This window comes from Leptodactylus fuscus, chromosome 10, assembly GCF_031893055.1.
Source record: "Leptodactylus fuscus isolate aLepFus1 chromosome 10, aLepFus1.hap2, whole genome shotgun sequence".
Lineage (NCBI taxonomy): Eukaryota > Metazoa > Chordata > Amphibia > Anura > Leptodactylidae > Leptodactylus > Leptodactylus fuscus.
This window is the reverse complement of record NC_134274.1, coordinates 69,587,931-69,722,382: the sequence shown is the minus strand read 5'-3', so window position 1 is coordinate 69,722,382 and position 134,452 is coordinate 69,587,931. Positions and strand designations below refer to the sequence as shown.

The following is a 134,452-nucleotide window of genomic DNA, read 5'->3' as shown; positions in this document are numbered from 1 at the left end:
TGATTCATGTCCCCTCATCTCTGCCCCAGATTCATGTACCCCCCAAGATTCATGTCCTTCCCATCTCGTCCCCCAGATTCATGTCCACCCCCAGATTCATGTCCCCAATTTCTTCCACCAGATGCAAGTCCCCCCATCTCTGCCCCCAGATTAATGACCCGCCATTACTGCCCCCAGATTCATGTCCCCCCCAGTTCTGCCCCCAGATATATGTCCCCTACATCCATGCCCCCAGATTCATGTCCCCCCTCAGATTTCTGTCCCCCATCTCTGCCCCCAGATTCATGTCCCCCGATCTCTGCCCTCAGATTCATGTCTCCCCCAGATTCATGTCCCCCATCTCTGTCCTCAGATTCTTGTCCCCCCCCAGATTCATGTCCACATCTCTGCCCCCAGATTCATGTCCCCCATCTCTGCCCCCCAGATTCATGTCCCCCCAGTTTCTTGTCCATCCCTCTTTACCCCAGATTCATGTCCCCTCCCAGATTCATGTCCCCCCCCATTTCTGCCCCCAGATTCATGTCCCCCACAGATTTATGTCCCCCATCTCTGCCCCAAGACTCATATACCTCCATCTCAGTCCCCAGATTCATGTCCCTCCCCCCAGATTCATGTCCCCCCCATTTCTGCCCCCAGGTTCATGTCCCCCCAGCTCTGCCCCAGATTCATTTCCCCCCCCATCTCTGCCCCAGATTCATGTCCCCCATCTCTGCACCCAGATGCATGTCCCCCAGATTCATGTCCCCCCATCTCTGCCTCTAAATTCATGTCCCCCCAGATTCATGACCCCCCATCACTGCTCCCAGATTCATGTCCCCCATCTCTGCCCCCAGATTCATGTCCCCCCAGATTCATGTCCCCATCTCTTCCCCCATATTCATGTCCCAGCCATCTCTGCCCCCAGATTCATGTCCCCCCTCAAATTCATGTCCCCCATCTCTGCCCCCAGATTCATGTCCCCCCATCCTCTGCCCCAGATTCATGTCCCCCATCTCTGCCCCTGAATTCATGTCCCCCCCAGATTCATGACCCCCCCATCACTGCTCCCAGATTCATGTCCCCCATCTCTGCCCCTAAATACATGTCCCCCCCAGATTCATGCCCCCCCCAGACTCATGTCCCCCCATCTCTGCCCCCAGATTCATGTCCCCAATCTCTGCCCCCAGATTCATGTCCCCCCATCTCTGCCCCCAGATTCATGTCCCCCTATCTCTTACCCCAGATTCATGTCCCCCCCAGACTCATGTCCTCCCATCTCTGCACCCAGATTCATGTCCTCCATCTCTACTGCCAGATTCATGCTCCCCCCGAATCATGCCCCCCCCGAATCATGTTCCCCCCCACCGAATCACGTCCCCCCCAATCTCTGTTCCCAGATTCATGTCCCTCCCAGACTCATGTCCCCCATCTCTGCCCCAGGTTCATTTCCCCCCCTACTCTTCCCCCCAGATTCATGTCCCCCCATTTCTGCCTCCAGGTTCATGTCCCTCCCATCTCTGCCCCCAGATTCATGTCCCCCATCTCTTCCCCCAGATTCATGTCCCCCATCTCTGCCCCCAGATTCATGTCCCCCACCGATATATGTCACCACATCTCTGCCCCAGATTCATGTCCCCAAGATTTATGTCACCCCATCTCTTCCCCCAGATTCATGTCCCCCCATCTCTGCTCCCAGATTCATGTACCCCCCAAGATTCATGTCCTTCCTATCTCGTCCCTTAGATTCATGTCCACCCCCAGATTCATGTCTCCAATTTCTTCCACCAGATTCAAGTCCCCCCATCTCTGCCCCCAGATTAATGACCCCCCCATTACTGCCCCCAGATTCATGTCCCCCACAGTTCTGTCCCCAGATTCATGTCCCCTACATCCCTGCCCCCAGATTCATGTCCCCCCTCAGATTTATGTCCCCCATCTCTGCCCCCAGATTCATGACCCCCCCATCTCTGTCCTCAGATTCATGTTCCCCCATCTCTTCCCCCAGATTCATGCCCCCCCATTTCTGCCTCCAGGTTCATGTCCCCCCATCTCTGCCCCCAGATTCATGTCCCCCATCTCTGTCCTTAGATTCATGCCCCCCCAGATTCATGTCTCCCATCTATTCCCCCAAATTCGTGTCCCCCCCATCTCTGCCCCAGATTCATGTCCCCCCAGTTTCTTGCCACCCTTCTTTACCCCCAGATTCATGTCCCCTCCCAGATTAATGTCCCCCCCCATTTCTGCCCCCAGATTCTTGTTTCCCCCAGATTTATGTCCCCCCATCTCTGTCCCCAGATTCATGTCCCCCCCAGATTCATGTCCCCCCATTTTTGCCCCCAGGTTCATTTCCCCCCAACTCTGCCCCAGATTCATTTCCCCCATCACTGCCCCCAGATTCATGTCCCCCCATCTCTGCACCCAGATTCATGTCCCCCCCCAGATTTATGTCCCCCCCATCTCTGCCCCCAAATTCATGTCCCCTCATCTCTGCCCCCAGGTTCATGTTCCCCCATCTCTACCCTAAGATTCATGTCCCCCCCCCAGATTCATGTCCCCCCTATCTATACCCCAGATTCATGTCCCCTCCAGATTCATGTCCCCCCATCTCGTCCCCCAGATTCATGTCCCGCCATCTCTGCCCCCAGATTCATGTCCCCCCATCTCTGCCTCCAGATTCATGTCCCCCATCTCTGCCCCTAAATTCATGTCCCCCCAGATTCATGACCCGCCATCACTGCTCCCAGATTCATGTCCCCCCATCTATGCCCTCAGATTCATGTCCCCCCCAGATTCATGACCCCCATCTCTTCACCCAGATTCATGTCCCAACCATCTCTGCGCCCAGATTCATGTCCCCCCTCAGATTCATGTCCCCCATCTCTGCCCCCAGATTCATGTCCCCCCATCTCTGCCCCCAGATTCATGTCCCCCACATCTCTGCCCCTAGATTCATGACCCCCATCACTGACCTCAGATTCATGTCCCCCCCATCTCTGCCCCCAGATTCATGTCCCCCCAGATTTATGTCACCCATCTCTCGTCCCAGATTCATGTCCCCCGCATCTCTGCTCCCAGATCCATTTCCCCCATCTCTTCCCCCAGATTCATGTTCCCCCATCTCTACCCCCAGATCCATGTCCCCCCATGCTCTGCCCCCAGATTCATGTTCCCCCATTTCTGCCCCCAGATTCATGTCCCCCCATTCTCTGCCCCCAGATTCATGTCCCCCCATCTCTGCCCCCAGATTCATGTCCCCCCATTCTTTGCCTCCAGATTCATGTCCCCCCATCTCTGCCCCAGATTGATATCCCCCCATCTCTGCCCCCAGATTCATGTCCATCGCCATCTCTGTTCCCAGATTCATGTCCCCCCCATCTCTTCCCCCAGATTCATGTCCCCCGTATCTCTGCCCCCAGATTTATGTCCCTGCAATCTCTGCCCCAAGATTCATGTCCCCACCATCACTGCCCTCTGATTTATATCCCCCCATCTCTGCCCCAGATTCATGTCCCCCCATCTCTGCCCCCCGATTAATGTCGTCCCCCCAGACTCATGTCCCCCCATCTCTCAGAGGATGGTGACAGATGAAGATCTGCTGAGGAGAGGACTGCCACACAAGTTTGTACAGTGACATATGCAAATGAGGTTGACCTTTTGCATTGGAATTCCAAGACCATTATGACATCACTAGAACATGATGACAGGATGCTGACAGACAAATATGTCCATGCTGAGGAGAGGACTACCACACAAGTTTGTACAGTGCGGAATATTGAGCTCAGTACTATAGAGGGGTCCATGCTGAGGAGAATTTTGGGATTCTCTCCCCCAGATCCATGTCCCCCCCATCTGTGCCCCCAGATTCAAATCCCAACCTTCTCCACCCCCAGATTCATGTCCCCCCAGATTAATGTCCCCCCATCTCTTCCCCCAGATTCATGTCCCCCATCTCTGCCCCCAGATTCATGTCCCCCCAACTCTGCTCCCAGATTCATGTCCCACATCTTTTCCCCCAGATTCATGTCCCAACCATCTCTGCCCCCGGATTAATGTCCCCCCCCCCCCCCCAGATTCTTTTCCCCTCCTTCTTTACCTCCAGATTCATGTCGCCCCATCTCTGCCCCCAGATTCACGTCCCCCCATCTCTGCCCCAGATTCATGTCCCCCCCATCTCTTCCCCCAGAGATATGTCCCCCCTATCTCTGCCCCCAGATTCATGTCCCCCATCTCTGCCCCCCCATTCATGTCCCCCCCCAGACTTATGTCCCCTTATCTCTCAGAGAATGGTGACACACAAAGATCTCCATGCTGAGGAGAGGACTACCACACAGGTTTGTACAGTGACATATGCAAATGAGGTTGACCTTTTGCATTGGAATTCCAAGACCATTATGACATCACTAGAACATGATGACAGGATGCTGACAGACGAAGATGACCATGCTGAGGAGAGGACTACCACAAAAGTTTGTACAGTATGGAATATTGAGCTCAGTACTATAGAGGCATCCATGCTGAAGAGAATTTTGGGATTCTCACCCCCCCCCCCTGGATCCATGTCCCCCCCCATCTCTGCCCCCAGATTCACGTCCCACCTTCTCCACCCCCAGATTCATGTCCCCCCCAGATTCATGTCCCCCCATCTCTGCCCCCAGATTCATGTCCCCCCCAGATTCATGTCCCCAATCTCTGCCCCCAGATTCATGTTCCCCCATCTCTTCCCCAGATTCATGTCCCCCCTATCTCTGCCCCCAGATTAATGTCCCCCCCAGACTCATGTCCCCCATCTCTGCCCCCAGATTCATGTCCCCCCCATCTCTGCCCCTAAATACATGCCCCCCAGATTCATGTCCTTCCCATCTCTGCCCCCAGATTCATGTCCCCCCCATCTCTACCGCCAGATTCATGTCCCCCCCCTCCAAATCATGTCCCCCCAATCTCTGTTCCAGATTCATGTCCCTCCAAGACTCATGTCCCCCCATCTCTGCCCCCAGGTTCATTTCAACCCCTACTCTGCCCCCAGATTCATGATCCCCCATCTCTTCTCCCAGATTCATGCCCCCCCCATTCATGTCCCCCCATTTCTGCCTCCAGGTTCATGTCCTTCCCATCTCTGCCCCCCAGATTCATGTCCCCCCCATCTCTTCCCCCAGATTCATGTCCCCCCATCTCTGCCCCCAGATTCATGTCCCCCCATCTCTTCCCCCAGATTCATGTCCCCCATCTCTGCCCCCAGATTCATGTCCCCCACCGATATATGTCACCACATCTCTGCCCCAGATTCATGTCCCCCAAGATTCATGTCACCCCATCTCTTCCCCCAGATTCATGTCCCCCATCTCATCTGCTCCCAGATTCATGTACCCCCCAAGATTCATGTCCTTCCTATCTCGTCCCTTAGATTCATGTCCACCCCCAGATTCATGTCTCCAATTTCTTCCACCAGATTCAAGTCCCCCCCATCTCTGCCCCCAGATTAATGACCCCCCATTACTGCCCCCAGATTCATGTCCCCCACAGTTCTGTCCCCAGATTCATGTCCCCTACATCCCTGCCCCCAGATTCATGTCCCCCCTCAGATTTATGTCCCCCATCTCTGCCCCCAGATTCATGACCCCCCATCTCTGTCCTCAGATTCATGTTCCCCCATCTCTTCCCCCAGATTCATGCCCCCCCATTTCTGCCTCCAGGTTCATGTCCCCCCATCTCTGCCCCCAGATTCATGTCCCCCATCTCTGTCCTTAGATTCATGCCCCCCCAGATTCATGTCTCCCATCTATTCCCCCAAATTCGTGTCCCCCCCATCTCTGCCCCCAGATTCATGTCCCCCCAGTTTCTTGCCACCCTTCTTTACCCCCAGATTCATGTCCCCTCCCAGATTAATGTCCCCCCCCATTTCTGCCCCCAGATTCTTGTTTCCCCCAGATTTATGTCCCCCCATCTCTGTCCCCAGATTCATGTCCCCCCCAGATTCATGTCCCCCCATTTTTGCCCCCAGGTTTATTTCCCCCCCCAACTCTGCCCCAGATTCATTTCCCCCATCACTGCCCCAGATTCATGTCCCCCCATCTCTGCACCCAGATTCATGTCCCCCCCAGATTTATGTCCCCCCCATCTCTGCCCCCAAATTCATGTCCCCTCATCTCTGCCCCCAGGTTCATGTTCCCCCATCTCTACCCTAAGATTCATGTCCCCCCCCAGATTCATGTCCCCCTATCTATACCCCAGATTCATGTCCCCTCCAGATTCATGTCCCCCCATCTCGTCCCCCAGATTCATGTCCCGCCATCTCTGCCCCCAGATTCATGTCCCCCCATCTCTGCCTCCAGATTCATGTCCCCCATCTCTGCCCCTAAATTCATGTCCCCCCAGATTCATGACCCGCCATCACTGCTCCCAGATTCATGTCCCCCCATCTATGCCCTCAGATTCATGTCCCCCCCAGATTCATGACCCCCATCTCTTCACCCAGATTCATGTCCCAACCATCTCTGCGCCCAGATTCATGTCCCCCCTCAGATTCATGTCCCCCATCTCTGCCCCCAGATTCATGTCCCCCCATCTCTGCCCCCAGATTCATGTCCCCCCATCTCTGCCCCTAGATTCATGACCCCCATCACTAACCTCAGATTCATGTCCCCCCATCTCTGCCCCCAGATTCATGTCCCCCCAGATTTATGTCACCCATCTCTCGTCCCAGATTCATGTCCCCCGCATCTCTGCTCCCAGATCCATTTCCCCCATCTCTTCCCCCAGATTCATGTTCCCCCATCTCTACCCCCAGATCCATGTCCCCCCATCTCTGCCCCCAGATTCATGTTCCCCCATCTCTGCCCCCAGATTCATGTCCCCCCATTCTCTGCCCCCAGATTCATGTCCCCCCATCTCTGCCCCCAGATTCATGTCCCCCCATTCTTTGCCTCCAGATTCATGTCCCCCCATCTCTGCCCCAGATTGATATCCCCCCATCTCTGCCCCCAGATTCATGTCCCCCCATCTCTTCCCCCAGATTCATGTCCCCCGTATCTCTGCCCCCAGATTTATGTCCCTGCAATCTCTGCCCCAAGATTCATGTCCCCACCATCACTGCCCTCTGATTTATATCCCCCCATCTCTGCCCCAGATTCATGTCCCCCCATCTCTGCCCCCCGATTAATGTCGTCCCCCCAGACTCATGTCCCCCCATCTCTCAGAGGATGGTGACAGATGAAGATCTGCTGAGGAGAGGACTGCCACACAATTCCCCACACAGATTCATGTCCCTCCAAGACTCATGTCCCCCCATCTCTGCCCCCAGGTTCATTTCAATCCCTACTCTGCCCCCAGATTCATGATCCCCCATCTCTTCTCCCAGATTCATGCCCCCCCCATTCATGTCCCCCCATTTCTGCCTCCAGGTTCATGTCCTTCCCATCTCTTCCCCCAGAATCATGTCCCCCCATTTCTGCCTTCAGGTTCATGTCCCTCCCATCTCTGCCCCCAGATTCATGTCCCCCCATCTCTTCCCCCAGATTCATGTCCCCCATCTCTGCCCCCAGATTCATGTCCCCCACCGATATATGTCACCACATCTCTGCCCCAGATTCATGTCCCCCAAGATTCATGTCACCCCATCTCTTCCCCCAGATTCAAGTCCCCCCATCTCTGCTCCCAGATTCATGTACCCCCCAAGATTCATGTCCTTCCTATCTCGTCCCTTAGATTCATGTCCACCCCCAGATTCATGTCTCCAATTTCTTCCACCAGATTCAAGTCCCCCCATCTCTGCCCCCAGATTAATGACCCCCCATTACTGCCCCCAGATTCATGTCCCCCACAGTTCTGTCCCCAGATTCATGTCCCCTACATCCCTGCCCCCAGATTCATGTCCCCCCTCAGATTTATGTCCCCCATCTCTGCCCCCAGATTCATGACCCCCCATCTCTGTCCTCAGATTCATGTTCCCCCATCTCTTCCCCCAGATTCATGCCCCCCCCATTTCTGCCTCCAGGTTCATGTCCCCCCATCTCTGCCCCCAGATTCATGTCCCCCCATCTCTTCCCCCAGATTCATGTCCCCCCATCTCTGCCCCCAGATTAATGTCCCCCCAGACTCATGTACCCCCATCTCTGCCCCCAGATTCATGTCCCCCATCTCCGCCCCTAAATACATGTCCCCCCAGATTCATGTCCTTTCCATCTCTGCCCCCAGATTCATGTCCCCCTATCTCTTCCACCAGATTCATGTGTGTCCCCCCCCCCCCCCCCGAATCTTGTCTCCCCAATCTCTGTTCCTAGATTCAGGTCCCCCCCAGATTCATGTCACCCCATCTCTGCCTCTAGATTCATGTCCCCCCATCTCTGCCCCCAGATTCATGTACCCCCCAAGATTCATGTCCTTCCCATCTCGTCCCCCAGATTCATGTCCACCCCCAGATTCATGTCCCCAATTTCTTCCACCAGATTCAAGTCCCCCCATATCTGCCCCCAGATTAATGACCCCCCATTACTGCCCCAGATTCATTTCCCCCCAGTTCTGCCCCCAGATATATGTCCCCTACATCCATGCCCCCAGATTCATGTCCCCCTTCAGATTTATGTCCCCCATCTCTGCCTCCAGATTCATGTCCCCCATTTCTGCACTCAGATTCATGTCCCCCCCAGATTCATGTCCCCCATCTCTGTCCTCAGATTCATGTCCCCCCCAGATTCATGTCCCCATCTCTGCCCCCAGGTTCATGTCCCCCCATCTCTGCCCCCCAGATTCATGTCCCCCCAGTTTCTTGCCCCCCCTTCTTTACGCCCAGATTCATGTCCCCTCCCAGATTCATGTCGCCCCCATTTCTGCCCCCAGATTCATGTCCCCCCCAGATTTATGTCCCCCATCTCTGCCCCAAGACTCATATCCCTCCATCTCAGTCCCCAGATTCATGTCCCTCCCCCAGATTCATGTCCCCCCATTTCTGCCCCCAGGTTCATGTCCCCCCAGCTCTGCCCCCAGATTCATTTCCCCCCATCTCTGCCCCCAGATTCATGTCCCCCCAGATTCATGTCCCCCCATCTCTGCCCCTAAATTCATGTCCCCCCAGATTCATGACCCCCATCACTGCTCCCAGATTCATGTCCCCCCAGATTCATGTCCCCATCTCTTCCCCCATATTCATGTCCCAACCATCTCTGCCCCCAGATTCATGTCCCCCCTCAGATTCATGTCCCCCATCTCTGCCCCCAGATTCATGTCCCCCCATCTCTGCCCCCAGATTCATGTCCCCCCCCATCTCTGCCCCCAGATTCATGTCCCCCCATCTCTGCCGCTAAATTCATGTCCCCCCAGATTCATGACCCCCCATCACTGCTCCCAGATTCATGTCCCCCCATCTCTGCCCCCAGATTCATGTCCCCCCAGATTCAAGTTCCCCCATCACTGCCCCTAAATTCATGTCCCCCCAGATTCATGTCCCCCCATCTCTGCCCCCAGATTCATGTCCCCCCAGATTCATGTCCCCATCTCTTCCCCCATATTCATGTCCCAACCATCTCTGCCCCCAGATTCATGTCCCCCCTCAGATTCATGTCCCCCATCTCTGCCCCAGATTCATGTCCCCCATCTCTGCCCCCAGATTCATGTCCCCCCGCCTCTGTCCCCAGATTCATGTCCCCCCATCTCTGCCCCTAAATTCATGTCCCGCCAGATTCATGACCCCCATCACTGCTCCCAGATTCATGTCCCCCCATCTCTGCCCCCAGATTCATGTCTCCCCAGATTCATGTCCCCCCATCTCTGCCCCTAAATTCATGTTCCCCCAGATTCATGTCCCCCCATCTCGGCCCCCAGATTTATGTCCCTTCGAGATTCATGTCCCCATCTCTTCCCCCATATTCATGTCCCAACCATCTCTGCCCCCAGATTCATGTCCCCCCTCAGATTCATGTCCCCCATCTCTGCCCCCAGATTCATGTCCCCCCATCTCTGCCCCCAGATTCATGTCCCCCCATCTCTGCCCCCAGATTCATGTTCCCCCATCTCTGCCCCTAAATTCATGTCCCCCCAGATTCATGACCCCCCATCACTGCTCCCAGATTAATGTCCCCCCATCTCTGCCCCCAGATTCATGTCCCCCCAGATTCATGTCCCCCATCTCTTCCCCCAGATTCATGTCCCAAACATCTCTGCCCCCAGATTCCTGTCCCCCCTCAGATTCATGTCCCCCACATCTCTGCCCCCCGATTCATGTCCCCCCCAGACTCATGTCCCCCCATCTCTCAGAGAATGGTGACAGAAGAAGATCTCCATGCTGAGGAGAGGACTACCACACAAGTTTATACAGTGACATATGCAAATGAGGTTGACCTTTTGCATTGGAATTCCAAGACCATTATGACATCACTAGAACCATGACAGGATGCTGACAGACAAAGATGTCCATGCTGAGGAGAGGACTACCACACAAGTTTGTACAGTGTGGAATATTGAGCTCAGTACTACAGAGGCGTCCATGCTGAGGAGAATTTTGGGATTCTCCCCCCCAGATCATTGTCCCCCCCATCTGTGCCCCCAGATTCAAGTCCCAACCTTCAACGCCCCCAGATAAATGTCCTCCCCAGATTCATGTCCCCCCATCTCTGCCCCAGATTCATGTCCCCCCAGATTCATGTCCCCCCTATCTCTTCCCCCATATTCATGTCCCAACCATCTCTGCCCCCAGATTCATGTCCCCCCTCAGATTGATGTCCCCCATCTCTGCCCCCAGATTCATGTCCCCCCATCTCTGCCCCCAGATTCATGTCCCCCCCATCTCTGCCCCCAGATCCATGTTCCCCCATCTCTGCCCCTAAATTCATGTCCCCCCAAATTCATGACCCCCATCTCTTCCCCCAGATTCATGTCCCAACCATCTCTGCCCCCAGATTCATGTCCCCCCTCAGATTCATGTCCCCCATCTCTGCCCCCAGATTCATGTCCCCCCATCTCTGCCCCCAGATTCATGTCCCCACCATCTCTGCCCCCAGATTCATGTCCCCCCAGATTCATGTCCCCCCACCTCTGCCCCTAAATTCATGTTCCCCCAGATTCATGCCCCCCCATCTCTGCCCCCAGATTCATGTCCCCCCAGATTCATGTCCCCATCTCTTCCCCCATATTCATGTCCCAACCATCTCTGCCCCCAGATTCATGTCCCCCCTCAGATTCATGTCCCCCATCTCTGTCCCCAGATTCATGTCCCCCCATCTCTGCCCCCAGATTCATGTCCCCCCCATCTCTGCCCCCAGATTCATGTTCCCCCATCTCTGCCCCTAAATTCATGTCCCCTCAGATTCATGACCCCCCATCACTGCTCCCAGATTCATGTCCCCCATCTCTGCCCCCAGATTCATGTCCCCCCAGATTCATGTCCCCCATCTCTTCCCCCAGATTCATGTCCCAACCATCTCTGCCCCCAGATTCATGTCCCCCCTCAGATTCATGTCCCCCCATCTCTGCCCCCAGATTCATGTCCCCCAGATTCATGCCCCCCCTATCTCTGCATCCAGATTCATATCCCCCATCTCTGCCCCCCGATTCATGTCCCCCCCAAACTCATGTGCCCCCATCTCTCAGAGAATGGTGACAGAAGAAGATCTCCATGCTGAGGAGAGGACTACCACACAAGTTTGTACAGTGACATATGCAAATGAGGTTGACCTTTTGCATTGGAATTCCAAGACCATTATGACATCACTAGAACCATGACAGGATGCTGACAGACAAAGATGTCCATGCTGAGGAGAGGACTACCACACAAGTTTGTACAGTGTGGAATATTGAGCTCAGTACTACAGAGGAGTCCATGCTGAGGAGAATATTGGGATTCTCCCCCCAGATCATTGTCCCCCCCATCTGTGCCCCCAGATTCAAGTCCCAACCTTCTCCGCCCCCAGATAAATGTCACCCCCAGATTCATGTCCCCCCATCTCTGCCCCCAGATTCATGTCCCCCCAGATTCATGTCCCCATCTCTTCCCCCATATTCATGTCCCAACCATCTCTGCCCCCAGATTCATGTCCCCCATCTCTGCCCCCAGATTCATGTCTCCCCCATCTCTGCCCCCAGATTCATGTTCCCCCATCTCTGCCCCTAAATTCATGTCCCCCCATATTCATGATCCCCCATCACTGCTCCCAGATTCATGTCCCCCCATCTCTGCCCCCAGATTCATGTCCCCCCAGATTCATGTCCCCCATCTCTTCCCCCAGATTCATGTCCCACCATCTCTGCCCCCAGATTCATGTCCCCCCTCAGATTCATGTCCCCCCCATCTCTGCCCCCAGATTCATGTCCCCCAGATTCATGCCCCCCTATCTCTGCATCCAGATTCATATCCCCCATCTCTGCCCCCCGATTCATGTCCCCCCCAGACTCATGTCCCCCCTCCAGACTCATGTCCCCCCATCTCTCAGAGAATGGTGAAAGAAGAAGATCTCCATGCTGAGGAGAGGACTACCACACAAGTTTGTACAGTGACATATGCAAATGAGGTTGACCTTTTGCATTGGAATTCCAAGACCATTATGACATCACTAGAACCATGACAGGATGCTGACAGACAAAGATGTCCATGCTGAGGAGAGGACTACCACACAAGTTTGTACAGTGTGGAATATTGAGCTCAGTACTACAGAAGCGTCCATGCTGAGGAGAATATTGGGATTCTCCCCCCCAGATCATTGTCCCCCCCATCTGTGCCCCCAGATTCAAGTCCCAACCTTCTCCGCCCCCAAATAAATGTCCACCCCAGATTCATGTCCCCCCATCTCTGCCCCCAGATTCATGTCCCCCCCAAGATTCATGTCCCCCATCTCTGCCCCCAGATTCATGTCCCCCCATCTCTGCCCCCAGATTCATGTCCCCCAGATTCATGCCCCCCTATCTCTGCATCCAGATTCATATCCCCCCTTCTCTGCCCCCCGATTCATGTCCCCCCCAGACTTATGTCCCCCCCCCCCGACTCATGTCCCCCCATCTCTCAGAGAATGGTGATAGACGAAGATCTCCATGCTGAGGATAGGACTACCACACAGGTTTGTACAGTGACATATGCAAATGAGGTTGACCTTTTGCATTGGAATTCCAAGACCATTATCACATCACTAGAACATGATGATAGGATGGTGACAGACAAAGATGACCATGCTGAGGAGAGGACTACCACACAAGTTTGTACAGGAATATGCGTATGGAATATTGAGCTCAGTACTATAGGGGCATCCATGCTGAAGAGAATTTTGGGATTCTCCCCCCCCCATATCCATGTCCCCCCCCCCATCTCTGCCCCCAGATTCACGTCCCAACCTTCTCCGCCCCCAGATTCTTGTCCCCCCAGATTCATGTCCCCCATCTCTTCCCCCAGATTCATGCCCCCCCCAGATTCATGTCCCCAATCTCTGCCCCCAGATTCATGTCCCCCCATCTCTGCCCCCAGATTCATGTCCCCCCTATCTCCTCCCCCAGATTCATGTCCCCCCATTTCTGCCTCCAGGTTCATGTCCCTCCCATCTCTTCCCCCAGATTCATGTCCCCCCATCTCTTCCTCCAGATTCATGTCCCCCATCTCTGCCCCCAGATTCATGTCCCCCCGATTTATGTCACCACATCTCTGCCCCAGATTCATGTCCCCCCAGATTCATGTCACCCCATCTCTTCCCCCAGATTCATGTCCCCCCATCTCTGCTCCCAGATTCATGTACCCCCCAAGATTCATGTCCTTCCTATCTCGTCCCTTAGATTCATGTCCACCCCCAGATTCATGTCTGCAATTTCTTCCACCAGATTCAAGTCCCCCCATCTCTGCCCCAGATTAATGACCCCCCATTACTGCCCCCAGATTCATGTCCCCCCCAGTTCTGCCCCCAGATTCATGTCCCCTACATCCCTGCCCCCAGATTCATGTCCCCCCTCAGATTTATGTCCCCCATCTCTGCCCCCAGATTCATGTCCCCCCTCAGATTTATGTCCCCATCTCTGCCCCCAAATTCATGTCCCCCCATCTCTGCCCCCAGATTCATGTCCCCCCAGTTTCTTGCCCCCCCCTTCTTTACCCCCAGATTCATGTCCCCTCTCAGATTCATGTCCCCCCCATTTCTGCCCCCAGATTCATGTTTCCCCCAGATTTATGTCCCCCCATCTCTGCCCCAAGATTCATGTCCCTCCATCTCTGTCCCCAGATTCATGTGTCCCCCCAGATTCATGTCCCCCCATTTTTGCCCCAGGTTCATTTCCCCCCCAACTCTGCCCCAGATTCATTTCCCCCATCACTGCCCCCAGATTCATGCCCCCCATCTCTGCTCCCAGATTCATGTCCCCCCCAGATTTATGTCCCCCCATCTCTGCCCCTAAATTCATGTCCCCTCATCTCTGCCCCCAGGTTCATGTTCCCTCATCTCTGCCTCCAGATTCATGTCCCCCATGTCTGCCTCTAAATTCATGTCCCCCCAGATTCATGACCCGCCATCACTGCTCCCAGATTCATGTCCCCCCATCTCTGCCCTCAGATTCATGTCCCCCCCAGATTCATGTCCCCCCATCTCGTCCCCCAGATTCATGTCCCCCCATCTCTGCCCCCAGATTCATGTCCCCCCATCTCTGCCTCCAGATTCATGTCCCCCATGTCTGCCCCTAAATTCATGTCCCCCCAGATTCATGACCCGCCATCACTGCTCCCAGATTCATGTCCCCCCATCTCTGCCCTCAGATTCATGTCCCCCCCAGATTCATGACCCCCATCTCTTCCCCCAGATTTATGTCCCAACCATCTCTGCGCCCAGATTCATGTCCCCCCTCAGATTCATGTCCCCCATCTCTGCCCCCAGATTCATGTCCCCCCATCTCTGCCCCCAGATTCATGTCCCCCCATCTCTGCCCCTAGATTCATGACCCCCATCACTGACCCCAGATTCATGTCCCCCCATCTCTGCCACCAGATTCATGACCCCCAGATTTATGTCCCCCCATCTCTCGTCCCAGATTCATGTCCCCCGTATCTCTGCTCCCAGATCCATTTCCCCATCTCTTCCCCCAGATTCATGTTCTCCCCATCTCTACCCCCAGATCCATGTCCCCCCATCTCTGCCCCCAGATTCATGTTCCCCCATCTCTGCCCCCCAGATTCATGTCCCCGCATTCTCTGCCCCCAGATTCATGTCCCCCCATCTCTGCCCCCAGATTCATGTCCCCCATCTCTTCCCCCAGATTCATGTCCCCCATCTCTGCCCCCAGATTCATGTCCCCCACCGATTTATGTCACCACATCTCTGCCCCAGATTCATGTCCCCCCAGATTCATGTCACCCCATCTCTTCCCCCAGATTCATGTCCCCCCATCTCTGCTCCCAGATTCATGTACCCCCCAAGATTCATGTCCTTCCTATCTCGTCCCTTAGATTCGTGTCCACCCCCAGATTCATGTCCCCAATTTCTTCCACCAGATTCAAGTCCCCCCATCTCTGCCCCCAGATTAATGACCCCCCATTACTGCCCCCAGATTAATGTCCCCCCCAGTTCTGCCCCCAGATTCATGTCCCCTACATCCCTGCCCCCAGATTCATGTCCCCCCTCAGATTTATGTCCCCCATCTCTGCCCCCAGTTTCATGTCCCCCCATCTCTGTCCTCAGATTCATGTTCCCCCATCTCTTCCCCCAGATTCATGCCCCCCCGATTCATGTCCCCCCATTTCTGCCTCCAGGTTCATGTCCCCCCCATCTCTGCCCCCAGATTCATGTCCCCCATCTCTTCCCCCAGATTCATGTCCCCCCATCTCTGCCCCCAGATTCATGTCCCCCCCATTTATGTCACCACATCTCTGCCCCAGATTCATGTCCCCCCCAGATTCATGTCACCCCATCTCTGCCTCTAGATTCATGTCCCCTCCATCTCTGCCCCCAGATTCATGTACCCCCCAAGATTCATGTCCTTTCCACCTCGTCCCCCAGATTCATGTCCACCCCCAGATTCATGTCCCCAATTTATTCCACCAGATTCAAGTCCCCCCATCTCTGCCCCCAGATTAATGACCCCCCATTACTGCCCCCAGATTCATTTCCCCCCCCAGTTCTGCCCCCAGATATATGTCCCCTACATCCATGCCCCCAGATTCATGTCCCCCTTCAGATTTATGTCCCCATCTCTGCCTCCAGATTCATTTCCCCCATTTCTGCCCTCAGATTTATGTCCCCCATCTCTGTCCTCAGATTCATGTCCCCCTCCAGATTGATGTCCCCATCTCTGCCCCCAGGTTCATGTCCCCCCCCCATCTCTGCCCCCCAGATTCATGTCCCCCCAGTTTCTTGCCCCCCCTTCTTTACGCCCAGATTCATGTCCCCTCCCAGATTCATGTCCCCCCCATTTCTGCCCCCAGATTCATGTCCCCCCCAGATTTATGTCCCCCATCTCTGCCCCAAGACTCATATCCCTCCATCTCAGTCCCCAGATTCATGTCCCTCCCCCCCAGATTCATGTCCCCCCATTTCTGCCCCCAGGTTCATGTCCCCCCAGCTCTGCCCCCAGATTCATTTCCCCCATCTCTGCCCCCAGATTCATGTCCCCCCATCTCTGCCCCTAAATTCATGTCCCCCCAGATTCATGACCCCCCATCACTGCTCCCAGATTCATGTCCCCCCATCTCTGCCCCCAGATTCATGTGCCCCAGATTCATGTCCCCATCTCTTCCCCCATATTCAAGTCCCAACCATCTCTGCCCCCAGATTCATGTCCCCCCTCAAATTCATGTCCCCCATCTCTGCCCCCAGATTCATGTCCCCCCATCTCTGCCCCCAGATTCATGTCCCCCCCATCTCTGCCCCCAGATTCATGTCCCCCCTTCTCTGCCCCTAAATTCATGTCCCCCCAGATTCATGACCCCCCATCACTGCTCCCAGATTCATGTCCCCCATCTCTGCCCCCAGATTCATGTCCCCCCAGATTCATGTCCCCCATCTCTTCCCCCAGATTCATGTCTCAACCATCTCTGCCCCCAGATTCATGTCCCCCCTCAGATTCATGTCCCCCCATCTCTGCCCCCAGACATATGTCCCCCCTATCTCTGCCCCCAGAGATATGTCCCCCCTATCTCTTCCCCAGATTCATGTCCCCCCATCTCTGCCCCCCTATTCATGCCCCCCCCACTCATGCACCCCCATCTCTCAGAGAATGGTGACAGACGAAGATCTCCATGCTGAGGAGAGGACTACCACACAAGTTTGTACAGTGACATATGCAAATGAGGTTGACCTTTTGCATTGGAATTCCAAGACCATTATGACATCACTAGAACCATGACAGGATGCTGACAAAGATGTCCATGCTGAGGAGAGGACTACCACACAAGTTTGTATAGTGTGGAATATTGAGGTCAGTACTACAGAGGCGTCCATGCTGAGGAGAATTTTGGGATTCTCCCCCCCAGATCAATGTCCCCCCCATCTGTGCCCCCAGATTCAAGTCCCAACCTTCTCCGCCCCCAGATTAATATCCCCCCCCAGATTCATGTCCCCCCATCTCTGCCCCCAGATTCATGTCCCCCCCAAGATTCATGTCCCCCATCTCTGCTCCCAGATTCATGTCCCCCCATCTCTGCCCCCAGATTCATGTCCCCCAGATTCATGCCCCCCTTATCTCTGCATCCAGATTCATATCCCCCATCTCTGCCCCCCGATTCATGTCCCCCCCAGACTCATGTGCCCCCCCCAGACTCATGTCCCCCCATCTCTCAGAGAATGGTGACAGAAGAAGATCTCCATGCTGAGGAGAGGACTATCACACAAGTTTGTACAGTGACATATGCAAATGAGGTTGACCTTTTGCATTGGAATTCCAAGACCATTATGACATCACTAGAACCATGACAGGATGCTGACAGACAAAGATGTCCATGCTGAGGAGAGGACTACCACACAAGTTTGTACAGGAATATTTGTATGGAATATTGAGCTCAGTACTATAGGGGCATCCATGCTGAAGAGAATTTTGGGATTCTCCCCCCCCCCCCCCAGATCCATGTCCCCCCCCATCTCTGCCCCCAGATTCACGTCCCAACCTTCTCTTCCCCCAGATTCATGCCCCCCCCCCCAGATTCATGTCCCCAATCTCTGCCCCCAGATTCATGTCCCCCCATCTCTGCCCCCAGATTCATGTCCCCCCCAGACTCATGTCCCCCCATCTCTGCCCCCAGATTCATGTCCCCCATCTCTGCCCCTAAATACATGCCCCCCCCAGATTCATGTCCTTCCCATGTCTGCCCCCAGATTCATGTCCCCCCATCTCTACCGCCAGATTCATGTCCCCCCCCGAATCATGTTCCCCCAATCTCTGTTCCCAGATTCATGTCCCTCACAGACTCATGTCCCCCCATCTCTGCCCCAGGTTCATTTCCTCCCCTACTCTTCCCCCAGATTCATGTTCCCCCCATCTCTGCCCCCAGATTCATGTCCCTCCCATCTCTGCCCCCAGATTCATGTCCCCCCATTTCTGCCTCCAGGTTCATGTCCCTCCCATCTCTTCCCCCAGATGCATGTCCCCTATCTCTTCCCCCAGATTCATGTCCCCCATCTCTGCCCCCAGATTCATGTCCCCCCCCCGATTTATGTCACCACATCTCTGCCCCAGATTCATGTCCCCCCAGATTCATGTCACCCCATCTCTTCCCCCAGATTCATGTCCCCCCCATCTCTGCTCCCAGATTCATGTACCCCCCAAGATTCATGTCCTTCCTATCTCGTCCCTTAGATTCATGTCCACCCCCAGATTCATGTCCGCAATTTCTTCCACCAGATTCAAGTCCCCCCATCTCTGCCCCCAGATTCATGTCCCCCCCAGTTCTGCCCCAGATTCATGTCCCCTACATCCCTGCTCCCAGATTCATGTCCCCCCTCAGATTTATGTCCCCCATCTCTGCCCCCAGATTCATGTCCCCCCATCTCTGTCCTTAGATTCATGCTTCCCCCAGATTCATGTCCCCCATCTCTGCCCCCAAATTCATGTCCCCCCCATCTCTGCCCCCAGATTCATGTCCCCCCAGTTTCTTGCCCCCCCTTCTTTACCCCCAGATTCATGTCCCCTCCCAGATTCATGTCCCCCCCATTTCTGCCCAAGATTCATGTTTCCCCCAGATTTATGTCCCCCATCTCTGCCCCAAGATTCATGTCCCTCCATCTCTGTCCCCAGATTCATGTCCCCCCCCAGATTCATGTCCCCCTATTTTTGCCCCCAGGTTCATTTCCCCCCCAACTCTGCCCCAGATTCATTTCCCCCATCACTGCCCCCAGATTCATGTCCCCCCATCTCTGCACCCAGATTCATGTCCCCCCCGATTTATGTCCCCACATCTCTGCCCCCAAATTCATGTCCCCTCATCTCTGCCCCCAGGTTCATGTTCCCCCATCTCTACCCTAAGATTCATGTCCCCCCCAGATTCATGTCCCCCCATCTCCGCCTCCAGATTCATGTCCTCCATCTCTGCCCCTAAATTCATGTCCCCCCAGATTCATGACCCGCCATCACTGCTCCCAGATTCATGTCCCCCCATCTCTGCCCTCAGATTCATGTCCCCCCCAGATTCATGACCCCATCTCTTCCCCCAGATTCATGTCCCAACCATCTCTGCGCCCAGATTCATGTCCCCCTTCAGATTCATGTCCCCCATCTCTGCCCCCAGATTCATGTCCCCCCATCTCTGCCCCCAGATTCATGTCCCCCCATCTCTGCCCCTAGTTTCATGACCCCCATCACTGACCCCAGATTCATGTCCCCCCATCTCTGCCACCAGATTCATGTCCCCCCAGATTTATGTCCCCCCCATCTCTCGTCCCAGATTCATGTCCCCCGTATCTCTGCTCCCAGATCCATTTCCCTATCTCTTCCCCAGATTCATGTTCCCCCATCTCTACCCCCAGATCCATGTCCCCCCATCTCTGCCCCCAGATTCATGTTCCCCCATCTCTGCCCCAGATTCATGTCCCCGCATTCTCTACCCCCAGATTCATGTCCCCCCATCTCTTCCCCCAGATTCATGTCCCCCCATCTCTGCCCTCAGATTCATGTCCCCCCATTCTTTGCCCCCAGATTCATGTCCCCCCATCTCTGCCCCAGATTGATATCTCCCATCTCTGCCCCCAGATTCATGTCCCCCCATCTCTGCCCCAGATTGATATCCCCCCATCTCTGCCCCCAGATTCATGTCCTCCGCCATCTCTGTTCCCAGATTCATGTCCCCCCATCTCTTCCCCCAGATTCATGTCCCCCGTATCTCTGCCCCCAGATTTATGTCCCTGCAATCTCTGCCCCAAGATTCATGTCCCCACCATCTCTGCCCTCTGATTTATGTCCCCCCATCTCTGCCCCCAGATTCATGTCCCCCCATCTCTGCTCACAGATTCATGCCCCCCCATCTCTGCCCCCAGATCCATGTCCCCCCATCTCTGCCAACAGATTCATGTCCCCCCATCTCTGCCCCCAGATTCATGTACCCCGCACCTCTGCCCCCAGATTCATGTCCCCTTCATCTCTGCCCCCAGATTCACGTCCCCTTCATCTCTGCCCCCAGATTCACATTCCCCCCATCTCTGCCCCCAGATTCACGTCCCCCCTATCTCTGCCCCCAGATTCACATTCCCCCATCTCTGCCCCCAGATTCACGCCCCCCCTATCTCTGCCCCCAGATTCACGCCCCCCCACCTCCGCCCCCAGATTCTTGTCCCCACATCTCTGCCCCCAGATTCATGCCCCCCCATCTCTTCCTCCAGATTCATGTCCCCAGGGAAGAAACAAGAGTTAGCAGGGGTGATCCTGAGACACCAGTGGGCCAGTACAGCGAGAATATCGGCAGGATAAGGTAGGTCTCAGTTAGAGCTCAGCTCACATGCAACCGATCAGTGTGAGTGCTAGCCACGCACCCTCGGTTAAGGTGCTGTTTAATAAGCTGGTGAAGTTTGCACCCCGACTCCTTTTGCTGGCTCAGCACTGTTCTGTTCCTGGTCGAAACACCTTAAGTGCTGTCCTGAGTGTCAGGGAGGCCGTTGAGAAGAGCTGGGCAGGATGGCGGAAGGGGTACCTGCTATTCCTAGATCAGGCTAATGCTACAGAGTGAATCACGAGTACTTGTGGTTGTTCCTCCTGAGGTACGGTCTACCTGGGAGGTTTGTTCAGTTACTGCAGACACTATATCCCGGGGCAGAGTCTTTCCCACTTGTGACAGGGCTGTCCTTTGAGACCGCTTTTATATGTGTTCACCATTGAACCCTTCATCAGAAGTGTGATGAACTGGCCCTCAATCATGATTCTCAGCTATATTTATAACTATCTATGTATTGTATCAGTGTGATGAATCGGACCCCAATCATGATTCTCAGCTATATATATGATTATCCATGTATTGGATCAGTGTGAGGAATGGCCAAAACTAATTATCTGTGGCCAGTTGCCAAGATCAAAAGCCATTGTCTCACCCTAGGCATGTCATTAACATATCTGTGCTAACTTCCTTGATTCTTAGCAGGGGGCCATCCTGGCTCTGAAAGTTCTAACACATGTGAGCAGACAACCTGACTACCTGGATAACTTCAAACAGTTATGGTTTTATGATGATATTGCGCCAGGGAAAGCTGTTACCATTATGACAATTAGATCTTCTGATGCGTAGTAGTGAAACGCACGTTTTTAACCCAAAAACTTTAAGCCTACGGGCCTGGGAAGAGCCCAGGCCCAGTGCTCGTTATTCAAAGGGTATTGAGTTATCAGGTTTGGTGTCAATGTGTTGGGAAACTTGCGGTGAGCAAAGACATGCCACTTGTTTGACCGTATGATCATGTGATGAGGAATTATGACCATTTATAGTTATTTGATTGCCAAGATCGAGGGTGGTCCAAAAGCCCTGATGATGTCATTTCAGGGTGGAGCCCAGGGTCAATATAAGATTGACCTGGGGCGGAGCTGGTTGTTCTTGTTCTTCTCATCTGGACACATGTGAGCAAGTTGGCTCTGTGTGTGGCCCCCTCCCCCCTTGCTGAGGGGAAGGGCGGGGCAGAAGGGGCCATGTGCTGAGAGACAAAGAATGCCATGCGGCTGAGGGACTTTGAAAGAGAACCATGTACTCCTTTAACGCTAATGGATTTATGGAATTATGAGGACTATGATGTAACTCCTATCTGATCATGGATTTATGGACTATGGACTTTTTACATCGGTATGGAAAAACTCTCTTTATTGCTATATGCTATGTGGGGGAGGTGCTGCGGGTGCCCCCACCAGAGACTTTAATGGACATTATTTCCTGCCTTGTGGGTGCCATGCGTTGGCTGCGGAATCGCCAGGTGCCTAAGGACTGTTTCTAATCTCTTTAATCTGTTTTATCTTACTGCACTGTAACATACCTTCTCTGTAACCGTATAAGCTTGTGACCGCCAGGGTATATCTTTATATATATTTATGGTTGACCTAGTATCGACCATCTTGGGTTAATAAAACTTTAAAACTTTAGAAGGCTCTTCTCGTATTATCCTATAAGGCCCGGTCCTCTCTCTGGGTTTGTGGGAGCGGACGGTATAGTTTAGAAGACGATCGCGGGTTCCGCCTGCGGCAAAGGCCGGGTGGTCCAGCGGCTGCGGCCAGGTGGCTGAGGTGGAGGCCGGAGTCCTCGCGCCTTGGGGGCCAGAGGCCCGGGGCGGAACGGCGCGATACGTCACATTGGTGGCAGCAGTGGGATATAGGATAAACAGTGTTGTGGGTTCGTTATAACTCAAGCATTGGGGATTGTTGCTACAAGCCTATGAGTTGAGCCCGGTACTAGGACAAGCTGTATATATGGTGAAAGTGTGATTCAGTGTTCTTTCCTACTCTCTCTTTGTCTATCCTATCTCCTAGTCTGCAAGACTTTCCAGCAGATGGCTGGTGAGCAGACAGAAGCAGCTGTGCAAGATATTGAGGAAAGTTCTACAGAGGACCATGTGCCCAGGTCTCTGAAAGGAATGGACTTGTATTTGCAACTGGGCCTGTAACAATTGTGCCCTAGTGACACTACTGCTCGCATGCAGTTGATCCTCGAGTTGCACTAAGCTGCAGAGCGTCAAGCTGAGAGGGCACGATACCTGACTCCAGGGTTAAAAGGCAATGCCCCGGAAGTATTCGTTGGCCTACCATCTGAGGCTGATGTGGACTGTAATATCATTAAGGCAACCCTCCTCAAAGAAGTACAACCTCATTCCGGAGTTGTACTGCAGAAAGTTCAACAGCATCCGGCTGGATGCCACAGACAGCTATGCCATTGTTGTGGACAACTTACGGACTACCTTCTAGCCATGGATTGGAGTTACTGTTACCAAGTTTGTGGACCTTGTGGATCTTGTGATTAAAGACCAGTTCCTCCATGTTTTCCTTTTGGATGTTCCCCAGTTTGTGTGTGCCCAGGAGCCAAACAACAGTCCAAGCTGTACAGTTTGCAGATTGCCATGCGGCCACCTGGAGGCCAGAGACCGGGGGAGGAGCCAAACTGCAAAGATGCCAAGCTGGAAGGAGAGGCAAAGCTGGATCTCACCATCATCTATTTTCTGCAAGGCAGGTGAGATGTTGCCATGTGAGGGGGAGGGGTAAGAGTCAAGCAAGGACTAAAAGACTCAGGGGCCAGCTGTCCACTGGCTTGGCCAGAAGTCATAGACTCTGAGGACATTATCCCTGGAAAGACTTTGCCTGTGACAGGGTGGCTGGATGCCATCCAGGATTACCTGTGACCCGGGTTCATACGGATTCGGGGTTCCTCTGGACTGGGGTGCAGGAAAAGGACTGTGGGAGGTGGGGCTGCGGTCTCACCTGCTTGCTGATAAACTGTTGGGGACCGACTTAGGGCCCCTGGAGTCCCATTATGGGATGGAAGTAACCCCAACTTATTGTGATGCAATGTATGTTAATGTTGTGGATGCTAATGTAATGATGTAGTTTGTTGCATAGAGCGGGTAGGTTAGCTATGCGCCACCCCTTCTGATGTGTGCACAACTGAGTACCGTGACTTGTTGTCATGCAACGTATGTTAATGTTGATGATGCTATTGCAAAGCTGTAGTTTGTAGCACAGAGCGGGTAGGTTAGCTATGCGCCACCCCCTCTGATGTCACCAGCAGAGTGCAGTGGAAATGCTAATGAGGCTGTGCTTACACCTGTGATAGAGGTGAGGGCTGTTGTGTCTGCGGACACGTCCACCTCTGCGGGGGCTGAGCCCTCCTCTCTCTGGTGTTGTCTCAAGCCAACTTCACTGTAGCCTGCTGTGACGCAACAAATGCTACTGGAATGTCATCAATGCCAATGTCATCCTTGATGTGTTGAATGCATTACCTGTCAACGTATTGTGGGGGGATGGTCTGGGGAATGTTGATCTCTGTCATTTGCCCAAGGTACCACTATCACCCACAAGGGAACATTACGTAATGGGCATAGACCCGGGGGACAGTCATCTGGGAAGGAGGGCAGGTGGTGACTAAGCCTGTGCCAGAACCAGAGCTGTCCCCGTATAAGGAAGTAAAGGGGGAGGTAACTAGCCCCCTAGAACTCTCCCAGTCAGGTGAGCAGTGTTGGGGAAACCCTTAGAGACTGCCGGTATGGGGTCTCTGAACCACCACCTCCAGGGTTGATCGGCCGGTTGCGAACCCTCAGGGCTGGAACCCAGTTCAGGGGAGGTAGACAGGTGGGCCCAGCTCAGGACATGAGTGTGGGAAGGGTCTCCGCTCCGCTCAGACTGGATAGAGGGTGGTATCCGTGAACCGGGAGCGGTTCAGATACCAAGACTAGTATGGGGAGAGACTCAGAGATTGCCTGAATGGAATATCTGCCTCCAGGTCCAAGGGTTATGAGTATGGATCTGCAGGAAGTCAGCACTCTGGAGAGGGCCCAGAACAGGCCAGAGGTAACCAGTTGTGCAGGGGTCAGCGCTCCCAGCTAGCGGCTAGCAGGGGCGGATCCAGGGCCGGGCGAGCCGGGCAACCGCCCGGGGCCCCGCGCTTAGCGGGGCCCCGCGGCGCAGCCGGGACCTAACAAAATGGTCCCGGTCGGCATGTCCCGATTCCAACTGGGCTCAGCGTTAAAGCAGGAGCTGACAGCTCATTTAACATCATCATCATTTAACATCATAACGTCATTTAACATCAATAATGACTTCTAACCATCTCTTACATCTGTATGGAAATGACCATTGTTCCATCTCTGCATTGGTATCTCCCCCAGACATTTGGTCAGAGATAGGTACAGAAATTCCTTTATTCACAATGGCCTCAGACCCGTTATTTGTTGAGACACCATGCCCATGGTCAGTCTTCTTACGGACTCTTGTACCATACTTTTGAACACTCTTCACTTTATTTGCTACTTTGCAGCTCTTGTAGCCCTATTTGAACTTAGAAAAGCCGCTTTCCATGTGTTTTGACCATCTAGGAGAACTGCAAAATTTGTCTTGAATAACACTTTTCTTTTTAACCCTTGCAGGCCTAGAGGGTGTCACACTCTCAACTACTTTCTGTACATTAACTTTGGAGAGCAGGCCTTTCCGCTGTTCCTCTTCATAACCTGTGACATCAACAACCTTTTCTTCAGTTGGACCTTCTTTGGCCACCTTTTATTTTTCAGGAAGTCCTCCTTTAGTACTTACTACAACCAGCACCTGAGGAGGTTTGAGTTCTACCAAACCACTTGGCTGTTCACCATCTTGCAGTGTCACAAACTGTGTATCATCCATTTAGCGTCATCTTCCCGGGGAACTATGCCGTACACCTGAAGCTTTACACAATCACTCCACTCCATTATAATCCGATCATTGTCATCACCATCACTGGACAGGACCTTCATGTCTGTCTGACTTTTTGGCTCTCCTGTAACATCTAGGCACAGACCAGGAGATGAACACAGATTACATTCCGCTTTTGTTGAATCAGTCAACATGTGTATTTCAATGTCTACTTCTGTAATGCGTTTTTTCTGCAAGCATTCATAATACAGATCACATTCTGCAACATCAATTGTTGCATACATCTTGTAATTCCACTTTCCTTTCATTGACTGTATGCTGGTAGCTTTCTCTGTTTCCAATGCTTTGTGTAGCGCACTAATTTCAGATTCCAGCTCCAGAACTTTCTTTAATGCCACATTTTTCTGAACAGTCTCCATCTCATTTTTCACTATTGCAACTTGCAGGTCTTCCTCCTGTTTCTCCACTTGCACCTCCAGTTTAGTAATAAGCATTTTCAAATCTACAATCTCAGCAGATAAATTAGACATGTTTCCCTCAAACTGTATCCTCATGTCTTCTATCTGGAGCTCCAATTCTCTCTTGGCCTTTTCCAGATCGTCATAAGCATTGGCTTTGTCCTCATACATTATCTGCACAGATCTCAGGTTTTTCTCCACTTCGCTGTGATTCACCTGTAAGGTTTGGAAATTCTGAGCATGGACAGACGACATCTCCATCAACTCTGTCTTTATTTTTCACCAAAACAGACAATTTTTCATTATTTTCATAACACTCTGTAAGCGCCCTCTGCAGGCTTCAAATTCTTGCATGGAGATCCATTTCTCTTTGCTCCAGAGCACCAGCTCTGCTCTGCCATTCCATCACTTCATTATTTAGTTGAACTTGCTTTAGTTCATGCAGGTTTTGCTCTGACTGCAATGTCTGCACCACAGATTGTAATTCATCCCCTCGGTCAGACACCTTCTTCCTTAGTTGTGCCACTTCATTCTCTTTATCAGCTAGTTCAGCCAGAAGTTTTTCAGACTTCATGACTTGGGCCTCCAAGTATTCTGACTGACGGTGCAAATATTCACTTTTGTCACGCTTTGCACTTTCCAGCTCCTCTCTCAATTTCTCAATAACACACTCCTTGGCACTGGAGTCTTGGACATGCTGCTCTTTCACATCCTGCAGTTGCTTCTCAAGCACTTGCTTTTGCTCCACACCCTGTAGGACTTTATCAGCTAGAGCCCATTTCATTTTATCAAACTCCTTCTTACTGACACAGTCCATTCCAGGCAAACCCAGCACCACATTGCCACAATTACCAGGATATGAACTCTTTATAGCCTCAAGCTCTTTCTTTAAGTTCTATTTTTCAGATACTTCAAGTTGCCATTTCCAATCAGATATTTCATCCTCATAAACAAATCTGATGGTTTTAATCTCATCTTGAAGCTGCTGCACCATAATGTTTTTTTTTTATTTTTGGCACTTTCACGCACTCCAGTATGCAGTGGCGGATCCAGGTTTTGCGGGGCCCTGGGCAATTGACTTTGGCGGGGCCCTACTTACTAGGGGTCTGGCACTTCTAACCTGTACTTCCCAACTGTTGAAGACTAGAAAGAGGGAACAAAATGTGCGGCGCGTGCAGCGCGCCGCAGCAAATTAGGCCCCGCCCACTTTTATGTTAACTCCACCCATTCTCATTCAATTTTCATGTGATTCCACACAGTATAATCCTCCTACAGTCACCCGTAAATATCTCCCCCCCCCCATTTTCATATACACCCAGTGTCATGCCGTTCTCCCCCTCCATCTGCCCCAGTGTCATGCCGTTCTCTCCCCCTCCATCTGCCCCAGTGTCATGCCATTCTCTCCCCCTCCATCTGCCCCAGTGTCATGCCATTCTCTCCCCCTCCATCTGCCCCAGTGTCATGCCATTCTCTCCCCCTCCATCTGCCCCAGTGTCATGCCATTCTCTCCCCCTCCATCTGCCCCAGTGTCATGCCATTCTCTCCCCCTCCATCTGCCCCAGTGTCATGCCATTCTCTCCCCCTCCATCTGCCCCAGTGTCATGCCATTCTCCCCCCTCCATCTGCACCAGTGTCATGCCATTCTCCCCCCTCCATCTGCCCCAGTGTCATGCCATTCTCCCCCCTCCATCTGCCCCAGTGTCATGCCGTTCTCACACACACACACCATTCCTCGTTCCCTCGCAGCTCTCTCCTTCATACACATATTGTAGCCGCGATGTGATGACGTCATCACATCGCAGCTACAAATGCCGGAGCTCAGCGTTAAAGCAGGAGCTGAGCTGTGACAGCTCCGGCTTTAAACGCCTATGCATTCGGCTCATCGGCGTCCTACCGCCGATGAGCTGAATACATAGGCGTTTAAAGCAGGAGCTGTCAGCTCCTGCTTTAACACTGAGCTCAGTTGGAATCGGGACATGCCGACCGGGACCATTTTGTTAGGTCCCGGCCGCGCCGCGGGGCCCCGGGCGGTTGCCCGGCTCGCCCGGCCCTGGATCCGCCCCTGCCAGTATGAGACATATAGTCAGCAGGGACATATTCACACATAGAACCGAGGTGCTTCAAAAAAACGAAGTCACTCTCATGCAACTCATTTCCTTTACTTGCACTCCACCGGCTCCATTCCGGGTTTTGTGTCTCTCTGCCTTGAGACGTCTTCACTATCACACCTGTGCACAGCTTTTCTGCTTTCTGACAAACTGCAGTTTTCTTTTTCTTGCCCATGGTTTAGAACAAGAAAACACAATATTCACCAACAACCTTGGCTTCAACCAGCAGCAACTCTTCACTACCTTCTGTAGTCACGTTTATTCACCAAACAATTTATTCATGTGGCACTACAGCTACCAGCATTTTCTTCTGTCTTCTGCAGAAAACACAGTTACGGCACCAAAAATTTTCACTGGACTTTCAATTTGAACAGCATCACATTCACATAAACGGTTTGCAATATCCAGTTTATGCACAGTTTACTTTCTTGCGATCAGCAAGCACTTTATAGACTTCTATGCCACAGTGAACACAAAGTCCATTCCCTGGATTTCTCTTCCAGAGTTTCACTTTCACAAGTTTGCAATTTTGTTCCACTCACCCCACCTGGGTTTCTTACTTCAGCTGTAGGCCACAATTCACACTTGGCGATACTGCAGTTACCAAACACTTGTCTTCCAGGACTTGCGTGGATCTCTGTATGCCTGCATCCGAAGCACCATATGTGACAATTGGGGGTAATTTAGCCTCAAAGGTAAGTGGTGTTCCTGGATTTACAGAGGTGTTGGTGGTGCTGGGTGCCAAATAAACAGCCGATCAGGTGGTACAATCCAAAATAAGTGGCTTTATTCAGCTTACAACAGGAACAAAACAACAAACAGCCTAGCCCACACACAGGGCACTACCTCACTTCTTGAACCCTGACTAATCTTTTGGGGCAAGATACTCTGAGGTTTTGTCTCACCAGTCCGGCTCACACTGAGCTTAACCAAGTCCTTTATGGAATCCAGTCCTCTTGGGACAGACCGCCTATCTGTCTCTAACTGGTCCTCCTTCCTCTTTGGAGTGGGCTCCTTCTGGAATCCAGACTTCTTTCCCTGTTTTGGGCCACTCTATAGTGCCCTCTAGGTTCACACCCTCACACTACACAGCGTGGAGTCCAAAAATTGAAGCACATGAGCCTCAGTCATATGAGTGACCTCTCCCCAAGGAAGCATAGGCCTTAAAATATAGTTTTTTCAGTAGCGTGGAGTCCAAAAATTGAAGCACAAGAGCCTCTGAAAAATTGTAACCTAAAAAAAAATTATTTATGTGCAGGAGGAGCTACAGAAAATCAAGGAGACCTTTTGTAACAACATTGACTTCTTTATAATGCCGTATCTGCCAACGGTGTGTTATAGCCCTTGTCAATCTGGGACTCATTCATCTTTATGAAACTCAGGCGATCGACATTGGTAGCAGAGAGTCTTGTCCGAAGCTCGGTGACAACACTACCAGCAGTGCTGAACAGTCCTTCTGAAAAGACACTAGCTGCAGGACAGGGATGTAACCCCAGGGGATATTGGGCAAGTTCAGGCCCCATTTCCATCTTTGACACCCAGTAATCCAGCAGGAAGGATTCTTTGTGGTAAGATGTCTATGTGCATTTTCATATAATCTTGCACCTGCAACAAAAAATGCTGTCTCCGGTCTGATATCTCTACATTTAATGTTGCTGTAGTAGGCCTCAACCAAGACAGCCAAGCCATTATGCTCACATTTACCTTGTAACAGGCTGTGCTTGTGTCTCTGGGACCACCACGGTGTTGTGAAAGGTGTGCAGGAGTTGGAGATGATCTTGACTCACCGCTTTCTGTAGGAAATGTGTCCATTAAGTTGTCCAACAGTTTTTGATGATACATATCGATATCCCTATAAGCCTGTGGTGTGATGGAATTTTATCCCTGAAGTGAGGATCAAGTAGGGTTGCCACCCAGTATTCAGGATCTGCAAGCATGTTTTTAACACGTTTACCTTCCAGAACACAATTTAACATGAAATGACACATGTGCCATAAGATGGAGGTGTACCGGGGGAACATTTCTACGTCAGGCCCCTCTCGTCATCAAAAGATTGATTATTGCTGACTTCTGTTCGACAAACCTCTGCAACATATGCAATGCCGAATTCGACCTGGTTGGGACATCACGTATGAGCCTGTGAATGGGCAAGCGGTGTTTGCACTGAAACTGAGCCATGAGAGATGAAGCTACCTTGGACTGTTGTATATGGGCACACAATGTTCATACTTCGTCAATCGGGGTGCAAGATCGGGATAGTGTTTCAAGAACTCTAGCACCACCAAATTGAATACATGAGCAAGGCAAGGTATATGTGCCAACCAATGGGAACAAATTCAGGTCCGCCACCAAATTTCTACCATTGTCGCAGACCACGTTGCCTACTTTGAGGTCTAGCAGACCAAACCATAACTCAGTTTCACCAATTATAGCATCTTTGATGTTTTCGGCATTGTGACTCAGTTCCCCTAAACTAATTAAATTTATGCACGGCTTGCTGCTTTCGCCTGCTAGCACACCGATACAAATGAAGTGCATTTCCAGGTCCATGATTTGGTGGAGGTTCTGGTGTGGAACTCATTTCGTCCCCAGAACTCTCAGGAAATGAAGTTTCCGAATTTGTTGAAGGGGAAGTTGGAACCCCCAATGACTTCAACGACCTTCCTTGGTGTTGGAAGAGCAGACAAGAATGTTGACCCAATGTGCGGTCAGAGATAGGTAGTGGTCCTGCCCATGCTGGCTAGTCCACGTGTCCGTTGTCAAATGCACACATCCACTAGCAGATTGCTTTAGGGCACACTTGATCTGTTGCTTGACATACTCCTGCAAGTCAGGGACCGCCTTTCATGAAAAGTAATGGCGGCTGGGTACAACATATTGGGTCACAGCATGGGCCATATGGGAGCGAAAAGCCTTTGATTCAACAAAGCGGAAAGGGACCATTTCCAAAGCCAGTAGTTTTGAAATACTGGAGGTAAGCAGCTTAGCATGCTCATGTGTGGCTGGATAGGTTTTTTCCTTTCCATTACTTGCTGGAGGGTGGGCTGAATATTAGAGCCAAAAAGAGAGGAACATGTTGGAGCAATTGGTATGCGAAATTCAGACGTGGCTCTTTGGCCAGTGGTTCCTGTAATTCTTTTATGCCAATTGCTTGACTGCTGTCCAGCACTGCTGCCTGGCACACATGTAGTTGGTGTGTTCATGGCACTGGCACTGGAAAAGTAGGAGGAAGAACTCGCCAAAGCTCGTGGTGGATCAATGTTTGTTTTTTTCTTTTGATAAATTCTTTATTTATAAACTTCGAACAAACAGGAAAAAAGCAAACAAAGTGTAACAACACTCAGCAGAAACAAAAAAGATAAAAAACAACAAAACCCAGTAAGGCCCGGCGGTTAAGAAAAGGGCCAATGTCATAAAGAAAACAGATGGCTGTCCGAACAAGCAAGGTAGGGAATAGGGAGAGGAGGGGACTAGAAAAGCAGGGGAGGAGAGAAAGGAAAGAAAAACAAGCAAAAAGGCAGAAAGAGGAGAGAAAGAGAAAAAAGAAAAAAGCGAAGAGGAGGGGGGACCCCCGGGCCCAGACCATGAACAAGCTACCAGTCAATGAGACGCTCCTAACCCATAATGTCCCTGTAGGGATGGGAGCCCTGGAAGAGAATCCAGGGGGTCCAGGCCCTGAGGAAAGCCTCGTGAGTGTTTCGAAGAGATGCCGTGAGGTCCTTCATGGACTGTATATCCTCCACTTTACGAATCCAGTGACAAAGCGAGGGGGGAGTGGGGGACTTCCAAAGGGCAGGGATGCAGGCTCTAGCCGCGTTAACCAAGTGTCTTATAGCTGATTTACGGTGTGCCCGAAAGGAAGTCTCCAAGAGATGCAGCAGAAAGAAGGCCGGGGTGTTAGGTATGGTAGTTTGAAAGATTTGGGAGATCAGATGGTGAATTCCGGACCAGAAATCCCCCAAAACCGGGCAGCTCCAGAACACATGAAGGAGCATCCCCTCCTCCGAACCACAGCGCCAACAGAGTGGAGAAGAGACTGGAAAAAACTTGTGCAGCTGGGATGGGACATGGTACCATCTAGTGAGGATCTTGTACCCCGCCTCTTGGAACTTGCACGCCACCGAGCTCTTATGGGCGAGCTCCAAGACCCTAGCACAGTCCGTGTCCGACAGGGACAGGTCAAGATCCACCTCCCACTTACTCAGGAAGGAGGGTCTATGGCCCGGAGGGGGGGGAGACCAGCAACATGTAAAATTCAGACAAAGAGTGCCGGAGAAGACCTGAGCCTACACAGGCCTTCTCAAAGCTTGTGAGAGGCCTATCAAAAACACCAGAGCTAGGCAGTGAGGCCAGAAAATGGGAAAGCTGCAATACTCGCCAGGGGCCTAAGGGGGAAGATTCGGGGCAGCAAGGAGGTCCCCGTGAGAAAGCCAAGTACCCCCGGAACGGAAGTGCAGGGCTCTCTGCATGCCCGACTCTCTTCAGGATTTGAACGGACCAGAGGCAAGCCCAGCCGGGAAGGTAGGGTTACCCAATATAGGAAGCAGTGGAGACGGGGAAGGAGAAAGGCGGTCATTCTGGAAGAGCGCCCTGCACACCTTAAGGGTAGGCCCAATGTTATGGTGAGAGCTCAGAGGAGAGGGGCGAACATGGTCCATCCAGGGGAGAAGATGGAGAGGAAGACTCGAAAAGGAACCCTCCAGGGAGACCCACTGCTTGTAGGGGGGAATGGCGGCACCAGTCCAATACCCGCTGCAGAAGGCAGGCTTCATAATAGCAGCGGGGGTCAGGAAGACCCAAGCCGCCCCACTGTTTTGGAAGCGTCAGAGTGGATCGGGCCAATCTAGTCCTCTTGCCTTGCCACACTAAATGCACCAGGTCACTGTACAGCAACTTAAAAAAAAAACTATAGGGGATGTGAATCGGGAGAGTCTGAAGTAAGTACAGCAATCTAGGCATAATGTTCATTTTATATATGGCACAGCGACCGAACCAGGTGTAAGTACCCTTAGACCACCGTTTCAGGTCGGAGCGGATGACCCGGAGCGAGGGCAGGAAATTTTTTGAAAAGAGATCGCTCAGATCACCCGGGATCCACACACCCAGATATTGAATGGCCGAACAGGACCACCGGAAGGGAAAACGAGAGGCAAGTAAGGACTGGACCCCAGACGGAAAGGAGACATCGAGCGCCACAGACTTCTGAAAGTTAATCTTGAAGTTGGGGAGGCGATTTAAGTCACTAAGCTCAGCCAACAAGGTAGGAAGAGAAGAAACAGGGTCACGCAAGAAAAACAACAAATCGTCCGCAAAAGCCGCAATCTGGATATGAGTTCTCCCAATGTGTAGGCCTGTTATCGCTGGATTGGCCCTAATCTTTCTCAACAGGGGTTCCAGGGTAAGGGCGAAAATCAAGGGGGAGAGCGGGCAGCCCTGTCGCGTGCCATTACCTATCGGGAGAGGACAACATCCCATTGACCCTGGTAGACGCCGAAGGATTGGAATATAGTGAAGAGATCCAGGATCTCATAACCGGACCTAGGCCTATATGTTCCAGAGTCTCGAAAAGGAAGGGCCAACCAACCCGGTCAAATGCCTTCTCAGCATCAGTGGAGAGAAGACAGAGCGGGAGGTCATGAGACCGGGCAAAGTGGACCGCATTGATAACTTTCACCGTATTATCCCTGGCCTCCCGGGTAGGGATAAAGCCAACTTGATCGGAGTGTACCAGGTCAATGAGAAGGGGAGCCAATCGCGAGGGTAGGACCTTAGAAAAAAGTTTCAGGTCCACATTGAGGAGGGATAATGGCCTGTAATTGGCGCAAAAAGCGGGATCCTTACCCTCCTTGTTTATGACTGCAATATGGGCTCTGGTCATATCAGACGGAAGGGGGGAGTCACCGGACAACGAATTTATGGCACGCGACAGGGGGCCCAGTAAGACCGACGAAAATTTCTTGTAGTAGGAAGCGGGAAACCCGTCGGGGCCGGGGGCCTTACTAGGCTACATCGATTTAAGGGCCTGAGCGAACTCCTCAACAGTGACAGGACTTTCCAACAAGGCTACAGTATCGTCCTGGAGACGGGGCAGACCCGATTCCCGAAGGTATTGTTTCATCGCCGGTAAGAGCGAAGACGTCGGAGGAGACGTGGAGGAAGAGGAGAGGTTATACAACCGACGATAGAAGGAGGCGAACTCTTCCGCGATATGACGCGGGTCCACAAGGCGCGAGCCCGACGCCCCGACGACGGAGGGAACAAAGTTACGGGAATGCTGCTCCCGAAGAGATCTGGCCAGAGTACGACTACCGTGGTGGATCAATATTCACAGGCACATCCCTCTCTTTAATTTCTTGTTCATTAAATATTTTAAAAACTGCTAGGTGTACAGATTTCAAATGCCTAGGCATAGCATTTGCATTGAGGTGCCTAGTGTCCTTTCCTCGGCTAAGTGACTGCTTGCAAGTTTTGCATATCACCCTTGTTGGGTCATTTTTATCTTTGGTGAAATATAACCGGTATAAACAGTTTGTTTGGAGCCTTTCTTTTTTGTATTAGCACTTTTAGGCGCTTTGGGTTGCACAATGCCAGTGGGAGTAGTGTTTACTGGTCTGTGTGTTATATCTGGGATTTGTGCATTAATTGGAATACGTTTTGGTGGCAATGGCAACCGTACATGAACCTCATCCTCAGAAGTACAGTGTTGGCCAAAAGTATTGGCACCCCTGCAATTCTGTCAGATAATACTCATTTTCTTCCAGAAAATGATTGCAATCACAATTTGTTTGGTATTATCTTCATTTAATTTGTCTTCAAAGGAAAACCACAAAAAGAATTGTCAAAAACCAAATTGAATAGAATTCCACACCAAACATGAAAAAGGGGGTGGACAAAAGTATTGGCACTGTTTGAAAAATCATGTGATGCTTCTCTAATTTGTGTAATTAACAGCACCTGTTACTTACCTGAGGCACCTAACAGGTGGTGGCAATAACTAAATCACACTTGCAGCCAGTTGAAATGGATTAAAGTTGACTCAACCTCTGTCCTGTGTCCTTTTGTGTACCACATTGAGCATGGAGAAAAAGAAGACCAAAGAACTGTCTGATACAAGTAAAGAAACAAATAACAGCACCGAGCTGCATATGGTGAAATACCGTTGGAAAAATTGAAAAGTGAATGTAAGAGCTCCTCACCTTTAGTGGTTGAAATTACAACCATTCAATGTGCCTGTGGACCACTTCATAGTGGGGGTCCTACCCCAAGTAGTACAGCTGCAAGATCCGTGCCACCCTTGGTGTCAGTAAACGTCAAAAGAGGACCGGAGGAAACAGAAAGGGTCACCGCGCTTCAGTCCAACGTGAACAACTAGTATTCTTTATTGATATCGAAAGAAACACAACGCGTTTCTGGCATGCTGCCCTTTTTCAAGTGTATAAACTACATTATTAAAAAGAAAAAAAAAACAACACAAACACAAAATTGAATGCATCACAGCCAAAAAGATATGCTGATACATATACAGTTATTCCATCATGATATATACACAAATGAGATGAATCAATCAATCGTGGGGCCAGTAAACCACTTGGTAATAATAGTTAAAACCTGCAACAGCTAACTATGATGATGAGATAGGTCTAATAAATAGTAAAGTGCTAAATGATGTTTATGTTATGCAGGAACCCTGCATTGGAACCTCCTATAGAGCTTAATCAAAGTTCTCCAAAGTGATAAATCATTGTGTACATATATGCACATGACTACTTTCAATGTGTGCTCATTGGTGGTTCAAATATAGTAAATGACCTTGTCTTACCTGTCCTTTGCCGAGCTGGATGTTTACCCAGCCGACGAGAACAGTATTTTATGGATTCACTATTAATTCAATATTTTTAGGGGTCCCTTTATTCCATATAGATTTTATCATATTTTGTAGCTACGCTTTTATGTCATTTTTTGTACAAAATCTAACTAAGCATGTTAGATCCATATTTTATATATTTGATATAGTTTATATTTTTTGGTATTTATGGCATAGACTGAATTGATATATTTTCATAATTCTTTGTTTACTTGGAGCAATGAGAAGTTATTTTATATTTATTTTTTCTCATCACATTTATTTTACTACAATTTATATTTATTTAATATTTACCAATGTTCTCTCTAGTAATGCTCTCTTTGTATTGCACTTGTTTTCTATCAACTTGGTTAACATCAAAACTCTCTTTATATATTTTTACCTACACTGACCTAAATTCCAATTAGCTTGGTGCCCATGCGTCGGACGCGAGCGGCACCTCGCTTCTCTGATCCCACGATCTGGGACAGCCAACGCGCATGCGCGCGTCTCCGACCCGGCGTGTGCGTGCTGGAGACGTTTTCCCCCGCAAGAGGGAGCTCTGACGCGCATGCGCACAGAGGAGACATCCGACGCATGCGTGGTCGTGAGTGTCAGACACCGGGGAGCTCACCCGCGTGCGACTCACTGCGCATGCGCCTGGAGAAAAAGGCGCGCGGATGAACACTGCCACCAATGAGATATATAGAACCTGTTCTCGTCGGCTGGGTAAGCATCCAGCTCGGCAAAGGACAGGTAAGACAAGGTCTTTTACTATATTTGAACCACCAATGAGCACACATTGAAAGTAGTTGTGTGCATACATGTACACAATGATTTATCACTTTGGAGAACTTTGATTAAGCTCTATAGGAGGTTCCAATGCAGGGTTCCTGCATAACATAAACATCATTTAGCACTTGACTATTTATTAGACCTCTCTCATCATCATAGTTAGTTGTTGCAGGTTTTAACTATTATTACCAAGTGGTTTACTGGCCCCACGATTGATTCATCTCATTTGTGTATATATCATGATGAATAACTGTATATGTATCAGCATATCTTTTTGGCTGTGATGCATTCGATTTTGTTTTTGTGTTTTTTTTTTCTTTTTAATAATGTAGTTTATACACTTGAAAAAGGGCAGCATGCCCGAAACGCGTTGTGTTTCTTTCGATATCAATAAAGAATACTAGTTGTTCACGTTTGGACTGAAGCGCGGTGATCCTTTCTGTTTCCTCCGGTCCTCTTTTGAAAGAACTGTCTGAGGACTTGAGAAGCAAAATTGTGAGGAAGCATGAGCAATCTCAAGGCTACAAGTCCATCTCCAAAGACCTGAATGTTCCTGTGTCTACAGTGCGCAGTGTCATCAAGAAGTTTAAAGCCCATGGCACTGTGGCTAACCTCCCTAGATGTGGACGGAAAAAAAAAAAATAGACGAGAGATTTCAACGCAAGATTGTGCGGATGGTGGATAAAGAACCTCGACTAACATCCAAACAAGTTCAAGCTGCCCTGCAGTCCGAGGGTACAACAGTGTCAACCCGTACTATCCCTCGGTGTCTGAATGAAAAGGGACTGTATGGTAGGACACCCAGGAAGACCCCACTTCTTACCCAGAGACATAGAAAAGCCAGGCTGGAGTTTGCCAAAACTTACCTGAGAAAGCCAAAAACGTTTTGGAAGAATGTTCTCTGATCAGATGAGACAAAAGTAGAGCTTTTTGGGAATAGGCATCAACATAGAGTTTACAGGAAAAAAAAGAGGAAAAGAAAAGAACACGGTCCCTACAGTCAAACATGGCAGAGGTTCCCTGATGTTTTGGGGTTGCTTTGCTGCCTCTGGCACTGGACTGCTTGACCGTGTGCATGGCATTATGAAGTCTGAAGACTACCAACAAATTTTGCAGCGTAATGTAGGGCCCAGTGTGAGAAAGCTGGGTCTCCCTCAGAGGTCATGGGTCTTCCAGCACGACAATGACCCAAAACACACTTCAAAAAGCACTAGAAAATGGTTTGAGAGAAAGCACTGGAGACTTCTAAAGTGGCCAGCAATGAGTCCAGACCTGAATCCCATAGAACACATGTGGAGAGGTCTCAAAATGGCAGTTTGGAGAAGGCCCCCTTCAAATCTCAGGGACCTGGAGCAGTTTGCCAAAGAAGAATGGTCTAAAATGCCAGCAGAGCATTGTAAGAAACTCATTGATGGTTACCGGAAGCGGTTGTTCGCAGTTATTTTGTGTAAAGGTTGTGCTACCAAGTATTAGGCTGAGGGGGCCAATACTTTTGTCCGGCCCATTTTTGGAGTTTTGTGTAAAATGATCAATGATTTGACATTTTTTTCATTCTCTTTTGTGTTTTTTTCATTTCAAGCAAAATAAATGAAGATATTAATACCAAAGAGTTTGTGCTTGCAATCATTTTCTGGAAGAAACGGAGTATTATCTGACAGAATCGCAGGGGTGCCAATACTTTTGGCCAACACTGTAGATCCCGATCCTCTTCATGTGGAGACCAAGTTTTGTCAACATAGTCATCATTCACTGGCTCTTCTGAACAATCTTCCACACTATCACATGGACTGGCCTCGATGATGGTGAAGGCAGCCGCATCTGTAATTTGTGTTTCATCATCGTCAGATGGCAGCTGTATGTCTGGGAACCTGGACACTGAATGATCAAATAATGCAGCAGATCCCTCAGCTTCTTCCAGATTTGTGTGACAGGTTAATTTTGAACATTTGGCACAGTAGATGACTCAAAGCTTCGTTGAGTGGAATATGAGGAGGAATTCCTTCCAGAAGAAGATGCTTCAATATATGAAGTAATAAGTTCTCTGTGGATTGGCTTATCAGCATTCAGAATACCGGATTTGCCACACACCAGCAATGCTGATGCCTGTTTTTTCCCTTTCATGGCAGGTGGTTGAGCACTGGCCAGAGCACCTCTGTTGGATCCTTTTACTTTTTTTTTTATTTTTGGGGGGCATGTTTTTTTAATACAATAGTAACTTTCAGGTGAAAAAGCAAATTATATTTAGTTGAGAGACCGGAGAGTTCCCTTTTTTGTTGGGAACAGCCTGTTTTTTAGAAAAAACATAGATATATGTTTTTTTCAAACGTATATATAGTTTGAGGACAGAGCTCCCTTTTGGATGGGAACAGCCGCTCTGTTTTTCTTCATTTCAGGCATCATGTTAGCTTTTCCCACAATGATTGGCCAGTAACCAAGCATTGTGGGAACATAACCTGCGACCTCGATCCCACTGGAAAAGATCGGGATCGGAATTTACTCAATCGACGATTGGAATCCGATCATTTCCGAACCCGATCGCTCATCCCTAATTATTTGATTTGTGTGATTGGATGAAAGTCGGCGCTTCCCCGATGCTCTTGACTGAGTGTCCCGGGGGCCCCAAACCGTTTACTTTGAAAAGATTAGAGTGTTCAAAACAGGCTAGTTGCCTGAATAATTCAGCTAGGAATAATGGAATAGGACTCCGGTTCTATTTTGTTGGTTTTCGGAACTGGGGCCATGATTAAGAGGGATGGCTGGGGGCATTTGCACTGTGCCGCTAGAGGTGAAATCCTTGGACCAGCGCAAGACGAACCAAAGCAAAAACATTTGCCAAGAATGTTTTCATTATTCAAGAACGAAAGTCGGAGGTTAGAAGACGATCAGATACCGTCGTAGTACAGACCATAAACAATGCCCACTGGCGATCCGGCGGCGTTATTCCCATGACCTGCTGAGCAGCTTCCAAGAAGCCAAAGTCTTTGGGTTCCGGGGGAGTATGGTTGCAAAGCTGAAACTTAAGGAATTTGACGGAAGGGCACCACTAGGAGTGGAGCCTGCGGCTCAATTTGACTCAACACGGAAACCTCACCCTGCCCGGACACGGAAAGGATTGACAGATTGATGGCATTTTCTCGATTCTGTGGGTGGTGGTGCATGGCCGTTCTTAGTTTGTGGAGCGATTTGTCTGGTTAAGTCCAATAATGAATGAGACTCCCAGGGGTCCGCGTCCAACTTAGAGGGACAAGTGACGTTCAGCCACACGACATCGAGCAATAACAGGTCTGTGATGCACTTAGATATCCGGGGCTGCATGTGCACTACACTAAACGGACCAGCATGTGTCTACCCTTCGCCGACAGGTGCAGGTAACCCGCTGAACCCGTTTGTGATAGGGATTGGGATTGCAATTATTTCCCAGGAACGAGGAATTCCCAGTAAGTGCAGGTCATAAATTCACGTTGATTAAGTCCCTGCCCTTTGTACACACCACCTGTTGCTACTACCGATTGGATGGTTTAGTGAGGTCCTCAAATCAGCCCCGCCGGGATCAGCGACGTCCCTGGGGGAGTCAAGAAGACAATCAAACTTGACTATCTAGAGGAAGTAAAAGTCATAACAAGGTTTCCGTAGGTGAACCTGTGGAAGGATCATTACCGATGTCGGCTTCACCACTGCCGAGGGGAGAGCCGTCACTGTCTGCGGGGATGGGGGCGCATGATCCCGCTCCCGGGAAAAACTCACTCCAAGTCGCATGATCCTAGCTGCAGAATGCCATTCGTGCTCCCCATCACCCGGCGAGAGGCTTGAACCCCACCCCAAAAGGCCCGGCACCGGGTACCGCACGGTCCGCCTTCCTCTCCGGAGAGGAACGGGCAGTCGGCGGTCACGGAGGGTTTAGAAGTCTCCGGTCCCCTCCTCTGGCATGGCAGGGGGAGGGGGGGGGAGGGAGTGCCCAGGCCATCAGGTCGAACCGTGTCCAGATAAAACATGTGAGTTGACGCTGTCCAAGAGAAAAGGGGGACTCCCCTGAGCCATGTAGACGCGACTCGTAGCAGTGGATCACTCGGCTCGCGCGTCAATAAAGACCGCAGCTTGCTGTAACAATTAGTGTGAATTTCAGGGCACATTCATCATCAACACTTCGAACGCACTTAGGTTCCTCCAGGGGCTTTGCCTGTATGAGGGTCGCTCCTCGTCATTCGCCTGCCTGTGTGGCCGGGCAGCTGGGGTGATTTTACATCCCCCCAAGGGCAGACCGCTTTCCCTCCTTGCCTCAGCGTGCGACGCCGCCCCCCTCCGGCGCTTCGCTCGCCCGCCGGGGCTGGCCACCGCCGAGGACCGCAGCCCGGCCGCGTGCTGGAGAGAGCATCACGCCTTTCCCCCATTTCGGAGGGAACACTTTTGACTCAGACCAGACGTGCCGACCCGCTGAATTTAACCCCTTAGAGACCTTTGACATAGCATTACATCATGGGCTTAAGGTACTTCGCACACCATTAAGTAGTACTATGTCATGGTTATAAACAGTCTCCGTGTCTCAAGACACGGAAACTGTAAGAAAGTTACTGCTGTCCATGACAGCAGACAACTTTCTTTATATGAATTGGGAGGTTTAACGCCCTCCCCGCCACATAGATGGTTGCAATTGGGCGATCGCTTCACATCGACCAATTCCAGCTTGCTGGCACAGATCCAATGATCTGTGCCGACAGATGTCTGTAAAAGTGACAGGGATTGATGCTATACGTAGTACCAATCCCGGTCGAGTGTTTGGGGGGGAGGCGTACAGTGGTGCCACCCCCTTCAGATGTTTTAATTTGTCGCTCTGCCTGTGTCATGGCGGATCGACCAATTAATGGTTTGTAGGGCAGTGTAAAGTTCGGGTCACTGCTCTGCTCACGTCACTCCCTCTTGGAATCGTGAGCAGAGCAGACTCCATGCTGCCCTGTGAGCCCTCTGTGCTGTGCAATACAGTGCATTACCGCTGCAATCTCTTCGGTGACAAATTTCATCTGTCCTCCATCGCCACTGCCAGCCATCCTTTGGCTCTCCCTGCCGTAATACCACCTCCCCCCAGCTCTACAGCCAGCCCTCCACTCTCCCCTGCTCACCCCAACCTTCCCCTCCCATTTCCTCTCCACCCTTTTCTGACTGAAGCCAAGCACCTCCGACCTCCTCCACCTAACTCGCAGTTCACTCCCAAAGATCCTCTGCTGGCTTCACTACTGCACCCTAGCAAGACTTCTATCTCCTGCCTGCTGTCCCAAGCCCTGGTACATTGTGCTGCGTCTATCCTAGTAGGCTAAGGACCAGGGACATGATGTCATCAAAGGTTCTTTAACCAACTAAGATAGAATCAAAGTATTGTGGGGGGGACGGAGCTAACCGGCGTGTACAGGTCAGTGTACAATGGGGGGAATGGGCTGCAGGCTGTGAGTAAGAGGGGTACATGGGTGTGCAGGCTGTGAGCAAGAGAAGGGAATGGGGGGTGTAGACTGTCAGTCAGAGGGATACATGGGTGTGCAGGCTGTGTGTGAGAAAGTCTGCACCCCATTCCTTCCTCACACACAGCCTGCACACCCATGTACCCCTTTTGCTTACAGTCTGCACCCCCCATTCTACCCTATGTGAGCAAGAGGGGTACATGGGCTTGCACGCTGTGTGTGAGAAATGAGGGTGACGTGGGGGCGCAGGCTGTGTGTGCGCAAGAGTGTGGTGAAATGGGGGTTTCCCCTGCCACATCACCCTCTTGTTCACATACAGCCTGCATGCCTATGTATCCCTATTGGGGGGCATGTCAAAGGTTTGCCAAAGGGCCCCGCTATTCCTAGTTAGCTATCTATACTATTATAGTTCAATTTTAGGTAGAAGAAGGGATTTTTTTTTTGCATAAGCATTTTTGTTTTTTGTGCAAAGCTTGCCTCCACGCACTGGTCAGTAACAAATATACATTATTGATCACATCTGTGCTTGGTTTTTTGGCACAGTTTTTTTTTCTTTAATAGTAGAGATGAGCGAACACTAAAATGTTCGAGGTTCGAAATTCGATTCGAACAACCGCTCACTGTTCGAGTGTTCGAATGGGTTTCGAACCCCATTATAGTCTATGGGGAACATATACTCGTTAAGGGGGAAACCCAAATTCGTGTCTGGAGGGTCACCAAGTCCACTATGACACCCCAGGAAATGATACCAACACCCTGGAATGACACTGGGACAGCAGGGGAAGCATGTCTGGGGGCATAAAAGTCACTTTATTTCATGGAAATCCCTGTCAGTTTGCGATTTTCGCAAGCTAACTTTTCCCCATAGAAATGCATTGGCCAGTGCTGATTGGCCAGAGTACGGAACTCGACCAATCAGCGCTGGCTCTGCTGGAGGAGGCGGAGTCTAAGATCGCTCCACACCAGTCTCCATTCAGGTCCGACCTTAGACTCCGCCTCCTCCGGCAGAGCCAGCGCTGATTGGCCGAAGGCTGGCCAATGCATTCCTATGCGAATGCAGAGACTTAGCAGTGCTGAGTCAGTTTTGCTCAACTACACATCTGATGCACACTCGGCACTGCTACATCAGATGTAGCAATCTGATGTAGCAGAGCCGAGGGTGCACTAGAACCCCTGTGCAAACTCAGTTCACGCTAATAGAATGCATTGGCCAGCGCTGATTGGCCAATGCATTCTATTAGCCCGATGAAGTAGAGCTGAATGTGTGTGCTAAGCACACACATTCAGCTCTACTTCATCGGGCTAATAGAATGCATTGGCCAGCGCTGATTGGCCAGAGTATGGAACTCGACCAATCAGCGCTGGCTCTGCTGGAGGAGGCGGAGTCTAAGATCGCTCCACACCAGTCTCCATTCAGGTCCGACCTTAGACTCCGCCTCCTCCAGCAGAGCCAGCGCTGATTGGCCGAATTCCGTACTCTGGCCAATCAGCACTGGCTAATGCATTGTATTGGCGTGATGAAGCAGTGCTGAATGTGTGTGCTTAGCACACACATTCAGCTCTACTTCATCGGGCTAATAGAATGCATTGGCCAATCAGCGCTGGCCAATGCATTCTATTAGCTTGATGAAGCAGAGTGTGCACAAGGGTTCAAGCGCACCCTCGGCTCTGATGTAGCAGAGCCGAGGGTGCACAAGGGTTCAAGCGCACCCTCGGCTCTGATGTAGCAGAGCCGAGGCTGCACAAGGGTTCAAGTGCACCCTCGGCTCTGCTACATCAGAGCCGAGGGTGCGCTTGAACCCTTGTGCAGCCTCGGCTCTGCTACATCAGAGCCGAGGGTGCGCTTGAACCCTTGTGCACACTCTGCTTCATCAAGCTAATAGAATGCATTGGCCAGCGCTGATTGGCCAATGCATTCTATTAGCCCGATGAAGTAGAGCTGAATGTGTGTGCTAAGCACACACATTCAGCACTGCTTCATCACGCCAATACAATGCATTAGCCAGTGGTGATTGGCCAGAGTACGGAATTCGGCCAATCAGCGCTGGCTCTGCTGGAGGAGGCGGAGTCTAAGGTCGGACCTGAATGGAGACTGGTGTGGAGCGATCTTAGACTCTGCCTCCTCCAGCAGAGCCAGCGCTGATTGGTCGAGTTCCGTACTCTGGCCAATGCATCCCTATGGGAAAAAGTTTATCTCACAAAAATCACAATTACACACCCGATAGAGCCCCAAAAAGTTATTTTTAATAACATTCCCCCCTAAATAAAGGTTATCCCTAGCTATCCCTGCCTGTACAGCTATCCCTGTCTCATAGTCACAAAGTTCACATTCTCATATGACCCGGATTTGAAATCCACTATTCGTCTAAAATGGAGGTCACCTGATTTCGGCAGCCAATGACTTTTTCCAATTTTTTTCAATGCCCCCGGTGTCGTAGTTCCTGTCCCACCTCCCCTGCACTGTTATTGGTGCAAAAAAGGCGCCAGGGAAGGTGGGAGGGGAATCGAATTTTGGCGCACTTTACCACGCGGTGTTCGATTCGATTCGAACATAGCGAACACCCTGATATCCGATCGAACATGTGTTCGATAGAACACTGTTCGCTCATCTCTATTTAATAGTAGTTAGAATTAATGGCTATTTCATATAGATGGTAGTCTACTATCTTTATATATAGTTTAATTTTAGCTAGAAGAAGGGAAGTAATTTTTTTTTTTTTACATAAAACACACGTGTTAAAGCACAACACACACACACTTTCAATTTTCAATAAAGTTTTAAGAAATAAAGTTTTATATTATCAAGTAAAAGACCACAAATACAAAAATGTCTCAACAGTCCCAATCATCCCAAATAACATATTCAGTAGAAAAGGCATATGCCTTACTGGCCTCTGACACTGATACCGCCAGCGAGGTAGAAGAGGAAAATACCCCATTCCTATATTTTTCCTCTTCTTCCTCCTCCAGTGATGAGCAACCCCAAAGGAGGTGCCCCAGAACAATTGCTGAGTTAGTTTCCCCACCTGAAGATCCCATGTGGACCCCACCCGCAGAAATTTTTGAACCTCAGCTTCCTGACTTTGTGGGCCGGGTAGGAAATACAGATTGAGACTGAGGGCTTCAGAGAAAAATAATTTTTCAAAATCTTTTTTCTCTGATGAGTTTGTAGACTTTATGGTGGCCCAAACTAATCTGTATGCCCAACAAAATTGTTACCTCTTCCTATGCCAGGCCTCAGAACTCAACCCCAGTAAATGCAGCAGAAATAAAAATTTTCTGGGGTGTTATTCTACATATGGGCATAGTCAAAAAACCTAAAATTCGTTAGCATTGGAGTACAGACGTCTTGCCCAACACTCCACTCTATCGAATGTCCAGGAAGCGGTTTGAAAGTATCCTAAAATTCATACATTACAATTATAATTCTCAGTGCCCGCCCCAAGATGCCCCAAATTTTGACCGCTTATACAAAGTTAGGCCATTCATTGACCACTTTAGCGCCAACTTTGAAGAATCTTACATCCCTGATCAGAACATTGCAATTGATGAGTCTCTGATCAGCTTCAAAGGGAGGCTAAAATTCTGGCAATATCTGCCCAGTAAGCGGGCACGGTATGGCATCAAAATGTACAAACTGTGTGAGAGCAGCTCAGGGTACACTTATAAGTTTAGAGTGTATGAAGGAAGGGACACAAGGATTTGGCCCCCAGAATACCCCCCAATCCTAGGAGTTAGTGGGAAAATAGTGTGGGAGTTGCTGCACCCACTGCTGGACAAGGGTTATCACCTCTATGTGGATAACTTTTACACCAGCATCCCACTCATTAGGTCCCTGAGTTCCAGAGGAACTGTAGCTTGTGGGACAGTACGCAGAAATCAAAGAGGTCTCCCTAGGGCACATATTAAGCAGCGCCTCAGAAAGGGTGAGAGTAGTGCCGTCTGCAATGAAGATATGCTGCTGGTCAAGTATAGGGACAAGAGGAAGGTCCTTGTACTGACCACAATTCATGGCAGCACCCCTGTCCCTGTGTGTGACACCAGAACCACAAGAGTGTGGTACAAAAAGCTGGTCGTGCACATGGTTCAGATGGCATTGTATAACACTTACGTGCTATCACAATGTGCAGGCCACACAGGAACTTTCCTTGAGTTTTAGGAGGCAATTATCAAGACCCTGATATTTGGGGACCTGGAAGTGCCAGGTCCCAGTATTTCTGAAACTCGTGGTTCCCGTATTATACCATGGCAACATTTTCCCAGTGAAGTACCCCAAACTGCTAAAAAAGGGAAGACCCAGAAAAGATGAAGTGTGTTACAAGAGAGGAATAAGGAAAGACACCACTTATCAGTGTGACACCTGCCCTGATAAACCTGGCCTGCGCATGAAGGAGTGCTTTAGATTGTACCACACTTCCATGGAATATTAATTTTAGAATTTATTTTCCATGGAATATCACCTCCTTATACCATCACATAGTCTGCACAGATTTACTTTCATCCAGTTATGCAGTAATTTCTGGAAAATAAATTATTTCCATAAAAGTTGCATCCAAATGTTTGCTATATGTCTCGGTAAATGTTTTAAGGGGTGTAATTTAACACCAGCACATTTTGGGGGGCTTTCACTGTTTTAGCACTTCAAGGCCTCTGCAAATGTGACATGGTAACTAAAACCAATTACAGCCAAATCTACCCTCCAACTATTGTTCTCTCCCACTGTGTGACCATACATCACTTTACATCCACATATGGGGCATTTCTGTAGTTGGGAGAAAATGATTAACAAATTGTGGGGACCATTTTCTCCTTTAACCCCTTGTGGAAATGCAAAATTTCGGGTTAAGGCAACATTTTAAAGCAAAAAATGTTGCTTTCCCCTTTGTTGGACCAATTCTGTGAAACTCCTGTAGGGTCCAAGTGCTCACTACTGTATACCCCTTGATAAATTCCTTGAGGAGTCTAGTTTCGAAAATGGGGTCACATTTTGGGGGTTTCCACTGTTTTGCCACCTTGGGGGCTTTGCAAACGGTGCCTGAAAACTATTCTAGCAAAATCTGGCCTACAAATTCCAATTAGCGCTCCATCCGTTCTGAGTGCGACCGTGTGTCAATCAAAATCATAATATCATCATTGACATGAAGATCCTGGTTATAAGAGGAAATTTCATAAACAAAAAAGATCGGCGTGTGTGAATACAAGCTAATGATGACCTTTGACACACTGGAAGGGGGGGGTTAAACCAGTCACAGGGTTTTATGTCGTTTTACAACAAGTAGATATAAAACTCAGAGACCCTTCCTGAGAACTGACATTTCTTTGGACTTACGGGTTTATTTGCATGTACTGTTTTCTATCAATGGTGCATCAAACACTGTATTCCTGTATAAATGTGCTTGCCTTCAGATAGTGTTATACCAGCCTGATGAAGGAATCAAGTTATTCTGAAAGCTCACAATATGTCATCATTTTTTGTTAGCCATTAAAAAGGTATCAACTACTGAGAACTCTCAATCTTTATATTTCACAAATATTTTTACAACTCTTAAGAAAACGGAGAGTTAGAGGGCTATCAGTGCAAGAAGGTGATTTACTGGGTGGTACTTAACAGCTCACTCGGAGTACAGCACAAAGCACATTGGGATTTGTAGTACAGAAGTGGAAGTAGGCACAAGATTTACATAAGACTGCCCTTTTGTACCAAAAGAAGTGATAGGTTATTTCTGTGGGAAGAGTGGGCCTTTAGAAAACAAATAACTAAAATAAAATGCAATATATATATATATATATATATATATATATATATATATATACACACACACACACACACTGTATATATTTTAAATAGGCCGGAGGAGGTCAGGAAAAAACCCCCCAAAAAACATACTTACCTGTCCCCAGTGGTCCGGAGTCCTCCCAGCACGATCCGGTCCTCTGTTACGGCATCTTCTCAAAGTGAAACTACTCACTGGCTGTGACGACCCGGATCCTTTCAGCTGAAGCCGCTGATTGGCCTCAGTAGTCACATGACCAGCGGCCTCAGGAAGAGTCCCGACATGTCACAGGTAGTAACTCAGCGGTCATGTGTAGTGGGGATTTCTGGCAGAAGATAACAACAGACTGACTGAACTACACTGGGAGAGACCGTAGCACTGTGGAAAGGAAAGTGTGATTTTTATTCTTTCACTGCCCCCAGCCGATTTAAAAAAAAAACAAAAAACTTTTCACACATTTTTGCCTGGACAACCGCTTTAAAAGGTACATGAGAAGGTGATAGCATTTAAAAATGTATACAGAATACATTGAAAAAGATTAAGCGCTTTAGTTCACACTGAAGAAAGGACATTGTGAAAGCAGGAATACTCATAAGGCTCCTCATAATTTATTTCCATTTAAAATGTACAACTTTGCCTGCTCTGCTTTACTTAAGTGACAGACAAAAAAATGAAACTCAACACAATCTGACTTTATAGGAAGCAGCTTTTGTCAAAAACATAACAAAAATAGGGGCAATCAGAATAAGACAGAAAAATATGCAGACACTTTTTTTTTGGCTGGGGAAGGGTCCAACAAATATATATTTATATAGAATGATAATACATGCTATTATGTAACCCTCAAAGGTCATCCAGGTTATGGGGTTTGTACATTCCCTCCCTTCCCCCCCCCCCCCAACTTTTATTTAAAAAATAACTCCAATACATTACAAAGATAGAAAACTCTACAGATGGAATGAAACCCTTGTATTGCGAAAGGGTCTGAAAGGCAATTTCAGAAAATAGCAATTATACACCAAGTGTTATTTGACAATACGTCTATTCCTTGGCAAACAATTTTGAGAATAAATTGCATTTCCAGTATTTTGTGGTGGTTGCTTTTCCTCTAAAATAAAGACTTTTTTTTTTTTTTTTTTTTTTTTATGTCCCACAGAGACCAAAAGTCAAGTCACAATTATAGCGAATGTGTGAAAATATACACTCAAGTGCCAGCCCTTTAAGGACCAAATAACACATTTTAATATTTTGTACAGTCATAATTAACAAAAATATATTTATTTTTTTCTTCTTTAACCTTCATACAAGACCTGAAAAACAAAATCATAACAAATGGCTTTACAGTTTAAGCACAGGACATATAACACTACTTAGAAAAGCTCACGCACCAAGGAGAGAAGCAGCATGCTTAGTAAGGCTTACTTCCAGCAAACAAATGAAACAAAATACAGAAAGGGCAGATTTAGGTGGAAAACAGCTAGAGTTTCCCCGGTTTTGTTATGGCAACAAGATCCACCAGAGCATGACTTGGGCCAAGTATTGACTGGTATACACATCTTGAGCTTCAGCAGTCAAGAAGTGCACCACCTGGAGAGAAGATGGCAAAGCATACCAAATGCTTCAAAAGTAAAAGCAAACATGAAAAAATAGTTAAATGGAAGAGGAACACACCAAGAGGACGTCCAGATCTACAGCAGAAAGCGACACTTGTATAAATGAATTCTTTGCATTGACTTACAGGGGTTGTTTGGGATTTACCAAAAAGTAAGCAATGATCTGAAATAAAATGTAAACCTCACCCCATTCAATCTCTCGCTGCTCCCGAAATTACATCCCTGTCCCAGTCCTGTAGAGATGATGTCACATAGATCGCTCAAGGTGACCACAGCAGTCAGTCGCCAACCTCAGATGTCATGTAAGCACGCATCACCAGTGAGGCCAGTGACGGTCATATAAAAAGTGTAGGAGTGACAGGGACCACGTGTGGTGGGGAGTTGAACAGGGTATTTGCTTGTTGTTATTATATTGCCTGCTGATTTTTGAAAATACCAGACAATCCACAGATATCGGGATGTGCTCAGAGGCAAGAAGTGGGAACACTGGGTTTTTCTTAAATATTCGTGTTATGGAAAGTTGATGATACTCCCTGTGTAATTCTATCTCCAGCTATAGTGCTGGATTTACACATTATCCACATGGAATGTGATCATACAAAAATTAACTCACCAAGTTTACATTAACAGAGTCTATACTAATTGTAATATAGGGCTCTCGCAAACTACTTTGTGCACTGTATACCATCAGGCTTGCTTTATCTGAGAACAGGATTTGATAGAGGACAAAAACTGAGCTCTCCTATATTTATTTATTTATATATATATATATATATATATATATATATATATATATATATATATATATATATATATGTTTAAGTTGGGGTCAGTGCACACAGAGTTTTTTTGGCGCTGTTTTTGACGCTGAATCCGCCTCAAAGTCAGCCAAAAAAAGCCTCCCAATATGGGCGGATTCAGCGTCAAAATCAGCACCGAAAAACTGTGTACACTGACCTTTATTTGGAAACTGATTTTGTGCAACAACAAACAGGACTCCTAGGAAAGACATTGAGAGTCCTGCTACCTCTGCACATACATAGGGAATGGAAAAACGCTGCAAAAATGCAATGAAAATGTTTTTTTGTTTTTTTTGTGGTGTTCCGCAATGTGGGGCCTCAGCCTTAAGATCTCACCTAGGAGTCTTGGCAAGATTTACTCTGCTCAGAAATCCTATTCTGCAGCACCTAAACTTATACAGGGGTCTCCTAAAAATAAATCCAGGCTAATAGCTCAGAAAGAAATGCCGGAGTCATGAAAATAATGGGTTCTTTATCCATTAGTAAATATCGCCAACCCCAATTACTTCCAGTTATAAAGCAGAACAAGTTTAGTACAGTCAACTACTTGTTCATTAAAAAAGGTTAATGAGGAGGTGACACATACTCCCAAAAATTCAAAGGCCATGCAATTTGGGCTTCCCTGTATTGCTAGGTGTTTGCTTCTCCAACTTTAAGCACCTGACAGGTTGTGAGAACAATTTTACAATTGTATGTGTAGTTCTATCTGCAATGAAGGGAAGGGGGTTGTTGAATTCACTGATACACCAATGAATAGGCCATGATTGCTAATGTATATGAACCCATTGGTTACAGGAATCCAATAGTTCTTTAGGAGCTATAAAGACACCCTGTATATCACAACACTTAGCTTCTCTCCCGCTCACAGACTGCACAAAACCCAGATTTCTGTCAATAGGCAAAAAACAATTCATGCACTGAGCAGATCAATGGATCAGTTAGTACAGGCCGTTATGGGAGTCTCCAGTTAGGGGGACTATCCCAACAGTTTGTCGGATTAGATACCAGCAGCAGTTGTCTTATCAACCCCAAGACGGGGAGGAAAAATGACCAGCTAGGCGTCCCTCAGTGGGGGAGGGTTTGTCCAAAAAACACTGTGCTAGAACCAACTGGTAATAATTTAAACCCTTTATTTAAGACAAAACAACGCTTCCACTTAGCGTTTCAGGGCAAAGAATCCCCTTTCTCAAGTGATTCATGGTTAACAGGAGAGCATCCCCTTCCTGTCACGGTACAAGTTCTTGTAGCTGAGGTTTGGGTCACATCTTACAAAATAGGAGATGTGACCTAAACCTCAGCTACAAGAACTTGTACCGTGATAGGACAGGGAGGCCCTGCAAGAATCCCTCCTATTAACTGTGTATCACTTGAGAAAGGGACTCTTTGCCCCGAAACGCTAAGTGGAAGCGTTGTGTTGTTACGCGTCTTCAATAAAGGACTTAAATTATTAGCAGCCGGTTCTAGCGCAGTGTTTATTTGGGTAAACCCTTCCCCGCTGAGGGATGCCTAGCTGGTCATACTGTAGGTCAGATCTCTGTTAAATCACTCTTGACCCAAAGAGCTACAAAACTGTTCAAGCAATGATGTTGTACGACTGAGGAGTCAATTCAATCACTTTATGAAGAAATTCTTCAATCCTCTGTGAATAACTTACTCAATGGCATTTTTTTTTTTTCAAATGTTGCTGCAAACCAAAAACCAGGCCATACACTTGAGATAGCCCTCACTTGGCCGACAGTTATTCCCCCCAAAAGGGGAGAATGAAAGTTTTTTTGATTAGAGCCCCTACGAGAACATCAACATGTCACTGGGAAGTTGGGAGATCCCTCCCCCCATGTACACTAGCCAACTAATCCAGCGAGTTTGGACCACTATTTATCATCTAATGAAAGTCTTCTCAGCGTGGTCCCAATGGGTAACGAGGGGGATACAAAAACTGTGGACCCTCACCTATTTTAGAGGTAGTTGTGGGTCCATATAGCCTGTGGCTATACCATTAAAGGTCTTTCATAGGGAAAACACCTTTATTGTATTTGTGTACATAAACTGTACTGCTTTAAAAAAAAATAATAAAAAAAATAATAGTAATATAGTGAAACCTCTGCAAAAGACCACCTGTTTGAGAAGACTGTCTCCTTACACTGACCACATTTTCTGTAATGGAGTTTTCCATACTACTTACAGAAAACCATCTCTCTACAAAGACAACTTTTTCATGCAATTTTAAGTGGGTGGTCATAGCAAAGAGGTTTCACTGTATATTGGAAAAACTCAGCACTATAATTCTGGATCAGAGATTTTGCCCCATGAAGTAAAAGACAATAATATACAAGTAAGCTGAAACTCTCCATATAACCTATTAGAGTGCTTTATAAAAGAAACACTGAGAAAAAACTAAAATACTGTGTTATACCAAGTGCAGGGAACGCTAGGTTCACACTAGCGTTCTCCTGTCCGTTCTGAGCTTTCCGTCTTCTGCATGCCAGAAGTCGGAAAGCTCAGACCGGGTCCGGCCGTGAGCGGCAGTGAGCGTTTTAGGCTCTCCGCCGCGAAACCGGATTTTTTATCCGGACACAGAGTACTGCATGTCCGACTCTGTGTCCGGATTATAAAACCCGGTTTTGCGGCGGAGAGCATAAAACGCTCACCGCCGGACATCTCTCTCACCCATTCAAATGAACTACGGAGACCCGAACGCTGATGTGAATGAGCCCGAAGTGGCGTATGACATAGGGATCCTTATTGGCTTCCTTACTCTCCAAGTCATGTTCTGCCGCAGAAAGCCTGCATGGAGCATAACACAGTCTCAGTTTGGAGCGTTCCTTTAAGGCCAGGACTCCATGACTATTTTAATGGCCTTTAATGAATTCACTTTGCCATCACAGAAGAACACAATGCAATATAACTTTGTTTTGGTTAATGATATCCTATGTGGGTGCATTACATTGCAGTAACAAGTATTCCAATGTTAATTTTGATGTCAATATCACAATCCTATGATTTCAAGCCTATAGTGATATTGCCACAGTGACCTCATGTGATCATAAAGTGTGACATAGGCGGCTCATTAGTTTCTATGGAGCCCTGAAATCAAAGGGGGAAAAAGACTTTATAATGTTATATGGCAACTTCATTCTCTTGGGAGGACATTTTATGAAAGAACTATTAATAAAGCTGCTAATATATCAATTCGGAAGGTCACTTAGAGCATGTCAATGGCATGAAAGGGGTATTCTCATCACAGACACGTATGGCCTATCCATAGTATACATCATATATGAATGATAGATACAGGATCCACATCTGGGACCCTTATCTAGCTCCAGAAAATGGGTCCACCAACCCACATTCTGACTGATGCCTCAGCCGTAGTGAATGGAGAGCACATTGCATTTGCCTCACTCTATTCACTTCTATGGTAGTTAAAAACAGTCAATTGCACGTGCACAGCTGTTTTTGGAACGCCCATAGCAGTTAATGAAGAGCGCTACGAAATTATGGCCACAGGAGAGCAAGTCCCAGTGGTGGAACCCAAAGCTACCAAACATTTAGTTAACTCTGCTATGGAAATATCCCTTTAAGGAAACTTGGTCAAAAGGAGATGAAGACCTAGTGACGAGAAATTATATTAATTTATCAAATTGTTATGTTTTAATAACTGAGGTGCTACCAAACCAAAAACAAACTCCCGATAGAGTGATGTGAGAGATAAACGCATTTGATGTTAGGGAAATTGGTAATGAAATAAATTAAGGTGAACAGATATAAATACAACAAATGTGAGGCCCAACTGGAGAATAAGCATGAGAAAAAGTGAACCAATAACAAGAGACCAAGTCTGTGTCCTTCAGTGACTACTTTAAGTCTGTATTCATTTCCATTTTGTAGATTCCATTTTGCAGCTGCTGCAGAGTTAGGGAAGAGGGTGTAGGGATGCTGGTATCTGCAAGGGTAACTCACCGCCTCATGTATGATCCGTTGAGTGACTGTTTGGGCATTGGTGTGTTCATATAACCATGATGCCCAGGGCTGGAGTACATCATGTTGCTGTGAGGGCTGGTCTGCATTGACTGCTGCGCATAAGGCTGGCCACCCATCATGCTCATTTGCATTGGGTATTGAGGGCTCTGGTTCATATATCCATGGTTGGTATGGTATCCACTGTTCATCATTGACTGAGGCATCCGGTAACCACTCATGGCATTTAGAGTATTTACAGGATTCACATTGTAAGCAGGAGCTGGCATCAGATTGACACCCATGTTCATTCCACGCTGCATGGTGAGAGACCGGGATGGAGGTTGCATGGTCACAGTCTGTGGAGGTGGTGCATGACCATACAATTGTGAGGGATGGTGCCCAGAGGGAGCTCCTGGAGGCAATGCAGATACTTTGGTCCGCATGGACATATGAGCTTTGCCTCCCATCTGTGACTGAAGCCTCTGATTGTGAGAAAGTCCCATCTGTCCACTGGACATACTCCGCTGAAGGAGAGGTGGTGGCAAATTCATTGGTGGCGGTGTGAGGTTTGCAGGAGGGGTCATTGTGGCTTGAGATTGTGGAGCAACAGGGTGTGGTGACTGTGTAAGCTGAACCATGTTGCTTAATGAAGAAGTAAGAGAGGCACCATTTGCATAGGACGTTACAGCCTGTGCGTGGCTATAAGGCAGGGAGTGATCCATTAAGGTGTTTGTCAGTTGTTGAAGTTTGGCAAGGCTGAAGGTAGCAGATGGCTGAGGATAGTGTCCAGATCCAAAATCTCCTTGTCCTATTCTATCATACAGCCCTCCAAGTCCACCACCTCCATTCTCAGGGATGTCTGGCAAAGTAAAACCTGCACCTGCCATTCCACATGGGGCAAGCTGTTGTTGTTGTCCACCACTTGGAGGTCTCTCCACCGCACAGGCTTGTGGGGACTTAACACTGCAAGGTGGCTGGGGAGGTGGAGAACCTATCATGCTGCAACTATTGTTCATAGCAGACATTTGCTGTGTTATAGCACAACTACTTTTTGTTAAGTTAGCGGATGTCATACCTCCGCTGAATGAACAGCTATTTTGAGAAGGTAATGTACCAGTTCCAATGTTAGAGTCATAACTGCTGGGATTTTCATAATTCTCAGTAGTACTCTCAATACTACCCAAATCACTGAATCCACTATCCACAACTTGCTGTGAATGATCAGACACGGATGATACATCCATCATAGGGCTAGTTTCAATGTTCTGTAAGGAAGGAACAGAAATGGCCGTCTGCTCAGGGCTGATCTGAGCATAGTTATTTTCCAGAGAGGGTGCACTTGGGCTGTTTGCAGACCTGACAGAGTGACTGGGATGTGAGTTAACAGAGGACACTGGGCTGCTATGGTCAGACTGATGACAGTCTTCAGCAGCTACAACTGATGGAGACTGTGCATAACTTTGAAGGTTATGACATGCTTCCTGGGTTTCAGAACAGCTTCTATAGGCCTCCTCCTGCTCCTCACTCTCACGGGTTAGAGACTGTACAGCTTGGGCAGTTTCTGAATCAATGTCTAATCCATCTCCACCATCACCAGTTAGCTCTGATGTTAACCCTTCTTGGGGGGTTTCACATGGAACAACGGGATGCTCCTCTGCTTCAGTCGGATGCTCTTCTGGACTTACCAGCTGTACAGGTTGCTTTACTTCAATGATTTCAGCACAGCTGCTGCTTAACATATCAGACTGAGATACACTATTTGCTATACCTAGTTCTAAAAAACTTTCTTGATCCCCTAAAGACTCCTGAAACGGCTGTTCTGGTACCTCTTTCTTGGAGGTATCAAGATGGCTCTCATCTTCATCATCAGCATCATGATCTTCATTATGAGACTGGTCTTCTTCATCTTCCTCCTCCTCATCTGGCAGTGCAGGCTCATTGACTTGCTCTGTCACCGAGTTTGTCAACAACTCCTCTGACTTCTCTACAGCTTCTTGCACATCATCTTCCTCTTTTAGGCTCACATCTGACCTCTCCTCAACCTCTTGCTTTACCTCATCTACTTCATTCTTTTCAAGTTTTAGATCTTCATCTTCTCTCTTAAATTCCTCGTCCTCTGCCTTTTCCAGATTGGTGCTACATGGACTTGGACTTGGTAGCTCTACCACAGATGTTTCCGTTCCTTCAACGTGAGAATCAATTGCTTCCGCTGCCTCCCCAACGTTGTCCTGATTTAATATATTCTTTTCCTCTTCATCTTTTTCTTTTTCCTCTTCAACTTTTGTTTCTTCAATCTGAGCCTGATAGTCTGGTTCCATGGGTGTCTCTGGAGGAGTGTACAAATTGAGTTTAAATCCAGACTTTCTGTCCACACTACGTCTTCTCTTAGAAGGCCCTCTCTTTAACCCTTTAGGCCAGCCCTGCTTTCTTGGAGCTGGATCCAGAGTCTTTTCTTGGGTGTTATGCTTATCGACCTTCTCTGGAGAAACTTGCCGTACGTGACCTGCATAGCCACAAATAACAATTGATTAAATGTATAAACTTTAGCAACTGTAAATCAGTTTTAATAGATTACAAAAATGCAATAGTCAGATGTAGCAGCACTGAGTTAAAGGGAGTCTAACAGCAGGCTGAGGTGACTATATTGAAGACTGTGGTAAGAACATTATATTTTTATTAGCTTAAGGCTAGGGCTGCTGTATCACCCTGCAACTTTCACTACGGTTAGTGAACAAAGTTGCATGATGAATCCGGAATTGCCATGACTAACTTCTAGTTGCAAAAACATTGAGCAAAGTCTTATCTTTTTGCAACTGGAAACTGGCACCCTTGACCTATTAGACTAATATACAGTTTATCGACCAAGCTGCAGTGAAAATGACTGTGGGGGCGGAGGGGGGGACTGGATACTTTGCTGCTGTTCTCAAGTCTGCAAATGTAGACTTCACTTGGTGTTTCAAAGAGACTTCACTTAAATTAGTGAAAGTCACAAGGTGACATAGCGAACTAGAACAGGAATTGCGGCCAAAAGTCTCGGTGTAGCCCAAGCCTGTGTGAATATGATTAGCCAATAATAACTATTTGTTGGCTTAATGTTGTCGAAGTAATAATTCATTTTGGATATTATTGAAGGCTTCATTCCTAGGTGTTGATCTTGTATATGCCCATTTTTGAGATGATATTCAGCTATATTTTCTTATTTTTATCACTATGCTGTTTTCTGACTAGCATGTTTGAGTTAGTTAACAATATAGGATGAAAGTATATCTTTTTGCCTTGCTTTTTTTTTCCGCCATGTTCACACTTAACAGGAAAATTGTGCTACTCTGTAGAAACTTCAGCCTTTATACATTTGCAGACTTGAAAACAGCAGCAAATTTCAAGTATCCAGCCCCCCCCCCCCCCCCCCCCGCTCCGTCATTTTCACTGCACTGTATCACAGGTTGGATTTTCAGTCTAGTAAAACTAAGACATAGGCAGATAACCTGTATATTAGTCTAATAGGTCATCTAAGCCAATCATATTAGATTTTTTTTCAAGGAGTCCAAGTGACCCCTCTCAGCATATTTGAATGATTAAGAAGAAACAGCTGCGATATTTTGAGTTGACCCAATAAGATGGCTGGGTTTCCTGTAGTGCATGCAGACGTACCCAACAATTTTTTTAATTTCCCAGGCATTACAGAATTCCTTTAGTACTTCATATTAGTCATGACTGCTATATAAAGACTTAATATAGCCACTGCCATAAAATACGCCACATTAGGTAAGAGTCCCAACGGTAGGACATGTGTCTGTTTTCATTATAACTCTTGGCAGTAGCATTATATGACAAAAATAAACCAGAACTCAGGGCCACAGGGTGGCTCAGTGGTTAGCACTACAGCCTTGCAGCGCTGGAGTCCTGGTGTTCAAATCTCGCCAAGGGCAAAAATCCATCTGCAAGGAGTTTGTATGTTCTCCCCGTGTTTGCATGGATTTCCATCCCATGTTCCAAAGACCTACTAATAGGGAAAAATGTACATTGTGAGCTCTATGTGGGGCTCACAATCTACATAAAAAAAAAAACAAAAAAAAAAAAAACAGAACTCTTTACACACAGGAGTCTAGATCTTGAACAAAATATTAAAAAGACATCTCTTGGTTACACTGTACACAGCTGACATACTTGTATTCGTGTCTTGTTCTTTCGTGTCTGGTGACTGTACGGTTCTATTAGCTGCATGTTGTTCTTGATTGCTTCGTCTGACATCACTTTTTTGGTCCAAGGCATTTTCCTGTTGCTCAGTGCGGTCTTGGTCAGAATCCTCAAATGGCTCATTTAGCACTTCAGTGGTCTCCGAGATGGTCTCTGTAGTGACACTGCTATTCAATCTCCTCCGCTTTCGACCACGCCTTCTCCTTAGTGCAAAGGCCTTCTGTTGAATAAATATATATATTGTTTTAATTGTTGATGCTTCTTTTTTAGTCCTTTAGAAGTATTGTCCTGCTATTTCAAGTCTCCCCTATCCACATTCAAATAGAGGGGCAAGTTAAGTATGCCCGTTGCTGTGCCATAAACTCTCTAAAGGACTGCCAGAGATAGCTCTGTACAAACTTATCTATAGCAGTACCATAGAAGTGAATGGAGTGGCTGCTATTCATTTGGGGGGGTGGGGGGTACAAGGAGCCCGATTCTTATGATTTATAGCATTTCCACTGGTTGAACCCTACCGATCAGCAATATATCCCCGTTACCTGTGACTAGGGAGTAACTCTGAAGGGATACAAAAAGAAGTATTGTATTAGATTCCTTAAGAGAATTCAGATGGTGGCACAGGACTACTTCACCGCATCAATAGGAGAATGGATGAAGCCGTGTACCGTAAAATCCTGAGTGACAACCTCCTTCCCGACATTAAAATGGGTAGTGGCTGGGTCTTCCAGCAGGACAATGACCCAAAACATATAGCCAAAGTAATAAAGGAGTGGCTCAAAAAGAAGCCCATTAAGGTCATGGAGTGGCCTAGCCGGTCCCCATACCTTAATCCCATAGAAAACTTACGGAGGGAGCTGAAGCCGCGAGTTGCCAAGCGACAGCCTCAAAATCTTAATGATTTACAGATGATCTGCAACGAGGATAGCAAATAGCATAGCCCTAGTATTGTAATTAGGAAAAGACGTGAGGGTAAATCACTAGCAGGGGCTATTAACATTTAACAAGCTTTATTAAACCAAAAAAGCGAAAATCAGGAAAGGGCTCCCATTATAGACAAACGCACACACAAAAAATTATTCAATACTCCTATATAGACCAAACTTCCCAACATTGACTACGGGAAGAATGCAGGAATAAAGCCACTGTCACTTGCATCAGCCCTATCACATAATTTCATTACTACCACTATAACTAATAGCGTGTAGTAAGCAGCACAGTTGGCCTGTCCATTGTTCAGCTCCTTCAAGCCTCTGTCTATCTGCCGAAAACGCAGAATGCCTAATATTTGGGATGGTGGGCTATAGCAAGAAATACTCTACAGCGTTCTCATAGATTTGAAAATATTAGGCATTCAGCGTTTTTGGCAGATAGACAGAGGCTTGAAGGAGTTGAACAATGGACAGGCAACCTGTGCTGCTTACTATACGCTATTAGTTATAGTGGTAGTAATGAAAGTATCTGATAGGGCTGATGCAGGTGAAAGTGGATTTATTCCTGCATTCTTCCCGTAGTCAATGAATTGGCCTACACATTTGGGAAGTTTGGCCTATATAGGAGTACTGAATAATTTTTTATGTGTGCGTTTGTCTACAATGGGAGCCCTTTCCTGATTTTCGCTTTTTTGGTTTAATAAAGCTTGTTAAATTTTAATAGCCCCTACTAGTGATTTACCCTCATGTCTTTTCATAATTACAAAATTCCTCCTGACATGTGCACAAACCTCATCATCAACTACAAAAAATGTCTGACTGCTGTGCTTGCCAAGAAGGGTTTTGCCACCAAGTATTAAGTCTTGTTTGCAGAAGTATCAAATACGTATTTTTCTCTGCAAAATGCAAATACCGTATATACTCGAGTATAAGCTGAATTTTTCAGCATAGTTTTTGTGTTGAAAAAGCCCCCCTCAACTTATACTCGAGTCAAAAAAAAAAATATATATTTTTTTTTTTTTTTGGGGGGAGGGGGTCTATGACCGGCCGCAATGGTAATGTATAGATTCTCCCATTAAATAGTGAGGCAGAAAGAAAAAGAAAGCTTTAAAAAGATATAATAAAAAATAAAGTAAATAAAAGTTGTAAATCCCTCCTTTCCCTAGAATACATTTAAAAGTATAAAATGACTTCAAAACACACACACATTAGGTATCCCTGTGTCTGACAGTGCCTGGTCTACTGAATATAGAGTATCTGCAGTGCTCCTGTTCTGTCGAGAAGGGGTTAATAGGAGCACTGCAGATACCCTATATTCAGCCAGGCTGAATTCCAAGTGGGGGAAGAAAAAACAGTCCTCAAGCTCAGGGAAGGGGCAGACAGACAACCAAAACACCCCCTCCCCTTCCCCAGCACCTACTGCACCCAAAAACTCCGAACATTTAAATTTTTAAAATTTTCCAGTAGCTGCTGCATTTCCCCCCTAGGCTTATACTCGAGTCAATAAGTTTTCCCAGTTTTTTTTGTGGTAAAATTAGGGGCCTCGGCTTATATTCGGGTCGGCTTATACTCGAGTATATACAGCATGTCCATCAAGTTCAACCAGGGAATGGGAAAGGAGTGACATGACATACATTTCCATTACCCCCCCCCCTCCTCGGCTTATACTCGAGTCAATAAGTTTTCCCAGTTTTTTGTGGTAAAATTAGGGGCCTCGGCTTTTATTCGGGTCAGCTTATACGGTAAATGTGTATATTTTATACAATGTGATTGTCTGCATTTCATTTTTGCTATTCTCTTTTCCAGTGTTTATAATTTTAAGGGTAGGTTAATTTTTGACTGTTCATGTCTTTGTCAGTGAACAAACTTACAAAATCAGCAAGGGATCATATACTTACCGTATTTCCTTCACTGTGTGTGTATATATATATATATATATATATATATATATATATATTTATATATTTAAATTCAAAATGCTCTCACACTTTGCACAATTATTCTGTTTTTGAGAACCTTTCTTCTACTGTAAATTGTTTTGTTGTTTTTTTTTTTTTTTTTAGGCAGAATCTGAAATCTGTAATAATTCCCCAGGGTATGAACTCACAATGTTCACAACTGGCTGGAGTCCAGAAATATTTTATGGTTTTAATCTTTATTAATCAATCACAGCATTACCTATTATATTAATAGAAGTGCCAGTCAGTTAAAGGGGTTGGCCACGTTCACACAAATTGTACAGTTTTCCTATATACTTTCTGTATCAATTTTTCATGTTTTTCTAGATCTCTGCTTGCTGTCATTCATTCTGCTTATTCCCAATGGATAATAATCAGTCCATGGTCATATGATGGACAAACAAGTCTCACGCAGAGATGTAAAGATCCGTGAGAAATTGATACAGAAAGTATACCGAAAAATTGTATTTTTTAATTATGTAAACATTATTGTTTACATAATTAAAAAATACAATTTTTCGGTGTCTGTCAATATTGGTCTGAACGTGGGCAACCCCTTTTAATCACAAAATGAGGAAACCAAAAGTTGGCTCAATTAATTGTTGTGAACTTGCTCACATGGATTATTTTGCATCCATGTCATCCTGTTTTGTCACTAGCTAAAGAATATGTCACTAACACTAGCTATTTAATCAGGAATGCTGGTTTATGAATAATTGACACCAAAATTCATTGGCATGATGTGGAATATAAATAAGGTGTGGTATATAAAAAGGGGGGGTGTCCTAAAATAACTGTAATTGGGGTAGAACGGATAATTATGAGTGGTTTTTCTTTAGGTCATAATTTCCCAACCCTTGCTAATATATATTAGAGGAGTAATTCCGATTGTGGGTATACCTAACATTCAATGCATTCGTGTACATAACAGAACTAGAAGAACAGCACTGTTGTCCTTGAGTGTCACACTTCTACCTGGTTACCAGTAGAGGTCACTCTTTACTTACGTTAGGTCCAATGTGCAATGTACGGGTAAAGCATAGCATGCAATTTACCGCAAAAAAATGATCAAATTATATAATTTATATAAATGAAATATTTCCAGTTGACTAATATCTGGTCACCTTAACTTCCTTCAGGAGAAGTTATGAGATATGAAGTTATAACAGAATATCATCTGGCAACCAGCTGAAAAAAATAAATAAATATAAAATGTATTAACTAGGTCCCTACTTTGCAACACAACATTTTCCATGGAGCTGATACCTTTCTCTTCATTGTGAGCGTCTGGGGTTTGGTCAGTTTTGGTGGGATGGATTCAGGATATTGCTCCTCATCTTCTTCCTCACTGCTTTCTTTACTTTTCTCTGTGAGGCGTACTTCAGGGATTAATGAGGTAGGGCTTGTAGCAACTGGACATGTTGCAGCAGAAGCTATATCCTTGGATGGCGGCGACTGCTTTTTATCCATTTGGGAGCTTGGAACCTTGCATTTGCGTTCTTCACAGTCCGTCAGTTCTGTCTGAGGAAGTAAAACAAATATGTTGTATGGCTGGTGCACCAATTTCAACTATAAGTAAAGGTGTGTTTTTCCCCCTATACTTTACTAGCAAACTGACCCCGTCCTTCCTTGCATCGAAAAAATTCATCATCCAGTGGTAACTACATCTCTAGCTTTTTAATCTACCTTCTTTATGTGCTCTTACATCACATAAGTGGATTATGGTAATTTATGACTGCTACCCTTCGGAGATTTGGGTTCTTGGGGGCCTTCCTTGCGGCTGTTAGGGCATTATACTCTTCGGCTACGGTGAAGCTCCCCAACTCAGTTTCCTCCTCATTCCCTATCCGAAACGGGACGCGTCAGGGATGTCCTCTATCCCCACTTATATTGCTCTATGTATCAAACCCTTGGCTTCCCAGATTCGCTCCAACACTGATATTACTGGAGTAATGGTTAGAGATAGAGACTTCAAGATTAGTCTTTTTGCGGATGACGTCCTCATGACCCTGACTAATCTCCACACCTCCCTCCCTATTCTCCGCGAGTTGAAAACTTATGGTAGCCTCTCTGGTTACAAGGTTAATTCAGCCAAAATGGAAGCCTTACCCCTTAATATCCCTAGCGCGGTGTTACAGCTCCTCAAGTCTAACTTTGACTTCCAGTGGTGAACCCATTCTATTCATTACTTAAGGAATCAACTCTCCCCTTCCTACTCTATTCTCTATTCTGTTAACCGGTTAAGGACCAGGCCCAAAAGTATGTTAAAGACCAGGCCTTTTTTTTCAAAACTGACATGTGTCACTTTAAATGGCAATAACTTTGAGACGGTTTAACTTACACAAGTGGTTTTGAGACTGTTTTTTTCGTAACACATTATACTTTATGTTAGTGGTAAATATTAATCAATATTTGTGTATTTATTTATAAAAAACTAGGAAATTTGATGGAAATTTGGAAAAAATTGCAATTTTCAAAATGTGAAATTCTCTGCTTTTCAGGCAGATAGTCATACCACCCAAATACATAAATAAATATTATCTCCCATATCTCTGCTTTATATCGGCATCATCTTTTGATTGTCTTTTAATTTATTTTGGACGTTACAAGGCTTACAAGTGTAACAGCGATTTTCTAGATTTGCAAGAAAATTCCCCAAACCAATTTTTTAGGGACCGCTTCAGTTCTGTAAGGAATTATAAAGGCCTGTATAATAGAAACCCCCATAAATCACCCCATTTTCAAAACTACACCCCTCAAATTATTCAAAACAGCATTTGGGATGTTTGTTAACCCTTTAAGTTTTTCATAAGAATAAAAATAATATGGCAGTGAAATTTAGACATTTTATTTTTTTTCATTAATACATTCATTTAGACCTAAAATTAACACATTCACAAAGGGTTAAAGGAGAAAATGCATCTCACATTTTGTTATGCAATTTCTCCCGTGCACAGAAATACCCCACATGTGGGCGTAAACTGATTTTTGGGTACACAGCAGTGCATGGAAGGGAAGGAGCGACACTGGGTGTGTGAACAGCAGATTTTGCTGGAATAATTTTCAGGCACCATGCCTCATTTGCAGAGCCCCTAGAGTACCAAAACAATGGAAACCCCCCAAAAGTGACCCCATTTTAGAATCTACACCCCTCACAGAATTCATCAAGGGGTATAGTCAGCATTTTGACCCTACAGTTGTTTCACAGATTTTACTAACATTGGGATGTGTAAATGAAAAATTACTAAAATGTCACTTTATCCCCAAAGTTTTAATTTTCACAAGGGGATAAAGGACTAAAAGCCCCCCACAGTTTGTTACACAATTTCTCCTGAACACGGCAATACCCCATGTGTGGCCATATTCTGCTGTATGGGAACATGGCGGGGCTTGGAATGGAAAGAGCGCTATTTGGCTTTTGGATGGCAGATTTTGCTGGAATAATTTTAGGTGCCATGTCTCATTTGCAGAGCCCCTAGAGTACCAATACAGTGGAAACCCCCTAAAAGTGACCCCATTTTGGAAACTACACCCCCCACAGAACATATTAAAGGGTAGAGTGAGCATTTTGACCCTACAGCTGTTTCACAGATTTTATTAACATTGGGGCATGAAAATGAAAAATTACTTTTTTTCCAATAAACTGTCAATTTAGCCCCAAATTTTTCATTTTCACAAGAGGATAAAGGGGAAAAAGCTCCATAAAGTTTGTTAAACAATTTCTCCTGAACACAGAAATGCCCCATATGTGGTAATAATCTGCTGTATGGGAACATGGTGGGGCTCAGAATGGAAAGAGAGCTATTTGGCTTTTGAAGGACAGATTTTGCTGGAATATTTTTCAAGTCCCATGTCGCATTTGCAGAGCCCCTAAAGTACCAATACAGTGGAAAGCCCCTAAAAGTGACCCCATTTTGGAAACTACACCACTCATTGAATTTATCTAGGGGTATACTGAGCATTTTGGCCTCACAGCTGTTTCACAGATTTTATTAACATTGGGATGTAAAAATGAAAAATTACTTTTTTTCCCAATGAATCGTCCATTTAGCGCCATATTTTTAATTTTGCAAGTAGTTAAAGAATTAAAAGCCCCCCACAGTTTGTTACAAAATTTCTCCTGAACACGGCAATACCCCATATGTGGCCATAATCTGCTGTATGGGTACATGGTGGGGCTCAGAATGGAAAGAGAGCTATTTGGATTTTGGAGGGCAGATGTGGCTGGAATAGTTTTCAGGTGCCATGTCGCATTTGCTGAGCCCCTAAAGTATCAATACAATAGAAACCCCTCAAAAGTGACCCCATTTTAGAAACTACACCTGTCAAGGAATGAATCAAGGGGTATTATCATTTTGTGCCTAAAATGCTTCCAAAAAATGAATGTCCAAAATGAAAATTTAAATTTTGAAAGAAATATGCCATTTCGGTGCCCCATACATTGCACCCACTTTGTGTTGTCAGAGACCTGCACTCCTAAAACTATTAAGGGGCCATCCCGAGGGGCAAAAAATATATATATGTGGGTGTAAACTGCTGCTTGGGCACACAGGAGGGCTCAGAAGGGAAGGAGCACTGCGCTTTTTAGCTTTTGGGGTACAGATTTAGAGGGACTTTCTGGGGGCCATGTTCCTTTTGGAGAGACCTGGAGGTAACTGTAAACCCCATTTTGTAGGGGCAAGTTTAGGGTCTCTGCAAAAGTGTCATGGCATCCAAAAACCAAACCGTCTGCGCTCCAAAAACCCAATAACCCTTCTTCCCTTCTGTGTCCGGCTGTGCCCTAATATCAGTTTATACCCACATATGACATTACGTCCGTTATCCCGGGTACACCAGTGTCATACATGTGTCATACATGTGGCATAAACTGCAGTTTGGGCGCACAGCAGGGCGCAGAAGGGAAGGAGCGTGATGAGGCTTTTGGAGTACAGATTCAGATGTTTGGTATCTGGACGCCATGCCATGTTTGTAGAGCCTGTAAGGTACCAGAAAAGTGGATTCCCCAAAGGAGTGACCCCATTTTGAAAACTGCACCCCTCAAAGAATTTCTCAGGGGGTGTAGTGAGTATTAGTATCCCGGACATGACTGCACAGCGGATGGCGAAGAGGGAATGTGTAAGCGGTGCGGAGTACATTGCAGACACCAAATTCCCTACTATGTCCTAGTAGCTCCTATGATTGGGGGAGTCACTCTGGGGCTCATTTTGGGGGTCACTTCTGGTGTCTTTCCCTTGTAAACTGTAAATCTGGGGTGTCTCCTGAAATACACTGACACAGCTTATACATTCCCTTCCTGACGCCGCCAGTTGTATTCTAATAATTTGGCGATTTTGGTTTTTTTTGTCTTCACATTGGTAGATGCTATATTTTCTTTATTCTTTTGGTGACGCGGCCATATAAGGGCTTGTTGTTTGCGGGATGAGATGTATTTTGTAATGACACCATTTTTGGGTGCCTACAACATACTGAATACATTTTATTAACTCTTTCTTGCTGGATTTAAAAAAAAATAAAATCCTGGCATTGAGTTGTACCCTTTAAATTTTTCGCCATGCAGCGCACAGTAAAAGTAACATGTTCCCTTTATTCTGCGGGTCGGTACGGTTACGGCGATACCTCATTTATACTATTTTTTTATGCGATACTAATTCTGCAGAACAAAAACACATTTGGGGACATAAATCAGTGATTTTTGCATCGCCATCTTATGAGAGGCGTAACATTTTTATTTTTCGGTTGACAGTGTTGGTTGAGGGCTTATTTTTTGCGGGACAACCTGCGCTTTTTATTGGTACTGTTGTGGGGTTCATATGATTTTTTGATCACTTTTTATAGCATATTTTGTAAGGTGATATGGTGAAAAATCACTACTTCTGGCGGGTTTTTTCCGGTTTTTTTTTCAGATGTACACCGTATACATTAAATATTATTTCAGTTTTATTGTACAGGTTTTTACGGACGCGGCGATACCAAATATGCATTGTTTTTATTAATTTTTAGTACTTTTTTATATAGTTCATTTTGTATAGAGAAAAAGGGATTTTTGGGCTTTATAACTTTATTACTTTTTTCATACACTTTACTTTTTTTTTTAATTTTTTTTTTTTTAACTTTTTCATGTGTCCCTTTAGGACACTTGAATCAGTTGATGCTTTCATGAAAGCATCAACTGATTTTGTATAGTAGCTTGCAGGACACGAGCAGGACATGAGCCTGCTCGTGTCCTGTAAGCTGCAGAGGAAGTGAGACACATCGCTCACTTCCTCCACCGCCTGGCAGGATCACCAGGTATGTGGGGGCTCTGGTAGTCTGGGGTCACTGGCCAGACCCCAGACTACCTTTTACTGACATCGGCACCCCCCGATCTCGCCGCGGGGGGTGCCGATCAGCTTCAATATGCGGCGGATCCCTTTCGATCGCGCCGTGATGTTTCACGGCACGATCGAAAGGGTTAAAACGTTCAGTCGGAACTGAGTCCGACTGAATGTTGTTGAGGGGGTGGTTAGGTGTTAGTAACACCTAATACCTGCCCTCCCCCCGCCCCACCCCCTGCCTAGTGAGTCTCTGAAGACCGGCCGTAAATTTACAATCGGCTGGTCTTAGAGACCAGGACTGCTGGCCGTAAATTTACGGCCAGCGGTCCTTAACCGGTTAATTATCATCGCCTGTTTGGTGACTTGCAGGCTCTTATGGATAAGTGGCGTCCCCTCCCCATCTCCCTTATAGGTCGCATTTCGGCTGTTAAGATGACCCTCCTTTCCACACTCGGAGCTGAGAGCTCTTCAGAAGTCAATCTTCCAGTTTATCTGGAATGGCAGGCGCCACTGTATTCCCTGTTCGGTGATGCTTTTGGGTAGGGAGGAAGGGGGATTGGCGGTCCCACATACCCTGCATTACTATTGGGCCTCTCACTTGTGTTGCATCTCGTTCTGGGCCGCGTCGCAGGCCTACACAAAGTGGGTCGAAATTGAGAAGCTTTGGCTAGCGATGATTCCCCCTAATGCGTTTCTGTGGTCCTGTTCTTCTCCCCTCTTAGGGCCCATCTGCTTCATGTGCGCCATCTGGCTTACTTGCTCAAAGGAAAATGGTGAGGAATTTGGTGTGGAATTTCAGCGCTGAAAACGGAACCCATTGAAGTCAATGGGAGGCTTTTTTTCAGCGCTGAAATTCCACACCAAATTGCTCACCATTTTCCTCTGTGTGAATGGACCTTTAATCCTACTATCCCACCTCAATATTGGCATTGTCAAGTGAATGTGGGCACGCTTTGTCATGTTTTCTGGGAATGTCCTGATATCCGTCCCTTTTGGTTGGAAGTCAAATCCCTCTCGGATGCCCTTTTTGTACAGGGTGTCCATCTAGACCCCCTAACCTACTTACTTAACCTCCCCCCTAAGCATCTGGGTAAACAGACCTCTACACTGTTCCTGTATTTATGTACGTCCGCTAACACGCTCATCGCTCTCCATTGGAAAAGGAGTTCCCCTCATACTGGCACTGACCATATTGCACGGATGAAGGATGTGCGCAGTATGGAATACCTGACAACCTCCCTCAATCACACGCTTGACGCCTGTCAAGCTGTATGGTCCTCGTGGGATGCATATTATGCCTTGCAGGGTCTCTGACTCCTTCCTTTGCCCCTATCCCTCCTCCTCCCCCTATGCTTTGTATTACTTATCAATGGTTTTTTATTTTGACTTGCACTTGTTCTTCTTTTTCTGTTTCTTCAATTTATAAAAATGTTCAATAAAAATTACAGTTAAAAAAAAAAAAAAAAAGTGGATTATACAGGATTCTATGTTTTTTTATAACCCTGCTTGCTGACAATGAATAGAAGCACACATTTACATCAAGATGATTAAAACCCAGACAGACATAATACTTGTCACAGTTTACAATAATGTTGCTCCCTTTGCTATATATGATGCAGCAGGTAATGTTTTTATATGTGATGTGAATACATTTTTCTATTGCTGTTGTGAAAACTCATAATATTAAAAAGTGTGAAAAGCGTAAAAAGATTTCTCTGTGAGAAATCAGTAGAACATCTCCTGTCCATACAGGATTTACCATGATCCCTAGATGAAAAAGACCAGTCTCGTGACCTTGGCAGAATTTTTTTGTGATTTTTCCAAAGCTGCTTTCCGCTTTCTTTCCCATATGGAAACACTGAAGTAACCTGCGAGTTGAGGTAACGCTGCAATTTTGCGGTTGCCATGGAGCCTTATTCTAAATACTAGTCCTCTGTGATAACTGGAAATAACAGAATATAAAGTAAGATATGTACCTCCTTTTCCACCTCAGGCTCCTCTTCAGACACGGCAGCATTGGAGATGACCGGTGTCCACCTCAGACAATCAGGATCCACTTCATTTATCCGTGGTCGAGACTTCACTTTTAACATGTAACTTTCTATGAGTTTTTCCCGTCTGATAATAACAAAGCTGTAATGAAATATTTATAATCACGTTATTAAAAAAAAAAAAAAACATCAGGGCAATCCACCAAAATGTTTTTTCTTAGCGCCTTGTACATTTGCATCACCTTCTGATGTCATGGTCAAATTGCTGTCTAGTGTGGTTAACGTGTCAATGAAGGGAGACAAATGAGTCCTGTAACCACAGCCTGCCTTGTCTGTCTCAAATGTAATAAAACCATTGAAAAGTTATTGAAAGTGACGCCTAGCCTAGTACATCACCTCCATCTTTGTCACTCACCTGTCTCCTCTCTTGTCAATCATGTTGAGATGTTGCAGTGTAGTGGCGATGTCATGAGGACACATTCCTGTTGCCTGACTTAGACCTTTCACGCTTATCTGCTTCTCCTGATGGGTAGACAAATAATCTACAATGACACTCTTCCAGTAAGCCAGATAGGATAAGCGGCCCAAATCTGATAAGGGTTTCTCAGGAGAGCCTGCTTGCCCCTCACACCGTGATAACAAGTAACCTATAGAAAGAATGAGCATGTTAGTGTAAAGTAATTATCACATAAGCCGTGTAAATAGTTGCACATTTCATTGGTGCAAGAAAACATTTGTTTAAATCTGAGTTTAAAAGACCAGTAGACAATTTCTGCAAACCATCTAGTGATTGGGTGACAAATAAGTAGTGCGCACTTATTGCTAGTACTTTATTTAATATTACGTCTCTCTTTCAGCCCAACACATGAAAAAAAAAAAAATTAAAAAGGACTAAAATCTGCATTATACAAGGAAAAGTGGAGTCGATTAAAAAGAATATGCCCGATACTAAAACTGGGATTTAAGGTTTGGTCTAGGAGACTTCTCCCTTCCTGCCTCTTGATTTCGACATTGTAGAACCCCTGGGTACGTATTTTTCAGGGCTAGACATGAACCCTCGCCTCAATTTTTAGGCTTAAGTTCTGTGATTTACCGTATATACTCAAGTATAAGCCGAATTTTTCAGCACAGTTTTTGTGCTGAAAAAGCCCCCCATGGCTTTTTTTTTTTTTGGGAGGGGGGGGGGGGTCTATGACCAGCTGCAATATCAATGTATAGAATCTCCCATAACATAGTGGGGAAAAAAAGCTTCAAAAAAATAAAAAAATCAAGTTCTAAATCCCTCCTTTCCCTAGAATAGACACAAAGGTAGAAAATGACTGTGAAACACATACACATTAGGTATCCTGTGTCTGACAGTGCCCGGTCTACTGAACATAGAGTATCTGCAGTGCTCCTGTTCCATCGGGAAGGGGTTAATAGGAGCACTGCAGATACCCTATATTCAGCCAGGCTGAATTCCAAGTGGGGGAAAAAAAAAAAAAAACAGTCCTCAAGCTCAGGGAAGGGGCAGACAAACAACCAAAACACCCCCTCCCCTTCCCCTTTCCCAGCAACTACTGCACCCAAAAACTCCAACCATTTTAATTTTTTAAATTTTCCAGTAGCTGCTGCATTTCCCCCACTAGGCTTATACTCGAGTCAATAAGTTTTCCCAGTTTTTTTGTGGTAAAGTTAGGGGCCATCGGCTTATATTCGGGTTGGCTTATACTCGAGTATATACGGTACTTCTCAGTTCAGCAATGTTAAATAAGAGTGACAGCAAATGATGAAATTCTGATACAGGACATTAAAAGGACAGTATAGGACATCAGGCTATACTCAAGAAGTGTATTTTTCATCTTTTGGACCAAAACTAATTTACTCACGTAACCCTATTGTGTGGAAACTGGGATATTTCATCTCATAAAATGATTGTATATACTTAAGAAATATGACTTATGATCGTGAGGGCCTGTTCATTCTCTGAGACCCCACAGATTCATTGCTGTAGCATCATCACGGTTTTATCCTCCACAGTTCACCTGGTTGTCCAGAACAATACAGACAGCCCTGTTTGTTTAAAGGTGTTGTCCAGTCTCAGAACAATATTAAAGACACAAATGTTAGTTTTAGAATTTTCCAATATACTTTCTTCATAATTTTGTTCATCTTTGTTGCGGTTTAATCATTCTATTTACTACTAGTGAATACAAGTCCATGGTCATGTGATATATACAGTCCATGGTCATGTGATATATACAGTCCATGGTCATGTGATATATACAGTCCACGGTCATGTGATATATACAGTCCATGGTCATGTGATAGACACACAGGTGCACAGCTCATTGCAGTCACAGCAATGTAATCAGACATCTGCCTGGTAACGAGCTTTGCACCTGTGCGTTCCGTCACATGACCATGGACTGATTCTTATTCTCTAGAAGTAAGAAGAATGAATGAAAGCAAACAGAGATCTAGAAAACCCACAAGGGAATGATAGATGAAAGTATATTGGACAACTGTATAACTTATTATGCAAACAATAACAAGTCTCTAAATATTTATCTGAAACGTGACAACCCTGTAGGCCAAGGCCCCACATAGCAAGCCGCAGCCAAAAAGTGCCAGGGGAAAAACCACGGTGGAAATGCATTGTGGTTTTGTCTGCAGCACTTTTCATAAAAAGTCGGCAAAGTTTTTCTATGCAGATATTCTGCTTCAATTATGCAGAAAATGCTAGCAGCTTCAATTGACATGCTGCGATTTGCAAAAATGTAACCTTTTTTTTTTATTATTTTTTTTAGAAATCTCAGCATGTCCGCTGCAGATATTTCTCTGCAGTGTGTGGATGGGATTAGCCAGAATCCCATCTACTTTGCAGATACTGTAAAACACCAGCAAAATTGTGGCATTTACGCTATGTGGGGCCCCTGGCCTTAAAGAGGACCTTTCACCTGCTCCACCCAATTCTACTTCTTAACTTCCGTTTATAGGTGCCACTCCACTTATTTTAGCACAGCTGGAATTTTCTTTCTAGCTCCCTTTGTTCCTGAGCAACAAGTGCATTTTGTTTTGGTGCCTGATGTGTTATTTCCGCTCTATGATGTCAGAAGAGCGGTGTCAGGCAGGGGGCATGATTCAGAGCTCCAATCAGAAGCAGCCAGTGTCAGAGCTCAGAATCGCACCCCTTGTCTGCTTCTGCATGACACCGCCCTTCTGACAGTTTTGTGCCCGATATGGTATTTAGTCTCTGTAGTAACAGCTATGATTGCTCGGGAACGGTGCAGGGTAGAGGAAAAATACCAACTGTGCCAGAATGAGTGGAGCAGCAGCTATTCAACAATGTAAAGAACTGTGCTTGCTTGAGTTGGTGTAAGGTCCTCAGTAACTGGAGTTGCTCTTCATCCTCAGGGTCAGAGAATTTCATAGATCCCCACGAATCAAAGTGATGATATATCCTTGCAACATCTTTAAGAGATCGTGCATATCCTTCAAACGTTAAATTCACAAAATCATATTGTTTAAGTTCAATACATGAAATTGACATCTCCTATTTTGTATTTCAGAAATATACTGCCTGGATACAAACCTAAAAGTGTAACTATAACATGAAGTCTTCGACCATCATACAGCTGGCAGTGCAGTTATGCCAGCCATTGAACTGTCATTACCATGTACAGGGAAGCTGTTATTCTGCTGACTACCATTTATACACACAAACAATGAGCATATGTGCTAGTCTAAACAAAATGGCACAATCTAGTCACTGCCACTGCCATGTGATATGCAAAAAAAAAAAAAATCCACATGTGCATGAGGAAAGGGGGAAAGAAAGGGTTAAGTCACAGACTCTGACAGTGTAAAGCGGGGATAATGAGAAAATGCTGCAGGCTGTGCTATTAAGAGGCACTTAGAGGGGCACACAAATACCAGGGGGCACAGCTATCCGACTTCCTATAATTACCTAGAGTTCCCTCATTACACACCTTCACAAGCTCTAATAAACATCCAGATACCAGAAGAGATACAATGCTAAATCCAAGTGGCACAAGTCAATCATAAGAAATCACAGCAATGCAGTGATCCAGGCTCATATCATTTATAAATTTCCAAAACAGAATTACATTGCTTCAATATTAGTGGTGCGTTTTTCTATAAATCTGAAAGTCAGACGGTGCTATGGTTCACCACCTCAGATACGCACTCTGTAGACAGACAAAAGAGCCACAGCTCGTGCACAAAGCTGCCAAGACTAGCTTATGCTGGGAGTCCTGACAGCCCACAGAAGACAGGAGGAGAGGGGAGGTGGGGGAAGAAAGGCCTCCATTCCAAGGGTGAGATTTCACACGCAATGCAGATTCCTATTTTATAGTATACAGTCTATTCTCCATCATCTCAGGAGATTACAGTTATGGCAAGTCACGCTGGATGCAGACGCTGTAATGAAATAATAATCCTTCTCTTTCTAACAGTAACTAGACAACCACAGCTTTCTCACCTATAGACAGTTACCCAAAAGAAAAGCTGCACAGACGGGTAGACAAAAGACCATACACACCTCAGCGATGTATTTTACATAACAGTGACACATATGTCGCTCTTGGGCAATACATCGCTATTGCCAGTAAAATGGATGCAGATTGTTTTTCCGTCTGTTTATAGATAATTGGCTTTCTCTGTAATTGACCCTGGAGCGTGTTAGATAGCGAAATACGGACAGAAATTGCCGTCATCACAATGTATATACAGGGCTACACAATATGTTGGCACTAACACTCTATGGGCTAGTTCTGTCACTATAGGATCAGCTACTTCCAAAAACACAAGTGGGCTCAATGTCTCGCCTACTTGCAAAACTGCCAAAACAGTCTGGTACCATTACTCACTTGTCATCAGACACAAACACAGGCCATGGGCAAAAGTGCCATTAAAATTAGTAAAAACAAAACCTTGGTAAAAATGACATTGCTTCAATATTAGAGGTGCGTTTTTCTATAACTCCATGGCTGTTGACATGGTCATGTATCCCATGCGTGGCCTGCATACAGTACTGCATATGCCACTACACGAAAAATCAAAGGCAGCAGCTGCCTTCTGATTGCCAGCGTATCCTTAGTGGATATGGATATATATATATTTTTCTTATTTAAAAGGAAAGTGGTTTTTTTCTACCCTAAACTGCCCCAGCATTTGCAGCATTAAGTAATGAGATTTCCTATATTTCTCCTCACTAAAATTTCTGTTTCTGAAAATTCAAGTTGTAAGTATTTAAAAGCTTAAATTGGCATACACAAACTGTGCCATCACTGTCCCACGTCAAAATGATACACTACCTGGCTGTGATTTAATGCAATGAATGCTGTGGGAAGGTGACAGGCAGAGTGCTGGACAGGTATATCAGCACCAGATTTCTGACCCAGGGCGGGTCTTGAGTAGGTCTCGGCCCCAGGTGTAGGGGTGTAGGTCACAGGCTCGTTACAGGGCTATACAAGGCACTTCAGGGTAGATCCTGGGAGTGAGAGGAAGTGCCTGGGTCTGTCCTTACACAATGAGAGCCTGGTGAGACTGAATTGCACTATTTTTATTTACATATTTGGTTGGTAGTAAGCCACACGTACAGTTAGTACTGAGACGAACAGGGTTTTTGTTTGACTTTATTTTGCTCATTTTGTACCCCAAGTAAAGGTTTATTTATGTTGCTGTTTTCCTAAATAAACCCGTTTGCTACAGTTTTTGTGTCCCTGTCTCTGACTGGGTGGGTCTGCATTATTGCTGCTACCGAGCTGCCTTCCCCCACACTGCAGAACTAGACTAGTTTACAGTGTGAATAGTTATGGTAAATTTTCACAAGAAAATCTAAAAGATTTTTATAAAAAAAATTATAACCAGACTTTTTGCAAGAGAATTCATAGTGATGGGCACTGTAGTAGACATTACTACTCAATGCACATGCTGGACCAAATTTAGGGTGAAAAAAAACAAAACAAAACAAAACAAATACACACCTGATAAGTTCCCTTCAACATTAAATCACAGTGGGAGGCAAGTTCTATGACCTCATATTCAAGGGCAGCAAAATCACCGTGCTGCTGATTGACAGCTTACTCCCTATGTGGTGCATAGGGAGAAATCAGTCAATCGGCAGCAGGTGATGTTGTCAGCTCATGAATATCAAAGGACACACCGGTCATTTCAAGGACTCCAGCAGAAAAAGTGCGATCTGCTGAAATGGTGGTCTCCTATACTTGTCTATGATGTTGTTAGCTAAGGCAGCATAAACCAGGTGACAGATTTGTCTTAATTCGGTTACACCTAGAATGACATGGCTCCTGTCAGTTTTTGTTTTTTAATCAAGTTTTCTTTGAAAAAGGAAACAAAGAGAACAAGACTAAACAATATCTCTCTTCAAGAGTCATCATTAATAAGCCTATTGGAAGCTTTTATACAGAGTCAGTATCCATGACAACACCCTTTGCATGCTGGAGTGACAGAAGAAAAAAAATGCAGGGTGTTACTTCTTTTGAAGCAGTCATTTTGCATGTTAAGGATATAATTACAAGTCTGGCGTTTGATCAGTGACCATACAACATTCGGCAAACAGGCTATGCTCCTTGAGAAAGCCACGATGGTGATGTGCTTATGCTCTTCAAAGCTCATCTTAAAGTATTTATACTCTTCTACAAGCCGCATATTAAGAGGCTTCATGTCACACACTGATCAGAAGCGACACTTGGATCTCTTCAACAGTACATCAGTGCTACAGAAGATACTCCAGGGGACGCATAATGAAACTTACACAGAATCAAACCACTCCACAATCAGTATAGCTACTTGAAACGTGTTCTGCTCTTGTCATGAGATAAGTCACCATAACAATGTTTCTAATAGCATCACCTTTGCTCCTCCACAGGGTTTGAAGTGATGAACTTACTAAAGTCAATAAGGAACCTTCCAAATCCCTGCCGCTGGTACTGAGGCAAGATCATAATACATGACACGTTGTATTTCTGCTGGCAAAGTTTCTCCTGTTAAGAAAATAAGTGTAAAGTCATAGTCAATAGGCATAAGATAACAATAGAAATCTGTTACAAAGGCAACAACAACTACAACTCAATGATTAAAACAGAGCCCATAAATATAGTAGAGCAAAGGGAGAATATAAATAAACGTTGTAATATATCCTATTAAAAGAACCAGGCTTCCTCCTCAACTTACAACTACTCCTCTCAAGCAGTTACTTTTACAAAGAATATGAAGAGGGGAGGTGAAGGCAGCGGAGAAAAGATGCACGAATAGCTGAAACTGCTAGACTTAGCTACTCTGTGATTCAGGAGCTACTTTAGCACTGCTATATCTTCAAGATAAAACTACTGCTGCACAGAATGGAGCCCCCTCCTTACCCTCCCCTCTTACTAGACCTCTGAGCGAATAACAGACCAAATTGTTCAAATGAACAGAGAAGATAAAAGAGAAGGACACAGATTTATCAGAAATTTTTCAGTAAATCTTATTATATTAACATTTATTATTCATTTACAAAATACTGCTTAGTGGGATAGATTTTGGAAATTTTACCAGAACTGTGGCTCAATGTGTACCTAAAAAGTGGCATACGTATCTTGTACCATATTTAATATATGGGCTTTAGGACATTTTTGCAACTTAAGGGAGCCTTCACATGGAGTAAATGCGCGTGTATTTTTGCAAAATACACGTGTAAAAATAAGACTCCCATTGACTTCAATGATATTTTTTACACATGTAAAAATACGCCTGTAAAAATACGCCTGTAAAATGTCATTGAAGTCAATGGGAGACCTATTTTTACACGTGTATTTTGCAAAAAAAACATGCGCGCTTACTCTGTGTGAAGGCTCCCTTAAGCAGCAAAGTTTAGAGTTGTAAAGGGTTAATATGCAACATCATGATCTACTATATACATATTTGCAGACATAATACAAATGTATCAATCTTTTATATAGCATGACCCACTGTGATATCTGCTACATCTTTGACTCTGTTAAGAGGGGTTGTTATTTCTTATGACTTGTCAGTCTAGTAAGGTCCCCTGATGATTGGTGCACTACTGTACCAGGAAACACGTAGGAACTCGGGGCAAATAGGGTTTTAGCTTTGAGGGACAGACTGGTACTGCCCTTGTAAGGGCAGGAGTTATATTGGGGGTCAGGGCTTATCAGGATAAAGACTGGGATTGTTACTGATCCTCCTGTGGTACACCCCGCACCATCTGAATCTCCTACCTTCAACCATTGGTAAGACAGTTTCACATTAATTTCTATACCATACTTAACTGACAGACTGTAAGTATATATTGCATGGTGCCACTGTGCTTAACAGGCTATTTCAGCATGTGTCACCATTGAGTGTTTGGCACTTCCTTTTTAAGTGTCCTTGATTTTCATTGGAGGATACCTATGAGCGTGTTTTCCATGTGTCTTTTATATGAATCTTTTAACATACAATATTAAATGTGAAGTTTTAATTGTACATCAGTGTATGGGCTTAAGAGTTACATCTGAAATCTATGCTAGGCAGTGATGGATGTATATTTCAATTTTGGTGTATAGAAGTGCGCCTATATTATTAGGAGGCTGGAATCGCTTACTTCAGGTGCAACTCACACCAGCTGAGAAATTAAGACTTGTGCAAGACCCCCCCCCCTCTATATATTATGTTCAATGTCGGACGTTGAAGTGTAATGCAAGATCATTGTTCATAACCTGAATTAGGCATAACAGTATCTTGGAATTGTAGAACTACCTTTGAGAAGTATCCAACCAAATGACAGCCCTTCTTGTCATTTTTGGTGAGGACATAGAAAAGGAAAGGCTCCACATCATAATAGAGTGTTTTGTGATCAAGGAAGAGCTTGGCTAACAAACACAAATTTTGGCAATAGATTTTGCTGATGTTCCCATCCACCTGAACAAGATAAAAATGGATATGGATTACAAAGCTTTCATATAATGTGCTCCAAACATCTACACGCCCCAAAACAGTTGCTTCATTCATTACTTATAGGAACACTACATATATGATCTTACCACTTGTAGGAATCCTACAGAGAACACAGGGTTAATCACCTGCTGATCAGTTACATCTCTGGCTAGTGGTCAGCTTGGGGGAAGCTGAAAGGCTGTACAAAGCAAGTGGGGCTTAAAATCTTCTATCCATTAGCAAACTGATGCAGCCTCCCTGCTTTTGCCCTGTCAGTTGTCTTGCAGCCTGCCGTAGTACAGTAAGGAAGAAGTTGGACATTCTGGCTGATATTCTAGGACAATCAGAGAAGATGTCCGTATACATTTCTCAGATTTAACTGTAAGGAGGAATAAAACACAACCTAGGCTTCATCCACATGACAAAGGGTCTCCCGATGCTCCAATCCGTTCCGGCTCTATAACAGAACAGAGCATTGGAACACATTTGAGCAGCACATGCCTAAGTAAAAGGATAAGAATAAAAAAAGAAATTGCTAGGACGATTTTTATTTTCCTGTTTTGTATATTCAATGTTTAGTTTCCCTTTAGGAGAAGACTTTTCTGGATTCACAACTTCAAAAGTGTGAACTTGCATGTGGCAGGTTTTGCTGCAGAACTTTCCGTAACTGAGGCCGCGACCCCACAAGGAGTAAACGCTGCGGTTTGGTCTGTGAAAAGCACGGTGAGAAAAACCACTATGTGTTTCCGCTGCAGTTTTTGCCACAGTGCTTTTTCGCTGCGGCCTGCTACACAGAGCCTTAGCCTGAAAGTCAGTCACTTACATCTGAATTCTGATAAATGGAATGGTTGCAAATATTTCTGCATAGAAACCCGAACTGTGTTAAACCACCCTAATAGTGACCACTTCACTATGATCACACTTTACTGTCATCATGTATATTAACTATCAAATATAACAGAACTAATATAAATAGATTAACATCACACCTGCAAAATTGCAGTAGCTTGTCTACATGCTTATGGTTTTTCCAAAATATAGATGTTCTATAGGGATTAAATACTGGGTTACAGAATACATCCCCTTCTACAGTAATACAAGCTAAGAGTGAAGACTTTTGTCCTTATCCATTTGATAAAGCATCCCAACCACATATATTTTAGTTTTTTTCTTAAACCTTGAAAATTTTAAACATTTGGACTTATTTGTCTTTGTTGCTGGCATGAGAGAGAGAAAAAATGACCAGGAATCTGGGAAGTACCAGCAATATAAGGACTGCTGGCAGTCTTCTGAGGACATGACATGATCTCCAAATATAATGAAAGGAAACATATTCAAGAGAATTACTCACTTCAAATACAGACAGGTCACCTTTCCGGTAGATTTCATTGGCAGGAGGGTGGAACCAGCCACACTTCTTTAAGTGTCGTGAAAGGATCGTCTTACTTTTCATATACTTCAGACAGAACTCACACAGGTAAAGCTTAGGTAATCTAATGGATTTAAAAAAATAAATAAAAAAAAATTTCAGAAAAAGAAAAGAATGTGTATTATCCCCTAAGGGGCAAGTGAAGTCACAAGTTAATGTGAAGCATATATGAAAGCTGATATGGCCATCAGAAAGGGAGTAGAGGTCTTCTCACTAGTAACACTAACCCCGAATCCACAGGGCCCAAATGATCAGAAGAAAGGTGGTGTCAGGTGTTAGAGGAGTGGTGGTGAGTATACATTGCCAAAGCTCTTATTCACTTCTTTAACACATTTGCTCTAACTAGCTCAGAAAAGAGAGTTTGCCTTATGATGTGACTTGCTAAACATTCTTTAACCACTTCCGGACCGCCCATAGACTTTATACGTCCGGATAGTGTTTGCCTTGTTCTGACAGGACGTACCTGTACGTCCAAGTCAGAACACAGCAGCTGCACAAGATCGTGCAGCTGCTTTCACTAGGAGCCGGCTGTAACTTCAGCCGGAGCTCCCAGAGAGATAGCAGGGCAGATTTATTACCTGCTCTGCTATCTCGATCGCGGTGTATACAGCGCTCAATGAGCGCTGTATACACAGCTATGGACGCAGCCATAAATCAGCTGCCCTCTGATCCGGCGGACACGTGATCCTCTGGGAGCAGTGTCCTGCCAGAGCTGCTGGGTCCTACAGGACTCAGATCAGCTCTGCATACTGTGTATACAGTGTGCAGGAGTCTGTATTTCTCCTGTAACTGAGGTTAAATGTACCAGCCTCAGTTATAGGAGAAATCAGCCTCAAGTACAAAAAAAAAAAAGTGATCAGATGTCCCCAAAGGTCTCTTATCACCTTATGGGGACACAATCTGGGGAAAAAAAAAAAAAAAAGTTTTAAAAAAAGGTAAATAAAATAATAATAAAAAATAAATAAATAATACGCTAATAAAACGCCGTTATTGAAGGTTATAGCCCCACCCCTGACGACACCATACAAAATAAAAATTACCGTAACGGAGAGGAAAAACTATATTATAAAGTTTTTCAGTGACACTTTGTGTTATTAAATAAAAAAAATAATTATAAATTGAAAACCAGACACAATTTCCCTCCTATTTTGTTTATATTTTCCTGGATATAAAAAAAATTAAAACACATTTGAAAATAAAAATAACATAAAAATAAAGCCCTATGTGTCCCCGAAAAAACAGACGCAAAAATTAGTTGACTGAGACATATGAGAAAAATTTTACAGACCTCAAAACCGCACATACATAATAAACCTAAAATGTGTCTGGTCCTGGACCACAAATTGGCCCGGTACTGAAGTGGTTAAACTTAGAAAGTCTAAAGAGACACCATATTTACCAAGCAGCATTAACCACTGTGAAATCTGGCAGGAATTCAGACGGCGGAACATTGCACCATTTTGACCGTATACATGGGTATTAGAGATGAGCGAGTACTATTCGAAACTCCTGTTTTGAATAGCACGTACCCATAGGAATGAATGGACGCAGCCGGCACACAGGGGGTGAAGCGGCCGGCTGCTTCCATTCATTTTTATGGGTGCGTGCTATTTGAAACGGCTGTTTCGAACAGTACTCGCTCATCTCAGGCTGGTCTTACACGACCGTATTGAATGTACAGTCCGCAAGTTGTTGATCGGCAGACTCCACAGACGTCCGTGTCCTGCCGCACTCGCCCATAGAGTTCCATGGGCGAGTCCGTGCAGTGCCGCAATTCACGGCCATTACGGACATGTTCTATAAATTGCAGACCACGGTTGCGGCCCGGCCACACCACGGATAAAATATCTGGTGAAATGTGTCCCTCAATTGCGGACTTGCATTACGGCCGTGTAAGACCAGCCTAACGGGTAAGTTTATCTTTACCTGTATGATGAAATCATGTTTGATATAGCACTTATGTAGTACTCTTTTGTGATGCCTTTATCCATATTTGCCGTACCACTGGAGCATTGATTGTTTAAACTGTAATAGAGATTGTGGTAGGATCCATATATAGTTCATACAGCATCAACTACACATCATGAGAGGACATTTAACCCTTGACTATTCCATTTGCTTGATATTGTGATGCTGTTATTCATATCATTTATACATTGTGTATTTGAGTATTTATTGGAATCCATGTTAGGACTCATATATGGATATACTGTATATAGCATCTGTAGTAATTTTTGAGTAATCCACTTGGATAATATTGCAAGCCACAGTTGTTGCTATGGTATATGAACATGCTATAGTTACCTCTTTAATATCAGACCGGTGCATGTCCCTGTACTGTCTGTCTGACACCCCTTTTTCTATACTGTGTAGTGTTATCTGTGATTTTTATTATTTAAACTTCAATAAAGTAATTTTTTATACATTATTTCTATTTTGAGTACCACCTGAACAACCTCCCTTCAGTTTACATGTGTTTGTGTATTTATTCAGTGTGGGACGCTTTATTAGGGTGAGTTAGAGTTGAACGACGGGACCATGCTACTAATAGGTTTAATTGTTTAGGTCCCCATTCACATTGTACACCACAGTTTTGTGTGTTTTCTCAGGAATTCAGACTGTCTGGTCTATGTTTACGCCATTAGTAAATATGGGTCACAGTATAAATGTCCTAATGCAGTATTTATAACATGGATGCTAACGTCCATGGTATAACACTTAGTATGTGGTACCAGAGATCCTGCTCTGAAAAATGTTAATGATACACAGCCTTGAGGAATGTTACAAGGTGTTGCATTCAGGCACAGGCATTGCGTGTAAATTAAGTCTCACCTTGCATATTCCTGTGGGTAAGGCGAGGAGTACCATGTCTGAATTTCGTATTTTCCAAATTCAATAATTGATGGATATCGGCCAGTGTGGTCACTCAATGTTTTGCATCCTATTTTCTATGATGGAATAAGACTATATTAGAAAGACATACAAGATAAGCAAATATACAAAGTGCAACATGGAAGTCGGGAAAAAAACAAAAAAACTAAACAAATACACAGGAGAACAATTCAGTGACACTAATAGCGGCAGGTACAACTGCATGCTTTGTGGAATCCTTTAAAGTGACACTGACATAAGACATAGGCATTTTAAATATAGGCATCGACAAAATGTCAATAATCAGCGAGGACTGTGGGTGAAGCTTGCCAGTGTGCTGTACAGTGATCGAGGAAAGCCCAGTGAGCAAAATCAAGTCACACTACAACCTCTTGAGCCCCATACCGACCATTTGACAGTCAAAACATTATGACATGATGCTTTGAAAAAGAACCTTACACGGTGCAAAGTACAATCCAACCTGCACGTAGCATGTTTAAGATCAGGAGCAGCAAACTGATATACAATTTTAAGTGAATAGATTCAGTCCAACATCTGCCCATTCTGGACTGTACTTCCTGTTACCTTTGCAAAAAAGAAGAACCAGAACTTAAAAAAAAAAAAAAATCTAAAAATATGAAATTAATCTGTTACCAAACACTGGCCAGAAAAAATATCCTTGTACCGTGTTAGCCAGTGGATATGAAATGAAAGAAATTTTTTGAGAGAAGTCCTCAGTAGTTGATACCTTTTTTTAATGGCTAACTTAAAAAGTTTTTTGATGACATATTGAGCTTTCGAGACTCTATAGAGGTCTCTTCATCAGGATAGTACTATGAAGTACTATCCTGATGAAGAGACCTCTATAGAGTCTCGAAAGCTCGATATCTCATCAAAAAACTTTTTAAGTTAGCCATTAAAAAAAGGTATCAACTACTGAGGACTTCTCTCAAAAAATTTCTTTCATTTCAAACACTGGCCATCACACAACCTTTTGATGTATCATTATATGGCCATATTCAGTTTGGGTGGAAATCTTTAATGACATGACTTAATGAACATGGAAAGAATATGCAAATCTGACTTCCATGATGTAATTAGGAAGCCAGTGCCTCCCCAACATCATTGCAAACAAAGGCCTCTGAGAAGGTCGGCATGATGTTAAAGGGAGCGCCCTCTATTGGCTTGCTTGACTGGGACTCTGTCTTCCTAATTACATCATGGAAGATAGACTTGCACATTCTCAGTGAGCGCCCTCTATTGGTGTGCATTCTTGAGGCACTGGCTTCCTAATTACATCATGGAAGTCAGATTTGCATATTCTTCCCATGTTCCTTTGCACAGTGGAGCGCTCATGGCTTAATAAGACTCCACACACCTAAATGGTGGTTCTCTCCCTATGGAGTGACGATATCCCCTCAACCATGACTTAATGGGTTATCTCATAAATCCTTTAGTTGAACAATGTAATAAAAATACTCACCTCAAAAGACAGCTCACGAGCCTGTCTAAATATGTCCACATCTTCCTGGGTGACAAACTCTGGCCTTTTTGGAACACAAATCATATCCCATATTTCCTGTTTGATACTCATCTTCAGGTCATTATCTGACATACAAGGGAGAAAGAGCATTAATAAAAAAAATAAAATTCGCACCACTACACTGAAATACATTAAATTCATAGCAAGAGACTAAATATATCACATGTAGACCAGCTTACATTGCCTTTGGTGGAATGAAGTCTGCATACAAAGCAACTGCAGAGCGACAAATACTAGAACTAGTAAGAAGTACAATACATGCAATGTACTGTGTGGCGAAACATACAGCCATCATCTGCAAAGTGGTTTCCCAAACACGTTCACTTAGGGTCCCTACTCCAGACAATTACGACATAGATGTATGTAGAAGCAAACCCAATAGGTGATAAACGCCTGATCCAATCCCACCGCTCTTCTCTACTACATGACCGCAGTGAGGAGGTGTTTGAATGAAGTGGTGGTTAATGGGAGGGAAAGAGACAAAACTCGACTGCTTGCGTCATAGACATTAACTGGAGTAACCAGCATGCTCGACTGCAAACTGGTCTTCACTGCAGTCAAACACATAATATAAAAAAAAAGCTTAGTACGGGTGTCATTGCTCCTGAGCATTGAGCCCAAGAGTTACACCTTGTCACGTTAACATTATAGTTAAGTGGACGTCTGGACAAAACCTGGGAATCCAACTTTTCCTCCTAAAGTAACACTTACCTGATCAGCATCCAGCAGTCAACATAAAAAACAAAATAAAAAAAAATTCCCTCCCAAGAAGTCCATGAAAGTGCTCCTGGGTTGCCATGTTGTCAGGGTCAGTACAGGCTTCAGCTGCAGGTCATGACAAACTTTGGGTGCAAGTAGCGCTCCATAATTCAGTTGAATAGCATTTAAAATATATGTGAGTGATCTAACGCTACAACTGAATACGTATTCAGTATAATTCAGGCTTGAAGGCCACTAACTGTATTCATGAGCATGAGATTTAGAACTTAATATTGTTGTGTTCCCTGGTTATCACCTCTAGATATTTATGAATAAACTGACATTACTATTCCATTTGTTAAAGGGGTGTATCCTTACACAACCTGCACGGACTGGACAGTATTAGACTGCCGTGATCTGCCCCAACTGCTGACATCCAGTTGTCAACATATTCATCTGAACAGTGGAACTAATCCCAAGGGAATCACTGAAGGCGCAGACCCACCAGAATGATTACTCCAAAGAAATAAGCAGGTGATTGTTATGAAGGTCTCTGTACTTCAAAATCCATATAATAGAAAATGGAGACAATGGGTGCGCCAGTCCAAACGATGAACTTTATCATATGAAGCGTTTTGGGAATACAGATCCCTTTCTCAAGTGTGTAAAATAAACACAAAACGCGTCGTGTGATAAAGTTAATTGTTTGGACCAGCGCGCCCATTGCCTCCTTTTTTCTACTATATGGACGTTCCTGATGCCTAACCTTGGTTTGAAGCATTCCTGAGGCTGACTGCTGCCCACTAGGGTCCGTCTTTGTACAGATTTCATTCTGTTACATGCCTAAATAGTGGTTAGAATATGCAAATCTGTCTCCCAAGATGTAAACAGGGATATATAAATAGTGGTTGTGAACTAATTTTCACAACCGCACAAGGTGAGCAATCAACCTTTGTTTTTTGCATTATTCACCATTCCTCCCACAGTATTACGCCATTAGCGCTATTTTGTGTGTTTTCTTCTACGTACTTCAAAACACATTCTTACGGAGTTTGTTAAATAATATTATCCTTCACATGCGCCTTCAGAGATTCCTTCAAGATTAGTCCTGCTCTTCTGCTGCTTTGCCACCTGGACCATACAGGCAACGTTCTAACGTTTCTACATGTGCCTTGTTTGTTTGCTCAACATATTCATAAATTGCTAGGAGAAACTTCAGAGGAACAAGGTACAATGTGGAGTTCTATGAAAACATTTTTAACACATTTTATTTCATGGGGAACATGAGTAAGACAGACATGCCAAGAGATAACAGGTTCTCTTTTTTTTAGACCATGTACCTGCCCCATTATAATTAACCAGCATGCACACAAGGGCACACATGGCTGTACAGTGGGTCGCACAATCCTTGGCGCTCAGTATTACACATACTATAATCTATCCCTTCCGAGAGGAATAGCTCCATAATAGGTTATCTACAGAGCTACAATAGAGCCCCATAGCAGCCTTGCAGAGTTTTATCAAGGTCATATGTACAAGACAGCAATTTTATCAGTAAAAGAGAAGGGTGAAAAGAAAATGAGAAATCTGCACAAAATAACATTCAATGGATACGATGCAATGACACAGAGATGGGATGTAAATAAACTTTTAAACAGCTTTTGATATTCTGGCAGCATTTGTGAGGTTAATACATATTGTAATACACTTTAACAACACATTTTGGCTCCTTTCTGTGAAATCCTGCACATCGCCTTTGTTTCTCTATTGAGAGCTGCACAAGGATTCTTGCTGGAGTATGAGGACCGGCTCCTGCATAATGCAGGGGAGATGAGTGTCAGTCACATCAAACCTTCATATCGCAGCTATTCTAAATCCTGGATTATGAGTTGGGTTGAGCCGATCTTGACTTTTCAGGATCGATTTTGAAATCCGATTTCCCATCATTTTTTATTCGAACCCCATCTCCATCCCAATTCCGATCCCAATGCAAGTCAATGGGATTTTTTTACTAATCGGAGATCGGATTTTAAAAACGATCCTATTCACTATACAGCATGGAATCTAACAATTGAACGCTTTAATTGTTAGAATCCACGTTGTGTAGTGATTCTTTTTAATTACTAAGTAGCCAGAGGATTTTTTTTTTCAATCCTCTGGCTACTTAGTCCCCCCTGGTGTCCACTTACCTGCAGAGATGGCTGGTCCGGTGCCCGGTGTTCTCGTTCTTCTTCGCCTCACTGCCCCTGCCTCCCAGGTTAGGAGAGTGTGGGCGGGTACTGGGAGGGGAGACGTCACGTCTCCCAGCCCTGTACCCGTCCACACTCTCCTAACCCACAAGCCCCGCCTTCTTCCTAGCTCTTTAACACTAACCTGGGAGGCGGGGGCATCGAGGCGAAGAAGAACGAGAACACCAGGCACTGGACCAGCCATCTCTGCAGGTAAGTAGCTACTAGAGATGTTATCTAGTCTCCCATTAGAATGAATGGACGCAGTCGGCGTGCAGGGGGTTAAGGCTGTGTGCCGGCTGCTTCCATTCATTCCTATGGAACCGCAGTGGAGACTTCAAAATGAGTATACACTCCACTCAGAATGAGCGGAGCGTATACTCAGTGTGAAGGCTAACATTGTTAGCTTTTCCCCACAATGCTTGGCCAGTAGCAAAGCATTGTGGGAAATAATCACTGACCTCGATCCCACCTAAAAAGATCGTGTTCGGAATTCCGATCGCGATCGTGAAATTTTCTCGATCGCCGATCGAAATCCGATCTTTTCCGAACACGAACCCTAATTATCAGCCATCATACCAAATCAAGATAACAGTTCTAGCTGTAAAGTTTTCAGAGGAATCAGCAGTTGAAGCTAGTTTGAATCCAGAATGCGTTTTCAATAGGAAATCTTACATCTGGAAATGTAGTTCTTGAAATCTCTGTGTCATATTACAGCTGAAAATCTCTTATGTCATATGACACCATAAGCACCGTTCTAAGTTTTATAATGCCCGAGATGTAACGGTTTACAATAACCTCCCCCACTCCCCAGCCTAATCTTCCCTACAATATACATAAGCCTTATACACATCTTGCCTCTCAATACACAAACGAAGGAAAATATGAAGCGCAGGATTTCACAGAATGGTTCATAAAGTACACTGCAAAGTTTATTAATACCATAAATGCTGTTAAAAATAATTTAAAAAAAAAAAGTTATTGGAAAATTTAGTTATGCTGAAATAAAAGATTATGATGGAATGGATGATGAAACTACTAAACAATGGATGCAAGAGCAGACTGAGCGGATGAAAAGCAGAACCAGAGATGGGGACAAAGCCGTGCTTACATAAATGAACCAGCCAGAAGAAGGGATGAAGTTGACTGGACCAGCCATGCCAAAGAGCCAGATGCAGTTGACATATGGAGGCTACTCAGAGTTGGGCTAAAAGTAGAAGATATGTTGAAATAGAGAAATTATTGTGTTCAGAGTGTAAGGGCAAAATGTATGAAGCAAGGGTTAGGGTTTTTCTTGTTTTGGTTGTTTTTTTAAGTGAGAACAAGGATCAAAAAGTAGATCAGATGAACACTTTTAGCAGGATGAGTCTACAGGACACTACTACTATACTTTAAGAGAATTGAAAGGATTAGACCTAATAAGATGGATGATGAGAGATTTGAGTGCTGTCTACATTCAGGTGAAATACAGGGTTATTTGTACATTTGACAATAGGCATTTGCAGGCAATGTAACTCATTTTATCAGCCATCTCTATGCATATCAGTTTATAACCTTCTTACCCTGTACATGCAAATGCAACACAGAAATTGTATTAGACACCTGAAATGATGCATATATTCAGGTTATGATTGGGCCATCCATTTTGATAGATCATTTGCAAGCCTCTTTAAAAAGCTAAACATAAAAAACAAACAAAAAAAACCTTGCCTCTTCAGCTTTATTAGGCACACATATTAAAATGCCCCTCTGGTTTCTAACTAAACTACTGGGAAAAAAACTTATATGTCAATATGTAAAACTCAGGCTTATCAATGATCCTTATGTTCTGCCCACAAAAATGTAACAGCCCCTATGCCTAACAGGTGCACTATAGCGGATGTATACTGGCTTCTTCACACAATACAGGGCTTTTTTTGAATGTTCTGTTTCAGTGTTTTTAATGTCTTGTCAGGGAGTCTTGAATAAGTTATGGCATGTCCCTGTAGGATGCTATCCGGTTACACCCTGCCTTGATGCATAACATAAGTACTAAGAAGGCAGACACGTGAGTCTTTACCACGCCCTACGATGTCATGATGACCTTTCACACCCCAAAATAGCATCATGGAGGAGGGGTGAGTGAGGGAGTCCCTCCTTTTGCCCAGCTGCTTAGATGTCACAAACAATAGAACCTGTAGCATTGAAGCAGCTAAACATTCAGGATCGAAGTCATCTCTGATCCTGGCCATTGCTGCAAAGTTAGATAGTATGGTAGTAAGGGGTTAAAAGTGTGCCAAAATGTGGCAAAATTACAACAGTTTTGGAGCAAAATAGCAGTGTAAAGTAAACCAACCAAGAGGTCACATAAGTATTGCAAGTCTAGATGTCTAGCAAAGGGTGAAACGTGGCATGTATTCTACTAATATTAGGATAACTGTAAAACAAGATTGATAAATCTGTCCCATCGTATGGTTTCAAAATCTTCATGAGAGCAGATCCAAGGCCCCTTTCACATCATGTTTTTCAAGTCAGTTTAACAGATCTGTTATTTTAATCAAAAAACTGATGTCAATTCATGCATCAAAAACTGATCTGTTAACGGACGTGCACCCGTTTGCATCAGTTTTTTGCTATGACAAAAAAAAAAAAAAAAAAAGGATTTTTTTTTTATGTTTACTTCGGCCACCCCCTACATGTGCTTCACCTAATACCATCAGGTGTAGCACATTGTGGGGGGCAATCAATTCCTAATGGCTGCACATGCTCTACCGCTGATGGTATTAGGTGAAGCACACATGGGGGGTAGCAAAGGAGCTGTCCCCAAGTACTACAAGCCACAGCACAATTGTTTTTGTTGAGGCTAGCAGAAAAAGGAACCCATTGAAGTCAATGGAAGGCTTTTTTTTCAGTGCTGAAATTCCACACCAAATTCTTAACCATTTTCCTCCATGTGAATGAACCCTAAAGGCTAGTTCACACGGGGGAGGGTCAGCAACCTCCGGAGTCGACCCATTCATTTGAGCCGACTCCGGAGGGGGAATCCACGATCGCGATGGTCGTGGCAGGCGGGTATTGACCCGAGAGTGAAGTGGCCCCCCGCGTCACTCTTGGTGCCAAAACCCGCCCCACGTGTGAACGAGCCATCAGGGTCCATTCACACGGAGGAAAATGGCGCTGTATTTGAAGCTTAATTTTCCGCTTTGAAAAAAAAAAGCCTCCCATTGACTTCAATTGGTTCCGCTAGCTTTTTTTCCTCTCGTGGAATTTTCTGCTAGTGGAAAATTCTGCGAATGGAAAAAAAAAAGCTAGTGGAAAAAGGAACCCATTGCTGCCCCCCTCGTGTGCTACCCTTGATGGTATTAGGTGAAGCATATGTGGGGGGTGGCAGAGTAGCTGTCCCCATGTACTCCACGTTACAGCACAAATTTAAAAAAAAAAAATTGTGCTGTGACTTGTAGTGCTTGGGGGACAGCTCCTCTGCTACCCCCACATGTGCTTCACCTAATACCATTAGGAAAAGCACATTTGGGAGGGAAGGGGGGGGAGCGGCCATTAGCAATTGATTGCCTCCCCAATGTGTGCTACTCCTAATGGCTGCTACCCCTGGTTCCAGCAGGAATGGTACTGCTACTTGTAACCCCATTAGAGAAATGGCTGCATTTTCCACCCCCCACCTCTCACGTGTCCAGGCTCCTCAATATCTCCAGCACCATCCTAGTCAGTGTTCGGGAGTATTTAAAATACAAGTAATTAAAATAGTATTTAAAATACTTGTCAGGTATTTTGTAATTAAAATACTTTTTTTATTCAGTATTTTGTATTTGTAATTAAAATACTTTTAGGAATTATTTTACGTATTTTAATTACTGTCTGCATTCAAAACAAATCTTGTAATTTAAATAACCCGCCTCACCGCACTTTAAAAAAAGAACAGCGCGAGTCACGTCATCACTCTCGTTTCTTGTATCTCGTGCGCAGTGCGACGAGAGGAGGGAAAATTCCAGCGCGTTCCAGCAACGCAAGTCCGTCTTGTAGTGACGCGTGATTTATTTTTAGTTTTTAATCATCCCGATCGCGTAATCCATTCCGTAAAATTACTTCAAAAATGGAGGAAAATCGTAATACCAGTGAAGGGGACACAACCGACAATGATTCAGATCTCAAAGACCCACATCTACCTGCAATTTTGGACGGAACTTTTTTCAAAATTAACAAGACTAATGGCCCTTTCACAAGGAGTAAACGCGCGTGTATTTTGGCAAAGTACACGTGTAAAAAATACACGTGTAAAAATAAGACTCCCGTTGACTTCAATGACATTTTTTTTTTACACGTGTAAAAATACACGTCAAAATACACGTGTAAAATGTCATTGAAGTCAAACTAAAAATCCGATTTCAAATAAAAAGTAAAATATAATTAATTAAAATACAGTCCTATGAAAAAGTTTGGGCACCCCTATTAATCTTAATCATTTTTAGTTCTAAATATTTTGGTATTTGCAACAGCCATTTCAGTTTGATATATCTAATAACTGATGGACACAGTAATATTTCAGGATTGAAATGAGGTTTATTGTACTAACAGAAAATGTGCAATATGCATTAAACCAAAATTTGACCGGTGCAAAAGTATGGGCACCTCAACAGAAAAGTGACATTAATATTTAGTAGATCCTCCTTTTGCAAAGATAACAGCCTCTAGTCGCTTCCTGTAGCTTTTAATCAGTTCCTGGATCCTGGATAAAGGTATTTTGGACAAACAATTCAAGTTCAGTTAAGTTAGATGGTCGCCGAGCATGGACAGCCCGCTTCAAATCATCCCACAGATGTTCAATGATATTCAGGTATGGGGACTGGGATGGCCATTCCAGAACATTGTAATTGTTCCTCTGCATGAATGCCTGAGGATTTGGAGCGGTGTTTTGGATCATTGTCTTGCTGAAATATCCATCCCCGGCGTAACTTCAACTTCGTCACTGATTCTTGAACATTATTCTCAAGAATCTGCTGATACTGAGTGGAATCCATGCGACTCTCAACTTTAACAAGATTCCCGATGCTGGCACTGGCCACACAGCCCCAAAGCATGATGGAACCTCCACCAAATTTTACAGTGGGTAGCATGTGTTTTTCTTGGAATGCTGTTTCTTTTTGGACGCCATGCATAACGCCTTTTTTTTATAACCAAACAACTCAATTTTTGTTTCCAAAATGAAGCTGCCTTGTCCAAATGTGCTTTTTCATACCTCAGGCAACTCTATTTGTGGCGTACGTGCAGAAACGGCTTCTTTCTCATCACTCTCCCATACAGCTTCTATTTGTGCAAAGTGCGCTGTATAGTTGACCGATGCACAGTGACACCATCTGCAGCAAGATGATGCTGCAGCTCTTTGGAGGTGGTCTGTGGATTGTCCTTGACTGTTCTCACCATTCTTCTTCTCTGCCTTTCTGATATTTTTCTTGGCCTGCCACTTCTGGGCTTAACAAGAACTGTCCCTGTGGTCTTCCATTTCCTTACTATGTTCCTCACAGTGGAAACTGACAGGTTAAATCTCTGAGACAACGTTTTGTATCCTTCCCCTGAACAACTATGTTGAACAATCTTTGTTTTCAGATCATTTGAGAGCGGGCTGTCCATGTTCGGCGACCATCAAACTTAACTGAACTTGAATTGTTTTGTACAAAGAAATGGTCCAAAATACCTTCATCCAGGATCCAGGAACGGATTAAAAGCTACAGGAAGCGACTAGAGGCTGTTATCTTTGCAAAAGGAGGATGTACTAAATATTAATGTCACTTTTCTGTTGAGGTGCCCATATTTTTGCACCGGTCAAATTTTGGTTTAATGCATATTGCGCATTTTCTGTTAGTACAATAAACCTCATTTCAATCCTGAAATATTACTGTGTCCATCAGTTATTAGATATATTCAAACTGAAATGGCTGTTGCAAACACCAAAATATTTAGAACTAAAAATGATTAAGATTAATAGGGGTGCCCAAACTTTTTCATAGGACTGTATATATAAAATATAAAAAACAAAATTCACATCCTTTTTTTAAAACAAGTAAAATACGTTCAATGAATTTTCTCACATGTCCCGAGATTCACGAGAATCTCGCCCACACTGAGATAACTTGTTAATTTATTAATGATAAAAACAAACAATTTCTAAGTTTTTAACGTTATATGTTGTTTTTTTTTTTTTGTTTTTTTTTTAATTATCCGATCGGGAATATATTACTGCATGATTATGTCATGAAATACAGTAAATTAGCTTCTTTTAGCCCATGTTCAATTGTTCCTTTTTTATTATTACATTTTTTGTTTAAATTTTAGTATTTTTAAAATACTTTTGAAGTAGTATTTAGTATTTGTATTTAAAATACTTCAGTCATAAGTATTTTGTATTTAAAATACTTTCCCGAACACTGATCCTAGTACTATCTTCTCCTCCCCCCACCACGAGGGGCGGCAATCGTGGCGGGGAGACGAAAATAGTACTGGGGTGGCGCAGAAAACATTCGTGAACTGGGAGGTGGGGGAGGGACAGTAGCCATTTCTCTAAGGGGGTCCCTATGGCAGGGCTTACCTTATGGAGAGTTCCACAGACTTCTGCTTCCTACAATACCCTGCTGCGCGGTTTCAGCACAAACATAAGGGGCGGAGTTGTGGCTAATGGGGAAGGGTTCCCTCTTCAGGGGAGGAACTGACAAGCCATAATGGAATGCTTAAGAGGCTGCAAATCGCTCACATTCGTTTACATAGGGAACTAAAGTAAATTAAAAACGAACCGTCGCAGCTCTGTTGTCGTTAAAGGACAGAAAAGTGCGGTAGTATACGCTTTTCTATCCGTTTGAAATAACAGACAGGATTTTTTTAAATTTTTTTTATTGGAGGCAAAGAGTCAGCTGACGGACATATTTTTCAAGGTAAACAGCTATAAAAATGCATCAGTCAGGTGGACCTGTATAACATGATGTGAAAGGGGCCTAAGTTATAGTGCTCCAAAGATCTTATCACCTTTGGGGTCTATTTAGCATACAAACTGCAACCTCTAATAAGGTAATGGGGCAATATGTTGGCGATATTTTCACTTTAATAAATACCACACTTGCTGCATGACAAAACATGCAGGATTTTACAACATTATACAATAAGCTTTGTGGCAAGATTATTAAAGACACAAGCAAACTAATCTACAGAAATAGTAGGAAAAAAAAAAACGGGCTACGGAGAGGTTTCTTAAGCCTGTGCTTACCATCATCCTGGGTGGGCTTAGTCTTGCTGTCTGCCAGATTGACCTTTTCTGGTGTCATGTCTCTTGCCCCTATGGATCCTGCTTTATACTTTAACCTGCCTAGTGTCCTGTGCTTTATAAGGAATGAAGAACGCTTGAACTGGGCAAATGCCTTTAAAGCTCGACCTCGGGATACTGCCCAGCCAGACTGGTTAGGGTGCGGGAGGAGTCTACTCCTAGTTTCCCTCTTGCCAAAGTAGTGGGCTGAAGGGTAGAGTCTGCTTTTGCGGCGAATACGCTTTGGAGGTGCATAGCTCGGGTGGCTTTTTTGGCGTGGCTGGCCCTGGGTGGCATAGATGTGAGACAGTCCATCAAAGAGCCCCTTCAGTTGACTGTTACTGGGGAGGCTTCTGAGGGAAGGGGCACTGGAGTGGCTTGATGAACTCTGAGGGGAATTGGATGTGGTAGAATTGCTGGATTTCTGGGAGCCTGGGCTGTAGCCTGACATGGAGGTGATATGTGAAAGAGGAGAAGGAGCAGGTTGTGAAGGCTGAGGGGGACAGTTTAACTTGTGTGTAGCACCCGTGTCATTAAGTTTTTTCCTAGGTCGGTAGTGCACAGAGAAGTCTACAATTCGCCTGCGAAATCTGCGTCCCTCAGGTGATGGAGTGAAAAACTTAGAGAGGCCATCAATTAGCCCTTTGGTTTTCTTGTTAACTTTGAGGGGGGAGCAAGTGGAGGTGAAGGTGGAGCTGATGGAATGGGGGCCAGGCCGAGCACGCTCAGTCGCAGCAAGGCTGCAGATGGGGTCCTTCACAGATGCAGCATGACCAGATGGCAGTGTGGTGGTACACATTTTAGTTTTTTGACTCCTACCAGATGGCCCCCTTCCTGGGTAAGAATTCAGAGGAGCTTCTTCATTGGACATACACCTACAAGAAGGAGAAAATGGAGTAATATTTCTAACACAAAACTGTCAAGTATTCAAGAGAAGGAAAATACAATGACCTGAAAAGCTGATCTGGCACCAATTTTTATTTAAAAAAAACACTTTTTTACATCAGAGTTTACTATAAAGTTTTTGCCATGAAATAGACAAGCCTCACGTTCAAAGCATGATCAGCAATGAATTAATGGGCTAAGGCCCCCCCCCCCCATAGCGAAACACAGCTAAAAAAAAAAAAATTCTTTAATATGATTAAGGCTCCATGCACCATCTGAGTGGATATCCGATGGTCCGATCTCTTTAAAACCAGACCAGGTCCTATCCTGTTCTGTGTCATTTGGAATGGAAGCCCCCATAGACGTGAATGCATAGTGGAATGCACTCTGATTACTCAAGAATCTGACCTGACTACATTCCACTGCAATTTTGACCCCACATCGGATGCTCACTTGGTCATGTGCATGGGGTCTTAATCTACCACTAATGGCGGTTTAATTTTATTCTTAAAAAAATAAAAAAGCTACAGACTTTTATCCACACACATTAGCAGAACAAGTACTATCCGTCTTATTAACTATGCCCCCTACAAATATTTGGCTATGTTGATGTGGATGAGATTCCATGTAATCCTAGTTGTCGTAAATTACTTTATATGGTTTCCACAGCAGGACTTATAACCTTTATCCATACTTCATCTCACCCTTCAAGCCGTCTTCCTTGATAAAGATTAATTAGGTGGCATCAGCCAAAAAGGAAATGCATGAGATACCTTTGTGAAAGCTGGAAGAGCTTTATTGTCCACACATAGAGAGATCTATAAGAGTGCTTTGATATGACTAGATGGTTCTAACATCAGATATTGGTGGGGAACTCGCCAATAGTTTAGCTGCCTGTTTTGCCACAATGGTGCAGAGGAGCCGCACTTCACAGTGGTCGATCAGTGAGTGTAAATGGAAGTATAATCTTTATGCAAAGGCTCTTCCTCATTGGATAGACCATCATATTAAGTTTCTGCTACCATGGATAGTCATGCTTAAATTGTATTATTATTGTGACTACTATTTATTACAAACCAGTATAGACAGTTATGAATATAATTATTCGCCCTCCTCCCCTACTCTTATTTTTTTCCTTGCAAATTGAAATACAAGCATTGGATTCTAACAGTACATTAGAGGGTGGCTACAAAGACTTACAACATTCGTTGTTTTAGTTTGTTTTTTGGTCGGCCCATCGGTTTCGCATATCGCCTCTTGATCTGAGCAGCTTTTTCTTGGAGAATTTTGCGACCCTTCTTTTTTGGCCTGCAAACCTGACAAATCCACATACCTAAAGAAGACAGAGGTATAGAATTAGGTCCATAAAGTAATCTTTACTACCCGATCTGTGGAAAGCTGTTACACTATTAAATATATTTGAGAAATCTATGGGTGCTGAACCGGCTAAACAATGGATGGGCAGCATAGTGGCTATCGCTGCATATTCTTCCTGTGTCTGCGTGGCTTTCCTCCCACACTCTATAGTAAAGTCCATAATATACAGCCCTATATGGGACAGTGAGCCTCCATATACCACCTGTATCTCTTTAGCAAGACCCATATGCTTTCATAAAGCAGCACAGTCATTTTATAATCTCTAGATCTTGAGAAGGGTTTTGGTGCAAAGTACCTTTTGGCATTCGTGCCAGTGGTGGGTCACAGCACTCCATGTGGAATCCTCTATCGCAAGAATCACAAAATAGCATGTTATCCTGCAAGATAAAATACACAACAATGCGATTCTTCTTCTTTAAAGGCATTTTATAATATCTGAGTGTTCCTCAACTTACTGCATTTTTCCCCTGAATCCTACAGGCACTGCAGGTTTTGCATTCAATGCACTGCCACCGCAAAGCTTTTACATTAGATGTGAGCTCCGGGCAGAACTTTAGACACGATGGATGACCTGTAGAATAAGAATAGGTGTATAGTTATGCTGTAACAACATCAAATAGATGTCAGAAGGCAAGACCAAGTTTCAAAAGACATACGTAAAAATATTACTATTCTGTATGAGAAAATGACAGGATCCAGACACATTTTTATTCATAAAGACCAAAAGTAATACAGGATTTCACTTAACAAGAACTAAAGGGGTATTCCCAGCTGTACTGCTAGCTAATGTAAATTGAAAACTTTTCTTAAATACATTGCTTTAGCAATGCTGTTTGGTTTGCCTGCCATGTAAAAATATTCCCTCCATTGTTTCTATGGAGCTAGACCTGTGTCAAAGTCAAACCGCCAAAGTCGTCTGCCCCCCACTTGTGGAAGAATACAGGAAGTGAGAAGAAGAGACAGCAGACAAAGCTGCTGAAACAGGAAGGTGGGAAGATCCCGTAAGTACACTAGTGGTGGACCATGTGATGAGGGTTATATCACACCGGGCTGGGCCATTGGTAATGGTTTTGATGTTTATCACACAGCCAATAATGAGAAATAGCAGAAATTAATCAAGGCTTTCACTTAACTGAGGTTCATCAAGAAGAATGCACCAGAATTCTATTATTATAAAAATATATCATTAACCACTCCAACACTAATACATCATACAGGACAAATAAAAGAAAAATTGAAAACAAGTTATCTTAAAAGCAGAAGTCTTGATAAGTGTGGAGGTTGAACAGGCCACTTGACAGGTTTTATAGCGGGTTAATGGCAAGGCCAAGTCTTAAAGAGGACACTGGCAGGTCTTTTAAGTGTCTTACATGAACCTGTTCTCCTGAGACTTTGGTAAAGTGACTGCTTATAAAAGGAAAATTGTGTGAAGTAAGCTGGGTGGACTCGGAGGAGAAAGCTTGTACCATGTTAGTCAGAACCCCAGGGGATGAAGATACAGAAGGAGGACTTCATTGCATTCTGGAAATACAGAAGAGGATTTCTGATGAAACTGTATGATCTCACTTTTTAATAGCTACATGGAGGGTCAGGCCTGTTAAGATGCCTCCTGTGAAGCGAGCAGTCAGAAAGAAGTGATTAGTGCCGCGCTCCCACACGATTAGAAGGAGCGCAGTTACTTATTCTGAAGCTGCTTCTAAACACGGCGCATTACGTGGGACATCGGAGGAGCTAATTAAAGATAATTTGATCTTAATGAGGCAGAGCGAGGATCAGCTGCTAATGCTGAGGGAGGCTGATCCATGAAAGTCATGTGGATTTTTGTCTCTGAGGAGAGGGCGGTATAAACACAGGCTGTGGTTCTTACACACTATATCTTAAGTCCTACAGTACAAAAAAAAAGTTTGGATATACTAGAAATATACATATATCAGTGCTGATGTTTAACTAGCTTTCTATTTAAAGAGGGCATGTCTTCTCCACCAACTCCATCTCACCAGATCCATTATTAGGCACTGCTTAAACTTATTTTGGTGCATTTTTAGACACATGCTTCTAGAGAACAGACTCAGTGTTATCTGTGCGTTTACATACCGTGTTTCCCCGAAAATAAGACAGTGTCTTATATTAAATTGTCGTCTTAAATATAGGACCAGTCTTATTTTCGGGGGACGTCTTATGACAACTGGCAGTCATGCTGGCACTTCCTTAGCGGAGCACCGGTTGTAGATAGTGTAGGGGAGGGGGGTATCCTACTTACCTTTCTCATCTTCATAGCAGCGCTGGTGCTGCAGTTCGTCCCGTCAGCGAAAGTGGTGGGCGGGGCTTAGCGAGGGATCCGGTGGTTGTCCAGGAGAACCTCACTTCATTGGCATTGAAGCTGCCTCTTCTGTCTGCGGGCTGCTGCCTCTGCTGCCACTGCCTCTGGGATGAGCTGGGAGAGTGAACTCCCCACAGCATATGCACAGCGGGCATCTCCCAGCTCATCCTACAGCAGCAAGGACAGTGAACACAACAGCAGAGGCAGCAGCCGGATTTCCTGTGCACACGGAGCACATCGCACAGTGTTCAGCCGGCTGCAATGATTTTTGGGCATGCCTTATTTTCGGGGAGTGCTTTATATTAGGCAATTCAACAGAAACCCCCTGCATGCCTTACTTTCAGGTGGAGTCCTATTGGTATCCTGTCTTATCACACAGGTCCAGGCCTCAATGGAACTGCAGTGTAACCAAACAATGAGGTGGAATATTTTCACAAAGTAGGAAAACTAAGCAGCATTGCAAAAGCAATGTATTAAGGGAAACTGTTCAATTTACACAAACTACCAATACAGATAGGATCATTGAAATGGGAATACCCCTTTGAATTAACATGAACCATTTCTTAAAAAAATAAAATGTTTTTCAAAGTTTTTTGTTTTTTTTTCTTAATACAACTGCACTCTAATCGGCCTACTTACCACTGCTCCCACAGTCGGCACATGAAATAAGCTCTTCAGGCTTTTTTTCTCGATTAGATTCCTTGGTCCCAAGGCAAAAACTACAGATGGGAATGGGATCGGCTCGAGGCTGTAAATAAAGAAGGACATGCTAATATGGAGTTGAATATACTAGTAGAAGTAGTCATCATTATAGTCATTTAGAAGAAGGCACAGTATTTGCAATGCAGTCTTGAATATTAGGTTTATCCAACCTCTACAAACTACATGGCATAAAAATAATTTCAATGTTCATATACGTTTATTATACATTATGTGCAAAACACATATATAAGGGGGAGTTCACACTTGCGTTCGTGTCCACCCGCCGGATTTTCGTCCTATTACCCAGGTAAACTGCATAGGGAATGGCTACCCGGCAGTCAGTTTTAAAACCCATTCATTGGAATGGGTTTTTAAAGCAAACTGCCGATGTGCGTATGCAGCCTCTCCGCGGGGAAACGGGTTTTTGGACGGACATAAAGTCCTGCATATCTGACTTTGTGTCTGTGTAAAAAAAAAACAAAAAAAAAAAACAAAAAAAACACACCTGTTTCCCCGCGGAGAGGCTGCATACACACACCCCGGCGGTTTGCTTTAAAAACACATTCAAATGAAATTGCCAGACAGTAAAGACCTGCAAGCCGACTTTTCCATTTGGTGTCCTCAGTAATAAAAACAGACAAGTGTGACCCTAGCCTCAGCTACTAAGATGTGATTATTAAGATGTACAGAAGTCAAGGTCAAGAAGGGCGACACGTCTAACACACACTCCTACACGTAAGTAACAGGAAGAAGGAAATCTAGAAGTTGGTAAAAGAGTCTCAATATATAAGGCCTTGTTCACATCTGCGATTGGTATTCCATTTGGGGGAGTCAGCATGGGACCCCCCCCCCCAACGGAATATCAAACCCAATTGCAAGTGGTGTGCAGTGAAAGCACACGGATCCCCATAGACTATAATTAGGTCTGTGTGCTTGCCGCCAGATCTTAGCAGTGATCATGCGGACAGGAAAGTACTTCTCTACTTTTCTGTCCGCATGACTCATGCGGAGATCTTATGACAAGCACACGGACCCCATTATATGAGGTCCGTGTGCTTTCACTGCACACCACTTGCAAATGCATTCGGTAGTCTATCCCTGCACATGACCTGCTTACGTGATCAGCAATCGACCAACTAGCTCCGTGTCAATCCATGACGTGCTGATCACATAAGCAGGTCATATGCAGGGATATGGGCCAATGAATGACAACCCGGAAGTGCTGATCGTGAGTTTTGTACATCTGCGGCTCGCGTGGCTGCTGTCAGTTTTGTTGTGAGCGGAGGAAGAGTCGTGGTTGAGAGTGACTGGGATACTGTGACCGTGCTGAGGAAGAAGGGATCCACTGCCGCACAGGCAAAGTCCAAGCAAGTGAGTGGCCCTCCTGTATGTAAAGTAGGCACTGCGTTGTCATTTCAGCCTGATATACCAACGATTGTTAGCACAAAGAGGTGTCAAGCCTCAGGACAAAACACTAAAAATGATTGAAAAAAAACGATAGAAAATAAATGTTTAGTTTTTAATTGCTGTAGTTTTGTTAAATATATTAGTTGCTGTTGCGCACTGCAAATATATGTTGCTGTTACATATTACTACTTCATATCTTGTTTTCATGACTGCTCTTAAAATACGTGCGTGACATTAGCTGCTGTGTGCGGCCATCGCAACAACCTCTTGTTACTCATGTGGCCCTCAGGATACCCTGAGTTTGACATGCCTGATCTGCAGTAAAGCGGTCTGACTACTACAGAGAACAGATCTGTCCGCTTCCTGCCCTATTCTCTGTGCATCAGTTGTTGAAAACCGCTGATTGTTGTGTTGAATCCCCACTGATCTGACATTTCTCTGATAGTCACAGCAATCCCACCTCCACCTTTTCCAGACGTTAGTCACAGCAGCCACTCTTTACCCAAATAGAAGGGACACCATATTTCCTTCATGCGTCAACATTAGCTGCAACCTATGTTCAGAGGTATCCACAGTAGACAGAAACAGCAAGCCTCCCCAGTTCACCTTTAATCCCAGTGGATAAAGACAGCCATCCCCCTTCCATTTTAGTAGTCACACAGAGACCACATTCCATAGGTCATGTCATTAATCTAAATTCTGTCCAACACATTTTGAGCAGTTTGCGTCAAAAAGTATACACAAGGTAGTATGTGCCAGATGATCGTGCCACACTTGACAATTTGTATTTTACTGCTTCTGAAACTTTTGTCCCTCGCGTTAACATTCAGAAAGTAATTTCAGGTGCAAATTTCTTAGCAGACTGCTATTAAGAACGACAAGTTCTTTTTCTTAGCGACAAAGCAACATAAATGTTATGGTGCACCTATCATTTTAACGTTCTTAGAATTAGACAAGCTCTGGTGCAACCACAAAGTGCAACCTAAATCAGAATCACTCTTAAAGGGGTTGTCCTATCACAAGGATCCTATCTATACTGCTAGTTTAGGTGGATTTAAGACTTTTCCTAAATACATTGCTTTATCAAAACTGCTTTGTTTGGCTGCTATCTTAGTTTATTCACTTCATTGTTTACACTCTGTTTCTATGGCCTTTGGGATTATCTGCTCATTTGTCAAGTTCTGTAGCTGCCTGCTCTCAGGGGGAGAGGGAGGGGCTGGGAGCAGCTCTGAGCTGTTTGTGTCTTATAAGTAGCAGAGCTTCTCAGGTAGGGGAGGTGAGAGCTCCGGGATTTCTGAGCTCTTATAAGTCAGTTTAATTGAATTTGGCTGATAAGGGCTGAAATAGGGAGTCCCGTACCTCTGTATGTAATGCAAAGTGACTCAAATCCAGCTCTGCTACATCAGCTTCACACTGTGGTAATTCATTTACAACCAATCCCGTGCAAGTGAAACCCCGCCCACCAATGTGCCGAGAAAAGCAGGAAATGAATAGAGCACGACAACCTGCAGGTTAGTGAACAAGCGTCATGGGAATACCCCTTTAACTGTACATTTTACCTAGATTACCACTGAGGAACAATTTATTACATGCCATGCCCCCTTTTTATATGCCATGCTATGTTTTGGTTATTCACATGTCAGTAATCCTGACTGGATAGTCTATAATTACACAGTGACATACGGTAGCCCGTACTGTTGAGAAAAGACATAGTATATCCATCAAGTTCAAGTTCAGGGAATGGGAAAGGGCATGATGACATGACATACATTTCCAGAACCATCAATGCTATTTTTCTCTAAAAAGCCATCCAAGTCTTTTTTGAAGCTGTCAGCTGTGACCGGCTCCTAGGGAAGGCTATTCCGATTCAGAGTCCTTACAGTGAAGGCGTTAGCCTTTAGCCCATACTTTCCATCAATGACCATAATGTGACACCCTACAAGAGCCTGATACTGTAAATAACTGCCAACCCCGACACATACCTCTGCATTAGTTGTGCCCAGTATAAAAAAAAAAGTTCCAGCTTCATTCTGCTATGTGGTTGAACTGACAAAAATCTGTGGGGGTGCTCAGAGGCCCTGGGGTGTGCCCAGGGTGCTCGGAGTGCTTATTACATAAAGTAATCAACCAGGATTACAACGGAACAGCGGGAAGAATAAAAAAAAAAGGAAGGTAGTAGTAGAATAGCCTTTTTAAAGGCTATCCAGGCATGTCTTTATCTCAAAACCACTGACACCAATAATAGAATCCCTTTAAGGCATAGGAGACTCCGCCACAGATTCTGCCTAAAATCGTAGGAGAGGAAAGTCCTGCAAGGAGGACTTCTAATGTAAAGCTGGGCAGGAAGTTTTTAAGCAGACAGGCTCGACCTGAACGCTAGTGTGAATCTAGTATCTACACGTAAAATACACAAAATAGAATAAAAAAAACTGCTTTGTGCAGTATTGCCCATTTTCTCCATATTGATCTTTATTTTACACAATGGGGAAATTAAACTTTACACTGAATTTTTCTTTTCTTTCCACAAATAAATCCGTGGGCCAAGTTTAAAGAGGACCTTTCACCACTTTTGGGCACATGCAGTGTTATATACTGCTGGAAAGCGGACAGTGCGCTGAATTCAGCGCACTGTCGGCTTTCCCGATCCGTGCCCGGTGTGAAGAGCTTACGGTGCCGGTACCGTAGTGCTCTATGGTCAGAAGGGCGTTTCTGACCATTAGCCAGGAACATCCTTCTGCCTCGCGGTGCCTATCGCGCTGTGCTGTGGAGCGGGGAGGAACGCCCCCCTCCTGCTCCTGATAATGCTCGTCTATGGACGAGCTGTGTGAGCAGAGGGAGGGGGGTGTTCCTCCCCGCTCCACAGCACAGCGCGATAGGCGCCGCGAGGCAGAAGGACGTTCCTGGCTAATGGTCAGAAACGCCCTTCTGACCATAGAGCACTACGGTACCGGCACCGTAAGCTCCTTACACCGGGCACGGATCGGGAAAGCCGACAGTGCGCTGAAATCAGCGCACTGTCAGTTTTCCAGCAGTATATAACACTGCATGTGCCCAAAAGTGGTGAAAGGTCCTCTTTAAATAAGTAGGCAGTTTCCCTACTCCTGTTCCTCCTCCCTCTGGTCTCATGTCCATAGAAGTCTATGGAAAGGATTAGAGTGAGCCGGAAATGCAGGAGATTGAGAGTTGATGTCTGGAGCTACACAGAAAGCTTTATATCATAGCCAAAAGAAAGAAGGTTCTAGTACCCTTGGGTTACCTTTATCCTGTATACAAGAAGACACACTATTGGATATGGAGGCATACGGGTTCTATACGGTATCCTGCGGAACATTTGACAGGCTGCTGAAGCTGGCGTCCCAGATGGTCCCATAAATACTCAATTGTTGATAGATCTGTCAACCAGGCGGGCCCAAGGAGGTGTTGCAATATGGTGGAGACATCTGGGAAAACTTTTTCATGTGTGGTCTGCCATGAGCGGCAATAAATGCGGCACATATTGCTAGGCTTTTAGGACAAGTTCCATGGAGGTATCAGTCTGAGCCTTGCACCGCTGTTCATGCGACTAAATCAGCTGTGGAAACCACAGCTTTTTTTCAGTGTGTTGAAGATTTATTAAAAAAAAAAAACAATAGATGCGCAGTATGTACTATGGCTTGGCAGTCCTAATAAATTCCCTCTAAAGTATAGATATTAGAGATGAGCAAACAGTGAAATGTTCGAAGTTCGAAATTCGATTCGAGTAGCCCCTCAGAACTCGACTGTTCGAACCCCATCATAGTCTATGGGAAACCAATATTCGACTCAGGAGAGTCACCAAGACCACTATGACACCTCAGCAAATGATGACAACACCTCTGGAATGCAACTGGAACAGCAGGGGAAGCATGCCTGGTGGCATCCAAGTCCCTGTTTTACGCCACTAATAATGCAGGAGCTGACTTTTCCCCATAGGAATGCATTGCTATTCCACAGCAGTCTCCACTGTGGTCCGATCACAGATGGAGATTGGTGTGGACCGATCTTAGACCACGCCTCGTCCGGCAGAACCAGCGTTGATTGGCCGAATGCTGCCCACTGTACGTCACTCCGGAGATGTACAGAGCTCTGTCAACTCTGCTATTCCGGAGATGTACAGAGGTCTGTCAACTCTGCTATTCCAGAGATGTACAGAGGTCTGTCAACTCTGCTATTCCGGAGATGTACAGAGCTCTGTCAACTCTGCTATTCCGGAGATGTACAGAGCTCTGTCAACTCTGTTATTCCGGAGATGTACAGAGCTCTGTCAACTCTGCTATTCCGGAGATGTACAGAGCTCTGTCAACTCTGCTATTCCGGAGATGTACAGAGCTCTGTCAACTCTAATATTCCGGAGATGTACAGAACTCTGTCAACTCTGCTATTCCGGAGATGTACAGAGCTCTGTCAACTATGCTATTCCGGAGATGTAGCAGTGCTGTGCGGTCAACGCTGCTACATCTGAGATGTACAGAGCTCTGTCAACTCTGCTACATCTGAGATCGGACCACAATGGAGACTGCTGTGGACCGATGTTAGACTCCGCCTCCTCCAGCAGAACCAGCGTTGATTGGCCGAATCCTGTACACTGTACGGCATTCGGCCAAACAACGCTGGCCAATGCTTTCCTATGGGGAAAAGTCAGCTCCTGCATAACGCAAGCTGACAGGGATCCCGACTAGCATATAATGGGCTGCCACGAGATAGAGCCCCAAAGAGCTGTTTGAGTAACATTCCTACCTAAATAAAGGTAATTCCTAGCTAACCCTGCCAGTACATCTATCCCTGTCTCACAGTCACATAGTTCACAGTCTCATATGAACCGGATCTGAAATCCACTATTCGTCTCAAGTGGAGGTCACCTGATTTCGGCAGCCAATGGCTTTTTCTGATTTTTTTCGATGCCTACGTTGTCGTAGTTCCTGTCCCACCTCCCCTGCACAGTTATTGGTGCAAAAAAAAGCACCAGGGAAGGTGGGAGGGGAATCAAATTTTTAGTGAGTTTGCCACGTGATGTTCGACTGGAATCGAACATCTCGAACAGCCTGATATCCGATCGAACATGTACTCGGTTGAACGCTGTTCGCTCATCTCTAATAGATATGTGATGGAAATGCTGATCATCAGAAAGTAAAGCTTACAAATGCAATTTTCCATACCATAGGAGGTCAAGTGGTTGATCAAAGAAGTTGGCCTGTGAGAGACATAGGCGTTACGTCCATTTAGCCGATCATTACATGGTGGTTAGCAGTTCATGGTTACACTGAAATCTGACATCTGATGAATTCCACAGTAGCAGTTAACAGGTTAAATTGACAGTATGAGGGGATGATCATCACCATGAACCACTGAGCAGTAAATCAAGAATAATGAGTCCTCTGAGAATCCTTCAGGTAGGATGAACGCTGTTCTCCTATATTACATAATTAATCCAAACCGTCCCTTTATGTTGGCTCAATAAGCAGCGTCTAAAAGCTTTTATTTGTGTAAGCGGCGAGCGGCCTTCCAGGAAGCATGCCATAAATTACTGTCTATAAAACTCATTAAGCTTTCGCCATTACTTGGCTGCCACTACAATGCAGGCAGAGCAGTCACCACATTGAGGAGGGGTGCCCGGGCACTAGTAGCATGACCCTACAACACCACAACATTTAGGGTGGTGCCAGACAACATACCAAATGCCACTATAGCCGTATGTAACCCCCAGGGTGCCAATGCCTTAACTTCTCAATAAGTAAAACACTATTAAATTTCAGCAGTCTTTTATTACTGGCAGTGTGGCAACAGCAAAACCGCATTCCCAGTAATGAAACAGTGTCGAAATTAATGGGAATTTCACATACGAAGACGTGAAAGCACCAGCGATCCAGTAGCGTTATCCGCCTCAGACGCCTCATCTGGCACCAGCTTTGTGTCCGGCACTTTGGAGCGCCCAACTCCTGGGCTACTTCATGATACATTTACATCACACGTCTGTATGATATCATGCTTCCATAAGCTGGATGCTTCTGCGCTGCCAGTTGACAAGTACACACTTCTGCACTTGACAAAGCACTTCAAGAGAACGATGCTCAAATTAAACTCCAAGCAAAACAAGAAGATCTTATGCAAGTGCTACTTGTACATGATGCATCAACAGCGCTTCCATCAACTATCTGGAGTTACATAAACCCCGGGAGCACTTCTGCTTACATCCTAGGAGTTTTCTGTCTGCTTGAAAAATCGGACATGGTTTTAAACGCCTTAAAGGACACAACATAATATCCCATTTAAGTTAATGGAAAATGTAAACGGACACAGCTAGTGTCCGTTGCTAAACTCTTGAGCGGACATTAGCTACGGATACTAGCTGTCAGACACCTTTTTTTTTTTTTTTTTTTTTTTTTTTTTTTTTGGGGGGGGGGGGGGGGGGGGGGGCGATGACCAGCCGCAATATCAATGTATAGAATCTCCCAGAAAATAGTGGAAATATTTTTTTTTTTTTTTTTTTAAAGCTTATGTTGTAAATCCCTCCTTCCCTAGAATACATACAAAAGTAGCAAATGACTGTGAAACACATACACATTAGGTATCCCTGTGTCTGACGGTGCCCGGTCTACGGAATATAGGATATCTGCAGTGCTCCTGATCCGTCAGAAAGGGGGTAATAGGAGCAGTGCAGATACCCTATATTCAGCCAGACTGACTTCCACGTGGGGAAAAAAAAGAAATAGTCCTCAAGCTCAGGGAAGGGGCAGACAGACAACCAAAACACCCCCTCCCCTTCCCCAGCAACTACCACACCCAAAAACTCTGACCATTTTAATATTTGAAATTTTCCAGTAGCTGCTGCATTCCCCCCCCCCCCCCAGCTTATACTCAAGTCAATAAGTTTTCCCAGTGTTTTGTGGTAAAATTAGGGGCCTCAGCTTATATTCGGGTCGGCTTATACTCGAGTATATACGGTAACTACAATACAGACCAAAAGTTTGGACACACCTTCTCATTCAAGGAGTTTTCTGTATTTTCATGACTATGAAAATTGTAGATTCACACTGAAGGCATCAAAACTATGAATTAACACGTGTGGAATTATATACTTAACAAAAAAGTGTGAAACAACTGAAAATCTGTCTTGTATTCTAAGTTCTTCAAAGTAGCCACTTTTTGCTTTGATTACTGCTTTGCACACTCTTGGCATTCTCTTGATGAGCTTCAAGAGGTAGTCATCTGAAATGGTCTTCCAACAGTCTTGAAGGAGTTCCCAGAGATGCTTAGCACTTGTTGGCCCTTTTGCCTTCACTCTGCGGTCCAGCTCTCCCCAAACCATCTCGATTGGGTTCAGGTCAGGTGATTGTGGAGGACAGGTCATCTGGTGTAGCACCCCATCACTCTCCTTCTTGGTCAAATAGCCCTTACACAGTCTGAGGGTGTGTTTGGGGTCATTGTCCTGTTGAAAAATAAATGATGGTCCAACTAAACGCAAACCGGATGGAACTGCATGTCACTGCAAGATGCTGTGGTAGCCATGCTGGTTCAGTATGCCTTCAATTTTGAATAAATTCCCAACAGTGTCACCAGCAAAGCACCCCCACACCATCACACCTCCTCCTCCATGCTTCACGGTGGGAACCAGGCATGTAGAGTCCATCCATTCACCTTTTCTGCATCGCACAAAGACACTGTGGTTGGAACCAAAGATCTCAAATTTGGACTCATCAGACCAAAGCACAGATTTCCACTGGTCTAATGTCCATTCCTTGTGTTCTTTAGCCCAAACAAGTCTCTTCTGCTTGTTGCCTGTCCTTAGCAGTGGTTTTCTAGCAGCTTTTTTTTTTTACCATGAAGGTAAAGTCTGTTCAGTAGGACTATCAGCGGTGTATCCACCTGACTTCTGCACAACACAACTGATGGTCCCAACCCCATTTATAAGGAAAGAAATCCCACTTATTAAACCTGCCAAGGCACACCTGTGAAGTGAAAACCATTTCTCATGGAGCTCATCAAGAGAATGCCAAGAGTGTGCATAAGCAGGAATCAAAGCAAAAGGTGGCTACTTTGAAGAACCGAGAATATAAGACATATTTTCAGTTGTTTCACACGTTTTTGTTAAGTATATAATTCCACATGTAGTAATTCATAGATTTGATGCCTTCAGTGTGAATCTACAATTGTCATAGTCATGAAAATACAGAAAACTCTTTGAATGAGAAGGTGTGTCCAAACTTTTGGTCTGTACTGTACATCAATGTGGAGCAGAATCGGAGACACATGATCAGCTCTTATTCCTTTTCCATGTGAATCTACCATTGTAATAAGCATGTCTGTCACAAGGAGAATACTTATAGGACCGACCACTGGACTTTCCCAGAAAAGCTATAGCTCAATCTGCTCAGTTCCACCTGCTGTATAACATGCCACCTGCAAGCTGCATTGCATGGGCTAGGAAAATTTTAAAGGGGTTGTCTGGGATAAATAGAAAATCAGTCCCTAAAATAAACCCCCTTCCCCCGGCCTAACTTCTAACTGACTTTAATTAAAATAAATAATCTATATTTACCTATAAACCTGGGGCACTAGCACATTTTCTGATAATTCGGTGATCATCGGTTTAACTCCGCCGCCCCCATCCCTTACATACTTACCCATCTACATTCTTCTGTCGGCACCTGTGCAATAAAACTTTATTGTACAGTCGCCGGCAAAAGCGAAGAGCGCATACCACGCACGTGCAAGAAGTTCCCAGAAGAAGATGCCGCCGGGACTGAAGATGCTGATCTGCCCGACACAGAAGACAGGCAAGTATGATTGTGGGGTGGATTGGGGTTGAGTGAGGTAGGTAGGTAAGATAGGGTTAGTAGTCCAAGGGCTAGCTAGGGAAACAGGGAGGGCTGTGAGAGAGGGGGATTATGGGAGTTGTAGGCTAGGACAGCAGGAAGCTAGGGGATAGCATGTAAACAAATGTAGAGAATGTCAGGAGGTCCCAGAGAGCCAGAAATCACTCAGAACACTGCTGAAGGTATTTGGGTGCAATGAATAACCCATTAAGAGAACTAAAATACCATTTCTTTTTTTTTTTAAACAAAAGGTGTTTTTGTTTGCCCGGAAAACCCCTTTAAAGGATATGTAGCAAATTTCTATCATACACTTGTATTTATTTTTGGCAATAGAGTTTGATGATGAAAGAAAAAGAAAATCATCATCAATAATTCATCACGTACATAGCAAATAAAGCTCTGTCCTCTCTCTACAGAGGCGACACGAGTAATTACAGTGTTAAGTATCTGTGCGGTGCTCTCCCTCCCTGTATTCTGTACTCTAGTGCTCTTTTCCAACCCATTAAACTTTAGGATGGTTGTGTGCAAGAGAACATCACCCAGCGCAAGCATCATTTGTATAATTAGGCACAGGGTAATTAGGCGGCAGCCCGTCAGCTAACAGGCATTTATTAGCCGGCCAAGCAATGTCCTTACTGTTCAGTCTGACATTTATGAACCACAGAAATACAGTGGATGACTGGGCAGTAGGGAGATAAACATATCAGAAAGAGTACAAAGCCTATAGCAAACAGGCCTATAGCCTCCAGCGACGGCTAAAACAAAGGGGCAGTGCACTCAGCCCAGCACTTAGGACTCTTTCGCCTTTGCTCTCCTCACAGATTCATAGAGGCCAGCAGATTTCTAGGACTCCATACACAGCCCATGGGGCTGTCAGCAGCAAGGCCCCTCAGATCAAACATGTCTGACATGTCAGAAGATTGTGAAGATGAGAGGTACCCTGTAATGATTTAAGGCAAACATGCCAAGCCTTACAGCGATGATACCGTATCAATACTTCTACAGTTAGTTTATATACTAAAATATTTATATGCTGAATGTATCATACTAGCATATACGCAGAATACAGGGGCATACTAATGTTACAGCTGTATTGAAGAGCGGTATACAGGGGTATACTAATGTTACAGCTGTATTGAAGAGCGGTATACAGGGGTATACTAATGTTACAGCTGTACTGAAGTGCGGTATACAGGGGCATACTAATGTTACAGCTGTACTGAAGTGCGGTATACAGGGGCATACTAATGTTAAAGCTGTATTGAACAGCAGTATACAGGGGCATACTAATGTTACAGCTGTATTGAAGAGCAGTATACAGGGGTAAACTAATGTTACAGCTGTATTGAAGAGCGGTATACAGGGGTATACTAATGTTACAGCTGTATTGAAGAGCGGTATACAGGGGTATACTAATGTTACGGCTGTATTGAAGAGCGGTATACAGAGGTATACTAAGGTTACAGCTGTATTGAAGAGCAGTATACAGTGTATACTAATGTTACAACTGTATTGAAGAGCGGTATACAGGGGTAAACTAATGTTATGGCTGTATTGAAGAGCGGTATACAGGGGTATACTAATGTTACAGCTGTACTGAAGTGCGGTATACAGGGGCATACTAATGTTACAGCTGTATTGAAGAGCAGTATACAGGGGTAAACTAATGTTACAGCTGTATTGAAGAGCGGTATACAGGGGTATACTAATGTTACAGCTGTATTGAAGAGCGGTATACAGGGGTATACTAATGTTACGGCTGTATTGAAGAGCGGTATACAGAGGTATACTAAGGTTACAGCTGTATTGAAGAGCGGTATACAGTGTATACTAATGTTACAACTGTATTGAAGAGCGGTATACAGGGGTATACTAATGTTACAGCTGTATTGAAGAGCGGTATACAGGGGTATACTAATGTTACAGCTGTATTGAAGAGCGGTATACACGGGTATACTAATGTTACAGCTGTATTGAAGAGCGGTATACAGGGGTATACTAATGTTACAGCTGTATTGAAGAGCGGTATACACGGGTATACTAATGTTACAGCTGTATTGAAGAGCGGTATACACGGGTATACTAATGTTACAGCTCTATTGAAGAGCATAGTCTGCATATCTTTATACAGCAATTGCCCAAAAATAAGTTAAACAATAAGTTATAACACGCGTTACATGTTTGTTAACATGGGAGACTATTGGGAACCTATGCCACTGCAGGCAGGGTCACACATCAGAGCCTACGTTCTGAGGTATACGATGAGAAATCCTCAAATGTGGTGTGAACACAGCCTAATAGATTTTCTGAACGCAAGATAACCTTTGTCCTCACATTTACCTTTAAGGGGGGTGGGGGGGTATGAAATATGAAGGGAGGGGAGCAATGGGCTACAACACAAATTAGGGAACCTCGACAAGACAGGAGACCCTGCCAGAGGAGATCTGTGCACTATTCACCTGGGATCCTACCACCGCCAAGAAAGTCCATGACTGCACCTTGCAATAAGCGCAAACCAAGTACTTGGACTCTAAGTCACAAAAAGTGACAAAATATTTCAGATGTAAACTCCCTGCCAAAAGGGAAACAAATACGGAATAACTTACAACATCTCGAATGAGAGAGAAGAAAGGCCTCATGTTACTGGTGGAGTTTAATATTTTTTTTCTCTGTTTTACCAAAAGGCTCTGTATGGATATAATAATAATAATAATAATAATAATAAATAATATGTATTATTATTATATGAGATAAGCACCATATCCCACAGTGATCTCTACCACTCCTGTTATAGCTCGGGGCATTCACCGGTCTACACTCCCAGGTGACAAACAGCCATTCATCCAAATCATAGGCCATGGCGCTACATGCCACTAGTGACAGGACTGACAGCACGTGCACATTTGCACACAGGCCCCGTTGAAGAAATCTTGTTATAAGACTAGTAGATGAACCTAATTCCTGGGCCCCAAAATCCCTCACACAAGATGACACCAAATGTAAGGGTGAATTCACTAATATGGTTAAATACATTCAATTAGAGGCAAGGCAAGCATATGGGTTTTTTGTTTGTTTTTTTAACGCTCCATTTACATGAACAGGACAATATACCCTTATAAGTGACATATGATAGGTAGGACCTAGTATTACACTGGGTTATACCTCTTGACATGTACTACAGATCTGCTAGAGATGGGACTAGTGAAATGGCAATGTTACATGTAATACATTCTATCAGCGATCATGGGAGGTTTTGCTTGTGCTGGATCTATTTTGACCCCAGCCTTCAGCAGTTAAACAGGAAATACTTCAGTCTTCTTGCCAAGAGCGGGCGGACTGACGCTTCCTTCCACAGATTATCACATAACTGCCTGTTTAGAGGCCGGATCAATAACTCTCACTTCACCAAGTAACAATCAATACTGACAAGGGTGCTGAGCCACGACAAGACAACACAGGCTTGTGAGCAGCAGTCCCATATTCGCCGTGCGTGGATAGGAAGAGGGTGAAGGCGTTCTCTCTATTATATGCAGAAGTAAAATGTACAATTCCACAGTACCAGAGAAAATAATGTCAGAGGCATTACTAGATGATGCACAATCTGTAATAGGGCCCACATGTAACGTGCTGCTATACTGCTGTTTTATGCTGCCATCAGGCCTTTGCGCCACCTCAGCTTTCAGGGCCATTTTAGGTGAAACCCAGTGCACCAGAATAGAATCCAACCCATTCAAGAACTGGCGTAAACTTCCTATATAACTTTTTTCCCTATTGCTTTCAATGTGATACGCGAGTATCACATGGAAAGCAATAGGGGAAAAAGTCTCCTATTGATTTCAATGGGTAGCGCACGTATGCCGGCACCCATAGAAATCAATGGGACATGTTTTACGTTCAGAATGAGCGACGCGTTACACCGCGTCAAGGCTCCCTTAGACTGAGTTTACATGGCGTTTTGCTTTAGGACTAATGGCAGTTTTAAGTTACATTTAGGAGTACATATTTATTAGGCCAGTAAAATCAGAGGTTTCCAACTTAATGGCTACTACATACAGATGACATTCATACTCATTACTGCAATTAAAACTGCATGCAGTTGTTTAGTAAGGCTGGGGCACCATGTGGCATAAACGCCATGGCAAAAAATGTGGTGTATTAAAGTTCCAGCAAAGTGGATAAGATCTAGCAAATCCCATCTACACACACTGAAGACACTGCAATTTCCTAAACAGTCGCGTTTTTTTGGAAATTGCAGCATGTCAATACCTATGGAAATGCTGACTGTTTCCCTATACGTATAACTGAAGCAGAAAGTCTGCAGATGAAAACTCTACATACTTTCTGTGAAAAGTGCTGCAGGAAAAACCAAGATGAGTTACCACCTCTGTTTTCCCACAGCACTTTTTCACTGTAGTCAGGCTACATGGGGTCTTAGCTTCAGAATGTGCGGTGTAAACCCAGGCTCAGAATTGCAAGTCAATTATTGCTGAGCGTTTGGCCACAGTTTTCAACCTTTGCGGTACCAGATCAACCACCTATAAATCATGGCCAAAATCCGCAGTGAAAACCAGTTGTGGCTGGACATCTCACGGCGGACCAGAGTCTTGTGCAGTTTCATAAAAAAATAGGGAGAATTAGCTAGAACATGAACTTTCACAGGATCCCAGGCAAAATTATAGCATGGTTATTCAGTAGTATAAGGGTGTATTGTAAAAGCATGTGGATGCTTGGAACAGACGAAAGCCAAGAGAATAGGGCAAGTAGGTGACAACACTCTTCGGCATTGCCCACCCAAGCCAGAGTCTTTATAATTTTCATAAAAGGGGTTATCCAGGATTCAAAAACATGGCTACTTTCTTTCATAAACTCAACCTTCTTTCCTAAGGAAGTGACATCACGTTTGTTGGGCACATGTCCATACAGTAGATTTGTCCAATGCATTTTAATGGGAGTGCTCTTCAGAATGGCCATGTGACCAACGGATGTGATGTCACTGCTATCTGCATGGGCGTATGTAGTGTGTGTATGATTATACGTAGCATAGAATAGAATATACAACCACACACCTAGACAAATATTTTTATTGTGAATGTATATCCATCTCTCACATTTTCACAAAGCTTTCCATTTTTCTGCTCGATTTAGAGAAATAAAACAGAAAATGCATTCTGCCATTTGACCTGAAAGGAAAGTGAAGCATGCTGCGCCATCCAAAGGATAAAAAAAAAGACACCTGAAGGAAAGGAGCAGTTTGCATCCATTAAAAATAAAAAAGCACACTTGCTATAAATGTGAACTGAGCTTTATATGTTTTTGTAATCTGCTTAAAAGTCATCATTTTGGGATTGGAAATGATGTAGAAGATTTACAACATTGACTTGTTCTATCATGTAGATCTGTGCATTTAAGCTTGTGAAGATGAAGGCTAATCTCATGGTAGAACTAGGTGGGGGTCCAGACACTAAACCTCCCAGGCTGCCTCTTTTCTTCTTCATCTTTCTGGCTGTTGCTAAGGGATACGTGTCCCTGATGTGCAGTCGATGAACACATGTCCGCAGGCTGCCAGTTGTCCTACAGGAGGCTGTCTGGGCCGCCTTGCAGATGGCAGGGAAAGCCCTAGATGGAGACTGTGAATTATGGTGAAACCTTTTGTCATTGCTCCCTCTCATCCTGGTGGCGACTTCACAGCTGCTCCCTCTTCAATTCTGTGTTTACACAAGATTTGGCCTTTTGCTCACACAAGGCCTGAAAACCTCCCTTTGTTCATCTCTGGAGAGAGTGTGTGATTCACAAGATGAATGTGGTGGGGCGAGTGGTGGAGTGACTGGCATACAGTGCAGGCGTTCTGTCTACTATTGTAATGTCAGCATATTATGACAGTAAACGCTTTCTGATGAAGAGTAACAAGATGCCAAAGGACAGATCTGACGGCCGGAGGTCAAAAGCCTATAGTAAAGATTAACAATTACCTCCTCGTATGACTAGATGAAAACCTCAAGAAGGTAAATCTCACTAAAGCGAATGCAGAATTATATGATTAGGATGAACCAGTGAAAGAAGATCCCTGCAATGCTATACTGAAGGACAAGTATAGAACAGATAGTGACCAGAAGGGAGTAAGTCTGCTTGCAAATGAACCATCCATTTTTAAGGCTTTAAAATATTTAAAAAAATTAAATCTATATATACACTAGCAATACCCGCAACTTCGTCCACAGCCCCCTTCCCAGGTGCGCGACACACCTGCAGCGCAGCCCCGGCCCTCCTCCCCGCACTGCCCCGTGGCCACTGCGACACCTTCTCCCTCCACGCATGACCCCGGCGGGTCCCTCCAAAGGGACCCCGGCCTCCCTTTTCCCCCCCGGCGATCCTGGCCTGCACCTCCCCCCGTGACCCTGGCCCCCAAGAGAGATACTACATAGATGTACAGTTGTCTCCTTCACAAAGACTGACAGCCATGCTCCGTCAGAAGCAATGAAAATCCTCTAATTCATAAAAAAAAGACAAGGATTGATTTCCTAAGAAAGTAAATATGTAACAAGTTATGCATCTAATTAATTATACATTATTAATATTTGTAGAATTAAAAATAAATCATTCAATTTTGAGTTTGGAAACGTTTTTTTTTCCCCTCAACACTAACACCATACAGGGAATGCTCTGAGCACTGTAAAGTATAGGTACCAGACAGACCTTAAAGAGAACCTTTCATGAGCGTCATGGCTGGATGGTAAGGAACACCCCTCTGATAGTATAGCGCTATGGACAATACTGTCAAGAGGGGTGTTACCAGCTAGACTGTCAGGAACGCCCTTTTGACAGTGAAGAGCTATCAGTAATTGCATCGATATTTCTTCCCCCGGGGCACATAACGGGAAAGCCGACAGTGCACTGAATTTATCACCTATCAGCCCACACAATCAGGTTCATCCTAAAGCCATAAAAAAGAAATAAATGATTATAACTGCATTTAGTGATCTGCTCATGGTGTCAGGCAGCGATATTCTGGACCCCGCTCATTGAGAACTATGGCATCCTGTAGATACAATGCGGCATCATCAATTCTCACTAGTAGATGCAGCGATAGAGGTTATGTGGTCTGTATGTGTAATCCTGTCTTACCGGTGTAAATGAGGAGACCCCCTAAAGAATTGTCAAGCATCTATTTTTTTGGCTTATTGACCAAAGTGGAAAATTGTAGGAAATAGTACGGCACTTCATTTTTGAAAAGGTAATTTTATATTTATATAGGCAAAAGGAAAATTACACATTATATACACTGCTCAAAAAAATAAAGGGAACACTCACATAACACCTCCTAGATCTGAATGCATGAAATATTCTCATTGAATACTTTGTTCTGTACAAAGTTGAATGTGATGACAACAAAATCACACAATAATCATCAATGGAAATCAAATTTATTAACCCATGGAGGCCTGGATTTGGAGTCCCCCCCAAAAAAAAAAAAAAAAAAAGAAGTGAAAAACCACACTACAGGCTGATCCAACTTTGATGTAATGTCCTTAAAACATGTCAAAATGAGGCTGAGTAGTGTGTGTGGCCGCCACGTGCCTGTATGACCTCCCTACAATGCCTGGGCATGCTCCTGATGAGGTTGCAGATGGTCTTCTGAGGGATCTCCTCCCAGACCTGGACTAAAGCATCTGCCAACTCCTGGACAGTCAGTGGTGCAACGTGATGTTGGTGGATGGAGTGAGACATGATGTCCCAGATGTGCTCAATCGGATTCAGGTCTGGGGAATGGGCGGGCCAGTCCATAGCTTCAACGCCTTCATCTTGCAGGAACTGCTGACACACTCCAGCCACATGAGGTCTGGCATTGTCCTGCATTAGGAGGAACCCAGGGCCAACCGCACCAGCATATGGTCTCACAAGGGGTCTGAGGATCTCATCTTGGTACCTAATGGCAGTCAGGCTACCTATGGTGAGCACATGGCGGGCTGTGCGGCCCTCCAAAGAAATGCCACCCCACACCATTACTGACCCACTGCCAAACTGGTCATGCCAGACATGCCAGAGTCTGGAGACGCCGTGGAGAGCGATCTGCTGCCTGCAACATCCTTCAGCATGACCGCTTTGGCAGTGGGTTCAATACTATGGGAGGCTGGGACTCTTAGCAGCAAAGATAGCTAGAATGCAAGGAGTCTGTCAGACTGGCAAGTCGGGCTCATACACTAATCCAGTTTTGTGTGATTCGAGGCTAACCCTCTATTGCTACTATATACAAAACTCTTTGTTTGTAGTTTGTATGAAAGCTATAATAGAAAACAGAGAACTTGCTAATTAGAAGCCCGCCAGGATGGATTCTTATATGCCGCAGCCTGACAACCCCATTACCTGGTAGCACTGGCAGTGTGGGCTATCATATTCCAACCACAGCATGCTTTATTCTTCCAAGCATTTCCACAAGATTTTTTAGGTCATGCTGCAGAAAGCATCTCTGCGGTGTGAACCAGTGCCAAGTATTCCAATAACAGTACCGATGTATACTGGAAACTTACTGAACTTTATACAGTTTTTCTGGAAAGAGCAAGAAAAACAGCAACGAGAATGGCAGCAACAGCAACCTCAAATGACACGTTTTCTTATAACTTATAGTCGTATTAATCATAGTAAAGCAACATATTGTGGCTGAGAACTTCCTTAACTGGCAACAAAAATAGATTCCTGTGAGTCAATACACTGACAAGAACTTCATAAAAAGGTCAGGCACAGAGCGCAACCCCTGGGACTCCACTCCAGTATTTAATACTGCAACTAGTTACTCCGGGAAGTAACAAATATGGACATCCACCAAAAAAAGCAATGAGTCCTTCTGTATCTAATATATTGGAGGAGCACTGAGTTAGGACAACTGCCCTGTCGGGTGTAAAAAGAGGATCAACGGAACGGATATCACAAGATATTGGGATATTCCTGCAACCAAACAGGACCTGGCACCTCAAATGGCATTCATTTTTCCGGTATAATACATATGATGCTCCAGAATTGCGAGATTAGATTTTTGGTGGCTTCTTGACATCAGCCATGCTGGATATTTTTGGCCACCTGCAGGACAAGAATACCAGCGTATGGCATGTGTAGGCTACAGATTAAAACATTGGGCAGTTTAGTTGTTAATGTTGATGGTGGGCTCATTCCTGAGAACAATCCCATAGGATAGCAGATAAGTGTCCGACTGATGAGGACTCAAAAATTCCCCCTAAGATCCGCAGAAAAAGAGCGTTGCAGAAAATTTGCGGTGCAACGCATTACGATTCTCATTGGAGCGAATGAATCAAGCAATGGTCACAAAAGCGCATTGGCGCTCCATTCACAAGGAGGCCTTAGGTGGACTTTCCATAATGGAACAACCCCTTCAACTTTTATGGAATTCACTGCAAAGAGCAGTTTGCTCACTTCACATCTGCTTTATGATCTTCCACACTGGATAGGCTTACAGCAGCATTGATCTTTGTATACAGACTCTTCCTTACTGAGGCTAAAGGTAAGAGACGAATAGCCTTTCTAAAGGCTATTCCGACGTCTAAAGCAGAAAAAATAGCTATTTAGTAGTAGAATCCCTTTAACCCATGAGAATTCCCACGTATTTTCAGAGGAATTTACACAAATATTATGAAATGAAGTCTCTTACAACGTGGTATTGAAATGTATTTACCGTATTTTTCGGACTAGAAGACGTACCGGACCATAAGACGCACTAAGGTTTTAGAGGAGGAAAATAGGGGGAAAAAATTTGTAAAATATTTAAGAACATAATATTTCACCAATGTAAATAGAACCGGGGGTTTTCGAACACAGGGATACCAAATGTGTATGTGTTTCAACAGTAATGTTTTTGTTTTTTATGTATTCTAGGGACTAGGGATATGGGGGTGATTTGAACTATATATATTGTGAGATGCTTAATATTGCTATTGAGGCTGGTCAGGGGAGGCTCCCGCGTGGCACAGTAACAGGTCGGCTAGTAGTAACACCAGTAGTAGTAATGCCTGATCGCGGGCATTACATAAGACTTGTGGTCGCTCTTGCAGAGCGATTGCCATAGCTATCGGATCTCCTGTACAGCAGAGACTCGGTAGCTATGGCAACCGCTCTGCAGGAGCGGCCGCCATCTTTAAGACCTGACTAGGGTTGAGCCAATCTTGAAATTTCAGGATCGTTTTTAAAATCCGATTTCCGATCATTTTCCATTCAAACCTGATCCCAATGCAAGTCAATGGGATTTTTTAAATAATCGGAGAATGGATTTTTAAAAATGATCCTATTCACTACACAGCATGTAGTCTAAAAATCTAAACAATTTTTGGGCCCCACGCTGTGTAGTGATTAATCCCACACACTCCCACCAGTGTCCGCTTACCTGGACAGCTGCAGCTCCCAGTTCTTCTTGGTCCGGTCCGGTCCCCTGTCCTTCACATGTCTTCATAGTGCCCTGCTTCCCCCCCCCCCCCCCCGCCTCCCTAGACTAGTATTGTAGGGATGCTGGGAGTAGGCGGGGGCTTGGTGCAGCTGGAGAGTGTGGGTGGGGAGACGTGAGTGCATCACTCACGTCTCCCCTCCCAGTACCCACCCACACTCTCCTAAGCCCCACCTTCTCTATAATACTAGTCTAGGGAGGCGGAGGCGGGGCGCTCTGAAGCCATATGAAGGACAGAGGAACGGACCAGCAGAGGGCAGCAGCAGCAGGTATGTTGAGCGAAGTTCACGAGTAGATAGATATTACTGTACATAGACAAGTCAATGTACAGTAATATCTATCTACTCGTGAACTTGCCTCATCGTCCTCACAGCAGCGCAGTGCTGCATTCGGACTATAAGACGCACCCCCATTTTCCTCCCATATTTGGAGGGGAAAAAGTGCATCTTATAGTCCGAAAAATACAGGTAATAAGGATACATTTAAGATTTTTTTTTATTCATGTCAATGGAGAAAAAAAAAGAGCAAAACATAAACAACAAAACACAGCAGAAATGAAAACCACAAGCAAGTATTTGCTAAGCAGCTCCTGTAGAAGCAGCACTTGGCAAAACTTTTGAGAACCGTAGGGAGATGAGGAACAAGTTCCCTTTCCCCTGCCAAACTTGCGCACCATGCTCATTCTCTGGTACACCCGTTGTCATTACACTAGCCTTACTGCTCTACCCAATACTGCGATTCCAGTAAAGAAAAAAAATCAATCTTAGAACTCAGACAGGAGCAGCAAATTTCTAGATGCATTGACAATCCGTCTCCTGGGATTTATCCACTTCTGCTTCAAGTCTCTTGCTTACAGGTCAATTTTCACACTATTAACCTCTTCACACCATACCCAGTCTTGTTCTTTTTGACGCAGTGTCAAGAGCAAAACCTTTCTTTTTGCATTGATGCAGCTGTAGGTTTTTTTTTTTTTTTTTTTTTTTTTTTTTTTTTAAAAACAGACAAGTATTTTTGAATGGCTCAATCATGGCTTGCAGTACTTTTCTGTCCGCATGATTCACACGGGCCCCATTATAGTCTATGGGGTCCATGTGCTTCCATTGCTCACCGCTTTTTATTGTGTTCAGTATTCCTTTCGGGGAGGGGTCCCCAAGTGGACTCCCCGAATGCAATACAGAATGCATATGTGTACCAGGCCACTCAGTTTTTTTGGAAGGTGGGATGAACAAGAATTAGAACTTTCTATGGGGCAACACGGTGGCTCAGTGGTTAGCACTGCAGCCTTGCAGCGCTGGAGTCGGGTGTTCGAATCCCACCAGGACTCTCCCCATGTTTGCGTGGATTTCCTCCCATTCTACAAAGTCATACTGATAGAAAAAAAAAAAAAATGTACATTGTGATCCTTATATGGGGCTCACGATCTACATATATATTTTAAAAAAAATAAAAAAAAATTGTAACATTCCATGCAGGATAACGTACACAATAATTGCACGTATGACTGTTTTGACTACTTACATAATATACCCACCTGTCACTGTTCTACAAATGGACAGCCTATTAGATTCTGCTGCTGACAGAATCTAATAGGCCTCTCTATACAGCAGTCCTGGAGGTCATGGTTAGGGGGCATTCACACAGAGTAAAATGGCGCTGATTCAGCTACCAAACAAAAAAAAAAAAGTGACATGCCCTAACGTGGATTCCGCGGCTAAGTCAGCCGGAGCGGAATGCCGTAATGTGATGCAGGCGCACTACATTGGCATCCTGTCACGGTTAGCTGCGCAAAAAAGCCACGCGGTGGAAAAAGTTTCCGCCGTGTGAACTTACCCTAACACTTCTTTGCAGGAGCTATAAGTATTCTATGTGTGGCTTCTATAGAGGCAATACAACGTCCTTGTGAGCATCTATTCTTCTCTTAATGCAGTTTTATTTGCTTTTGCAGCAGCTGACTGGCACTAGTTACTAAAATTAACCTTATTGTCTACCAATTGCCCCAAGTCTTTTTCAGTAGTTTTAGCATTTAATACATAATTTTAACACTTGTTTCTATGGCCCAGGTGCATAACTTTAAATTTATCAACATTAAAACTCATCTGCTATTTCCTTGCCCAAGCGTCCAGTTTCCCAAAATCCCTCTGTAATATTACACCATCTTCCTCTGTGTAGACTACTTTACAGAATGTAGTACCATCTGGAGAGATTGAGATTCTACACTGTAAACCTCTACCAGGTCATTAATATAAATATTAAAAAGAAGAGGACCCAGTAGTAACCCCTGTGGTCTGAGTATGTACCACCCTCTGCTTCCTATCATGAGCCAGTCATTAGTCCAGTTACAAAGATTTTCCCTTAGTCCTAGAATTATAGAATACACCTTTGATAAGTGCAGATATACTACATCTATGGTATTATTCGGGTCCAGTCTAGAACCTCCTCATAAAAGCTGATCAGATACGTCTGACAGAACCACTCTCATATAAACCCATTTGTATATATTTTTAGGATAGCATCTATTAGTAAAACTTCACTCAATTTTCCCACAGCAGACGTTAAAGTTACTGATTCTATAACTTTCTGAGTTCACTTGTAGGTGCCTTTTTGAATATTGGCAAATATTTGCTATGCGCCCCTCCTGTGGAACAGCCCGGTGATTACTGAATCCTTAAATATTACGGTCCATCTACCACTGTGCATAACGCCCTAAGAACTCAGGGGTGTATCCCATCTGGTCATTTGTCTTTTTTAGTATTATGAAGATGGAGCTGCGCTCCCTCCTGGATTAAGCAGTTGACATTTAATGGAGAATTTACATTACCCCTCTTCATGTTGATGGCCATTGAATTTTCCTGTGTAAATACGGTAGAGAAGATGTCATATACCTGTCTTTTCCTCACATTCCTCCACCATTGCACCAAGATTATGTCTGAGAAGGCCTACATTGTCAGTGTTTATTTTCTGATTATTTATGTAGATGAAAAATAATTTTGGATTATTTTTACTGTCCTTGGCGATTGTTCTCTCTGCCTCAATCTTTGCTGCCTTTAAAGGGGTTGTCCGAGATAAAATGATAATTTAACACTAAACTAGACACCTAATTTATAACTAACTTACTTTATCAAAAATGTCGATTTGCCCAGATCGCCGGGCGGTCAAGTGACCAGCTCTATTGCGCAGGCAGACGAGAAGAGAAGGACATAAGGATCTCCTGTGCCCAGAAAATTGGGAGCGGAAGACAGGCAAATATGATGGGGTGGGCTGAGTTAGGTAGGGCTAGTAGTCTGTGGTCAGGGAAGAGAGGGGGGAGTGAAGAGCAATGCATCATGGTACTTGTAGGATAAAAGAGCAGGAAGCTACTCATGTAAACAAATGCAGAAGATACCCAGAGCTCCGAGAGAAACCCAGAAATACTTCAAAACACTGCTAAAAGAATTTGGGTGCACTTATTAACCCATTAATAGCACTATCAGACTTTTTTTTTTTTTTAAAGATTTTTTTTTGCCCATAAAAACCCTTTAATTGTCTTTTCACTTTTTTTAAAACCATTTTTTAATGCCACATCTCTACCTTCTTGATTTAGTACTATTTTTTGTACTCCTCTTTTTTAGCCACATTGGTTGTCTATTAATTCTAACATGCTCATTCCCATAAAGTATGTATTTTTGGCTGGATTTGAACACCAGAACTCCAGCGCTGCAAGGCAGAAGTGCTAACCACTGAGCCACCGTGTGTCCCCAAAAAATCCAGGTCATTTGAATTGTTTTTGTAACAGAAATTGCAAGCAACTTTATCAGCATGAGCTTCTATGTAACCCACATACAATGCATTTGCTACAAGTTCTATAACAACATGATCACCTCAATGAATGCCACGCTGCACTGGGGCAATGTGTCCGACAAGAGTCTAGAAAATTATTTGCTTGACCTTTATTATTATTATGCTTACTTATATAGCGCCATCATATTCCGCAGCGCTTTTACAGACATTGACACTCACTGTCCCATATAGGGCTCACAATCTACATTCTCTATCAGTATGTCTTTGGAGTGTGGGAGGAAACCAGAGTATCCGGAGGAAACCCACGCAAACACAGGGAGAACATATAAACTCCTTGCAGATGTTGTCCTTGGCAGGATTTGAACCCAGGACTCCAGCGCTGCAAGGCTGCAGTGCTAACCACTGAGCCACCGTGCTTCCCTTTGAATACAACAATTATGTGCCTTATTTGCAGGCGCTAGGATGTTGTGAGACTGGATCAGTAGACTCGCAAATCCAGCTGAGCAACTCCTGTGTAATATGCCATTCTGAAACAGTCACACCCAATCTTCTGCTGAGGAGGCTCCTAAATGGGTCTTCAAAGCAGATGAGAACATGTTGGCTCAGTGTTTCAAGATGCCACATTGTAGTACAGGGATCCTGGGTTTGAATCCAACTAAAGCAACCACATTGTTCTAGTAAGTTTTCGACACATTTTGCTTGGGTCTCCCTCAGATTCTGAAGAAATTGACCCTAATGAATCTTAACTACAGATTGGATAAAGAGCCCCAGCCAGAGAAACATGTGGCTGATGATCACCTCTATGGAGGGCTGTCATTTCATAGCCACTTCTAAAATAAGAAGAACAATCATTATCTGCTATACATTCTTTGGGGAAATTCATAGATCTATTCCACTATAAAGAAGGACATGTACTCATTCAATGAAGTCAACATACTTAATACAGCAACTATGAAATAGAACATTACTATATTAGAGTTGCATATATATTATCAACCAAACAATAATGAAAGAATCCATTAGTAAACCAAATAACACACATGCATTCAAAGAAACAAGCTGTTGATATAAAGAAGCCAATGACAGCACGGATACAAAACTGCAAACATGACTTCTACCAATTCACTTACCTGGTCTTTTTCATGAGGGAGAAGACCAACCGGCGGAAGCAAAGTGGTAGATGAACTGCAATATCTAGATGAACCTTTTCCGTCTAATCCTCCATAGTTAATCCTATACTGTGGACCATCCTTTAGCAGCCTTCCATTGTTTACAGCCCTTTTAGCTGCAAGACGCAAGCGTCTTTGGAAAATAGGGTTCGCAACAATTCCAGTCAAATCCTTCTGGCCACGCAAATACTTCTCAATGTTCTTTAGCGATGAACCATTAGACTCCTGCAGCCCTTCCACAGCCCTACGAAGGAGTTTATTCCAATCCACACTTCGCAGGTCTGTACAGAAGGGCCGCTGTCCTTTGACCGATTTAGGCAAAGGACTGGGGTTGGTGGTTGTGAAGCGTCCAGGGTTTTCTGGGTCCTTGTATGAAGCCACACCTTTGTTAAGGACTTTGAGAACAGACCCATCCTGCACGCTGAGTTCCAGCTGCTCAAGGACGAGTCTTTTATCAAGCCCATGAGAAACACACACGGCATGACAAATCCGTTCTTCTGATGGACGTTGCTTTTGCCTTTTTACCTTTTGTATGGCTTCCAAAATCCACTCCGTGTACAGAGGGTTCGCAAGCTTTACCATGGTGAAAAAACTGTATCCAAAAACCAAGTGCTGCCCATAGAGGTCATCCGTGCACCACTGCAAACATCCAGGCAATAACCAAATGTATCCTAGGTTGTATTCGGTAACAGCTCATACACATCCATCTTCAAAACAGAAACCCATCAGAAGGGCTCACATCAAAAGGAACAGCTGGAACACAGTAAATCCACGTCATAAAACAAAATCTAAAGAAAAAGAGGAAACAGACTTGAGTGAAATGATCAAAGAATGGGACATATTAATGAATGACAGGAGACACAACAGAGGAGCTCAATTTTCAAAGACAGTCAAACTTAACTCAGGGATGGACGAAATTCTGTAGCAGCCCGCTGTACAACTCCAGAACTAATTTCAGTTTAGTAACCAAAAACTTATACATCAAACCAAGTGTCCATATGGGTATAATATACAACTACATAGACAAGCACAAATTAAAATGGTGTTTTTAGGACCTGGACATTGATAACTTGTCCTTGGACTTTGGGAATAGTCTGTACTGGATTACTGCAGTTCAGCTCTCATGGACTTGAATGGGAACTGAGCTGCGGTAACTGGACATCACTACTTACACAGTGGATGGAGCAGTGCGATTTGGGCTCTGTATAATATGCCAAATCTGACACCATAGAGTGGCTGCATAGGGGACAGACAACCGTTCATGTCTCCCCAAAGATAGTAAACAGGGCTCCAGGGGACAGAGGTATATCGATTAATAATAAGGTTTCACACTTTATTATTCCCTTGATAACCCCTTAAATCCAAGAAACCCTTTTTACGGCTGGTGTCAGGTCTTTTTCATGCAGTTTTCTGGCGTTGGTGCAAAATATTGCACCAAAAAACGGGAATAAAAGATTGTTCCACCAGTGTAAAGCGAGTTTTCCAGATACTATATCCCTAGTAAATGTCTCCCAGCACTTGGTAAAGCACTTAACATGTGTACAGATCCTTCATGCATCTTCATCAATTATGTAAAGTACATTGTAACACAAATGTAGTCCCATTCCTAGAAGCAATCCTTGAGCAACAGCATTACTGCTAAGAAAGAAGGGCACATCATGTCAGTGGGAAGTAGCAGACACAAGTTAGGACAGCAGGGACAGGAGGCTGCTGTCCAGCAGAGAGAAGGGGAGAGGATTAGGCACTTGCCATGGTTGCATCTCCTCTTGTGGCATTTGCCATCTTATCTGCACAGGGAATCATTTGGTAGTGATAGATCATCTGACAGTAGGACAAGAAAAACCTGGTAGGTCTTACAATGGAATAAAAAACAAAACAATGCTCTTCCAAAGCAAAATCATGTAGGTGCCAATTTATAATCAATTCCATAAGGAAAGTCAATGTAACTACATATGTAATACTCAATATTACTCCCCCCCCCCCTCATAGGTTTCATAAGTCAGTAAGATAAAAACCACAGAGTTGCTGCATTAGTAAGTATATATGCGTGTTTGTAGTCAAAGTTCTATTAGATGGATCCATTACAACCCAAATAGAGCTAAGAGTAAAACAAAAATGACAAAAAACCACTAGAGCGATCTGCACATTGTGGACTCTGCAATGACCATGGGGATTTACGAGGCAGCTGATGTAAAGTACATATGTGGGTGCTGTGGTTTCCTTAGTATAAAAGCTACAAACCACTACACAACCAAATATATAACAAACTTACAGTTTTACTTCCTCAGTGCAAAATAACACAAAACCCTCTCCCACTGTGTACATAACATGATGCTTACTCTTAAAGGGATCCTATCATTAGAATCCCTTTTTTTTCTAACTAACACGTAGGAATAGCATTAAGAAAGGCTATTCTTCTCCTACCTTCAGACGTCTTCTCCGCGCCGCCGTTCAGCAGATATTCTGTTTTCTGTCTATATGCAAATGAGTTATCTTGCAGCACTGGGGGCGGGTCCCAGTGCTCAAACAGCACTCGGGGCATCTCCAATGCTGCAAGAGAAATCTCCAGCGCCGCCTCCATCTTCTTCAGGAACCAGCCTCCACGCGTCGTCTTCCGGCCTGGCTTTTAATCTTCTATGCATGCGCAGTCAGCTCTGCCAGCGGGCCTCGGGCAGAACCGACTGCACCTGCGCGTGGCCATTTTTTTGTGGCCGCTTACTGCAAGAGCTTGATTGAAAGTCAGGCCAGAAGACGACGCGTACAGTGTGCTCTTCACACCAAAGAGTTTGTTTGCATAATGTGAAAAACCATCATCTCAGAAACAAAGGCAGATATTCACAAGGGGTAAACATTGTTTGACTCAGGTGACCCTAGCTAGCTATCTGCGGGGTCAGGGTCGGGTTCTGGTAACAGACTCCCTTTAAAAGGGCTTTATTGGGACTTGTATACTGCTGACTTATAATTAGGACAGAACATTAATAAGTTAACAGAAGTTCTATACCCAGGACCCCTACAGACCAGCTGTATGAAGAGAGTGCTGCAATCTTCCATGTGCCAATGACACCATGTTCATCAGTCACATGGTATAGGAGAAGTTCAATCTCCTTCAAGTGAATAAGACTGATTTTAAATACCAAGAACAGCTGTCCTTGATATTCAGTGTTGAGGCCACAGCGCTCACCCAAACACTACAGCCTCTTCCACCAGCTGATCTGTGGAGGTCCATCAATTACTTCTCATTGTGGTTCTGCAGCGTTTTGTCTTCTTGATATTTTCTATTCATTTTGAAGTCAATCTTGGCTTTGACTCCAGAAACTACTGTAAGGGTGCATTCAGACTACGTAACGCCGGGCGTGTATGAGAGCCGTACACGCCGGCATTACGGCAGACTGCCGAACACTTCCCATTCACTTCAATGGGAGCGCTCGTAAACGCCGCTGTTACGAGCGCTCCCATTGAAGTGAATGGGAAGTGTTCGGTAGTCTGCCGTAATGCCGGCGTGTACGGCTCTCATACACGCCCGGCGTTACGTAGTCTGAATGCACCCTAACATTCGAAACAAAAAACGCAGCTTTTCCAAAACATGTGACCTTATCCTTAATTCAGCTGCAAGAAAATACAAACCACTATAATGTTTCAGGTCCTTTTAGCACACAATAATGCCGGTCTCTGTAACACAAGTTACAAGTGAAATGTGTAATGAATACGGTTATGTATATAACCCATAATCTCCACATATGTCAAGTAGTTGTCACTGCCCTAGAAAATACAACAAGAATAACACAGGGCCCCCCTGCAGCTCAGATGTTTACATGCCAGTCACAATGACATGTAGGCTATATGGAGATCATGTGACCTGATGATTTGTCCACAGTGACGCACACAGCCCCAGTCCAGGCCAGTCACATGTCATTATGGACAACAGCTCAGTAAGGTTATTAGAGTTCATGTCTCCAGATTGTTGTTAAACCTCCCAGGTAGGTGGGACATGGTGGGATATCCCTGCTTGTGCTCTATCTATAATATTAGAGAGCAGCTGTATATGCAGATTCACCAAGCTATAGGCAGGGATTCCCTCCAATCACTGAGGTGGCCTGGACATACGGAGCTGACGTGACTGGAGTTTACTGCAAAGGGAATCTGACAATGAGGAAACGGAAAAGAAAATCTGAGCAGAACATTTCCTTGTAAGAATAAAAGCACACGACAGAGCAGTGAGAGTCCTCACGTACATGAAAGCCAGTAGAAACAAGTAGTGATTGACATACAGTCAGTTCTACCCTATACGGCATATACCGTAGTCATCTCTGCCCTATACGGCATAGTCAGGTCTACCCTATACGATATATAGTCAGTTCTACCCTATACGACATACAGTCAGTTCTACCCTATACGGTATAGTCAGTTTTACCCTATACGATATATAGTCAGTTCTACCCTATACGGCATATAGTCAGTTCTTACCCTATACAATATATAGTCAGTTCTACCCTATACGACATATAGTCAGTTCTTACCCTATACGGCATATAGTCAGTTCTTACCCTATACGACATATAGTCAGTTCTTACCCTATACAATATATAGTCAGTTCTACCCTATACGACATATAGTCAGTTCTACCCTATACGACATATAGTCAGTTTTACCCTATACGGCAGCACAAATCTCTCCCCTATGTGTAAGGAATAACTTCTAGGGTAGTAGGTGCCAAAGCTCCTCCGGAGCCCAACAATTATGGGGTAACATTTCCAATGTTCTATTCCTACTATTGCTGATACAAGTGGGAGTGTTGTCCCCACTGCATAAGTCTGGTATAATTCCTGGACTGTGATAGGATAATATCTGTGTGACATCACTAGGCTTTTCTATATTCTATGAAGTCACTGGCATGTATACTGTAACCAGTCCAGAGTTATGATATCAGAATGACTTATTCCCATATTACTGTATGACCTCACTGTATGCCTTATACCACCACCACGTCCATAACCCTTCAACTGTGACATCTCTGCAGTCAATTATCTTATGTTGAGCACATTATTCTCACATTGTGACATCACTGTATCTATTCTCCCTGCACTATGACATCACTTCATGCATTATACCAGCATTCTCTCTATACTGGGACATCAGTGTCCATTACCCTTGGGCTGTGACACTTCTATGTTCAATATCCTTGTGTTGTGACATCTCTGCAGCCAGTTATCTTATGTTGAGCACATTATTCTCGGATTGTGACATCACTGTATCCATTCTCTCTGTATTTTGATATCAGTGTCCATTACCCTTTGATATCAGTGTCCATTACCCTTGTGCTGTGACATCTCTGCAGCCAATAAGCTTACATGATGCAGATTATCCTAGTGTTGTGACATCACTGTATCCATTCTCCCTGTACTGTGACATCACTGCACACATTATACCAGCATTCTCCCTGTACTGTGACATCAGTGCCCATGACCCTTGGGCTGTGACATCTCTGCAGCCAATAAGCTTACACTGTGCAGATTATCCTAGGTGTTGTGACATCACTGTATCCATTCTCCCTGTGCTATGACATCACTGTATACACTATACCAGCATTCTACCTGTGTTATGACATCACTGCACACATTATACCAGCATTCTCCCTGTACTATGACATCAGTGTCCATGACCCTTGGGCTGTGACATCTCTGCAGCCAATAAGCTTACACTGTGCAGATTATCCTAGGTGTTGTGACATCACTGTATCCATTCTCCCTGTGCTATGACATCACTGTATACACTATACCAGCATTCTACCTGTGTTATGACATCACTGCACACATTATACCAGCATTCTCCCTGTACTATGACATCAGTGTCCATGACCCTTGGGCTGTGACATCTCTGCAGCCAATAAGCTTACACTGTGCAGATTATCCTAGTGTTGTGACATCACTATATCCATTCTCCCTGTACTATGACATCACTGCATACACTATACCAGCATTCTCCCTGTACTGTGACATCACTGCATACATTATACCAGCATTCTCCCTGTACTATGACATCAGTGTCCATGACCCTTGGGCTGTGACATCTCTGCAGCCAATAAGCTTACACTGTGCAGAATATCCTAGTGTTGTGACGTCACTATATCCATTCTCCCTGTGCTATGACATCACTGCATACATTATACCAGCATTCTCCCTGTGCTATGACATCACTGCATACATTATACCAGCATTCTCCCTGTGCTATGACATCACTGCATACATTATACCAGCATTCTCCCTGTACTATGACATCAGTGTCCATTACCCTTGGGCTATGACATCTCTGCAGCCAATAAGTTTACACTGTGCAGATTATCCTAGTGTTGTGACGTCACTATATCCATTCTCCCTGTACTATGACATCACTGCATACACTATACCAGCATTCTCCCTGTACTGTGACATCAGTGTCCATTACTCTTGGGCTGTGACATATCTGCAGCCAATAAGCTTACACTGTGCAGATTATCCTAGTGTTGTGACGTCACTATATCCATTCTCCCTGTGCTATGACATCACTGCATACACTATACCAGCATTCTCCCTGTATTGTGACATCAGTATCCATGACCCTTGGGCTGTGACATCTCTGCAGCCAATAAGCTTACACTGTGGAGATTATCCTAGTGTTGTGACATCACTGTAGCCATTCTCTCTGTGCTATGACATCACTGCATACATTATACCAGCATGCTCCCTGTGCTATGACATCACTGCATACACTATACCAGCATTCTCCCTGTACTGTGACATCAGTGTCCATTACCCTTGTGCTATGACATCACTGCAGCCAATAAGCTTACACTGTGCAGATTATCCTAGTGTTGTGACGTCACTATATCCATTCTCCCTGTGCTATGACATCACTGCATACATTATACCAGCATTCTCCCTGTGTTATGACATCACTGCATACATTATACCAGCATTCTCCCTGTACTGTGACATCAGTGTCCATTACCCTTGTGTTATGACATCACTGCAGCCAATAAGCTTACACTGTGCAGATTATCCTAGGTGTTGTGACATCACTGTATCCATTCTCCCTGTGCTATGACATCACTGCACACATTATACCAGCATTCTCCCTGTACTGTGACATCAGTGTCCATGACCCTTGTGCTGTGACATCTCTGCAGCCAATAAGCTTACACTGTGCAGATTATCCTAGTGTTGTGACATCACTGTATCCATTCTCCCTGTACTATGACATCACTGCATACACTATACCAGCATTCTCCCTGTACTGTGACATCAGTGTCCATTACCCTTGTGCTGTGACATCACTGCAGCCAATAAGCTTACACTGTGCAGATTATCCTAGTGTTGTGACGTCACTGTCTCCATTCTCCTTGTGCCATCCATGTGCTATACACATCCTGCTAGAAGCGGTCATGTTTACGTATTACACCCTACACAGGATACAACCAGGAGAAGTTTTTAGTTTGAAAACTTTTCCCATCAGAGAAGTGTGCACTTACTACAGAAGAGTAAGACTTCTTAAGATGGTTGAGGGGGGCACACAAACTACAAGTGACACAGCCAAATATAAAGCAGAGCAGGCAGTGAAGAGTTAAACAGCGCTCCACAACTACCGCAGCGGTTATTCCACTCTCATGACACCACTTAGCGGCACCGCCAATCCGGTGATCTGTATTCAAAGACATGTGGAGCCCCCAAGAGGCAGCGACAGAGAGAACAAGGCTCGTGATGGAGGCTGATGTCATGTGTGAACAGGTGGAATGATGGAGCTGCCCGTGCACACCGCAGAGTGACGACGACATAATGACACGGAGTGTGCAGAGGAGTGGGCGCAGCTGCAGCCCCGTGACCGGCAGCACCTACTATATACAGCTATATATATACTATATACTACACTGTATACAGCCAGGTACACAAAGCAGCCGCACACACTCGGGAGATACACGGCCCGTAAAAGCTGCGATACCTCCTAGAAAACCAACACACACGTCAGCACAGCCCGCACAATAACACACACGAAACCAGTCACCCGATGACGTCACCGCCGCATCACCTACCCATGACGTCATACGCCACAGGCATGACGTCACTTACATCACTACCACCCCATCAGCCAGCTCCGAACCGTAAACAAACAGAGCGTTATTCAGAGGCGGCTTTCAGCACTCACCCAGTTCCGAAAACCTCAATAAGAATCCACCGCCATTTTGTTGCGCCGTGTTCGGGTCCGACATGACACTGATTACACCGAGTCTCATTACACCTCACCTACCTCGCCGGCCCCGCCCCTTGCTATGCTAATTGGCTCAAGTGTCTGTCAGTTATATATTTCCATAAATCCTTGCTGGTTTAGGCAGTGAGGGGCGGGGTTAATAGGCTAATGAGGGTACCAATTGTTGCCGCCTTCCCTGGACGCTTGTTATGGGATTGCGAGGTTGTGATTGGAGGAGGCGCATGGCGGGGGCGGGGCTACACCGGCGGACGATGATTAGTTGGGAGTGCGGCTGTTTTATTTTGTTTGTGTTTTCCAGTCTCTTACTCGTGACAGGCGGGAAAGGCGCATCTGTGGTGTCGTGACTGCACCGTCCTCTCACACAGCGGGTGTGAATGAAAAACAGGCTGTTTATGTGGGCTTGGGGTGCACGT

At 44.9% G+C, this 134,452-nt stretch overlaps 1 protein-coding gene across 2 annotated transcripts; it reads right to left on the bottom strand.

Moving 5' to 3' along the window:
- Positions 1-53,144: 53,144 nt before the first annotated feature.
- KAT6B (lysine acetyltransferase 6B) lies at positions 53,145-134,120 on the bottom strand. Of its 2 annotated transcripts, none has more exons than XM_075257771.1 (17): positions 133,977-134,120; positions 125,763-126,589; positions 100,111-100,219; positions 97,607-97,722; positions 97,447-97,528; positions 96,975-97,107; positions 94,854-95,764; positions 84,621-84,745; positions 83,099-83,214; positions 80,189-80,330; positions 78,661-78,822; positions 76,811-76,904; positions 70,310-70,541; positions 69,880-70,036; positions 62,856-63,110; positions 58,673-58,922; positions 53,145-57,008 (listed from the first exon to the last, which is right to left on the bottom strand). In XM_075257771.1, exons 2-17 carry the CDS (start codon positions 126,381-126,383, stop codon positions 54,502-54,504), a joined length of 6,012 nt encoding a protein of 2,003 aa, XP_075113872.1. In that variant the 5' UTR covers positions 126,384-126,589; positions 133,977-134,120; the 3' UTR covers positions 53,145-54,501. The 2 variants fall into 2 exon arrangements, with proteins under 2 accessions (XP_075113872.1, XP_075113873.1); XM_075257772.1 differs by having other exon boundaries at positions 95,709-95,764; positions 133,977-134,118.
- Between the last annotated feature and the right edge of the window lie 332 nt (positions 134,121-134,452).

What these genes read in the sequence shown, in the direction of transcription:
- KAT6B (XM_075257771.1), bottom strand. Translation starts at nt 126,383, where the DNA reads ATGGTAAAGCTTGCGAACCCTCTGTACACGGAGTGGATTTTGGAAGCC. An exon ending in GGATTCAGGGGAAAAATGCA is followed by an intron (nt 97,529 to 97,606) that starts GTAAGTTGAGGA and finishes TTTATCTTGCAG; the next exon opens with GATAACATGCTATTTTGTGA. An exon ending in TAAGCCCACCCAGGATGATG is followed by an intron (nt 84,746 to 94,853) that starts GTAAGCACAGGC and finishes CTTGTATGTCAG; the next exon opens with ATAATGACCTGAAGATGAGT.